The sequence below is a fragment of the Clarias gariepinus genome, chromosome 14 (assembly GCF_024256425.1).
Source record: "Clarias gariepinus isolate MV-2021 ecotype Netherlands chromosome 14, CGAR_prim_01v2, whole genome shotgun sequence".
Taxonomy (NCBI): Eukaryota; Metazoa; Chordata; class Actinopteri; order Siluriformes; family Clariidae; genus Clarias; species Clarias gariepinus.
Genome location: NC_071113.1, coordinates 13,184,402 through 13,306,297, shown reverse-complemented (window position 1 = coordinate 13,306,297; position 121,896 = coordinate 13,184,402). Strand labels below are relative to the sequence as shown.

The following is a 121,896-nucleotide window of genomic DNA, read 5'->3' as shown; positions in this document are numbered from 1 at the left end:
TAGTTTTTATTAAACTATAAGTAACAAAAGCAGCGTCTGCTACAGGATGAATGTGATTTCAAGTCGCTGGTCACTACACACCACACCGCGTCATTGTGTAACGTGTGCGGTCAGTGGCTCTCATGCAACAGTATTTACTTCAGTGTCTTCCTGCATACAGTGTATATCCTGACGGTTTGCTTATGTCTGGATAAACATTCACCTCCATAAATTCATGTTAATAAACAGCTTTGCGTAGCAGATGCAACTGTGTAACTACGGGTTATTTCTCAATTTACAGAATAAAGAAAAAAGAGCAGTCTATGCAGGGAAGCAAAAAAAAAAAAAAAAAAAAAAAAGAAGGGGGGGGGGGGGGGGGGGGGATTATTTCAGGGCGTGCGTGTTTAGAGAAGTGTGTCCTGCTCCTGGAGATAAGTGTTTACTGAGAGACAGACAGGTGGCCAGAACAATGCCGAGTCATCACTGGTCTCACTGCCAACACGGCCTAGTGCGGAAGTGGAGGAAGAAGGAGCTTCCATAATTGGCCACATGTTCGTCTGATTGCATCCAAGGCCACATCCTAAACTACATACTCCACACTAAGTAGTATGTAAAGAATAGTACGAGCACAACAAACGACACTTAGGAAAGAAGTGTGCACTTTTGTTCTGATCCCTTTTGATCACCGAGCGTGAACCCGAACTATTGTGCTTTTTTTCCAGCTTAAAAAATACAATTGATAACAAAACTATTATGCTTTATGACAGCAAATACATTACAGTGTTGTCTCAGTTGTTACGGTTCTGGGTTATTGATCAGAAGGTCAGCCCCAGCACCACCAGGCTGCCATTGTTAGGCCCTTAAGCAAAGCTTTTAACTCTCTCTGTTGTATTATGGCTGACCCTGTGCCCTGACCCCAGTGGCCTAATGAGGTAGGAAGTAGAAGGATTTCACTATGCTGTAACATATGTCCCAAATAATAGTAATTATTCTTATTATATGCTTTATTCCTACTGCCCTGGTATATGATATTGTGGATGGAAATGTTCCTGGGTCATTGGGTTTCTGGAATTGGCTCCGGATCAACCGCGACCCTAACCGTGATAAAGCGATTGAAAAGTAAATATGGTTATAAGTGTAGAACAGAACCTTTATTTTTTTATACACAACCCAATTCCAAGGATATCCTTCAACAATTTTACATTTAATCCTTAACTTATTTAACTATTGACTTGGTCTTGCAACTCTAAAGAGAATTCCTTTTTAAAACACATGCTTCATAAACATATTTACATATTTGCTATAGAACAACCAACATCCTTGTGAGTGCAGGCACAATCCACTGCTCATGGAGTTACGCCAAGATTACCGATCTATTACCAGCACCAAAAACAAGAAGATGACATTTTATGTTATCTGTTTGACATGAAAGTAAAAAGATGGTAGAAGGAATGTCTACTGCTTTAAAACTAGTTCAGTAGAACACATGGTTAATGCAGTTATGGCACACATTATGTACGCATGACTAATCAAGAGTGAACAGAAATCTTGTATAGTAACTCGGCTTAAAATACACCAACTCACTTAGCTTTGTGCCATAACACATGAAGATAGCCCTTACTGTTAACCCGAACAAAACCTCTGTGGGCTTTTCAATCATTTTAACAGATATGAATATGCTTGATTACAGGTAGCATAAAAGGTGTGAATTAATACATTTTTCTTTATTTTGAACATTATGCAACCAAGAAAAACACATTTCACACATACCCAACGATTTATTAGGGGCATTTAAGTAAAACTGGGGTTTGTGATGAAATGTCTCACTAATGAGACTCTTAGCTGCAGTACATACACCATTTGCAAATTACAGGACCTCAGCTGGGAGCCACATCCCCATGTAAAGTCCTGAACGCGCTCCAAGCCCTATTTACATATTTGGACCATTAAAGGAGTTCCTGTGAGGCCAGCGTTTCTGACATGAAGAAACCTTTTTACCTAGATGGTATCCAGGCACTAGTGAACCGTTGGGATAAGCGCATTAGTGTATGGCGGAATAAAGCTAGGTTTCACTTTCATATCTGTGTTCGGTTATTCGGCACAAACAAACGTCCCAGTTTGATTTGAACACCCCACTATTAAAATATTTAATTAAATCTGTGTAATAATTTCAATTGCAGCACTTTTTATCTTTTCACTGACAGAACATATTCGGTAGAAACTGACAAAATGTACACACTTTTAATTTAAAGCTACCAAAGTTTCCTTTTGCTATCAACCACTATTGATGTTTAATTCTGAGCATTGGGTTACTATCTGTGTGCAGTTTCACTTAATGCATTTGACATAATGCAAAAAAAAAAAAAAATGCATTTAAGTAGAGTACCTATATTAAATCGCCTTCAGGTTTTCACCTTGTGCCTGGTATCCCCAGGATACATCCTGACCAGGATAAAGCAGCTATTATGGATGAATAAATAAATGAATCAATTAGACCTTAATACCTAATCACGTACCTTTATTTAGAGCTGTATCATAACCTAATTAACGTTACAACATATGCACCTTTCTGTAGAAAAGACACGAAAAATACATGATGCAGGTTTAAACGATCCACTTTATTGGCCATGAATAGTATCTGGAGCCTTAATATATTGGATTGTAGGGCAGTCTCTGCAGTCTTTTCTCAATGCTCTATAAGATATCAAAAATCGCAGTGTTCGATGTACTATAAGTGTTAAAAGTAATATCTATATTTAGCAGTGTATAAATCCAGCTATTTAACATCTTTAAGTGGCTTAAGATCAAGTCAAATCGATGCTGGAAAACTCCTAACACATGTTTGGATGGATCATCTGGTCTCTCTAGCCTCAGGCTTTATTGACTAACTGCACTCGGCTGCTTGTTTCAGAGGGACACGTTTGATTCAATAACTAGATGTCTGAGCTCCGATCGTTACCTCGGCCCTATTAGTCTCATTTACAATGCAGACGCAGAGCAAGCATGTCACATGATATTACGGAGGGTCATGTCCATGCCGATGGCGTGTGCGCCATGCATGAACGCTCGCGATTAGATTATTGATCCTGAATGGCCCGCGTGCGTGCTGGAAGAGGGGGAAGAGCAGCACGTTCTTCATCACAAACAGTATCTTAACAAGGCAATAAACCTCATAAAGTTCCATGTGACATTACTGATCCTGCCCAGTCTGTTTCTTGTTAGATCATTTTTTGATTTATTTAATAATTTATTTCTTTATGCTTTTTGATTACATTCTGAGTTAATGCTCAGTTTGCATTAATTGTTTATAGTAAATGCTCTAAATCACTTCAAAGTGATTTTGTACTGCTGTTTCAAGCAGCAGCAGTTCATTCATTTTTTCCCGGCAAAGCTCCACTGCTGCAGGCCTGTGCCTCCCGATACACTACACTACAAAAGAATTCCTCTGAAGCCAGTATATCTGGACAATAGTTTCTGTGGTCTCTCGAGCCTTGTTGGAGGAATAGATGTTCTGTCTGGCCCCGCATTTTGAATCTCCACTCCAGCCTCTAAATGCACTGACCTTGCAGATGTGTCCCAGTCCTCCACTAGGAAGTACTGGGACCAGCGAAACACAAACAGAGTAAAGTCTCCCCCTGGGGAGTGCGCAACCTTTTAACCCTTTCAACAAAAAGCATATTGCCCTCTTCCTTGCCAGGAGCAGACAAGACAGAGAATAAAGGAGAAGGTTATAAAACCGTGCTCCCACCGGCATTTCTTTGTATTTACTTCTTTCTTTAAATCATATCGTAACCTTGGCAGAATTCTAGATCAAAAGTTCTGGGGCGGAAGTGGCAGAAATGTACATTTCAGTGACTCAGTTATTTTCTCGGAAAGCTCTTTTCTTTCTGCTGTCCCCACTTTAATTGTGCATCGGTTCCGGTTCTCCTGAGGAAGTGCTCGTTTCTTTCATTCCTTGTGAGGAAATGTACAGGAATCATTTGCAAAGTGAGTTTGGATTCAAATGTAGCATGTTAATGTTAATCATGTTGCCAAAGTATGCATTGTTATGACATGCATGGGTTAACCATTTTATTGCTCTGGAGGACGTTTACTGTAAACAATTTTTAAATATTCCCAGTCAGACTCATTGCACAAAGATTTTCATCTTCTCATGTTGCTCCGGGTCCTGCCTCGAGTCTGGGATGAACTTTGGAACAGATTGGGCCCTCTGTCCCAGCATGGGCGAACTCTGTGTGTGTGTGTGTGTGTGTGTGTGTATGTGTGCTAAGTAATGTGTGGTCAAATGGCTGGAACCTCGTCCTGGGAACCTTAACCTTTAATACACAGACACAATGCCCCGTGGCAGAGCTTCACATTGCTCTTATCTCTGTCGATTCTCCAAACCTGAGAAAACAGTTGAACCGTTTTCTCTTTCCTTTGAACACTCAGCGACCCTTTTCTGGCAACACAGCTGTCTTGCATTTGCTTTGAGGCAGGACTAAAGCCGGAAGTGGAAATTAAACAAGTGCTGAAGGAAAAATCCCAAGATCTTCAGTTGTCTTGTATCGCACTTTTTACTTCTTTAACTGGACAAAGTACAAGTCCAATGTTAAAACCCCACTCCTGTTCATTAAAGTGAGAATCCACATTCATCCAAGCTGTGAATGAAACCGTAACAAACTCCAAGCTGATAAATCTCTAGACCTTACTATGCTCTTTGTGACTGCAGTATTGAAGGCATAACTCTGTTCCCTATGTTCCCTTTGTGTTTTATAGAGTTAAAAAACATTCGATCACTTGGAATAAGGCAGAGATGATGCCACCTTGCTAAATTAATTATAACAGATTAGAAGCGCTGCTTCCACATTTAGTCACACGAATGTGTATGAGTGGGAACAGTCTGGCTCATAAATGCCAGCAAAGCCAGCATTAGTGTCTATATACACTAATGTTAAAGTCAGATGGTCTCAGCTTCCTTGAATTAAGTTTATAATATAAGATATAAGAATGATGAAGATAAAGATGACGATCTTATTAAAGAATCACCTAATAAACATTCATTCATTCATTCATCCATTTTGTATACTGCTCATCTGCTTAGGGTGCCAATCCATTGCAGGGCGCGCACACACACACACACACACACACACACACACACACACACAAAGTGAGAATGCCAATTTGGGAACAACAATTAACCTAACATGTATGTCTTTGGACTGTGAGAGGAAGCCAGAGTACCCAGAGGAAACCCACCAAGCACAAGGAGAACATGCAAACAATCCCTGAGGTGGGAATTGAATTGAATATAAAAGGCATACAGGTTAACCTGATTGGACACAAATTCATAAGTTTCTTTGTGCATAGATTTTAGCTTCCCCTGCATCAGCTTATCAGCCTATATGCGAGACATTCTTCCCATTCTGTTTACTGTATACGAGTGGACAGGAAGGATCCGGCCACCCCACCCACCCATAGGCTAGAGAAATCACTGTGTACTTAGTACTTAGCGTTTAGCTTCTGCCCCATAAGATGTTGGGCAACACAGCTCCTCTTGTTCTCTTCGTGTCTCAGGGCTACCGGAGGTCGCAAGAAGAGACACATTTGAAAGCAATGCGGGGAGGCAGCTGCAGCAGACATTTGCAGGTGAATAAATACCACACGAAAGCTGCGTGGCAGATGCATGTGTGTGTGTGTGTATGTAGGCGAGGCTGCTTATAAGTCACAAAAGATAATCAGGAACATCGGGGCTCCGGTGGTCATTACTGTGACATGCAAGAATTTGCGTTGGTTTTCTTGTCCAGAGCAATTTAGAAAGAAGCCGGTTGACCTTTTAGAAGCAGCTTATGCAATATCCGTGAGCTATTAGGACCATTTGTCTGATATTTGTCCGCTGAGAAGAGGACAGTGCCATGTTTAGATCTTGCATTACTTGAAGCTCTTGAAGATCCTACTTCCGAAACAACATGTCCTCCGAGTGGTAGCCCTCGAACTTCTGGAGACCAGAAGTTTTCTGATGCGATATATCATAAAAGCAGAGTAAAGCCGAATGAACTACCAACCCACTGAACTTTCAGCTCTCCCCTGACCATACTAACCTTGTCCTCATTCCATGTGTGGAGCTTAAAGTTCACTGCAAGTGCAACGAAAATAGAAAGAGACAGTGTGTGTTCTGAAAAGCATCATTATCAAGAGCAACTATGCAAAACAGGACAGACAGGATTCTTACCCAGACATGAAGGTTAAGCTTTCAGTATCAGATAGTGATGATATGACGCTTGGAGTCTTCCAAAAGAATGCAGGTATCTACAGTTCACTGGAGCCGCTTGATTCCTTAATGGTTTTGTAATTCGGAGGAGATAATTAGTGAAAATCCAAATACTAATTACAATATATATATATATATATATATATATATATATATATATATATATATATATATATTATTATAACTGCAGAAGGTTGGCTATAAATTTCTAATGTATATATCTAAAACTTAAACTCATACTTTTACTTTCTTCTAATTCAATCTATTCTAGTGAATCTGCTTAGTTAAAAAAAAAAAAAGACTGGTTTAAGTTGAGACAACTAACATTATCAACCAGCTAGATGAAACCTTTTAGGCCTACAACACTGTAATGAGTATCTAGGTATCAACCAGCCTATTAAAAAACATCTGCTAGGCTTCGGCGCAGACCTCCTCGCTTCCACAAGCACACGATATCTGAATGAGCCTGGAACAGGAGAGAGATTGAGAAAGACAGACCATGGGAGAAAGGATTTCAGATACATATGGTGCTAAAATAATACTTTATTGTTTATATGCTAATTACCTTCTGCCATTCAGTGCACTTCTAACACTGAAGTACAATAATGGAGTTAGGGAAAGGATGTCTGTATATGGCCATGAACTCATCTCATCCACTCAATTAGGCCAAGCAACAGAGAACAGACAGCTCTCTCACGGAGGAGACGAAGGAAAAAGGCAGCCAGACAATGTCTGTATTTAGCTTTTCGTCTGCCTCCTGATTTCTTCCGCTTGATGCTGCTGGTCTCTCTCTCTCTCTGTGTGTGTGTGTGTGTGTTGGTGACGTGGTAGGGCTGGGCCTCTATAGACGCCCGCAGCCCAGAGGAAGTCAGATCCGGTGGAAGAGTTGAGGGGGTGGGTGAGAAAGTAAAGCTCCAGGGATGGCGAGAGTCCTCTGGGCCAGCCCCCTCATGCTTACTGCAAAATAAACTAACAGTTCATGTCCACTGGATGTAGGAGGCCCTCCTCCACTTTCCACTCTCATTACACAGGCCGCAAAGACGGGATGCCAGCAACAGAGGTAGCAAAGCGGAAACCTGAACATGGTGCATTTTTCGCAAATGGCTTAAATGTGTGTATACTGTATATTTACATGGGGAGAAAGTTTACATTATGCATATGCATACACAGTATGGAGTATGGGTGTGTGCGTGTGTAGGCCTGAGTAGTCCATTATACCGAGGGGCCAGTTAAGGGTTAACCCACATTTCCAGACTTCTTATGCCTAGCCATAACCTGGACAGTTCTTTTATCCATGTTACCATAATTCTCAACACCATGCCCGTTCTCTTCCTCCATCCCTTTCTTCATTTGTTTTCTCACCAGGTTGACAAATGTTCTACATTTAGAAACATCTGTGCAAGAGATAAAAGTGCATGGCGAGTTCCTTTTCTCTGGAGCACCTGTGTAAAGTGAGGTCAAGAACAGTTCAGCTCTGCGCCTCCCTTGCAGCCTTTTCTCCTCCCCTGAGTTGCAGCTCGATCGGACGCACTGTTTGTCTAAAGCCTCTTAAGGCTTCCGTGCAAGCCCCAGTAGAGGAAAGAAGCGAATGAGGAATTCAGCCTGCTAAAGCTTGAGCTTGATCAAAGCTGCCCCACTCTCCAGACCCACTCAAAGTAATTAGGACTGTAGCCGTGCAAGCCTTCCCCTCTCTTCCTTTGCCCAGAAAGTCCGGCTCGTATTTTGTTTTAGGAATAATTACACGCTCGGTTATGAAGGCCATGCTTAGTGCTGTAGTTTGTTTTAATATTAATGTCAGTGGGACATGTGGAATCAAAAGCGTACCCAGGTTTCAGCACCAGCATCAGAAAGTGGGAGTGTAACACAAGTTGGCCTGCTTTGATGCTCTCCTTCGCTTCACAGTCCAGCGACCACATTGTTATTCCTGAGCTGTTCTGCTGGTAATGAGATTTCCAGGCAAGTTGAAGCCATGTTTTTCTTGTCCTGTCTTATGAAACTTAAGATGTGCTACTTTGTCCCCCTTTCCCACAAAAAAAAAAAAAAAAAGCCAGTGTAATAAATGTAGCACATTGCCGTCTCTGTATCCTATCATTATTTAATAACCACCCCAGCACTGTAGGAATCTACACGGACCTTCTCCTGTGCTTGGACAGTGTCACTCATTTCTCACACAAACGGCTCAGCACCGACAGCAGCAGCAGCAGCAGGAGCCACTTTAGCGATCCCATGCAGAGAGGCCGCTCGGGGACCGGCTGCAGTTCCTGCCAAAGGCAACGGCAGTGAACACAAGTCAAAATGGAGATTGTATATTCCCTAGGCTGTAGTGGAACCATGCAGTGGGAAGTGGGTAAAAGTAAACAAGGCTTGTAGAGGATGGAAGGGAAAAAAATATGCTCAAGTTGTTATCACAAAAAAAAAAAAAAAAAGTCTGACGAAATTTAAGTGACCCGGTGGCCTTTCCCACAGCCATTACAACCCCAGGCATTAAAGCTTGTATCTACTCACTCTTCCTCATGAAAATCCAATACTTATATAAGCTATTTATCACCCACTATGCTTCTGCGCATCTACCTTCATGCTGAACCACAGTTTGAAATAGATCAAGTACGGCAGATCAGTGGTGAATCTAAATTTTGGAACAAAAGAAAAAAAGAAAACAACTGGGGCTGCTGACTGAAGGTGTGGTTAAGAAGATGTAAGCTGACATGCTAATCGGTCATGGCATTAAAGACTATGAGATGGTGTAGATATCCAGTCTATACGTACAGCTATAAATCAGCTATGAGGTCAACGATTAAGAAGTAGCAGGAAGAATCGAGCATTTCTGGGTAGGGCCATTTCTGGACCCATGACAGAAAGCATATGAAGGCTAGCAGAAAGACATTTTTAGTGTATGACCTGTGATCGCTTACATCATGGCAACAAGTCACTCTGATTGAGAGTTCAACGGCACTACTCTCAAACCTAAAAATACAGCCAATGGAACAGTCTGTGGTTAGCACCAACTATCACCAAGTGATAGTTGACACATGACACTTCCTTCCACTGTGGGCTTTGGTGTGAAAGGTGGTGTGAAAGAGTAAAAAAATGATCACCATGGACGCTGGTTTGTTTTCAAGCACCCTGAATATCAGCTGCTTTTGCTCCTGTTCTATGCTCTCCAGAAGTAAAAATGTACGATACCGGTCATAAAAAATTAAATAGGACTGATGGACCTACACAGTACTAGACACCCGGCTCTACGTGGAATCGTTTGTACATTTTTATTATGATATGTATAATGTGTATGCGTTGTAAGCTTTAAAGATACATATTGCGGGAAAAGAAAAAAAAGTGTATCCATCATGGTCCCACACTAGTGATGAAGAGAAGGACAGGTGGTACCTTTATTTCTGCGAGTAATCAAGCAAAAGCAAAGGACTACTGAAGCAATGGATTCTTATAAATCGTAAGTCACGCCTCCAGACGTACATTTCTTTGTATAAACATCTCTCAGTGACAAAATCCTAAATATAATATTAATGCTCACTCTAGCCATATTTCCATATTTCTGCCCCCCTCTTATAGTCTAAAGTTCAGAGCGCTTACAGATTTACAACACGGAAAGAAGCTTTTCAAAGCGTATTATACAGAGAGCTGGCATAATCTGAGCTGAATAGGCTTTATCCAAATGAAACACTGTCCTGCTAACCGCTGTGATTAGGTGCTGCACTCTGTGCTCTCCGTTTAACACCTACAGAGAGAGAGAGAGAGAAAATAAAGAGTTTAATGAATTTTATGATCATGATGTAACCATGTGGTAATGTAAATGTGGTAACTCTAATCTCAATTTTTTTAGTTCACTTAATTTAGCATTGGGACCCCTTCAGATATAATTATAATAATAATAATAATAATAATAAGCCCTTTACGATTGAAGAGCTGCATTATATCGTGAACCAATCACAATAATAGCAAAATATATAGGGTTAGGATTCGTCTACATGCCATCCAGCACATCAGGTGATGTATACTCCCCATCCTAGAGGTATATCCGTCGTTTCTGTGGAACTCATTTACGAAGTCGGGTTGACGGTTTAACACCCGATTGTATCTAAGCACTTGGAGATGGAGGACCTTACAGAAGGCAGTGGCAGCGCAACAGCTTCGGGGCTCGAACCAAAGACCTCCTGAACACCTTAACCACATTGCTACCCTTACAACCAGAAAAAAATATAATGTAAATATCATTCTGTTTATTTTTTACTCGTTTTGCAAGCTCTAGTCCTGTAATTTTGGACTGATGACACAACGCCTGAGTGATTAGCTCCGTCACCTGGTCTCTGGTCTGTGTGGGTCAAGTTTGCATGTTCTCCACATGCTTGGCGGGTTTCCTCCAGGTACTCTTGTTCCCTCCCATGGCGTGTAGCGGGAATTAACTGTCATTTCCAAGTTGTTTGGAGTGTATATATTCGGGTGCATGAATGTGTGGTTGGCACTGCATCCAGTTTGTATCCCACTTTGTGCCTTGAGTTCATTGTGTGAGGCCCCAGACCACCCAGGTCACCCTACACAGGATAACAGATATAGACAGTAGATGGATGAGTGTTTTAGTGGTGTTAGTTTGCCTACAACAACCGATACAACATAATACAGATGATAGAGTTGACATTGGTCATGATGTCATTTAAAAAGTAATTGAATTGCAGACTCTCTGGCTCGGTCACATCCCCTGGGCCCCATGAACCCTGCTTGAGAACCGGATGTATAAATGACAATCATTCTTCTTGTGACAATATAGAGAGAAGTTCCAGAAGTGCCATTGTATTGACACACACCTTCGTAACATCGTTTACGTAACCTTCCTGACACTTACTAAACAGGGACATGCACTAATGGTCTGTGTTATTTCTAGTATTTCTTTTTAACTCACTATCTGCTATAAATCAGTCCAACATATTTCCTCACTGAATTCTGAGAATCAAGGTAATTAAAAAAAAAAAAATCTACCATAATAATAATAAAAAAACTGTGGTCTGGTGGCCACAAAAGGAAGTATGTGGTGTGTCAGGGTTGAGACATTAATTCATATGTGTGTGTGTGTCTGGAGGATGACTCCATTTCCCTGAGAGACTGGGTTGGGTGTGGCACACCATGTACCGTATATGTTTAACCAGCCCTCTGCACGCTCTCTCTCTCTCTTTCTTTCTATCTCTCTTACACACACATGCACATGCATACACACACCTTACTCACTCAGACTACACCCCATGACTTCAGCTACTGCCATGCACTACTGGCACAAAAGCCTGAGTTTGATCTATAACTACAAAAGTATATGGTAAAGTACAGCACCCTGGAATAATATGTTGGTAAGGTATGGATATAAAATATTCCTGACTTTGCTGACATGAACATGAGACATTTTGCTTTTCAGATTTTTTACTTCGAAGGCCACAGCTATTAAAAAAAGTCTCTATAAGTGTAGGTAAAACAACATGTTTTTATAACATTCGGTAGATAATAACTACTCATAGCAGGCTGGTTAATCCTTATTTAATCCTATAGATTGAACCTCATACTGAATTAAATCTGTAAATTTGTAGATTTTAAATTTGACATTCTTTACTTAGTGCAATTTTTCTCATATTGCAGTAAAATCTCCCTATTCTATCTTATCTTTCCATTTTTAGGTCACAAACCTACATGACAAATTATGGTTTTTTTTTTATTAGATTTTTTCATTTCAATTTGATTTGTTTGAATTTGATTTGAATTAAGGCAAAGTTTTGTATGTAAGTCTATGATCACTTCAAAATATACCAAACTTAATAAAAACATGCTAGCTGGATAAACATTTAAATATGTCAATTTGTATTTTTGTGTTAGTGCGCACGTGTGTGTATGTGTGTGTGTGTCTCCATTTTTCCAAGTGGCTAGCATTGCCAAGCATATTGTGTTCTTGATTTCCCATGTCGAAAGCGCAAATGAGTTCTATTTAAACACAGAAATCCCCCCCAAAAAATCTTAGTAATGTGAAAGAAAATCCTGTCAGCCAGAGGACAGTCAATCTAGCCAAGTTTATTTACCTTTTTTTATATTTAAAATGCCTGGGATTGTCATTGACCCAAAATTATGAATTGTTTGGTGTTTTTCAGGCAATGTCTAAAGATTGATTTAAGATTCATTTCCATTTCCAAGTTGGAAATAACCAGTGGAGTTGGAATGGCAATAAAAACCAGAAAGTCTCAATTCCCTGTGCATCTACAGAGTCTAATAGGGCCATGGTCTGTCTGACTAAAAAAAAAAAAAAGTCAGTCTGATCTGTCAAACCTTCATCATGAAAATATTCTTTGCAACTACCCGAGCCAGAAACGAACAAATAAATCAGAAAGCGTTTCCGAGCTGAAACCACTCAAAGGCTGCAGGAGGAACAATGTGAAAAGTGGGCGTGAAAAGAAGCGTACAACCAGATTCTTCTGTGGCACTGTGTAAATTAGGGACACGCACATCACTGACAAAACCCACTTTGTTGCGTGGCATCATTTCACGAGTTACAGATGACACGAGTTGTTGGAGGGTTGTGCAATAGCATAGGCACTGTCAATAACTTCATGCTTTCTCAGAAAGAAAGAAGGAAAAAAAAAAACATGTAAAAAAGCTTGATTCGTGGTGCTGGTTGGAGCGGTCATGCTGAAATCACCATAACATCTTGTCACTTTCCAAGTATTTTGACTGGCAGGACAAAGAGCTTACTGTGTAGCTGTTGAAAGAAGGCTGAAAAATGCCATGCTAGTGAACAGACTTCCTTCTCCTTTGTTTTAATAACCTTTGATGAAGTGTTTGACAGGCGCAGCTATCAGCGAAGTTGCATGGTTGAGTTGCGCAGTAATTGCTGTAGCGAAAGCTACAGCATATTGTAGCCATGTGGCTTATGCTCACCCTCCCAGATCAATACCAGGCTTTTGGATATCGACTGCTGAGAGCACCGTGCTATTTGGGCTGAAAAAGAGTGAGACGAGTCGAGGATGTCAGCTCCCATTACCCAAGGCACCGCCTCTCTAATTAAACAAGCCCATGCTCCCCTGGGATCTAAAGCAGAGAGGAGTCTAAACATCCCAATCTCCTGTCTACTTTACACACATGCATACCCTCGTATCACTAAACCCAGACCGTATCTTTTTATTTCCTCCCAGGAAACATGCCCGAATCCTTATCAAATATGAGAAAGAAGAAAAGATTTGTGACGGTCTTCAATCCATCGAGTGGAATGATAGGGCCCTTTAAGCATGTTCAGGGGTCCACATGAACAGGACACACATGACTGCAATCCGGGTCTGCCGGCCCCTGTGTGGGGGATGGGCCTCATGCAACACGGTGCTGTATTTGCTATTGGGTTTTTGTGAATACACTGTGCATGCACTGTACGCCTGTGCTCGGTAGGGATTAACCTACTATCAACCTCTGGTACCATCTGCTAGAGAGTTTTTTTTAGCAAAAATGCAAATTAACTATCCAAAGTGCACAGCAACTATCTAATGTGCTCCATCAGACCAGCATACAAAAATGTGTCATGTCCCTTGTTGTGTACGGGGACATCCTTCGGAGCACCGTGTGCAAAGTGAACCTTGTTTGGAGAGAACATTTATCATTTGTAGTGATGCTTCTGTGTAGAGTATTTTAAAAGCCGGGGAACACTGCCGTTCGGGGAAAGTGAAGCCGGTAGACAATTTTGCAGTTTAAGATAAAAGTTTTAATTTCACCAATCTGTGTCCAAGATCTACAAGGTTTTAACAACATTTCAGGGCTACCTAATGCCCTGGATACACTCGCTCTACTGAACTCGTAATGTCCATCAACCACCCGAGTCAAATGACTGATGATTTCATCCCCTTGAGTGTTCAACCATAACCCATTCTTTCTTATCGGCTGCTATAAAAAGATCAAAGAGCTGGAGCTAGTAACGCATGCGTTAATGAAAGCGAGACACAGCTGATGCAACACTGTGGCAAGGCTATTGCAATCCAGGCAGCTGAGTTCTGTTTCTCAGAGGATGGCTTGTATGAATTATGCATCCATAAGAAGTAATCTCTTTCTCTCTCTCCCTCCCTCTGTCTTTCTCTCTTTTTGTCTCTGTCTCTCTCTCTTCCACTTACTGATTCTCTCTCTGCAGCCCAGTATATTTACACAGCAGAGACAAATAGGCAATAGTAAGAGATTTTTGTTCAATTACAAAGCTTGACATGTGATGTTCTAGACATCTATATAGTTCAAGGCTCGCTATAGGCTACAGGCTTTTCCGTCTGCACTCGCTGCCACACAGTCCAAAGCCAAATCAGGCAATCTTAACAAATGGAAAAATGTACCCGATATGGAAGCCAAACTGACATTAACATGTCACACCATCAGTGTTTAGCTGTGTTGGATGAGGCTTATTGGGGCTCCACTGGGGTGCATACTTGCATACAAATTCTATAAATCAGTGCAGGCATTTCAAATTTTCTCGAATCTACAATGAGGATCGTATTTGCTTGCATTAAATTAAAAAAGCATGCTCCGACACCAGAACTTTCTCTTTCATAATGCTACATCATCAACATCATTATCATTGTGGACAGTGAACTCTCGAGGAAGATCTTTGAAAAGAGGTTTGGATTCTTTTTTTTCCTATTTGGTAAATCCCCCAATGACAATTACAGTGACTTGGACAACCTCACTGCGGTGTATGCATCCACATAGCACTGACCCAAGCATTCAAAACGTACACATCTCTGCTTAAGTAATGGACACGGATCCAACTTCCTCATAGTGGTGATGCGGAACAGCCAGCAGAAGAGTAGGATGTGAGAGTAATATAATACTGAGTCTGACATATTAGAATAGCGTGAGGGGGATGGGAAAGAGAGTGAGCAAGAAACAGAGCGAGAGCACGGGGTAGGCAGACCCAGCTGTGCGCTGGATCGGAGGCCCACCAAGACCATAATTATGGCTGGATTAAGAGAGGCTCTTTCACCATTCTGTCTGCCAAATATTTTGTCTCAGATTAAGGCCCAGCTGCAGCACCTCTAAACAGTGCACGTTGGTCAATTGCTGTTCAGCAGCCTGGCAGAGTGTCCTCCCAAATCACATGTTCATGCGCCCCATGAGTCTGCTTTGCACAAATGATCTCTTAAAGCTCCCCCCCGCCCCCCCATGAATAAAAAATGCAGGAGCATCCAAATAAGGTTTCAAGAATTTTTTTATTGATTTTTTTTTACATTTCAAAGCCACAATTGGCATCAGGAAGACAAGATCATTCAACGTTTACAGTTTACATGTTAAGAAACACATGAAGGCCTGCTTGGTCTTGACATTACTGTTATATAAAATCATTATAAGGAGTATTTTTACTACCCTTACTTCACAGTTTATTCAGCCTTCTTTTAATTCTCAGCATCTTAAGTAGCGACGTAATTGGTTTTTCTGCCCAACAGTATCACTGTTCTTCATACAGTACACGCGTAGGAGGTGGTGTGTCTGAATCATCACTGGTAAACCCGTTCCAGTTCGTCGGCCCCCAAAAATACAGCATTCTCTCCCGAAGGCCGCTTTACAGAGAGGACTTCAGAACCTCGAAGAGCTTCAGGGCTGACTCGACGCAGCCGTCGAAATTGGAGTGTGTGAAGCCGTCGCCCCCGCACACCAGCAGAGGCTTGGCGAGCAGTGTCATCTGCCCCGGGCAGCCAGCCACTGATCTTGTCACCTAACGACACAATCGAGCATACGCTGCATTAGTGCTGCACTAACGATCAGGCTTCCAGTAGCTGATGCAACCTCCATGTTGCGCTGCTATTGAGTGGGAACGTACAGTACACTACTGGCCCAGATACATTGTGCCTACATTACATACAGTACAGCCTGGAAAGCCACTTTTATAGCGCTGACTCATATTTGACAGATTGTTTGTATGCTTTTTACCGTGACACAGTAGATCATTCTGCTTATACATTCATGAAGACAGGGGCATAAATGATAAAGAAACTAGAAAAGCTCAAATTTCCAGTGATACGACAGATCATTTGTAAAGCACACAGTGTAATCAATGACCAAGTCTACCCATTAGATTACACCATAAAGCATAGTTTAAGTATGTAAGTGTGGATGGGTCTGGCTCAGCATGGGACAGGCTGCTCACTATGTCTTACACTGGCTTAGGAGAGCACACATATTAACAGCCTGATTACAAACCTGGCCCTGTAGACCGAAGCAGACGGCACATAGCTTTGCCAACACCTGGTCAATGGCTTTGACTCATGCCTGCACTGAGGAGATGTTTCAATTCAGTGCTGACGTGTACGTTCATCCAATAAAGAGTCACATCCAGTCATATGATGGTCATGCAATAAAATAAAGAGCTTTAATTATAAAAAGGGCTTGTCTAATAGTCTTTTAACCTACAGGTTAATACATTAATAAGTAGGCAAGATAAAGAGCCAGGATGGAACAGGAAAAATCTCTCCGTATTTTAAGAATGATCCTGCTAAAGCCTTTAAAGCAACTTGAGTAAAGTCTATTATTCATCTATATTCAGTAATTCCGTGATCTGAAGCCTGTCCATGAGAATATATTGTGAATGTGATGCTATTCCATTACAGTGCCCCCGTGCCTTTCCAATCTGCCAACTGGCATATTTCTGGGTAGTGGGAGGAACCTGAACATCATGGAAGAAACCCACACGAACTCAGGGAAAGTTCACGCCGACTGAGTCAGGGATATCACAAGCTGTGACGTGGCAATGCTGCCCACTGTATCATCATGCTAATCTATTATTCAGACTAAGGTGTGTTCCATTAAGTGTCAAATTCTAAGAACAGAAGATGAATCGAAATCTTGGTCCTAAGTAAAAGCTGTAATGAGTAAAAACAATAATGTACTTTCTATAGGGAAAGCTAAGCCTGCTTTCCTGTGGGCACAGTGTTGTGTGCCAGATGTGATATAACATTGCAGAAACTCCCATAGAAAGCTAGGAAAGGCTCCCGATCTCTCCCTATAAAACACAGCACACCCACTTGCGGATGAGTCTTTACAGTAAATGACCTGCCTCCCGCTCTGTTGTACCTTGTTGTATATTTGAAGCATGTACTTCAGTAGTTGCTGTTATGTTGTGGGTGCTTCGGGGGGGAAAAAAAAAGCGGTTGTTAAATAAAAAAAAAAGAAGAAAAAAATTCTAACTTAAGATAACATCAAAGCTTCAGCCAATTCCGTCTAGAATAAAAAGCGCTTCAACTGCTCCTTCTGTGCAATTTTTAAACAATAAAAAAGAAAAAAAAATGGAGTTTGTTAATGAGAGCTGGAAATAAGCACATTCCTCCTGAGCGTACGGCCCATTGCTGAGGCTTCTGTCGGCCCCAGAACTCCTGATAAACATCGAGGTGCAGTGCACTAAAGCCAAGGAAATAGTATCCATTTCCTGGGGCTTTTAATAGGCATCTACAGACGACATGCTATTATCACTGCCTCTGAAAAAAAGTTTAATTTTTCTTTCCCCCCTCTCGTAGCTTTAAACTGTAATCTGTATGTAAATCAAATGATGAATGTTCCGGCTGAAACATGGCCAAGAACAAATTGTTTGGTTTACTCAAGGAGTAAGTTGATATTAGCAGGCCTGACCTCCTCCACCTCCTCCGATGTATTTCGCTATACTCGTCGCCAGAATTCAGCAACAGTGAGACAGATATTCAGAACTAGCTGGCTCTAGGACGACTTTACAACTATCCAGATAGATTACAAAGTACATCAAAAATAAAAACATTTCTGGATGGATATATATATAAATATAAACTAAACACTTGGGAGTTGCTTGAACTTTACCTAAAAACGTGACAAATAATAGCAATATTCTATTAAACATGAATCATGCAGCATTCATAATCTTCGACACATGAGAATTCCTCTGAACATAAGCGGTGTGTACACATGAATCACTCTCTGTCACATACAGAACGTGTATACATGTGACAGCACTGTGCTTGTGACATTTCCTAAACAAGTCACACTTTTGAATTGCGGTTATGTAATTTTTCTCCATTCACGTCTCTCTACATGTCTCTCTGACAGCAGGCAACAGCTGAAAGAAATTCTGACATTCTGTTCCCTGCAGGAAGGACTACAGAAGGGACTGAATTACCATTTTCTGAAAAGCAATTAAGAGATTTTTTTCGAGCCATTAAAACCTCTAGGCAGTAGACAACCCCTTTGACACATTCATACAGAGAGAGTGTGTGTGTGTGCATGTGTATGTGTCCAAGAGAGTGTGTGCAGCCCAGACAGGCCTTGGCCCATTCTCTGGCCTGCAGTGAGATGTGGGCTCCCACACAGATGTTCCATGTCCTCTGACCTTAAGCAGAGGCCCAGTGCTATGTGTGTCGCAGAGGAGCCCGGCATGGGGGTGGAGAACGAGAGAGTGCAAGAGAGAGAGAGAGAGAGAAACAGAGAGAGCATGCAGAAGTGTGTGAGAAAGGGCGCACAGTGAACTACTGTAAGTGTATGTGCGTGTGAGCCAACTGTGTGGGGGTGAGCATGTATTTGTGTATGCCTGTGTATGTGTGTGTGTGTGTGCGTGTGTGTGTGTGTGTGTGTGTGTGTGTGTGTGTGTGTGTGTGTGTGAGTAACTTCGCTGTATGTCTCAGAGAAAACAACTCTGTGCATCATTAAAATATAATATAATGCATTTTTACTCCGGCTCTCAGATAAAAGAGCTTGTTTGCGCTTTTTCTTCTACTGGCTCCTCATCACTCTGGCCTATTCCCCCTCCATTATGTTGCACTCTATTAAATATGAATGGCATTCACTGTATAGCAGAGCAGCTTTTCATTAGCAGCACTTAAGCGTGTTTGCAGAGGGAACTACAAGCTACGGACTCCATCTTTCTTCCGTCTTGCTGAACGTGACCACAACGCTCCTAGAGGATTTCTACAAGAAAAAACAAACAAACAAACAAACAAACAACAAAAAAAACTTCCTTTTTTTAAGAACACATGAAAAGTGAACCAGGACACTGAACAGAACATTAAAGAAGCTGCACAGCGATAAAACCAGAACTAAGAGTTGCCTTGCTGGTCTCAGTTTGTTAATTAATTGACTAAAGTACAGTGTTTGGTTGCACTTTTCCCCCCCAAATATAAAATTCATTAGAACTGAGACTTTGGAATGTTTGGTCAAGTGCAAAAGGGTTATTTGAACCTGGCTCTGATCCAAAAGAACTGATTTCTGGTGCACTTAATAATGGCACTCCAGGATTAGGTTCTAGTGTAGTCACCGTGTGAGAAAATCATCTATTCCCAGGGCCAGGCGTCTGAAAGCTATTAAAGTCAATTAAATAAACATTAGTTATAAGATAATATAAATACTAATAAAGGACTGTCTCTACCGCACAGTGTGAAAGTCTTTAGCCACCATTTCTTTAACATTACGTTACAGCATTTAGTAGACACCCTTATCTATTATACAGTACATCTGAGCAGCTCAGGGTTAAGGGCCTTTCTCAAGGGCCCAACAGTGGTAATGGTAGCTGGGACCTTATGATCAGTAGTTCAATGTCTTACCCAGTGAGCAAGTGTTTCACTGCAACAGGCTGTCTTAAGATACAATAAAAAAAATGGATGTTTATGTAACAACCATAGCAGCAACCTCATTTCCCTCCTCTTCTATTCCAACCACTCAGCATGCAGCATCACCAGTATACTAATCACCAAGCTGATCATCTGCACCTGTTCCTCACTGGTTCCTGCCTCTTAGGTCACTGTGTGGCTTAACAAACACGAAAAAATTGTTTTGAACCTGGTCAGGTACAGGGACTGGACTGAAAACAAAAGACAAAATCTTGCCAAAAAAGAGAGCCAAAAAGACTTTCAGGAAGCCTGGAGAACTATTCCTCAAGACTTTATTAAAATGCAAAAAATTGCTGGCTCTTTGGAAGCAAAATATGGAGAAATGTGGCGGACTTAAGACTTTTGCACAATACACAGAAGTAACAATTGACAATTTTACTGAGATGCTGAAACATACCTGACACTGTCGACCAAATGAGGCAAAAACCCACCCAGAAGTGTAAAAACAATGAAACTCTAAATATGATAAATTACCCTGTTGTTAAAGGGGCAAATGTAATATGCTGACATACAGTAAAAACAGATGAAGGATCACTGGCAGACTGTGTTTTCTCACCTGAGAGTATCTCCATTTCTGGCACTTGATGTTCTCAGGTTCAGGGAGGCCTGGCATCACCTTCTGCAGCTCTTCAAGAATAATAGCCTGAACCTCCTCTTTTGCCTCCTCCAAGTGCTCCATGCCAAAGGGCACGCTGGTATGCACTACCACAGAGGGGCCAACGTCTTCAGACACTGAACACACATAAAACTATCAAACACAGCATACATTTATGAGTCGTGTTTTAATTATGTGTATATTAGTACAAATAAAAAACAGGCTTCAAGTTTCTCAAGCAGACTCAAGTGAATGGGGTAAAGGAGAAAAGCTCACACATTAAGCATAGTGTGGTGAAGCTACAGACGCCAGACTGAGCTCCAGGCAAATAAATCTGATAGTTGAGCAATGACTTGAAAGACGTCCTGAAAATGCTTCAATTATTTGCCTGAGTAAGAAGAAACTCGCTTTAACAGAAAGATAGAGGAATGTAATTAATGGATGCAATGACTACAATGGATGCGATTGTGTAACAATGGATACAACACCCTTTTTGACATGGTACACAGTGATATAATCCACTGGCATTTGAAAAACCACATGAACTAATGTCTTTCAAATGCAGTCCCTCAGCACAGCTATGACCCATGCCTTTCGGCCAATCCTGATTTATAAGTCCATTGCGACATGTAGTCATCTCTCTAATGACACAGTTTTAAAATGCACATATAACCTGATTTGAGGGAATAAAGCTTTATTGTGCTCAATAAACATGCCGGATGTTTGAACAGCTGGAGATGCTGTGGCCTAGTCAGCGCTCTGAAGCGGGACGGGTGATGCTATAACCCACCCTTGATGACTACCTAGGGACTGAGGGACACTGCTAAATATGAACAAAGTGGCTGAGCGAATCAAAATCCTGAAGCCATTGGCAGTCACAGATGTTCAATTCACTGACTTTATAGTGACCCATAACTAGGAGTCTTTCATTATACAGTATACTACCGGTTCAGAAAAATCTATTCTGTAATAATGAGATCTGCTTTGTAAGTGTTTGGGAGCAGTCACAAAAAAAAAAAAGAAAAAAAAAAGGGAAAAAAAAAGCTGAAACCAGGAATTCTGGCACAGGAAGGCAGTGCTTTGGTTCCGATGATTTTGCAGGAAGCCTCTATATGAGTTGCAGAACTGCCGTGTGCTTAGAAGCATGGAGGTGAAAGAGGAAGTGACTTTCATCCGTTGTACAAAGCCAGTTATTCTAATCTGCCGTCAAACTTTATCACAGATGTATTGGAGCCAAATCTTTAACGTCATCTCTGGATTAAAGCTTTGACACATCGGATAAACTTGCTACTTCAGCAAAAGGGTGACTTCCAGTGATTTTACACAAATGTGTTTGGGCCAAGACTGGACACAAAAGAAATGAATCACTGACCGTTTCAGTAGGCTTATCACCAGGTTTAGTGCACACACTTATCAGTATGCCGGCAATTACTTCTACCTTTCTGAATAAGAGAATGAATGTCAACACATTGCGGTTGCAACATGGAGGGGGAGTCGCAAGCTTAGGAACTTGGTGTCAAACAACCCAGGCATGTGGCACAAAGCCAAGTAAAGGGGAGTGGAAAAGCGGGAGAGAGAGAGAGTATGAAAGACAGAGGGGCAGAGGGAAAAGTTATGGAGAGAGGGAGAGAGTAAGTGAGTGTGTATGTGTGTGTGTGAGAGAGAGGTCATGGTGCGTGGGCAGAAGGCTGGCACCATGCCTGCTGGTTGAGTCACTTATTTGTTGGAGTGGGCAGCGCAGGTCACAAAGTTTACAGGGTGAGGAGAATGCAGGCATTGCATGACAGAATAAGTCTTGCCCTGCAGAATAATAAATTGTTTGGATCAGGAACATTTCTAAAGATTTTCCCCTAATAAAGAATACCAGGAACATTTGTGAAAAATTCAAGTGAAGTGGCTTCATGTCATCCTGTTCTGCCAAGGACCTAGCTGACTTGATAACGAGCTCACATCTGACACAGTTTTCCACAAGTGGGATTCCAGTTTGAAGGTCTCAATTTAATAGTCGTCAAAATGTTCCAAATACAACCACAGTAGTTCACAGTTATGTTCATCACTAACACATAAGTAAAGTAGCCAGCAAACCAGTTCATCATACTAGTTCTGAACATGAAAGCTTTTTTTTCAGTCCCATATTGGAATATTATTACCAATAAAGTGTATACCTTATATAACAATTTCTGAATATGTTTTCTATCAAGATTTAGTTTAAATGAGAATGTTTCAAATAGGGAAATGTAGTGCTGTGAAAAAAATTCCACCCACATAACAATAAGCCATCTAAGAAAACGTTCATACTCTTTCTGTATCTGTCCCTTAGTTATATGGACATATTATTATTATATTATTATTTTTTTTAATGATTTTTGCAAATCCATGCGATTGTCCAATTAAATAATCTTTATACCGTATATGTCCCATACCTGGAGGTGGGTCTTGCGCTATAGTAGCAGTGCATTATTAGCAAACATGGTCCATCATGTTTGGCCAGGTGTGGTGTGGAGTGATGTACTGTATTTCAAACACTATTGGCTGTTTAGTCAAGTACTTCAATACAACATCAGTCTGAGCAACTGGATATTGTGTACAGTATTTCTGGCAGCTTCACTAATATAGAATCAGATTTGGTACATTTTTACATCCAATCCACGGATGTATCTTAGAGCGTCAATGTGTGGAATTTGACTGACAAAACGTGAATAAGCATGAAAATACCAAGAACTGTTCTGATGCATGTCAGCTAATGCTTCCCATAAGCGCTGTGAAGAAACTGGAAAGGATCAGTGTCAGTATCACTAATATTTATAACTATGACATCAGGTATCATTTTTGGAACAAAAACAGACTTGGTATGATCATGTACAGTACGATAAGATACGTGGATACTTGGTACGATATTGTATATTTTACGACTAATATACCACGGCAAGATTTAGAAAAGCTGAATCGTACAGGCTTTTATTACACGTGCTGTACATTAATATTTATGTGGCAGAAATGTGAGACATTTAAAACACAGAGTCAACTCTATGAATTTCTACCCAGTTAGGCATACTGGAGCTACAAGCTAAATACATTACAGAAATGAAAGTAGAGATTAAAGCATAGCAGTAAAGCGGCAGAGGAGGACTGCAGGGAGTCCTATAGCCTGAAAGAACACTGCAGCCCAGTGCAAAATTGACCAGCCCCACTAATTATGATGTTGCCTTCAGAACCATGGAGTGAATTAGAGGTGGCAGGTGTGGCAGTCCTTGTGATGAGGCTAACTCTGTCTGGCAGTCAGAGAACTAATTATGCACGGTTTCTTTGTGTCACACTAACTTGTACATTCTCTATTAGTTTTATATACATTATCAGGGTACATTATCATTTATTACTGAATAATTAGCAGCAGTATGAGTTTATTATTATATCCTTAAACAATGATGAGGTTGAGCCAACTAAAGCTTAATGAAATGGTTCAGTGTGCACGCAGGAAGCGGGTCACACAGCCAGCCAGCAGCTAAGCCAATCACAAATCGAGGAAATCTCGCCTTTAGTCCATCCTCACGCTGTCTCCATTTTACATCTGGCATGTTCTGCTCCTGTAGTGCTTCAGACATAGAAAGGCCTAACTCTGACAGAAGCAGGATTGACAAGAAAAAAAAAGCATGAATCTTTATTTTCCTATTTCAAAAATGATTATGTGACGCATGCATTCACCATCTCCCACTTATGGAGTGAGGAAAGAATGAGCAACATTAAGATGATGAATATTGCAGGAAGAGAAGAGAGAAGCCCAACAGAACAGGACAGAGCGCAGAAGACAAAAAATTATCTAAAAGGGAGTTAAAACATTTTAGAGCATGTCACAGAGAGAAGAGAAAGACAAACTAAGGCACTGACCTAAATTGCGCTTTTTATCATCTGTAGCGATGTAGCGAATGCAGGGATTATTGGAGACATACTTGGCCACCCAGGGGACGCTGATCTGCACGCCGGCTTTGTAGAAAAGCCCCAAGGCGTAGCGAGAGGAATAGCTGACATCCTCTAGTTTCTGCCTCTCACTCAGCACTATATACACACAGAGAGACAGACAGAGAGACAGACACAGAGACAGCACAAGATCAAGACATTTGCCAGCCTTTTCCATCACATCACTTCTCCACTTATCCTGTCAGACAGCGGTGTGTGTGACAAGCCCCAAGGCCTCCGCTAACCAAATAACAGGAGTTCTTTCTAGGTTGAGTCTGAAATGTGTTGCAAAAACCTTTACACAGAAATCGATGTTACAGTGCCACAGGGGGACTAATTAAATTTTAAGGACTATATAGCTATAGACTGCAGGTGCACTAGGCCACTTGAGGCTCTGGCTGATGAGCTATAGTACAAACTGGATTTAATTCAGTGTGCTACATGGGAATCTGGAAACACAGAGGTTTATCTGTTGGATGTTTTTTTCTTTTCTCTTTTTCTTCATCTTCTTCTGCTAGCCCATCCTTGTTTCCGGTCAGAAACATCTGTTGTTTATTGGTCCGAGTAACTCATGCTTGGCCTGACTTTAGTCATCTACCCACGATTTCTGAGTATACCAAAGGTTAGAGTTCATTCCTGTAGGAGAAAATACTTAAAATCAAATGCTTTCCTCCTACCGCCGGCAATTAATAAATATGCCGAAAGTTAACAAAGAGCCTCAGGAAGGATTATTAACCAAAGCGCATCCTCCTCCCATGCTGACTTGCAGATGTTTCACAAGCTTGCTAAAAATAGTGAAATCCAGTCCAAACATATCATGAGGCTTACAAACATGTGTAAATGTTCAAAAGAAAAAAACAAAACTGGTGCTGCTTCTACAATGGATCAATGACCATATGAATCTTTTTTATTCTTTTTATGCTGTGGCTGAGTGGTTTTGGAAAACAAAAGAAAATGCCATTCAATCTTCTCTCATATCTCCGCCACAGGAATCCAGATGACACTGAGAACACTTTCTTGAATGTTCATTTCGTTATGGTGCTAACAGTCCCACCACAGAAGATAGCGACAGCCAAAATCGAAAGGTCACATGACTGTCCCAGGAACTTCTAGGATTTTTTATGTCATTACATCACATCTGCAGTGAATTAAGAGCATGTAAATGTGCCCCTTGGTACAGAAAAATCTGGTGCTGCATCTAAGCGTGGGGAGCTTGGAAACAATGCAAACCCCGAGGGCAGAATTCATAAGAAGTTTTTTTTTTTTTTTCTCCTTCTCTTGTGGTGAAGGAATCTGGTTATGGAACATGTCATTTATGCACAAAAAAACCCAAACACAAAACCTAATGAATCACATACATACAATGGGGCAAAAAAGTATTCAGTCAGCCACCAATTGTGCAAGTTCTCCCACTTAAAAAGATGAGAGAGGCCTGTAATTTTTATCAAAGGTATATCTCAACGATGAGAGACAAAATAAAAAAAAGAATCCAGAAAATCACATTGTGGGATTTTTAAAGAATTTATTTGCAAACTATGGTGGAAATTAAATATTTGGTCAATAACAAAATTTCATCTCAATACTTTGTTATATACCCTTTGTTGTCGATGACAGAGGTTAAACATTTTCTGTAAGTCTTCACAAGGTTTTCACACACTGTTGCTGGTATTTTGGCTCATTCCTCCATGCAGATCTCCTCTAGAGCAATGATATTTTGGGGCTATCACGGACTTTTAACTTTCTCCAAAGATTTTCTATGGGGTTGAGATCTAGAGACTGGCTAGGACACACCGGGACCTTGAAATGCTCCTTCAAAAGCCACTACTTCGTTGCCCGGACGGTGTGTTTGGAATCATTGTCATGCTAAAAGACCCAGCCACGTTTCATCTTCAATGCCCTTGCTGATTAAAGGAGGTTTCTCACTCAAAATCTCACGATACATGGCCCCATTCATTCTTTCCTTTACACAGATCAGTCGTCCTGGTCCCTTTGCAGAAAAACAGCCCCAAAGCATGATGTTTTCACCCCCATGCTTCACAGTAGATATGATGTTCTTTGGATGCAACTTAGCATTCTTTCTTCTATTTTGTCTTCATCTGACCATATGACATTCTATCAATCCTCTTCTGGATCATCCAAATGCTCTTTAGCAAACTTAAGCCAGTACATGTCCAGGCGTGTCTGAAGCGGTGGGACACGTCTGGCACTGCAGGATTTGAGTCCCTGGCGGCGCAGTGTGTTACTGATGGTAGCCATTGTTACTTTGGTCCCAGCTTTCTGCAGGTCATTCACTAGGTCACCCCCGTGTGGTTCTGGGATTTTTGCTCACAGTTCTTGTGACCTTTTTGACCCCACGGGGTGAGATCTTACGTGGAGCCCCAGATCGAAGGAGATTATCAGTGGTCTTGTATGTCTTTCATTTTATAATAATTGCTCCCACAGTTGATTTCACACGAAGCTGCTTACCTATTGCAGATTCAGTCTTCCCAGCCTGGTGCAGGTCTACAATTTTGTTTCTGGTGTCCTTTGACAGCTCTTTGGTCTTGGCCATAGTGGAGTTTGGAGTGTGACTGTTTGAGGTTGTGGACAGGTGTCTTTTATACTGATAACAGATGCCATTAATACAGGTAACGAGTGGAGGACAGAGGAGCCTTGTAAAGAAAAAGTTACGGGTCTGTGAGCGCCAGAAATCTTGCTTATTTGTAGGCGACCAAATACTTATTTTACCGAGAAATTTACCAATTAATTTATAAAAAATCCTACAATGTGATTTTCTGGAGATTTTTTTCTTATTTTGTCTCTCATAGTTAAGGTATATCTATATAAGCATCGTGTCTGCATACTGACTGGCAGTTTTAAATGAATCCATTTATCATTACTTTTGTATCTATCTTTTAATAAACTCTTATTTTTGATGTAATGTCTCTGCTTTTATGAAGATTTTTTTATGGAAAGCCTGTAGAACTGCGGTTGTTTTATTATTATGTACCTAAATTGGTCGGACAGGTTTCTATTTTTTGACCTCCGCAGGATCCGGTGGTTTCTCACGAAACCACGGAGGCCACTCGAATCCTTGTTCCATTCCTTTTCAGCTCAAGATTGGACTACTGCAACTCATTCCTAACAGGTTTTTCTCTTGCGTGCCATCTGGGTGATCCACAATACAGCTGCATGACTTGTTTTCAATCTCCCCAAGTTCTCCCACTTTACTCCATTGCTGCATTCAATCGACTGCTTGCATTAGATTCTTGACTTAAAAGCAAGAAATGGACCAGCCTCCACCTACCCGAAGCCACTTTGTACAACATCTCTTTAAGATTTGACTCACCATCACTCAAGATACAAGCAAGACAGTCATCATGACTCCTTTCTTGACCCGGCATCCAGGTGGTGAAATGAACTTCCTCTGGCTGCCTGAACAGCTGAGTCACGGTCTGTCATCAAATGAGAAATAAAGACCTAAACCTCTTGACCAAGTGCTTAAATTAGCACTGATTTTTTTTTTTTATAAAAACTTTTTTTTTAGATTACAAAGCACTTCTATAAGTCATATAAAAGGACACCTAATACTCTTAAGTTCGTAAAATCTTTCTGCCAAATCACCCACAAAACTGCTTGACAGAACACATAAGAGGACTGATGTCATTGTAAACACTGTATTAATAATAATGCGATTTAGATTTGTGATGCTTATTGCCTTTTGAGACATTTTAAAACTTTGAATTTTGTCAAAACACAAAATATGATTAGGTGCCATTTCATACTGTCTAAAAACCATCCACTTATTTAACAACCATGCGCCAGTGGAAAAAGCTGGCATGATAGGATGCTGTCTGAAAGCAAGCTTAGACTGTGATTCTCCTGGACTCAACTTCAACCACAGGCCACATTCAAAGAGTTTAATACAATACGGGCTTGAATGAAAACATGAAGCGAGTGAAGTGTCAGCTCTTTTCAGTCAAATCAAGACTATATACACTGTATACATTTCACGTTTATATTTTCAGCATATCCAGATGCCCTAATCCAGAGCAGAGCGCTTTGTAGTCTCCAGACCCTAAATATAACATCATGCCTCTCCCACCTTCATCAATACTTATTTTCAGATGTTTATTACATAACCAGCAATGTCTCCTGTTCATGTCACAGTTGAGGAAAAGCTGCTGGTTAATTTTTAACTCAGATCTCTGATGTGTATTTGCTTTTCTCATGTACTGGGTAAGATTAGGAATTCGATAAAGGAGTTCACTCTGGAGGACTTTTTTAAAAACAACTTTGATTCTACCCAGTCTAGTACAATCGAGATCTTTTTTTAGTTCTGAGTGGTGGAAGAAACGGAGTTCCAGCAGTTTGTTGTAGGTGGACCTGATGGAATGGTTTGCATTTCTCCAGATGGAGGTTCAATTGCCTTCATCTGGAGGAATATTTAGTTCTGCTGCCCTTTTCCTTACACAGCTGTCCAACAGGTGGAGAGCACAGTTTTGCAATGACAAGAACATGCTAACTCTTTTCCAGTTTGTATATTTTCTATACAATCCTCAGGGCTTGGAACTGTGCAGGGGTTGGGAGTTTAAACCTTGTGATGTTCTATCTGTTTTATAGTCCAGGTGAAAAACGCAGTTAGTATTGTCAACTGAAATAATTCAGCCGGGTGTCCACATGTGTGTCATGACGCTGGTCAAGTGATTAGGACATTTAAGGTCTGTTGAGAAACTCTGTAATTCGGTGTGGCTGAAGTCTCGAAAAAGCCACGATTACATGCAGTGCACAGGGTATTTGTCCAAATTTACACAATAAGAAAGTGTAAAGAAAAACCTGAATTCATAGGGGGCCTCTCCTAAGCTGTGAAAGAGAGAAAATGAGTGCAGCATAAATCTCAAGAGTATTCACATCCTGAGGTGCAGAAACTCCCTCACACACCTTGTCTTCTTCCTCTTTTCACACTTGTCACCACAGAACTCTCAGGAGCATAGGAGCCTGTTCTGTGTCTGCCTGTACTTTATAAACGTGCCTGGTAAAATGCCTTTATTGCTCCTCTACACTCCTAAAACCATCTTGCAGATATTCCTCATCACTGGCCGAGAGTTTACACTTCCTCTCTCACACACCCGAGCTAACACGTGCTGCTTATGTGATTGCCATCGCCTCGCTGGCGGTGCCTCGTTTCCCCAACCTGCAAAAGTAAACCATCGCTGGCCCCTGCAGCAAGAACATTCAGCATGTCCTTCACATGTCCGGGTAGAATGATGACTACATTAGAGCATATGCGTGTGTGTGTTTGCGTGGGTGAGTGCGAGAGAGAGAGATGACATGGGTAAAGTTTTCCAGTCGGCTCTCCTTGCCCCTTGATCTTTGATGTGAAGAATGAGTGCAAGACTTGCTTTGGCTAAGTGTGTTGATGAAGCAATGCCTGATCAATGCAGGCCATAGCATACAGTCAGCCTTGTACTCCAGCATGGGGGAACCAGCTGCTCTCTCTCTCTCTCTCTCTCTCTCTCTGTGTTTGTTCCTGATCCTTTTATACCCCACAGTCAGAATACTGCATTGCAGGAAAGCTGCACTTTTCCAAGTACAGTCAATGACAAAAGCGCTAGTTTGTAGTGTCACATTGTTCTGACAAGTTAGAGGGAGATATGACAGATGGTAACAACTGTATCAGAGGGAACATCGCCTGCATAAGCTGCAATTCAAAAATGAAATCTAGAAGTTGGATAGAATACAGAAGTTGCACTTGAACAGCTCCCAAACACACGGTCTGCTGGTCTCATGTTATAACATGCGATATGAGGTTTCCTTTTAGAGCTTCCTCTCTAAGCACGCGTGTGTGTGTGTGTGTGTGTGTGTGTGTGTGTGTGTGTGTGTGTGTGTGTGTGTGTGGTGTGTGTGTGTCAGAGAATCATAGGTCAGAGAGATAAGCTATAAGTGAAGGTGTAAATATTTAAGAAATACAACATATAAATGGTATTAATTATATTAATTATCCACTAAATAGGCTACTAAACTTTAAACAGGTACTAGAGACAGGGGTTGCATGTTTGCATGCCAGGTTGGTAACATGTTTTGAACAACTTGATCTCCTCCCATCTGGCAGGGTCACAACTATAAAAATGTTATTGTGAAACATGCTCTATGGCTCGCTGGCAATCAATGGGGTGCAAAAGAGAGAGAGGAGAGAGACAAGGGAATAACAGCACAAGGGCGTTTTCTCAAAGTTCATCATCTGGCTAACTACTAGGAAACTAAATTTCCCTAGTTGCCTAAACGTCGTCAGAGAGAACACTCTGGATGGAGCCGCAGGTGGTTGAGTGGGAGCCTCTCCTTGATGAGCGTGCCTTTCTCCATGCTTTCTTCGCATTAGGTAGATGTCTGAAGCAGATGTAAACGCTGGGCACAGATAGATTTCAAGACACGATCATGCGGTTATCTACAGCATGGAGCCCCGTTTGCTTTGGGACGTGTCTGTTTGTTCCAGTTTGCGTAATGCTCCGCTAACAGAACTACCCCTTGGATCATTACCTTTATCCACTGGCTTGAGAAAGCAATAAAGGTGCTTTGTACTTACATTGGTATGGAAGGTGCACAGTACACATGGTGCAGTAGTGAACGTTTTAAAGCACTGCCCAAAACACAAAGGCAAAAGTTTATTTTTGAACGCGGGTGCTTGATTTATGTAAGGTCGGTATTGTTCGAGGAAATATTGTTTTAAGAGAGCACACCAACTCCCATGTATTTCTCATTGTTCCCAGGCCAAGATTGGCCTTTGTCGCTATCCTTAGGGACTCGGCCCACAAGGCAGTGCAGCATACTGGAAATCTATTCACATTGCTTGACAGAACTGCACCGTTTCGCAATTTATGATCTCTCTTAGCCCTTCAAAGGTTGTTTTAATAGTTGCCTGAGAGGTTCTGGAATGCATCCTGAAAACTACGAAAATAAATAAATAGTTTCGGAAGTTGTTTTTCCAAAAAAAAAAAAAAAAAAAATTATGCACTCAGTGAACTACGCCCAACGATAAGTACAGCATTTGTAGGGGTAAGGTGAAGTGTTGCAGTGTTTCGAGATTGGGTCCAGCTTGAGTCAGGGAAAGGGGAGGAGATAATACGTGCGTGAGTGTGAGTCATCATTAGCTTAAGTATAAGATTCTTTACGGACCCTTTTTCAACACCCATTTGATCAAATGATATTTGACAGTGATGATACACATACACGTTTAGGACAGAAATCTGAATTACTTTTCCAAGTGCACATTCAGAGTCAGGTCAAGTTACTGGCTGTGTGGCTAATGAGATCCATTCAGCACCAAGCCAGGCAGCGATTTCAACAGCCAAACCACCTGGAAGAGAAAACACTTTATTTCATGTAGCCAATTAAATGGATGAAGACCAGCACCACAGATGCCTCCAAGCTAACCTTTGGCAAGCAGCTGCAAATCCAAAACACTGATAAAACACTACTCCCATTTATTAAATAATAACACACATATAGCAAAATCTGAGCCTTACTTACTTCACATGAAAGAGTTTTGAACTCAGGTCTGCCAGCTGAGATTTGCTCCTTAAAAAACAATTAACCCTTTAGGGGGTTCAGCAAGTCCTTTTTTAACAACTACGACTCTGGTTAGGACTTAAGTTAGAACTTGGAGTAAAAAAAAAAACTCTTCCCAGTTGTGTTTGACTGATGGCATTTAGTTAGTGACCTAGTAACTAACTAAAGTTTAGGTATCCATCCAGTGATGTAAACTTCAAAGTACTTTTTGTAAGTGGCTCTGGATAAGAGCGTCTGCCAAATGCCTAAATGTATACGTAAATTTAACTTTCAACAAAAAATGATGAGTCTTACAAGGAATATATGTGTCGCTTTCCTGCTGATTGTGCTACTTCTTAAAATGAAATAGCTAGGGTTCTGTGAAGGTTTGGCTACATTCCCATAAATGGTTTAGGTTGTGAATAGGGGAAACGTAGATGAATATGGTGGACAACGATGTCACAATGAAATAGTTAGTGCGTATCTACAGTATTAAACAGTGACTATAAAAGCCAGTTGTCCAAGACTACATTCAGTAGTTACTGTAATAACGGAGAGTATAATATAGCAAATCATACCCTGGAATGCTTATAACGGAGGAGAATAAGTTAAGTAAGGTAGCTACAACAACTCATCTGAACACACATTTGGCTGTTGTCTACCACAAAAAAAAAATATAGCGCCACCTTGTGTCGTTATTCGGTATACCTTCTGACTGTTACAGTATATTGGACGGTATTAGATTATTAGAAAGTCAAACAATTAGTAAACATTAAAGTTCTGATCAAATTCCCATGAATGTTAAGGAGGAGGTGTGGCTAGTTCACATCTATTCATCCTTAAAGTGCTCTATGAAGGTCCGGTCAAATTCTGATGAATAGTTTAAGTGACACCGATAGACGACAGTACTGCATAAAGACGCCACTGAAAGTGACAACAGATAGTGATCCCTGTGTGTCGCATATGCTTTGTAGGCAGGCAACACAAAAGCAACAAAGCACAAATGAAGATTAGTGGCAGTGATAATGGATACAGTATGTTATAAACGAAGCAGGTAATCAGCACACATCCGTGTTTAGCGATAAACTTCCTATGGACAAACTACAGAAGTTCTTCTACACAAGCCTCACCTCAGGATAGTAAATCAAAATTTGCTTTAGTCCTTAATTGTGCATGCACCTACACATTTACAGGAATATTTATTAATCTCTCCCCTTTAGGGATTTTTTTAATCCATCCTTCCTGCATTCTGCAAACAGCATGCCCTTGTGTAGGCAGGTATAAGGAGCTGGCATGGTTCTGATGTCAGCTAAAATATCAGGATGGGTAAACATGACTGCTTGCAGGCAGGCTTATTTCAAAGAAAGCTCGAATTTAATTCGGGACCAAACAGATACATTTAGAGCAGCAACCTGAGGGCTTCACCGCTGACGTCAAACCACGGCCTTTATTTTAAGCAGTTGGTCAAAGGTAGCCTGTTAGTCAGGCCCCCCCTTTTTTTTTTTAGAGAGAGAAATGTAACACTGACACGAGGAACACATCCACCCATATTACAGGAAATCTGTCACCTTTTTAATGAATAAATCAAACGCCCGTTTCATCTAGTTGCACAACGTGTTGACAAGTGCTGCAGTAGACGTTCAGTGATTGTCTATAGGAAATCAATATGTCCCATTGAGTCCAGACTAATTCAGGCAGCAAATGAAATCAGCTCTACTGTGACAACGTGATCAATTTAGTTATCTAATTTACAGTAAATTCATTTAGGAGCATTGCTGTGCAGGATTGCCAGCCCATGTCAACTAAATCAAGCCAAATATTTGTGCAATCACACAAAAGTCTAAACCATTCAGTAGTATATCTGATAGAGAACTGGGCTGCAGTGTTGGCACAAATGTGCTGATGTGTGAGCAGTCAGGCAAAGCACACATTTATAGAGTTGACATTTACCTAGGAAAAGAATGCAGCTAAAATGTGTTTCCTCAGACATCTGACTAATTGTTGAAAAGACACACTTTGTTCCTGTATTTGAAAACCACTCACATCTCAAGGGACAGACTTTTTGTTTTATAAGTTGCATATTTTAGGGGTGACCATTTAATATTCCTAGAGCACTTAAGTAAAAGTGGGAGTGCATATGAAACAGATTAAGAAAAGGATTGACACGGAATGTAAAGGCTGCCATTACTCATAATAAAAATCATTTCGGCACTGACAGCACATCCATCACCATATGTAAACTTTTTCCTAGCCTGTCGTGAAAAAAAAATAATACACCTTCCTAAATCAGGAAATCAGAAACAGGCTTTTCGGAGGTTCTTTTAATTTAGTGGGTGATTCAGTGCTGAATCATCTTCCATTCTAATCACGATACAGATCAGCACAGTATCCCGCAGGAAGGCGCTCAGTTCAGGGCCTGAGATTGTGATCTGCCCTTTGCTCTAGTTTTACACTGAATCGAACTTTAATCCAAATTTTCAGCAATAACACAAGTGAGAAGCTGATCACATGATTGTAGTTACATACAAAAAAAAAAACACCTAATACTGTTGATCAAACATTTATGCATTATGAAGGTATATAAACCAATCAGCCATTACATTAACACCACTGTGCAGCCTACACATTGTTGCAGACCAAGTACACTCCTTCATGGCAATGGTATTCTCTAATAGCAGTAGCCTGTTTCAGCAGGATAATGCACCCTGACACATTGTGAGCGCTGTTCAGGAATGGCTTGAGGAACATGACGAAGAGTTTAAGGTGTAGCCTCCAAATTCCCTGGATCTTAATTTGATCGAGCATCTTTGGGATGTGCTGGAGGAACAAGTCTGATCCATTAAGGACTTACAGGAATTAAAGGATCTGCTGCTCAAGTCTTGGTGCCAGAGACCACAGCACACCTTCAGAGATCTCGTGCAGTCCATGCCTCGGCGTGTCAGCTGTTCTGGCAGGATAAGGCAGACCTGCACAATATTAGGCAGGTGGTTTCGATGTTATTGCTGATCAGTGTATCACCTCCATCTTAAACTTTTTTATACTCATCTAACAACAGTCTTTTACCTGGTACTGTCTGTTTACATAATCTAAACAGAAATAAGCACATTTTAACCATTTTATCAGCAAATTTCGTTTTAACATAATATCTTTTATTTAGAAATTTTCAGAATTTATTCAGAAGTTAAGAACTGTTTTGCAGAAACGTAAAGAAAGAAGTATAGAGGTAAAATAGAAATGAACTGCAAAATATTTGCAATTGTTTAGTATCCTGTGGCCGTAGTTTTTGTTTAAATGCTACTGTCAGCTCAGCCATGGCAGTTACACTGGTTCCTGACTGGCGCTTTAAACCTCCCACTTCCTGCATGCCTATGGAATAGTGTAACTGGTGCTCTGAAAGCAACACTGTGTCAGACCTTAGTTTACCTGTTCCTTTACAGTATCTCATCAGGTGAACTATTACTCACAGTATCTGTGCAGTTATGCAATTTCCCTGTTTGCCCACAAACACATGGTTGGACATGAACATATACATTATTAATTATTATTAATTATTTTATTATTAGATGCTTTTCTGCTAATCACGATTATAAAGGGTTGTTATTTATTGTAAGTTAGATTATTTCTTCTCTCAGTGTGTACAACAGCAGAAAAACACATCAAGTTTCATTCCTATCAGCCAAGAACAGGAATCTGATTGTACGCATTTGACGACTAAACCATGTTTTTTCTAGTCTTTTACCATCTATAGCTTGTGCATTTAATTAAAAATTTGACCTTGTATTTGTTAAGATCATTGTAATTGATAATCCTTTTTTTACAGTATCTACTGTATACTGTATCTATTCATAAACCAGGTCTAAAATAATATCAACTCATGTTCGTGTTACAAGGTCGTTAGAATCTAAACTGCGCATGGCAGTAAAGATTAAGATAAAGGACACCTACACTGTTAAAATGCTGAGACATAGAGCATCCCTTTAAATACAAGAAGCCAGACAGCGCAGGAGGGGAGAGGTAGGGGGGATGGGGGGGCGAGCCATACATCTTTGTCAGGAGTCAGAAAAAGGATTACATCATGCCAGACTCACAGGCTTAAAAGCAGCAAAGCCAGACAGGCACACACTTGACGGGAAACAAAAAGAGACTCCCTATCTTGGAGGAAGATGATGTAATTCGACACATTAATTGTATTCCAAGGATGGACTGGAGCTCGAGGTAATTGGTTGCAAAATGATACGCTTGGATATTTATGTATGGCTGTGGGGACAGAAAGGCTACACTGTAAGCACGCCGCATGTTGCCATCATACCTGGTATAATATCAGCTGATAAACGATTGCTTTTAAACAGTAAGAAAAAAAAAAAAAGTACGGTACTTATCTCATAGTCGAGCCCCAAATTGAATAATACAGCCAGGCAGACTGATTACCACGCAAGAGAGTTGGCCTGACTAAAATAGAGCTTGAATTTCATTAGAAATCAAGAATCATGTTTCTCAATATTAGCTGAGTTTCAGATCAGGCAGAAGGTTGAAGCTTAGTTGAAAGAGAAATCCACACAAGCTCAACTTTTAGGCATATGGGGTACACTAGGGAAAGAAAAGATACAGCAGCCATTCAAATGTCTGAAAAAATGACGTAATTTGGAAAAAAAAAAAAAAGAAGCCTTGGAGGCTTGGGAGTTCAGTTCAAGCTCACAGTGGATGAGTAGGCTGAAGCGGTCAGGAAATAAAAGAGAGGGCTTGACAGTAGGAAAGGGTGTGAGCTCGCCATCACTCAGTGGCTGAGCGGACACCCGAGGCAGGGGTAATGAAACGGGCTCTGGAGTTCATGGCTGCTCATCCTCTCCACAGCTGATAAAAGGGATGTACTTCCCTCCATCTTCACACATCAGTTCATACACTGAAGATGCTTAAAAAAAAACTGAACACTGGTTTAAGATTTGCAGCACGGAAATCTGTTCACTTTGCATGCTGTCACCTGAATCATGAAAAGGTCAAAGCTGCCTTAATGTGGAACTAGTTTGGTTAAAACAAAAGGTGAGATAGTCATGCACACATTTTGTTAGCCTGTTTAACAGGTAAAATAATTAGGGACAAATATTAAATAGAATATAAATGCAACAAAATATACTTTAAACCACAAAGACGAATACTTTTGGACGTGTTACAAAACCTCAGAAGCAAAGCGTGTTAAGTTTTTCTAGGCAGAGGGTTAGCTTCCTCTTTTTATGTCTTCTCTGTCTCTACCCACAAAAGCAGAACTAGTTCCTCATATGCTCAACTGTGCTTGACATGCTGGAAGTGAATTTCGTTTGAGTACTAATTGTGAAACTGACATGCATTACTTTTCCTAGCGTTACTGACGAACGAGCCTGATCACCTGGTATACTTTGCATTCTCCGATTAAAATCAGACACAAACCTTTTCAACAAACCTTAAAAAAATATTTAATTGCATCTAGCAAGTCCTCCGTTGTTCATCTTAAAAACATTAGTTTAAAAAAATATTTAATTTATGTGTGCAAATGTTTCCTGAGTCAGTATCCTGGGTAAGTGAATGGGAGAAAAAGTGGAGTCACTGCAAATGTTTGAGAACACTCAAATGTTCTTATGTCATTCACATTCAACCAAACTGTGCCAGTTCTTGCAAAAGCTGCATTCTGTTCACTTTTGTTCATTTTTGGCAACTGGCGGAGAATGTCAGTGACAGCATGCATTTAGGCTTAAGCAAGAAATAAAAGCAGAACTTCAGCAATAAAACGATGAAAAACATCCAAATATTATGGAGAGAGGGCAGGTTCTGTCCAAAAAAGCAAACAGAATCCATCAGGGATTTGGCTGTAGCTGAATGCATTAAGGTTTTGGCACTGTAATTGGCATGGCTCTGTGTATGAAAAGACACCTCTCCCTTGAGCTTGCACTCCAGGAACCGAGTCAAACCACTGACCCAAAATGTTCAGTTATATATTACGGTGAACAAATAGAACCGAGACCTGCATTGATTTACATCAGGCGTGTCACAGCCCAGCAGAGTTCCTCGAGTTCATTCATCTTTTGCAAACGATACACAACCATATTTCCTCTCCCTACACATGGAAATCCAGTGGAAGGGCCAAAGGATTTAAGCGAAAGACATAGAAGCAACTCTGCAGCAGAGTCACGCTCACTGCATGAACGGTACATTCAATAATTTACGCACACGGAGGCCTCTCTGCAAATGTCATACAGCGCTGTGGCAAATAGAACGGTTTATACAAATAAAATCAGTTCTGGTCAGGAGTTTTATATCGAAGACACACTGAATTTTTATTTAAGTCAGCAAGTTCGAGCAGCAGGGTTCCTGAAGTTTTGTGTTCTCCCTGTGTCCGTGTGGATTTTCATCGGGTTTTCCAGGTTCTTCCCATGGTCCAAAACATGCCTTAGTGTTGGGCTGAATTTGCTCATATCTATAAATGATTTTGAAGTCATAAATCAAAGCAGATTACTGATTAGTGAATGCAGAGATTTATTTGTAACTAATGATTTGTGAAATGCATTCCAACAGGAGAACGAAAACAGAACGATGCTGAATCACTGTGCTGATATATTGTACTTCAACATCATTCATAAAAGGTTTCCTTACTATTTAAAATTTGTCTGTAATTTGAAAATAGCTCAATCCCAGCCGTACCTGGTTCTACTTTATTTTCCATATTAAAAAAAATCCAACTGGCACGGAAAGTGCAGTATTTTATTTTTGAGGGTAAATGCTAAGAGATGAAAGAAGCAATAAAATGTAATTCTAAATGTTGGCCTATCTTAAGGTGCACAGATACACCAGTTCTTCCTGTATTTCAAATACAGCCCACAAATCATTTGCATAAGTGCAAAGTATCCTTTAAGTCAAAAATAGGCACTACTGAGTTTATAACCTTTTCGATTGAATGTAAAAACTTGTTTGCATACTAATGTTTAGCATAAAAATAAGGAATAAGAAATGTAATGTGTGTGTGTGTGTGTGTGTGTGTGTACAAGCTGTTTATAAAATATACATAAAATCTACATTGTTTTGAGATTTTTTTTCCATATTTTGTTGAGTAGGCAGGAAGTGTGATTTTTTCAGTTTTTTTTTTTTTGTGCACATCTTAAATCTGTGTAAATTGTTTCCAGATTGCATCTCTGTGACTTTTCAGACACTTCACACCTGGCTGCTGCCCCCAACTGTCCACAGTGTGCCACTGCAAAACTGCGACCGGGTGACATCATTCCCAGCACAATTGACTGCCTGGGAATATTTTCAACCAGCCTTCTCCTGCCACAATTACCCACATGAATGTAGGAAATAGCGTGCACGGCTGTAATAAAGTGAGTACCTACTGTACTAATATTGCCTTTTAATTTTTGGATTTGCTTAATCTCTAAAACACACCCTGTTAAAAATGTGCGATGCAGTATATTTATTTGCTATTCTTGATTTTTTACAGACTAATATCTACATGATTGTGAATGACTAGAGTGAACTATAATTAAATAAGATTTCATTTATGACTCTATCAAATTCAATAAAATGTTTATGCAAACTAAAAGTCACATATACTTACATGAATGACAATAGAAAGTGTGGTAATCATGGCTTGACAAATAATTTAAAAAATGTGTTTATTGCAAACGTGTTTATTGCAAACGTGTTTATTGCAAACACTTCCACAAGACATGTGCTACAGTGAACTTAAATACCAAAGGAGGAACAATTACAGCATTACCTTTAACCGCGTCTCTGCTCTGAAGCCACTTGAGAGAAACTAAAATGGCCCTAATAATCCTCCACAAGCATCCACGTGAAAATGATAAATGAGCAGTGCTGGATATCTGTTTTTATAAGGTTGCTCTCCAACACTGAGGTCCATTTTGTATCTCAGCACTGCAATTAATTTAAGATGAAGCAATCAAAATATGATTAAAGTAAAGACGTTTAGGTTTAATTCAAGGGGTTTAAACTGAATATTGAATTACCCATTTAGTAGCTACATTTTCGCAGGCTAAGAAGTGAAAACTGACTTATTAGAAGTTTGATGGCCAGTTGTGGCCTATATCTTATTTATGGTATGACAAATTGAAGGGATTCGGTTAAATGCTGAACAACAGTACAGATATACACTAACCTAAGGGATTATTAGGAACACCATACTAATAGGGTGTTTGACCCCCTTTTGCCTTCAGAACTGCCTTAATTCTACATGGCATTGATTCAACGAGGTGCTGAAAGCATTCTTTAGAAATGTTGGCCCATATTGATAGGATAGCATCTTGCAGTTGATGGAGATTTGTGGGATGCACATCCAGGGCACGAAGCTTCCTTTCCACCACATCCCAAAGATGCTCTATTGGGTTGAGATCTGGTGACTGGGGGGGCCATTTTAGTACAGTGAACTCATTGTCATGTTCAAGAAACCAATTTGAAATGATTCGAGCTTTGTGACATGGTGCATTATCCTGCTGGAAGTAGCCATCAGAGGATGGGTACATGGTGGTCATAAAGGGATGGACATGGTCAGAAACAATACTCAGGTGGCCTGTGGCATTTAAACAATGCCCAATTGGCACTAAGGGGCCTAAAGTGTGCCAAGAAAACATCCCCCACACCATTACACCACCACCACCACCAGCAGCCTGCACAGGAATCGAGACTCATCAGACCAGGCAACTTTTTCCAGTCTTCAACTGTCCAATTTTGGTGAGCTCGTGCAAATTGTAGCCTCTTTTTCCTATTTGTAGTGGGGATGAGTGGTACCCGGTGGGGTCTTCTGCTGTTGTAACCCATCCGCCTCAAGGTTGTGCGTGTTGTGGCTTTACAAATGCTTTGCTGCATACCTCGGTTGTAACGAGTGGTTATTTTAGTCAAAGTTGCTCTTATATCAGCTTGAATCAGTCGGCCCATTCTCCTCTGACCTCTAGCATCAACAAGGCATTTTCGCCCACAGGACTGCCCCATACTGGATGTTTTTCCCTTTTTACACCATTCTTTGTAAACCCTAGAAATAGTTGTGCGTGAAAAAATCCCAGTAACTGAGCAAATTGTGAAATACTCAGACCGGGCCGTCTGGCACCAACAACCATGCCATGCTCAAAATAAATCACCTTTCTTTACTATGCTGACATTCAGTTTGGAGTTCAGGAGATTGTCTTGACCAGGACCACACCCCTAAATGCAATGAACTGCCATGTAATTGGTTGATTAGATAATTGCATTAATAAGAAAATTGAACAGGTGTTCCTAATAATCCTTTAGGTGAGTGTATAATAAACAAAATGCACCATGAAAGCAAGCAAAGTCGATGAAATAGAATGTGCTTAAAGTACTGAGTGATTTACCTGACCTCTTCCCAACTGAGCATGCATTCCACTTACTGAAGACAAAACCGAATGCTAAAAGACCAACAAAAAAAAGCAGCAACCAAAGGCAGCTGCAGTAAAGGCCTGGAAAACCAGTGATTTCCATGCATTCCAGACTTCAGTCACTCATTTACTGCAAAAGATTTGCATCCAAGTTATTTAAGATAAACCTTATATTTATAATAATAATTACTTCTGAGCCTGTAAAAAATGGAGGAAGGAGAGAAATGGTTAAACTCCCTTAATTAAAGCTGGGAGTCTAAGCTTGAATTACAACTTTGGTTGCTTCATTTTAAAACCATTGTGGTGGTATCATGAGATGAAAAAAGAAAAAAAAAATTCACTGCTCAAATACTTATGCATCTGTCTGTATATCACATGCAGTATGTTTACTGTATGGTAATTGGCATTTACACTCACTGTGCATTTTTTTTTTTTTTTGCTGATGCCACAGTTATTATACTGGTTATAGAGTCATATGCACTGCCTGGCCAAAAAAAAAAAAAAATTTCATAAATCTTGTTTATTTTTTTTTTGCTTTGATTACAGCTGCGAAATTGTTTCAATAAGCTTGTGCAATGTCACCACATTTAATTCTGTCCAGTGTCACATTAATTTCTCTCCAAGATCTTGAATTGATGATGGGAGAGTCAGAACATTGTGTCTTCTCCAGCAAATCCCAAAGAATCTCAGTGGGGTTAAGGTCTGGACTTTGGCCAATCCATGTGTGAAAATAATGTCTCATGCTCCCCGAACCACTCTTTTACAATTTAAACCCAATGAATCCTGGCATCGTCATATTGGAATATGCGCATGCCGTCAATAAAACAAAACAAAACAAAAAACCATTGATGGAAAAACTTGTTCATTCAGTATCGCATTTCTTGGGCGCATAACATTGCTGAACCTAGCCTGACCAAATGAAGCAACCCCAGATCATAACACTCTCGCACACTTGTATGGTAGATGCTAGGCATTATGGGTGCATTACTTCATCTTGCCTTTCCTCTTACTCTGAAGCGTAAATCTGTAATCATCAGACCAAATGGCCTTTTTCCAGTGCTCCACAATCCATTCTTTATGCTCCCTAGCAAATTGAAGCCTGACTGATAAGTGTTTTCCTAAAGGTTACACAGCTGTTTAGTCCCAATCCCTTGAGACCTCTTTGCATTGTGCATAAGAAAATGCTCTTACTTTCACTATTAAACATTACTTTAAATTTTTATGTTCTATTTTTACTAAGCATTTAAGTGATGTCCCAGCATGTTAATCCAGGATGTTTTTCCAACATTTCTACCTTAAACATTCACCTATCCTTCCAGGTTTTATACCCCTATTTCACCTACGCGGTTTTGCGCGGTGGCCATAAGTATGGTCCATCATGATTCACCGCAGGTTTTTGCCGCTGTGAGTACGTTTCCATTTTTCCACGCAAAAAATTAAACATGTTTAATTTTTTTGCCGGTCCTCGCGGAAGCTTGCGGTCCTTACAGAACTTTGCGGAACATCGGCGGGCAATCGTGGCAACTCAGGTGCCTAACTCCACATCTCACCGTAGTCAAACCGCATAGGTGAGATAGCGGTATTAATAATGCATTTTACAGTTTTTAACCCAATTTTATTAGGTTCAACAATCTCTGTAGTTGTTTTTTTTCTTGATGCAGGGCAATAATTTGACCCTTCTTAAACAGAGTAACATCTTCTGCCAGTACTAAAGGATATGTCTTCTGACATGGGTGTTTATAAAATGAGAAGCTACTCACTGCATCAGTTAGGGTTAAATAATTTGTTTCCAGCTGAACCATAATCCATGCAGTTTTATATATAAAACTATTCATATAATCCATGCAGTAACTATCCAAAGGAAAGCTCGTACCTATTTGCTTAGTTAAATCCAGTGACTTTTTGGGCGGCGCAGTGTATGAGTATTTTAATGTATATAAACATTGCTACAGTATTATGTACTCGTATTATATGAGTATATAATATGCTGGTGTATGTATGTATGATTTAACAAATCAGATACCTGTTCTGTTCAAAGAGATTTTGCTTCTAATATGGTGTGACTTCCTAATTTCTCTACAACTTATGATGAAGCCCCATACACATATCCTGTAACAGTAATGACACAGTCCTCCATCTCCATCTAGACCACTTTACATGAATTTTTCATCAGCTACAGCCTAGTCATTTGGGATTGTGTCAACAGTGTCCAAAAGTCAACTGACTCTGCCCTTCTTCTGCTCCTGTTCTCCTCGATAGCAATTCCAGCACCATTTTCAGCTGTCTCATTCTATTTTCCATCCACTTTCTAATTTTCAATGCGGCTTTTCCCCCTACTTTTTTGCTCCAGATGCAATGACATTCTGCTCGCTCCCTCCATTATTCACTGTTTCCCAGAACCACTGTGCACCCCAGAGGCCCTGGCCTGCCTCCCCTCCCCATTTCCATATTTGGCCTTACGGACTCCTGTTTTACCATTTCAAATAAGCGTGTTGGATTTAGGACTTCATACTGCGAATACCAATTTGGAGGCCGATGAGAGGTTTGCAGTGCAGCCAGACAGCTGGAGACCAATTTAAAGATGAAGCCAGGAGGAGCCTGCACTCTCAGCAGTCCCAGTCCAGCCGCTGGGCAATCAGCTGACTGTCAGGAGAGGCAGGAGGCTACATCTGAAACCAGGAAGGAGGCTAATGGGCACGTAGTCTAACTGCAGTGTGTGACCCTGCCACTCAAACTGATGGATTTTAACATTCATATGAAAATATGTGCGATTAGAGTTTTAGTGTTTTGGTACTGCTGGAAAAAATATATAAAAACTCATTTTGCCTCAGTGGGATGAGTAAATAATAGGGGTGTAGCGGTATGCAGAAGTCACGGGTTTGGAACACATAACAAATGCACATAGACCTCTCTTTAAAAGAAATGATCAATTCATTAATAAATACTGTACAGCACCATTCATGTATGTATAAAAAATATATAGCAAAAAACTAATCTATAGCAAATAACACTGGTTAAAATAAGGGATATTTAAAGGATTTTTATAAAAAAACATTATTTGCTCCATCTACTCCATTTTATCTAGTCTAAACGGCAATGCTACCACTCAGTGAACGGTTCTTGTTTGACAAAGTAAATAAAGAGAAATAAATAGAAAATATACATCCCTCATCCGAGTTAGCTGCCTATCATATATCAGTGTGTTCAAATTTGCCACTCTATTGGCTGAATGCACCGAGGACGAGAATGACAATTCTGACCAGCAAATTACAGCTTAGTGCACCTTGTTTATCTTGCAGTTTATTTTATTATTATTTTTTTTTTTACATCTAATCACTAGTGTTTGTGCGCAGCACACTGCTAGAATGCATTTATCTGGTTAAAAAGGATAGTTCGTATTGGTTTAAAACATTAATTGAGACATTTTAATTTAAAAATAAATATGAGTCTATGTGAACATGCACAGTCTCGGTTAAAACATTTTGAGAGATGTGTATTGTGCGATGAGAGATGTGTATTACACAGATGTGTATTGTGCGCATAATTTGTTCCGGAAGCGTGCTTGTAATCCAAAGCACTCATATATCAAACTACACTTGGACACAAGATGTAAAAAATGCTTTACACATGCACACACATGTGGTCACAATGTTATAGCAAACTGTTCTGATCTGGCTCAGTTGTGATCAGGTAACGCTTTGCAGACAAAGTGTATGCACTTGTACAGTATTTCAAGACCGTGTTTGCACACCAAGTTACTCATAATTTTTTTAATAACATGACTGAGATGCTGTTAATTTGTGATTTTTGTGGCTTGTGATTCTATATGAGCTTCTCCTCTGCAGCAGAGGTAAGTTTAAGCCTTAAAATGTTTCCTGAAATGGTCTTTATAAGAGTCAGTTTCATCTTGGTGCTTGATGGTTTGCAAGTACACTTGACAAAACTGTCCTTGCAATAACTATTCGAGAACAGCTAACCTTTATGTCTTAAATTAACAATAGACTGATTTAGTTACTTAATTACCTAATGCATTATGTGTTATATCCTAGTTCTGAAAAAATCTAATATTGTTTTAGAATGTAGAAAATAAACCCAAACATTTGACTAAATCTAGCTTGTATCAGTTCTGTAATAAAACAGCTTGTGCATGAGAGGGATCAAGGTAGCATACTGTAGTTTGTCATAATTTACATAACCACTATTTACACCCATGGTGAGCGGAAAAGCATCTCAGAAGCTTGCAGTGGATGGGCTATAACAGCAGAAGACCACCCTGGGTTTTGCTCTAATCAGCCAAGAACAGAAAACTAAGGCTACAGCACAGACAAGCTTAAGAAGTTACTTTCCTACTCTTTTTTTATGTAAACTCAAAGCTGTACTTCAGTTACAACTTACTGACTTTCTTTTGATTACATTTTTACTATATTGTATATACCTAATATAATTTATCAGTGCTTTTTATAATTTAACAGTACACAGTCATCTATTGCATGTCTATCCTAAAAATATGTAACGGTGTGACAGTGTAGTGTTGAAATGACTTAGCTGGTGTACATGTGTTCATGTCACATAAGGTACTTACAAGAGCCAATGTCTCCTTGTAATTGTAGTATCTGTGGGATGGGAATAGTTAAAACCACCACATCAAACTGCTCTGGTGAGCCGTCTTTCCTGTGTACCTCCCAGCACGGCCCTCTGCGGTAAACGTGGGTGAGCTGATGACTGAAGAGCACCTCTGCTCCTGCTCGGATACAAAGAGGCAGAGTTAGCAATATTTCGGGAAATAGGAAGGAATGAAAACAGTGAAAAGTGGCTGTAGAAGAGAGAACACAAGACACACACACATGTCAGAAATGCCTACTAGTATGAATCAAAGCACGCAGGGCTTAGATAAGCAGTGGTGCATGTGAAGGAGTTTTTAAACATGCACTATTACATACAATATCTCCATGTACACTACCGTTCAAAAGTTTGGGGTCACTTGCACATTTCTTTGTTTTGTTTAGTGATTTATTTTCTACATTCTACAACAATACTGGGGATTTCAAAACTATAAAATAACACATACTGTATGGGATTAGGTAATTACGTAACAACAAAAACAACAGTTAGTTGTTATTTTAAGACACAGAGGTCAGCCTTTCTGTAATAGTTCTTGCAAGAACAGTATTGTCAAGTGCATTTGCAAAATCCGTCAAGCACCATAATGAAACTGGCTCTCATGAAGGCCATCCCAGGAGGGCGAGACCAAAACCTACCTTTGCCGCAGACGAGAAGTTCATTTAGGGTTATCAGCCTGAAAAATGACCAATTAACAGCACCTCAGATTAGAGCCGTTATGAAGTCTTTACAGAGCATAAGTAGCAGACACATCTCACCATTAACTGTTCAAAAGTGTTAATGCATTTTTTGGACGCCTTCAGCATTCCTTTACAATGTAGAAAGAAATAAAAATCAGGAACGATCATGGAGTTAGAAAGTGACCCCGAACTTTTGAATGGTAGTGTAAGTCTATTTTGGGTAATGGAAAATAAACTCAATTTAAAAAAATACTTAAGAACAACCACATGTGCTATAGTCAGATATTTTGGTTGAGAACAATGTCTTTAAACATGTTATACAGTACATGAAACCTTTAATATCAAATGTCTATCCTTAGTGTAAAAGAAAATTATTTTATTTGCTTTATACACCATTTAGCATTAACGTAATATATCTAGCTATAACAATATAAGTAAAATTGTCTTAAATCTTGGTCTTTGTTGTTGCACGTGTGAAATATTAAAACATCCTACACTGACCGAGAGTCTTAAAATTAGTCTAATACTGTAAGTCCAATAACATCAGTTTACAAACTTCCTCTATAATCTCAGTGGCCATATATCAATTGTCCACATGCTTGCCAAATGGCCTTTTGCTCTCTCTAGGAAACTGAATATTGATTTCAAAAGAAGTAAAAAGTTGTTTGAATAACATTGCCGATTCAAATTAGCTTTAAAGGCAATATAGACCTGTAGCAGAGGCCAAAGTGCATATGGTCACTTGTGGTGGAATATAGAGTGCACAAAGGCTAAAATTACTCAGTCAGAAAATTAAATATATGCATATTGAAAATAGTGTTATCACTTTGTTCATGGATTTTTTTAAACAATTTTTTTTAATGAATCATGGGATTTCTTAAGGATTTTATTTATTTATTACAGAAACAATTTCTCACCAACCAGTAACATTCTCTTAATAAAATCAACCCCTACTGTACAATGTGCCTTGACAGCTATGATTTCAAAACCAAAATATAAATTAATGCTATGATCAGAGTTTTTAGTTCAAAGGGAATTACATTATAAATGTATTACATAAAAATATATGTAAAGAACAATAGCATGGATTCACCTTGTGAAGACGCTTGATGAAAAAGGTACAATGTATCTTTATCCACATTAATACGAGTCCAGTGTTGAAATGAACCTGAAGTGCTGCCCAGCAAGGAGGAAGCCACTGCTCCAAAACCACTAAAAAAGCGTTTTTGGAGAAATCTCCTCTGGTCTGATGAAAGAACAATTGAACTGTTTGGCCACAATGACTAGAATTTTTTGGAGAAAAAAGGGGAAGCTTGCAAGCCAAATAACAGCATGCCAACTGTGAAGCACGGAGGTGGCAACATCATGTTGTGGGGATACTTTGCTCCAGGAGGGACTGATGCACTTAAAAAAAATAGATGGAATTCTGACAATAGAAAATGATGTGGGTTTATTTAAAAAAAAAAAAAAAAAAAAAAAAAAAACATCTCAAACATCAGAAAGTTAAAGCCTGTAAATGGATTGCAAATGGGTTTTCCAAGTGGACAATGGCCCAAACATACTTTGGCAAAATGGCTTAAGGACAGTAAAGTCGAGGTAATGGAGTGGGATTGACCTTAGTTTAATAGAAAAATCTTTTGCAAGCAAGGAGATTTCTGTCAGAAGAAATAGGCGAGAATACCAGCAATGTTTGACCTAGGTTAAAAATTTAAAGACAATACTACCAAATACTGTACTAAGTAACTGTTTGTAAACATCTGACCCACTGGAAATGTGATAAAAGAAATAAAAGCTGGAATAAATCTCTCTCTCTCTCTGCTATTATTCTGACATTTCCCATTCTTACAATAAAGTAGCGATCCTAACTGACCTAGACAAGGAATTGTTACCAGGATTAAATGTCAAGAACTGTGAAAAACATGATTTTAAATGTATTTGGCTAAGATGTATGCAACTCTGATCAAAAAAAAAAAAAAACTACAAATATTATATAGTTCTATATGTGTCTTACCAAATAGCCAAATAGCTGTGATTATTATAATTTCAGGAACAATGAGCTTTTATTAAACTCAAACATAAGCTGCATCATTACATATTATTTGCATATTGATTCAAATTTTTGAAGAAGAAAAATCGTCTGTTCTACATGTTCAACATAAAACCTTTACGAATTCCCCAATAAGGACAAACCTATGAATAATTTACAAAGCTAGATGTTCCTCTTTATTGTAAGATTGTATGGGTTAATTCATAGCTGAGGAAGACTAACCTGACTCTTTGAGATAGTGCTTAACAATGGATGACGTCCCAGATGGAGTTACATAATTTTCAGTGCCTTCCTCCATTGCCTGCATGCCCTCCACTGTGGCCTCAAGTGGTTTAAGAATGCCATGTGTTAGGAGTTCATGATAAAAACTAAATAGAGAAAAAAATATCAATTAAAATATTGCATGACTACAAGTAGAGATGAAAACACATTTAAAAAGCATAACGACACAAACCGTATTACCTTTTGTGAATTTTAGAATAATATGGTGTGGCAGTGATGTACTGAGCACCGAGGTCCACTGTGCATAACGAGTTGCTTGGACTTCTGCTTGTAGACATTCTTCCCCCTGGAACACACATTTATATCATAAAAAAGACTTCGAGAATGTCTTTAGCACTGTGATTTAGTGTTAACTACAGTATAAGTGGTTGATTGCCTGTGTACTGTGTAAAACTGAATTATACAATGATATGACCTTAGTTCATTGCTATTACAGTATAAGACCAAAGATAAAAAATTGGGCTTAAGGTTTAAATGTATGCTTTAACTTTCAAGGAATGAGTCTGTGCAATAACTGAAACAGATCTCCTGCAAAGACCAGCTGGTCCCTGTATGTCGGTGTACAGTACTGTAGGTTTGTGGGAAGAACAAATACACATGTCAGGATATTAAATCCTATATTGTAAATGTTATTTCAAAAACGTGTGCGAAATTTTGTCACCACACCGTTCACCATGAATTAGGCATTGATTGATACAAAACATGCCCCAACAAACATTTTAGTTACTCCACCGGTTTTACAAATGTCACATGTCTGTAGGCTCAGATTCTTGTCCTGGGCAGACAGGAGAGAAACCTGATGCTGTTGTAGCCCATATACCTGAAGGTTTGAAATTTCGTGCATTGGGAGAAAGTTTTTTTTTTCTGCTTGGTTATGATGGTTATTTGAGTTAATATAGCCTTCCTTTTAGCTTGAACCAGTTTGGCAATTTTTCCCTAATTTGCTTAATCAACAAGGTGCTACTGGTCACAAAACTGCCAGATATCTTTTGTATTTTATGGCATTTTTGTGTAAATAGAAATATTGTTGTTGTGCTAAAGCCTGTTCAGCTCCAACAACGACGCTACCATCAAAGTTCTTAGAATGACAATTTTCCCCATTTTGAGACTAGATGGGAACATTAACAGAAACTCTTGTCTGTAATCTGTGGGATTTAATGCTTTGTGCTGCTGCCACAGCACACAGGGAACAGTTCCTAATAAAGTTAATGGTGAGTGTATATAATTAGAAAGTTTAAAAGCTGTATTTCTGTATGTAAAACTATGCATTTGTAGAATGGCATTCAGGAATGGTGTTAAAATATTACAATTACAATTGTTGACCCTCTCACCGATGCTGTACTCTATATGCATTTTCTACTGGAAATGTAAAAAAAAAAAAAAAAAAAACCTTGGAAAGCACAATTTCAAAAACAAAAAGATATTGCTAATTATAGAGCGTGCATTTTCTTACAGTGTATGCATCCTATACCTTGTGTTGGTTTCAATTATTTTTATTCTATAATTTGTCTTCAATGGAAACTGTAACTTTTTTTTTTAACTGCACAAGATTACAGGCCTTTCTCTCACTCTCAAAACTAAAAAGGTGTTCCAGCTTACTGGACGGAGCAGAACATAATTTTAAAAGTTGCATTTTAATTTTCAAACAAAAATCCAACTAAAAAAAGAGTTGACCGCTACCAACCAGGGAGGTGGTGGGAAAAGGTTGGAAAGAAAAGGAGGTGGAAGGGGAAAAAATGGCTAGTGCTGCTTGCTGTAAGAACGCATGTATGCCACTTCTCTTTTATGAAAGCATGGCAAATCTTTTTTATAGACTCCCAGCTATGGCTGACTGCAGCAGGATGGACTGAAGAATGCTTTCCTGTTGCACTACATGGATGTGCGTACACAGAACCACCTGTTTTCTATTCATAGTCACACTGAAAACTGTCTGATTACAGTCCCTGGCCAATCATGGATCTTTAGTTATGAGTGGTGTACTTTGATTATCATCATGATCCCTGTCATGAATAGTAATAACATAGGAACATTATCACTGGATTTTACAAATTTTTAGACCCTTGTAACAACTTTGTTTATTTTACGTTTATGTGACTATTGTTCGAGAAGATGTTAGCCACTGTCTTTTACTCAACAGTCCTCCAGATTACATTACAGCTGGTATGTGAATTGAGAGCAGGTTTGGTTAAGTGAGTGTTAATCAATTAGTGTATTAGTTGAAAGCTTTATTTTATCGTAACAAACTTTAGAAAATCTTCATTTTTTAAAGCAATAGAATAATTATTACACTTGTCTGTGCAAAATTTACTATTATTCAGGTTGAAAGGGGAAACATTTAAAATGTTTTGAAAAGGATATTTAAAAAAAGATATTTATAGGTAATGAGATGCAAGTAAGCCTGACCAGCTAATGAATATGGGGCGGGGCTATGACGGTATACCGGGACTTTAGCGACATTTTAAGCATGCGCTACTAGCAACTTCCCCTAAAAATGTTTAACAACACAGCTGTAATAACAGCTCAGTAGTTCGCTATCACTCACAGTCCAGATATGTTAAACATTTGTCGTTTTTCTTTAAAACCGCACACGCACAACAGACACAACTATCATCTTATTTCATGCTGGACGTAAATAAAATCACTGAGTGACGTTAGCTGACCTGCTCCCCTCGCCTTATCCCACAGCACAATCTGCACTCGGTCTGCCAATCCACGCCGCAGTAGACACGCACATAGACTGCCTGTCAGTCCAGCTCCGACTATAAGCACTCGAGACATACTGAGAATAAAATCCGTAATGACACTGACAACGAGTTTACTGCTGCTTGCTAACTTTTATGTGTCTGTTTTATATAGCACGCCCTGTCTCTTTAAGATACAAGATGTTGTTGGCCAACTAAAACTTTCCCCTGGTTTACAGTAAAAGACCGTTTAGGAAATCACATAAACACTAGAAAGGCCATGCAATATTAATTCTGTTTGCTTTAAATAGACGGCATTTGCAATCAGTAATATTGTTAATATTATACTACACATAAATGAATAAACATTCAACACGAAATTTTAAGATAATGACTTTTCTGGTAATGCATCTTTCCTGTTTCTGCTCCTAAAATAGTGCATAATGTGTTTTTCTGATTTCAAACATATAATACCATGACAGGTAATAACTAGGTATTCTAGGCATTAAGTGTATCTATCTAGCATAACTTTTAAAACATGTACATAATCAGGTATATGTCACTTTGTCATAAATATAATTGCACATACTTGCACATACATTTCAAGCAAACACATTAACAAAGCTGTCTTAGCATTACTGTCTTTATTGTCACTGTCTGAAATTTCCTTCGGGGTAATATAGTATCTATCGCCCTTTCTCTCTCTATCTATTTACTAACTATCTGTCTGTCAAATTAGGAAATGACTTTATGTTAACCCTGTACTGTATGTATATTTAAAATATATAATATTTTCATTAAATAAATATTATAAAATAATATTTATAAAATAAATAAAATAAAATGATATTATAAATAAATAAAATAATTTTTATGTATAGGTATAAAGTTATGTTAGTATTATATATTTAAAACAAAAGAGTCCAATGGAAGTAAATTATCCATTTAATAGTATCTCTTTCTAAACATTTTTTATCCTCACCTCCATGCTATATTAATAACAATGACATCTAGTGTTGCGATCAGTCCACACCACAACACTGGGACAGTAAGTCCCAAACACAGTCCAGACTACACTGCTATCAGGCCCTAAAGACAGAGAACAGAGAAAGTGTGCTCAGCATATGAGAAGTTAAATCAAGCCAGAGCTGCACTTCCTTCTCTGCTGTCAAAAATATTAACATCTAAAAAAACACCTTTACTGAAAAAAAAAAAAAAAATCCCAAATTTCCAAAACTGACAGATGGTAAAAAAATTTTTTTTTATTTTGGAGTGGGCCCCGCTGCTGCCTTCTCTGAAGAAAATGTGTCAGAGTGTGTGAGCCTGAAAGAAAGTGAGATACAGCGTGTAGGCACCCTGAATACACCCAACCGCAACTTATAACAATTTAACATGACTACTGTTCAGATAGTAACCTAGATTTTTTGTTGTTGCTATTGTTTATACAACATTTTAAGATAACGTCTTTTCTGGTAAAGCATCTTTTCTGTTTCTGCTCCTTAAATACAGGTAATTGCTTACATGCATTTTTTTTCTTTAATATTGTATGTTAATAACATTAATGCATGTTTATAGGGGGCACAGTGGCTTATTGGTAAGCACTGTCGCCTTGCACCTCCAGGGTCTGGGTCAAGCATGTGCTCCCCATACTGGGTGGCTTTCTCTGGTTACTCCAGTTTCGTCTAAACTGGCATTCATTGCTTGTAGTGTGTGAACGTTGACTGTAAAATGGAAAGAAATACAATAGTTATCACCATTGGCCTTCTCTGTCCCTAGTTGGATTACAGAGGTTCCTAGATGGATGGATATGTTTATAACTGCAGATAGATGTTATAATGTAAATCCACCTTCTAACTGTTTTGGCAACAATGTGATTTTTTGACATTCATGCCAATAAAGCAATATTTGAGCTGAACTGAACAGTACTGAGAGCGAGAGAGAAAGAGAAGGAGGTCAAAAGTCTTTAAGGCGGGTAATTTTTCCTGTATTACCATAAAACCCCGCCCCCTAACGCCTGATTGGCCAATAGTTGCCCGCTTCACACGCTTACCAGCTGGTAGTACGCCTGTCAGACCGTCTGTTATCGGCCAATCAAAACGCAGGAGGTGATATACAGCGAACCAATCCCGTGGAAGAGGAGGCGGGATTATTGGAAACACGTATGGGTTAAAAATGACATCGCTTTGAGAGCTGAGTGTCGCATGATTTCCGGACGCAGTTTTCGGAGGAAAGGTGAGTGATTTCCATATGTTCCGGTCTGGAATGAATTAATAGTTTGCAATAATGTATTTAAAAAGTTACATTTTACCCCTTGTAAATAACATGCACTTTAATAAGAAGTCTCTTGCTTGTGTTATTGCACTGTTGCTACACAGTATTCTCTATTTATATGTACTGTAGTTGTTGTTATTGCACCTCTTTATCTGATTTACTGTAAGTTAAACAATTTAATTCATTTGCTATAGTGCAGCCATCATTTGCTTAATATGTTTTTACTGATAGATAGTTAAACGTTAATTATTCAGTTAATGTATTAAGCAGGAAGTTAAAGATGTGATTTTATTATTGTGATTAATATGTAATATATGCATTAAGTACTAAAGCCTAGGGGACTGTTTAGTGAAGTAGTGTGCAGTTTAAGACTGAGGTCATGTTGATGTATGAATTTATGGAAGAAATTTTATTCTTATTAGATTTCCCTTCCTTTCCTGAACTTTGGGCCAGGGATAACTTAGTGGTTAAGGTGTTGGACTAGTGATCGGAAAGTTTTAAAAACCAGCACCTCCAAGTTACCACTGTTGGGCCCCTGAGCAAGGCCCTTAACCCTTAATTGCTAGGGTATATGTTAACTGCTCCCGTTGATGGGTCACAATAAAGGACCATTTGAGCCGCACACAACTTTGACAAAGGTTTTATGCTGATTGCTTTTCCTGATGCAACCCTCCTATTTTATTTTCAAATAAAAATCTAAATATTTTTTTTTGTCACATACAAAGTCATACACAGTACTATATGCAGTGAAATGCCTAAATGATTGCTAGTGACCTTAAAATCAAGATTATTAATAAACAACAAATTATGGAATAGAATAAGAATAAAATATAGAAAAACTTAGCTGTAGAAAAAAATAGAAGAAATATATTTACAAAATATAAAATTTATATAAAAAAACTTAGCTGTACAAATATGGAAAATATGGAAACTGGTGTGGAAATTGATACAGAATTTAAATAAAAAATATCCGGGAAGTGTGCTAATATGCATGATGTCCAAATTCAGATATGCAAATATTTCGGCTTGGAAATGGGGTAGCTCGGTGGTTAATCAAATAAATTAATGTAATTGTACATGTATTATTTGTTTTTTGTTTACTTTTTTATGACTTTTCGGATTGGTAGATCTGCAGACATCATGTGGCTACAGTCATGGTTGGGACTGTTTGCGGTTTGTTTGGTACAAGCTTCGCAGCCTGTCTTCAAAAACGGCAAAAAGCTTGACCCTGAAGTCAAAATGAATATCGTAAGTATTCTATATCTGTTTGTATAATGTGTTTTAGAAATTACTGAATAATTTAGTTTTTATTCACTGTATTCTAGAGCTGCATGTCACAGTATGGACGTGTGGAATTAATTAATCGCAAAAATACAGTAGATGATGCCAATAATTTACGGATTTGTTTTTTAAATACTTTTAAACTGCTAACTAATTTTTAGCAGTCATGCTTTTAATGACATCATTTGTCCAATTTTTTCTTGTTAGCCCAGTTATACATTTAGTAGTTACATATCGCTGTTTAAATCCAAATCGAAATGTGTCAGACTATTCACAGTGTGTTTTTTTTTTTTTTTTTTTTATTAAATTTTGCAGCCTTTCTGTATATGCTTATATTCACACTCCCAAAATCCCAATTTCATTATGTAAGCTTTAACCTGGTTTAGTTAGTTACATTTAACAAAACAAATAATTAAAGTGTTTCTCAGGAAACAAAATGCACTGCCCCCACGTTAACATGTGATCTCGGTGGAACTGCCCTGACTGTTTGTTCTTTGTCCCTGAGATGCATACATAGCTGTTATCACTAAAAATCCTATCATGCACCGTATACCGGCCTTCTGAGACAATCGCTAGAGCTCTGAGAGAAGCTAAAACTGGGGTACTTTAGCTAACCTTTGGAGGTTGTAGTTGCGAAAGAGAATTGATCATTTTATCGAACCATTAGCCTTTTTAAACCTTCTTTTATCTATTTGTGTGTGTGTGTGTGTGGGGGTGTGTTGTTTGAGAGAGAAATGCACTATATAATAATTTTTTCATGCGAGAAAAAATGTATTATTATTACTACAAACCGTCATTGCAGCACCAGACTTTTAATTGGCGTGAAAAAGGCAAATTACAGGTTTATAGTAATGCACTGAATCATCAGTTCTGTAGGAATAATGCACACAGTGAATAGTATGCCTAATGCTAGCATGTTTTCTGTGAGCAGACATTTATTTATCTTTTTTGGAAAGAGTCTCCAGTGTCTGTGTTTTGTAACAGTCAGAAGTAAAGAAGTGGATTTCATCATCAGTCTTCATGATGGATGCTTTGTGGTTTCTCTGGAACATGACAAACTGGCTTTTTAATCTCTTTTAACTTATAAAAGTCTGGTGCTGCAATGACGGTTTGTAGCCGTTATAACAGGGATAATGTATAACAGGAAATACTAGTTTTGGAAATGTCTCATAACAGTAAGCTTATCTGTAAATGTATAAAACACAAGAAACTATTTTTTTGTAGGCAAAGGTGGAAATAAAAAAAAAATCTGTTACTTATTTACTTAGTTTATTAATGTTTAAAAAAAAAATTTTTAAAAACATTGTATAGTTGGTGTTTTTTATGAGCTCTCACAGAATACCTTACAATGTTATGGTATTAAAAATAGTTAAAATTATATATATGAACAATCCTCCAGAGTAATAATAGGCAAAGATAAGTAGGTAAATAGTGCAATTAGAGAAATAAAACATTAATTATATTGTAAGAGAATAATATCTTTAAGGTGATTACAGTTGGTACTATTGTGTTTTCTAATGTATAGAAGGATATACAGTATATTCCTTGTTCATTAAATAATCAAAAGCATAAAAAATAGGTAATAATCCAGATTTTGCATGTAATTCTAGACCGTATTAACCTCTAAAGTGCTTTGTAACATATACCATTTAAATAAGAGCTTGACCGAAAAATCTGTAATACATAATATATAAAAAATACTATATTAAATAAGATTTTATACATATTTTACTTAGCAACAGCTTATACTAAAGGTAAAAAACACTGTAAATAAACATGATGAAAAAGTAGCCAGTGTTTTTTATATTTAAACTGCTGAATAAACCACAATCACTGTTTAAACATTTGCACAGTTAAACAACCAATTTTTAGCAAATCAAGAAAAAGAAATCAGATAAGTTTATTGATTTATATGTCAAAGGTTTTCTCTGAACCACAGAGCTTTTGGTTGTAAGATATTTGTGTCAGTTAAAAATTTATTCAAGGTCTTTCGGTGTTTGAGACCTGCTTTTCTCTCTCACTCTTTCTCAGCGCTGCCGTTGTTCATGCTCAGAACTAGAAGTGAGCAGAGACAGAAAAAGATAAGCAAGAGGCAGCAGTGGATTTATCCTAAAGTGGCCTAAAGTAGAGCGTGCAGACTGCAGGCCCCGGGGGGAGTGGGAAATTGCGGTGCCTTTAATTATGCATGAGAAGATTGCACGGCGGCCCTCGAACCAACAGGCTCACATGGTGTCTTTGAAGTTCCTGATTAGAATGCATTTCATATTTAGAGCGAGGGGGGAAGTTGACTCCAGACAACAGAATTAAAAACTGTTCTCGAAGTGACAAATGGATTACTTTTCAGTGCAGAAGTGTGGAAATGTGTTCTATTTATAGGGATTTTGTCTCATGCCGTTGTGCAAAGTGAACTATTATGATGTGGCAAGACTAAATGGATACGTCTTTCAAAGGACGCATCGCATTTCAAACACATTTAACTGTTTGGCTTCAACTACACAGGCAGTCAAATGTTAATTAAAGGATAAAATAAACATTGTAAGTAAGTGCCAAAAGGTCAGGGTTGTAATCAATACACAGTCACACCTAGGGGCAATGTGGCGCAGTCAATCTACCTACTGGGACATTTTGGGGGAGGTGGGATGAAACCGGAGAAGACAGAGGAAACCCGCATAAACACAATTAGAACATATGGCGCTCCATATAGATAAGTGAGACAAGCTTAAGATTAATCTTAACAGTGTGCCTAATCAGTGTGTTAACCTTTTTGATTACAACTCAAGAAATGAAAGGCAACATTAGAAATAGGTGGAAGTGAGAGAAATGCTTGTGAAAAAGCATCACTAACTATCTAACTACCAATCTATTTCACTTTGTCTGGCAGTGGATACTAACACTAGTCTGTCTGTGTGCATATAAAGTACAGTGTCTTAGGCAGCATATTATTTTTGTCTGAATTATGTACAAAACCATTCTTTCTCCAAATGTACATTAAAAATTAATAAATAAATAAATAATATTACCGAATAATATTTCCATGGATGTAAAGAAAGACTTTTGAACAGAATCAGCTGTTAGGTTTTACTGAGCGTGCGGGAGAATATGAGTTCTTCTGGTAACTTTGTCACAACTCTTTCTATTTTTGTGCAAAGACCTGGAGCCCATATACATTTTTTTATTTGATTTTTGTCATGTAATACCTTGCTTTCTTTACAGGCATGCAAATGTTTGTAAATGTTTATACATTTATAAAGTACATTTGGCAATGGTGAATGGTTTTGTGCATAATAAGACAGAAATGATAAACATATGGTGCCTTAGACTTGCACAGTTTTACACACTCTCTCTCTCTCTCTCTCTCTCTATATATATATATATATATATATATATATATATATATATATATATATATATATATATATATTCAGGCAGCATTATGATATTCTAATATATTTGCTATATCATGATATATCATCAGATATTTCTACTTCTTGTTTCACCATGACTGAGTGTAAGTGTGTACACAGTTGAGATACTGATTCCCAGACCTTTCCCCCACAGAGCTAGTGTGATTCACAAATATGTATTTATAGTGTGGGGGAATAAATGACATCATAGGCACGAGTGTGAAGAATCATGTCATAAGTGGCAAAGAATTGCTGTATATATTTTATTATTATTATTATTATTATTATTATTATTATAGACTTTTGATATTATGTGATTAATGATTAAATATTGCTGTTGATTTTCCATTTAAATTTACACTGATATTGCTGATGTGCCACTTGCACTTTGCTCAGATTTATTCATCTTATCTGCATTTGACAGAGTGAGATCATCAGACACTGGGGATATCCGGCAGAAGAGTTCGAAGTGGCCACTGAAGACGGCTACATCCTGAGTGTCAACAGGATCCCACATGGCATCCAGAGAAAATTCCAGCAAGGTGAGCTTTTAAAGGTTCTAGATATAGAGTGCGCCTAAACCTCTCAATTAGACACTTTTATCTTCATACGTGAGCCCGCTTTTTGTCACCTTTATGCTTTTATTTTTATTCCATTCATGCCCTTTCTCTGAAACAGGTTAATAACTCACTCGAACATGGTTTCACACATTTTAAAACATCCACCATTTCAAAACAGTCACACCACCACAAAGCAAAAGAGAAAACGAGAAGTGGGTTTGGATTAGTCAGCTTTCTGTGTGCAGGGGAGGATCACTCGTGCTATTATAAATCCATGCTTGAACACAAGGTGCAACCCACGCGTGACCTTGGTTTTAAGTAACATTTTAGTTTTGTACTTGTGAACCACATTTTCACTGGACACCACTGTACTCCTGTACTCCACATAGATGTTGATTAAATGAATTATATAATATACTTGACCTGAAAAAAGTTTGCCAGCAAGTAGATTTATTTAAGCTGTTCACAGGCTGATAGTTATTCCTTATACACACCCGGTAGTGTGATTCATTCCAACAGAAAAAAAAAAAACAATAAAAAAAAACCGAGACACCGCAGTACATCTTGATAACCAGGTTTTATAATGACGTATTTCTGATTAAGGGATGATTGTTAGTTTAGTTTTACGATTGCACAAGGTTACATTTATTATTTTATTTCCTCGTCTACATTTCAGTGATGTATATCACTAATGGAAAGTTAAAGTTTTTTTATTTATCATTTATATTCTCCATCTTTCATTAATGAGCACGGTGATTTCTAAAAGCTGCACACATGTAATATTTTTACCAAGGGAAAACTCCTGGAGTGGAAAAATACAGCTGTTGTATATCAGCCCCCTTACTTTGCTCTAACATGAAACGACTTCGCTGACACAAATCTGCTAGAAGAATTCAAGATCTGCAAGGAACTCTTTTTTTTTTTTTTTTTTTTGAGAATTTATGAAATTAGACAGGCAAGGCTGTGTCTTTAAGCTTATTGAAGAGTAGTGTTTGTGTGTGTGTGTTAAAGCAATTCCAACATGTTAATGAGGCCCGTGGTAGTTGTGTATGATTGTTAATCTTTCGGGTAACTGCTCCTAATGAATTCTGATGTGTGATTAATAGGTAAAAAGCCAATCAAAGAGTTTACGTTGGTTGATGTGTGTAATGGCGTCTAGCGGATGGAACGTGAGAAGCTTTAGAGCTCAGCAGCAGCTCTTGAGATGCATCCCATTTCTTTCTGTCCCACTCCTCCATGCCACATAGGATAGATGGAGTACAACATGCTTCAGAGCAACATGAGCCATTCTAAACAGTTTCTGGAGGAAGAAGAGATTTTGTTCAGGCTTACCAGTTTAAAAAAGTTCAAAATGACTAAAAAGCTAAGGAAGCTGCGTAATGTTTGCAGATGTCCATGTAAAGTTTTGACGTGTTTTGCACTGAACTTTTCTGTGTAGTTCCTTCAATATGTTTAAATTGCAGCAATAAATTAATTTCGAAAGACACTGTGGTTTAAATCAACATTTTCTCACGACCATACTTCCCTTTCCACATGCCATAAGGCTAAAGCTTGTGTAACCATCGCTTTCACATGAGATTGCCAGTCAGTTACACAAAGTGGTAAACCTCAGTTTCGCAGCCGAGCTGTGACTTTGGGGTTATGGGTTATGGGTTATGCATTGGGGGGATGGAGCACCAAGAATGACTGGTATGAAGTAAAACAATCCTATCAGGCCTGACTCTGTTTGTGCTCCAGAGAGGACCAGCTTACTTCCTGTTTCTGATGCAGATCAGTGATAAAGCTGTTTAAAAGAAAATGTGGAAATACGGTGGGTGACTTACGTTGGCCTAAAGATGGTGCACATGTTCCCTCTGCTGGCTGCAGACAAAATCACTGCTTTGGGGAGATTTGGAAAGTAAGAGCACAGTGGTGTATTTCTATACAGTAGCATAAAAACTAATAGCCTTGAATATGTGTAAACGGCCTAACAATGGCACCTTGTCAGCGCTTTGGTTTAAAACCCTGACCTTCTGATCAGTAACACAAAGCTTTAACGAATAGGTCACCACTGTACTTAGCTTCTCGTTTTTGTTTTGTTTTGTTTGTGGCAGCACCCAAGCCTGTGGTGTTCCTTCAGCATGGGCTCCTGGCCGCAGGAAGTAACTGGGTGACCAATCTCCCCAACACCAGCCTTGGCTTTTTGCTTGCTGATGCCGGATTTGACGTGTGGCTTGGAAACAGCCGTGGGAATACCTGGTCAAGAAAACATGTCCACTTCAGGCCTGACCAGAAGGAGTACTGGCAGTTTAGGTGAGTGTCCATTTTACTGTCTCTTTTCCACACATATTCATTTTGCCTTCTAGTACAATGCAATATTACAAAATTAAATAATTAAAGCATATTATAAAACTCATAGGGTGTAGAAAAGATGAAGTAAAAACAGTTAATCTAAGCAGAAGGATTTAAAATACAAAACTAAAGAATCAAATGAAGTATATATAATACTGTATTACACAACACTTATTTCCGACAGAAAAATCTGATTGGACAAGAGGAATTTCACGAGTGGTGATAAAGGGCATAACAGCTTTGGGATGTTAAATGTTAAACTATATGCATCACTCCATGTCACATGTGTAACGATCGTTAAATAGCACTTACAAGCTTCCAATATGAGGGTGAATCCCAAATCACTCTCTAATCCCTGATCAAGTCCAACATCTCTATGGCTTATCCGCCTTATTTATTGGCTACATAGTACTGCTAAGAATTAAAACTACTTTCACTCTTGTTAATTACACAAATTGTCAGTTGCCAGATCCATGTTAGAATGTGTTGGCAGGCAAAATGAGTGTTAAAATAATTTTTAAAAAATCCCAACCTGTTGATAATGAATATTGTAGGTGTTCATAACTGTTGTATTGATATTGCTTAAATCGAATAAATCATAATTTATATATGATAAATTGTGTATATATATTGTATACACACACACACACACACACACACACATATATCTTTATCAATACATACACATTCGGAACTCGGCCCGAGCCAGACAAGTACGTTTTGATTAACAGCTTTGATTAATGATAGAAATTAAGCCCGAACCAGACAGGTCAGATCCCGTCGGTTTGGGCAAAGATCATCAGCTCAAGTGTGTAATAGGATATTTCAATTTCTATTCTATTATAACTGTGTTTCCATTATATGTAAACCCAGGTCTTACAAGTTTTTAATTTTTGTGCTGTCGTTTTGTGTCCTTTGTGGCAGCCATGATGAAATGGCTAAGAAGGACCTTCCAGCAGTAATAAACTTCATCACAAAAACCACCGGACAGGAGCAGATTTTCTACGTTGGCCATTCTCAGGGAACCACCATTGGTAATATAATAAGATCTTGCCTTTTGGTACTGCGCTAATTAAACTAAGCATGATTCCTTCAAAAGGCAGATGTGGCTTGTGATGGGATTTTCTTATTGCCTAATTCTCTACATTGAACCACACAACGTGTGCTGTTAGAGAAACGCCTGACCTTTAAACCTATTCTAGGGAAGTTATATAGAAATAATTTATTATTTCAACATTATGAAAGCGTTTGAAAGATGTGTAGATTTAAACAGCTGAAGTCAAAAAGAAACAAATATGGAAAATACTTTGCCTAATCTCTTGACCTAATATATATATTTTCTGTGCCTTTATAGCCTTTATGGCTTTTTCCACAATGCCAGAGCTGGCTAGCAAAATCAAGATGTTTTTTGCACTGGCGCCTGTAGCTACAGTAGCCTTCACAAAAAGTCCCATGGGCAAACTGAGTATCATGCCAGAGTTTGTCATCTGGGTGAGTACAAGCACTTAAAATGCACCATGTCATCACTAACACAAGACAAAAATGTTCACCATATTCTTTATTTCTCAGACATTATTTGGGAAGAGAGACTTTCTACCACAGAATGCTCTTATCAAGTTTTTTGCCACCGAATTCTGCAGCAAGAAACCAATCAGTGTGTTGTGTGGAAACATATTTTTCCTCTTGTGTGGTTTCGATGAAATAAACCTGAACATGGTAAGTTCTAGGCTGAGAAAAAAATAGGCCTAGTTATGTATTGTTTCTTGAACTTAAAGTTTAAATAAAGATTTTTAATGCTAGTACTTACCCATGGGCATTTCTTTCTTTCTTTTTTTTCTCACCAGACCCGAACACCTGTGTACACGACACACTGTCCAGCTGGAACCTCTGTCCAGAACATGGTGCACTGGGCTCAGGTCAGCACAGCTCACATCCTCTCTAGTCTCTATTCATTACTAATCCACAACATCAATAAAAGGTCAAACAAGGGCTGTAACAAAAGTAATGCAGAAGAATGGGCATAATTTTTTTTTATTAACTGACATAGGTTGTTCGCGTTGCACATGCGGTAACTCAACCACTTTTCCAGGTACTATGCAACATATTCTCTATCACAAGCCATGCATTTACTCTATCGTTAAACCCAACTCTCGAATCCCTTTGAAAATCCCCTTTGTCACAGTTGATGGTCTCTCATTACACTACAAAATGTTTAGGAAGATCTCCTCATTAACAAGAGCAGTGTGAACAGATGAGTTTAAAGAAGGGGAATCCCGCTTTGAAGTCAAACCACACAGTGGGAGACCATCAGCTGTGATAGGGGAATTTCAAAGAGGATTTAAGAGTTGTGTACAACAATAGTGCAAATGCATCGATCGTGATGTAGACTATGCTGAGTAGTACAGTACATATACAGTATATAGAGGAAGAGTTACTCTACCAGTAAAATGAATGACCAATGTAATTTAATAAAAAAAGTTATGCATTCTTTTGCTTTACTTTCCCTCGTATAATCCTTTTAATACAACTAATGGTTTGTTGGGGAAATTTTTTTTACTCCAGTTCTCATTGGGGTTATTTTATGCAATAAACATAGAAATGTTATGTGTAAAGCCTGTCAGTAAATGGCTTTTCTTACTGATAAAAGTCCCCAGTAGATGAAGATTCACACCACTTCTGTATTGTAGATGGAAAAGTGACAGATTTTTCATGAAGAATTCTTTTAACAGGCTATAAAGAGTAAGAAACTGATGGCATATGACTACGGAAAGGCTGGAAATATTGCGCATTATAACCAGGTGAGTAAGAGTACACCATACTACAAAAAACCATAATAAAATTTATATATATTAGTCCATCACAGGTTTTCAACACTTTATAAGCAGAAATAATTTTACAAGCTCAAGTTTAAATGCTTAAGATCCATCCTAGCTAATTCCATTCTGTCTCACATCAGTCAACCCCTCCTCTGTACTACGTGAGGGACATGAAGGTGCCCACAGCAGTGTGGTCCGGGGGACATGACACGCTAGCGGACCCAAATGACGTAGCTTTGCTGCTAACACAGATCCCTAACCTGGTGTTCCATCGGAACATCAAGCACTGGGAGCACCTGGACTTCATCTGGGGCCTGGATGCCCCACAGGAGATGTACGAGCCGATGATCAAGATGATGAGGCAGAATGTCTGATTGCCTTTCAGCCCTTAGCAATAGGACAGATTTTTTTTTTTTGGGGGGGGGGGCTTTTTATGAGCAGTTTTAGTTTTTAACTATACAACAACAAGCACTATGCATTCCTGAAGGATTCCTTAGGATAAAGTTATAGCGAAGACTAGCTAGCATTTTACTTGTTTTAAAATCTCATTTTTGTCTTACCTCATCTAACACATGACTTGATTGGTAAATATGCTGTTAACATAAGCTGCTTTTTATATAAATGAATCTCAGGGCTTATTGAGCCATGTGTTCCTAAGACACTACTTTACCCAGCGTGTTCGACAGGATGCACTGTTGGATTTTAGCCTGTAATTATAGAGCATTTTTTTAAATGTGAAATTATATTTTACATTTTCTAAAAGCACTGACCAAAGCATTCTTTTAAATCATGATTATAAAACGTACTTTATAAATTGTGGACTCGAACCCAATAAACATTCATGATCAAATATAAATAAGTATCACATTAATTTTAGACCTCAAGAACCTTAAGGGAAAATAATTGTGCACTATTAATACCTTTAAGTATTTTAGATTTACTGGCAAAAAGAAATAACATCCCTCATTTCAGAAAGGAGATCCTGTAAAAACATGCAGCTTTTATTCTAGTTCATAACACTTTTATTTAGAGTCCAGGTAAAAATACACAAAGTGCAAAAATGTGGTTTAAATATTTTCAGAATATTTCACATTAATTCCCAACTTAGTGCGGGAAAAAAAATAGTGTCAACCGTAAAACATAAATCAGTAACACTTAACATTGAAAACCTGAAGAAATAACTCTTTTTCCAATGACTAGTGATTATGTAACACTCTAAACCTAATACTGTACTGACTAAAACTTGCTGAAAAACTAAACAGAGAATATAATTTGTGTCTTGTAAGTGTTGAAACGAGGAAACCTTAAAAAGCATGTGGATTTATGTTTAAAAATAAAGAGTATTGTGGTTTATTTCTCTGCGCAGGCCATTTCATCACAGTTATACGCATCTCAAAATCAGCCTTTTGCACCCAAACAGTCAATGTTGTCATTTAGATTTTTCAAGCATTACTATGATTGTTTGGAATTTTAGTCTGACTGCAATATCCAGCGGTGTTTCACCATCCTGTAAAAAAATAAAAAATTAACAGGTTCACTCTTAAAGCATGTCTTTATACTGTACAAATGTAAAAGTACCTACATTTAATACAGAAAAACCTTTCAAAATGTAGTACTACTGTTGCCATTACTATCCATTTAAAGTTCTTATAAAATTCCTCATTAGTAGCGACACAAAATTTATTTAATTATGTATAACATGCTATTTAATATATACTGTACTGTATAGGCAACTATTGACTTGTGTTCTAGATTAATTTTATTATATTATACCACGACTTTGTCAACAATATGTCTGTGCACAAATTTAAAAAATTCAACATTTTATTGTTCATATGTTGGAGATTTCTGTAAGAAAATATTTGTTTAAGATTTTTGGAGGGTGTCTTCAAGGTAACCAGGTTTTCTAACACAGGAAAGGCATTTCAATTGAGGCCTTCTTGAACAATCTTTCTTTATCTTAAGAATTTTAAAAGTGAGAAAAACTAAATATGGAAATGATTACTTATAGCTAATATACAGTACTGCAAGGGAACATGTTTTATGGACATTCGTTGTCAAGGGGTGTTTAAGTCAAACTGAGACTTATGATGAAATTTATTTTGAAGACATTACAGAAGGTGTAAAACCAATCGACATTTACAGAAGACTTTAGAATGACGACCCGGGCAGAGGTGGCTTGAGTCACTTCCCATGAACATTCAAGACTGTACACACAATCATTCACAAACACCACTTGCACATTACAGAAACTCAGCTGGGAGATATTGTCCCTCATACAGTCCCTGTACACTCAAAGACATTTACACATTTGGGCCATTTAAAGGAGTTCCTGGGAGGCCAGCATTTCAAATGTGAAACAGGCAGTCTGATCATGACTCTGGCATACTTAGAAAACTTTTTTCCTTGAAGGTATCAAAGCACTAGTGAAGCACTGGGATTAAATGCATTAGTGTGACAGGGGATTATATAGAAAAATAAAGGTAGTTTCTACTCATTCAGTCATTCTATGACTGTGTTTTGCACAATCAACAGTCCTGGTTTGACTCGAACAGCCCTTGTACAGTACATTAATGGAAACTGACTAAATGGACTGATGTTTGTTAATTAATAAAGACTTTGCAAACATTGGATAAGAGTTGTGGTATAGGGGAAATAAAATGCTTTAGTACAGCTTGTTAAAATAATCATGTTAGTCAATAATGCATTAAAAAAAAGGAAACTTACCTTGTTTTTTATCGAAGTATCTGCGTTCGCCTTCAGTAACAGTGAAACATGTAGGTGACTTTTACACTGGCAAGCATAGTGAAGCGGAGTGTTGCCTTTCTGTTAAAGACACGTACAGTATATAAATATTCACAGCAAACATGTCCGTAAGCAGCATTTAGAAGCTCGAACAAAATGTTTAGCATTACTCACATAGTCTACAGCGTTAATGTCGGCTTTTGTGTTTAACACCATGTCCAGCAGCTTCACATGCTCGTTCTGTATCTTTTTCTGTTAAAATGGCACAACCAGTCATATCTAATGCATGAGTCAAAATTATCAGCACGCACGTACATTCTCAAGCAGATTCATGTTTATAATATGACAACACAGAGAGTAAAAGTATCCTGTACCATTATAAGATACCCAATCAATAAGATGGGCATGAGAATAACAATCATGAGGTAATCCAAGAAAGAAAATGTCCTTTTTGCAGCATAGTGCAGGCAAGTCCTTTCTTTCTAAAGACAGGAAATTATGCCATTATTCCATGCAAGCAACATGAATGCATTCACTTACCATTACACACAACTTAAATTATACTTAAAATAAACTTAAAAAGTCACTACATGGATTACTGTAAAATGTTGAGACACAAATACAGTACCTTGTTTCTGATGGACACATCAGCTTTTTTATCTAAAAGGTATTTGACCATGTTGACATTTCCACCCTTACAGGCAGCAATGAGTGGTGTGTCTCCAAATAATTCGTCTTGAACATTTAAATTCTTGGAATCAGCCTTGAGCAGCTGGTACACCTGGTGGAGTTCACCCCTGTAAGCTGCTTTGCAAATGGGCTATGGGAAAAAATAAAAAAATAAAAATAATAAACATGTTCATATAACAAAAAAAAAAAATCAACAGTAATATAATTTTGAACTACTACTGTACGTGTTACAATCAACCATATAACAACAGATAGAAGGAGGCTACAAAAGTCTTAAATATTGCTTAAATACATATAAAAACAAGTTGCACAGTAACTCATGCGAGAACTTAATTCTGGCACAGAAGAACTGTTTTGATTCAGCACGCAAATCTTTGTTCTAACACAAGCAATATACATATTTTTTTTAGATTAGGGCCATTTCCTATTCCAGGCTTTAAAGGTGGCGTCACAAATTCATTGTTCACAGCAATGCAAGTTTCATTTATTATTAAAAAATTCCCATAAAGTAAAAAACTGCTGAAACAGAAGTGAAATAGGAATTTTGTCATAAGACCGTTATTTTCAGTCTGACAAAATATTAATGAAAAAGAGGGGAAATAAAAAAAAGACATTACAGAGATGAGAAATGAGACGTATTAAAAGAACTTTAAAATGCAATAATACTTTTCTTTCGATAACCAATAAAAGTCTGTGACTTAGACTGTAATCATTTCACTGTTACAAATAACTCATGTTCCTGCGCAGGGGTGATGATTTTAAGGAGTCAGATCAAACTACTTATCTCATTTAAGAGTCAGCAATGTTTTTCTTTAACGGCTAAGTGTATTTTTTTTGTTCAACCTTAAAATATTCAAACCTATTCGTATTTGCCCATCAATTTTATCAACTGTCCTATGCGCGAACACACAAAAAAAAGGCCAGACAGACCCTATTCAAGTTGAAACAACGGCATGGTGAATACGACTTAAACAAATTTCGCCTTGCATCTTCAGGTTCGATTCCCGCCTCAGGTCTACTGTGTGTGCATGGAGGTTGCATGATCTTCCTGTGCTTTGTGGGTTTCCTCCGGGAACCTGGTTTCCTCCCACAGTCCAAAGATGTGCAGATTACGCTAATTGTCATTCCCAAATTGCACATAGTGTGTGAATGAGCTTGTGGTTGTGTGTCTATGTGTGCCCTGCAATGGATTGGATTGACACCCTGTCCAAGGTATACCCTGCCTTGTATTTGCCCTAGCAAGTCCTCTGGCATAGACATAAAGTTATTCTTAAACCTTTGTAGTTATTGGTCTCCTTAATTGTGCAGTAATAGAATTTGTTTCATTCAAACCTAAACAAGAAAAAAAGACTGTAGACATACAGTATAAATAATCTCAACATGAATCAAATGTCAGTTTCAAGAAAACTTTGTTTTGCAGCAAGAGAAATTATTATTGATTTAAAAAAATTATGGTCCCACTGGACTAAAGGAAAAGTTCATTTGATTTATATTCAATAATTATCAATCATCATGATTATTATTATTAGTAATAGTAGTAGAGTTAAGGTGTCCCAGTCGTTTTAAATTTGAGAACCCCAGGTATAAAAAAGTTAAAATAGATCAGTGTGTGTGTGTGTGTTTGTGAAAGGACATCAATTATAACCTACACCTGTGCTAACACCAGAAAAAGGTAAGCAAAAAATTATGTAGCGTTTACACCTGGAATTTTATTAACTTTAAACATAAAGTATACACAAGGTCATTTAAAGGACACACACATGTACCCAGTGAAGTCCTTATTAGCACAGAGCTTAGTGTAGCTCTATATTATATTATACACACCTCTGAATACAGGATCCCCATCGCGCTGTCTCAGTCACGCGTCGTGTGTGTGTGTGTGTGTGTGTGTGAGAGAGACTGACAATGTCCCTCCGGATGAAAGTGTGTCCAGGATCTCCGCTGTGGGAGAGAGTGTGAAAGTAGTAAAGCGGTGTGTGTTTTCTGTTCAGCACCCAGCGCTCAGTCTCATCTGTTGTACCAGTGAATAAAACAGATAGTGGAATCAGGCACATGCAGGATGTTCCTCCCACCCCGCTGGGCAAACGCATGTCGTAACACCCGGAAGTTCGGACTAGCTCGCTCCTGGCGTACAGGTGTCGGGAACACTCAGGTAGGAGGAGTAACTCACCGGAACACGTGTTCATCATGACATGCGTACTGATGTGTCAGTGCTGACTCATGTGGGTAACTTCAATCAAAGCTGCTCATTTACGCTCATGGACGCTGACTGATAAAAACTCACTTTTTGGCAGAAACTATAGGCTAGTTTTTTGGAATTCATTTCTTAAAGCAAAGAAAGTGATCTGCTATTAGAAAAAGGAAAATCTTTTGTTGAAATCTTAGAAACGTTTGATTAGAAATAAGCGTAATAATCTCATATTTGAAAATCGATTATAAATTATGGGTTTATTTTTGGGTAGATTCAAAAATATTTAACTTGCAAAGATTGTTTTTTATTCTTTTTTTTTTTTTTTTTTGGAGTGAAAATAAGGCAAGATAAGATAAGATATACCTTTATTCGTCCCACAGGGGGAAAATTTCTGTTACAGCAGCAAAGAAAAATGTGCCAATAGAAATTATGTACAGTGTATAAATATGAAAGAAAGAGAAAAACAATACAATAGTTGTACTTTTAAGCAAATTGCACCAGGTCCAGCAAATTGCATAACAGTAATATTACACAATTTAAAAAGCTTTTGTTGCACAGTTTTGATTGCAATGAACTGCACTAGGATAATATTGCACAGTTTAAAATAGTGTTATTGCACAGTTGCTATTGCACACAAATTTAAGATTTCGTAACTGTATTGTAAGATATTATTACTATATTTAAAATATTGTAACCATATTTTCAAATTTATACAACAGTGTGAAAGATGGAGACTGGTTCCCTGGGAGCAGCTCTGATTGTACAGTCCAATAGCAGCAGGGAAAAAAAAAAACCCTTTCAGACACTTCGAATGTAACAGTCTGTCACTGAAGTAGCTGCTCCGAGATGAAACTGTTTCATGCAGGAGGTTGAAATCATTCTCCAGCAATAATGATAGCTTAGCTTTTTTATTGGTCCTTTCTTCCACCTCCTATCCAGTCCAGTTTGCTGTTCAAATGAACATTCAGGTATTTATAAGAGTTCACTCTCTCAGTGTCCTTTACCTGAATGTTTACTAGTGATAGAGAAGTATGTTTGTGCCTGTGAAAGTCCACCATATAGAAATAGTTCTTATTTAGTTTCAAATTTTTATTAATTTTTCTGCTCGTAATTCATATAATTCTTTATTTATTTTCCTCACTTACTCTCACTTACTATACCGCTTTATCCTGTATACAGGGTCATGGGGGGCCTGCAGCCTATTCCAGGAGACTTAGGGCACAAGGCGGGGTACACCCTGTCAATTTTTCGCAGGGCACACACACACACACACACACACACACACACACACACGCTCATTTAAAAAAAATATATATATATTCATTTACTCATTTATTCTGCCATGTTGTCTCCTTTGCAAAAAGCAAGTGTTATACACATTCATAACATTAAAAGGACCAGCCTAAAATTCTTTAGGTCCTCCTTGTGCCACCTAAACAGCTCTGCACTTTCGAGCTATGGACTTCCATAAGACCTCCATAAGAATGTGTGCCGTGGTATCCGGCACTAAGACATTAGCAGCAGATCCTTTAAATCCCATAAGCTGCAAGGTGGGGCCTCCTTGGATCAGAATTTGTCTAGCACATCTCACAGAGCCTCAACTGGATTGAAATCTGTGGAAGTTGTAGAACAAGTTGGATTGAACAAGTTGGATAACATCTGAACTCTTTTTAATGTTCAAGAAACCATTTCTGAACCATTTTCATCGTGTTTTGTAGCACACCCACACGTTACACTGCCATTAGGAAATATTGTTGCCATGAAGGGGAGTATTTGGTCTAGGAATGAAGTACATGTCAAAGTAACATCCACATCAATGGTAGGACCTAATGTTTCCCAGCAGAACACTGCCAAAAGCATTGTACTTCCTCCACCAGATTTCATACTATCCATAGTGCATCCTGATGCCATCTTTTCTCCAGATAAGTGACGCAAAAAACCCATCCACATGTAAAAGAAAATATGACTGATAAGACCAGGTCACCTTCTTTCTCACCATCTGTACTCCATGTGCCCATGAGCATAAAAATGCTTTTGTTGATGGACAGGGTCAGCTTGAACCTTCTACCCAGTCTGTTCTGACATCTTACTATCATAGCTAGCATTAGCAATTTGTGCTCGAGTAAACCTTCTGTGGTTATTAGACTAGACTTTTTATTAGCAATGACCCTGTCACAGGTTCAACAGTTGCCCCCCCTTGGACTACTGGGTACAAACCACTGCCAGGGACACACAACAAAACCTTCTCATTTGAAAAATGGTAGGACCCAGTCATCAAGCCATCAACGTTGCTCAGGTGCTAATACATTTTCATATTTTTTAGACCTGGCTGTTTACAATTTGTGTCACATTTGGTAGGCAATGGGCGCCACCCTGTGGTCACACTACAGTACACGATAAAAAAAAAATACCACTTACACTCACTCACTCATTCCAGAAACCTGGGCCCATACTGTATTCACAAAGCTTCTTAGATTTCTCTCAGAGGTCCTATCTTCGCTTAAAAAGTCCTAGCTGAGAGTCCTAGACTTAAATTTTATTTAGCAAACATCTCAGAGCTTTAGGGAAATGTATTTGTTACAGCAGCAGAGAAAAATATGAATATAGAAATTAGGGACAGTACAGTGTATAAATATAAAATAAAAAGAAAACAATACAATAGTTGCACTTTTAAAGCAAATTGCACCAGGTCCAGCAAATTGCACAAGGGTTATATGGCACAGTTTAAAAAGTTTTTGTTGCATAGTTTCGATTGCGATGAATTGCGCTAGGATAATATTGCACAGTTTAAGTTCTCCTTGTAAGAAACTTTTCAGAGCAACTTTAAAGAAGTTTTTCTTAGTGAGGAGGTGTGGTTGACCCTGTTGCTACGGTAGGGATGATGCAGCAATTCAATGATGTGATTGGTTGATAAAAAAATCTATAAAAGTCTTAAAATCCGTTCTTTGTGAAAATAGCATATATGATAATAGACAGTGAAATCATAATGTTTGTATATAAAGAAATTATATAATCATGAATACAGGCTACCCTATGCAAAGTTTCTGTTAAATATCTTAAACTTAATTTAAACAGCCAAATGTTGAAAATGTCTTTACTTTTGAAGCAACAAATTTCCACACAGTTACTATATTTAAGTTCTTACATTTATTTACCGTTCTGATTTTATTCCTTGTGATCCATTTCAGATTGATGGGAGCAAAATGGTTTAGCTTTTACCAATTCACCTGATTGCAGGACAGTCTATTTAAGTTGCACTTTTGAATGGTATGTAGTCAACAATCCAAGAAAGATGAAAGAAAGTAAAAGAACAAGAAAACCAAACTGGACAAAAGAGCAGTGCTTACTTTTAGCTTTATGTTCAGTGTTTGGAGAATATTTCTTTATTCCGCCATTTTGTCTCTGCTATAGAAACTTTTAACCCTCTTAAAAGTCCTCCTCTCTATTCTTAACATTTTTTGCCTTAGGAGCTGTTTTTAGGTCTAAGATGTTGCGTGAATAATTTTTTTCTTTACTAAGATTTTATCCTAAATTTAAAGGGAAATTCTAAGAAAATGTCAAAATATCATAAAGAATTTTCTTAGATTTTTCTCACTAGGAGCAACTTTTAGGGCCAAGAAGCTTTGTGAATACGGGCCCTGGAGTGCAAGGCAACAGTGCTAACCACCAAGCCATCTTGCTGCCATAAAAATGACCATTTACATGATTAAAATAAGCAAATACTTTAACGTTTTGACTGGATAATTACTGGAGTAGTTAATATGATTTAGCTGACAACAACCCTAACTGATGCAGTGAGTAGCTTCTCAAACAATTATGCCAGAAGACATATCCCATGGTCGTGGAATAGATGCTACTTTGTTTTTAAAAACATCAAATTATTATCCTACATAAAGCAAACAAAGACAGCTAATGAGATGGCTAAAATTACTGGAATTGGGTTAACAACTGTCCAACTCATGAATGATCCAAATCAGAGATCACTTAAACACTTGGGGACGATGCATTGTAAAAATAAAAATAAAAAGGACAGTAGAAATCAGAGCTATGTCTATTACTAAAAGAAGAAGCATTATTTCCAAATGCACAGTGCGACAAGGGCTTGGACTGAGTGGCCGTGTGGCCATTAGAAAACCACTTGTTAGGGAAATGAAACTAATCAGAGAGAAGAATGCTAAGATTAATTGAGCTAAAATTGTGAAAAAGTACTAATGGGAGCATGAGAAATCATTCTCCCACATCAATTGGCCATCACTGAAAGTCTTTGGGATGTGCTAGAGGATACTTAATTGAGGGTTTCAACTCTCCTATAATCAATACAAAAAATGAATGAAACCCTGTATAGAAATAAATGTTATGATGTTACATAAACCTGTTAAAACAATGCCATGGTGAATGTTCGCCATAGACAAAGCTATTTAATTGATTCAGTGTGATTCAAAACGATCCAGCATGATCCAATGAAGTATTAGAGTGTAAACTTTATAGAACCATTTTTCTTTTGCTCAGGTAGCGTATAAGCACCTTTTTGTTTTTCCAACAGCCAATTGATTAAAGACTGCATGGGAAGCCAGCATAGCAATAGGAATAGGAAGACTGCATAAAAAGCACCAATAAAATGTTTACACAAGTGTCTATTATTGTACATTATATAGTGTCTATTGTATTAATGAAGCTTGGTTAAATTCAGTATTATACTGAATCAAATAATCAAATATCTATGCATCTGTTTTGTTGTGGTCAGTGCTGCCTAAGGGAAAAATGTCCTTTAAAGCCCCTAACAGATTAAATTGTGTTTTAATGGGAGCGAAGATTAACACTCACTAGACATAGGCTTTTAACATGTCATTTTGAGTTCTCCCTGAAAGGAATGCATCTCTGGGGACAGACCGAAATGTGTTAATTAAAAAAAAAAAACTTTATTGTTCAGAGTACTCTTCGATTACCTTGACTCAATTCACTGCTTTATATGCTGATAGGTAGACCTTTCCAAGTGTTGGAATCTCCTAAACAACTGAAAATCATTGAAACAGAAATAAACATGATTTATCTGTCATTCTGGCAGTTGTGGTTAGTCAAGTATTATCATCCAAAATAGTTTTACACATTATGGGTATTCTATCTTTGCAATTTGTAAATGTTGTAAAAAAAAAAAAAGTGCAAGCTTTAAATTATTACAGTTATTTAAAAAAATATATTTATAAAAAAAAACTGTGAAAGCTCGGACCTTTGATAGCTCTTTGTGACAGCTCTGACTGTAAATTACTGTTACAGAATCGTCAGGAAAACTCACATCAGCTCTAGAACATATATATTTTTCACCTGGCATAATACCCTTAGTCAAAACACAGACCAGCTTATATGATTATTTAGCTTATTATTAAGCCTTACTACTTAACTTAATTGATTAATAAACATTAGATTTTATAGTTGCACCAGTTTAGCAGGTCTGTTGAGTAGCACTGTAGCAAAAATTACTTACTTACTGACTCTATGTCTTAAATTTCAATACTTAAAGTTTATCTTGCCACTTTACTTCTTTTACCCATTGTATTCATTATTGTATAGTGTATATTACATGAATACAGAGATTTCAAGGTAAAGTAGTTTAGCATAATTTATCACAGTAAAAAATATGTGGAATGAAACATGAATGCAAGTGGTACAGCTTCATTAATCTCAGATCCTTTCCAGCTAGATTGCAGGTTGCAGCTGCAGTATTGTTCTGCTGTCTTTTGGTCCTCTGCTTAAGCCACTTAGTGTGTGTTAGTTGTGTGTGTGTTTATATGTATCCGAGGCATAGGGATGGTATCCAGTCAGGATAACATTTCAGCATTTCAAAGGTTGATGAGCCAGACATAATTTCTTTGATTATTTTGTAGCCGGCTAGTTGGGTCCGGTATAGCTCAGTGGTTAAGGCATTGGCCTAAAGGTCCCAGGTTCAAATCCCATGACCACCAAGGCCCTTAACCCTCAACTGCTGTATGATGAGATAAAAATGTAAGTTGCTCTGGATAAGGGCATCTGCCAAATACCAAAATGTACTGCTAAGCTATCAGTGACAACATGACTAATAAATGTGTTTTGGTTAAAACCAACCTGTGTGAAAATGCTGTAAACAAACAAAAACAATGGAACTGAAAAATTGCTGAAGATTTAAGTTTTTCCATCTTAAAGCTGCTATTCATGCCATTTGATCCTTTTTTTATCTTCCCAACTGGAGTTCTGCTGTTTTCTTTAGAGCTGGAAAGATGAAAAATTGTCCTCTACTGTATGTACAATGTTTTCCACACCAGTCAATAGAGAATGGTTATGGCTGTTAATAATACAGCAAGAGTTCACAAATCCACGATGTTTCCCCTGCCCTCTGCAACTTCTACCTCCAATACCATTACTACTCAGTCTCCTGTAACTTCTTGTCTTCTTGTTTTTTTACTGGCGGTTGTCATGCACTATGTTTTGCATTGTTGTCACCTTAAGGTCTTGATCTTTTTAAATAAATCCTTGGTCTAAAATTTGGGGTTGAGCTTTCTATATATATCTTCCTGCTCAACCAGTCACCACCAGACTGTAGCTTCTGTGATCCACAATGCCTATGAACTTGACGTCAAAATACCGTTCTTTGTCTGTGCCATTTAAGGTTATTTTTATTTCTCTTAAGTAATTATAACTTATCTACTGAGTTCCTAAAGGGTTAGCGCTGTTGACTGGCTGCAATGGAGGAGAACCTAGAAACGTTCCTGAGGTCAAGAGGAATACCACAGGAAACCATACTGCTTATAAATCAGGACAAGGTATGCTATGATGAATTTTATTACAATTTATAAGCACAAATGTTAGTCTGTAGCTCTACATGGTACGACAACTCAAAAATGCACTGACGTCCTTGCCCTTTCCATACTGTATTTTGCTGCTGGAACACTGCCCCTGAAGTATGAGTCACATGGTCTTGATTTTTTCCCCTGCTATGTCCAGATTTTTTTTGCATTTCATGTCTCTTTTTTTTCTCCCACCCATTTTTTTTCTCTCTCATAGGGCTCCATACTTTTCAGCCATTTTTGAGTGTCCTTAAGCTTGCTGGATAAATACAATGTATTATTATTATTATTGTTTTTGTGGTTGTTATAATTGTTACAAGAGGATATAAAAAGTTTTGATTATCTTTAGCTCTGTTTACAAGCTCTCCTTTTTGCTGCACATTCCTCAGACACCTTTAAAACTGGCAACAAAATTCACTATTGATGGTCTGGACCCTGGGGACAAATTCTCGGTTGAGCTTTGGACCTGCCTTGCCCTTTTTAGTCGTGGAGATGATGGGCTATTCCACTGTGAATATTTTTGCATCATCTCAGGGTCGTACCCATACACCCAGGCGCAAATCACACATAAGGATTTCCTGGACTTTTCTGTTAGACACACTGACAACAGCAGCAAGGTTGTGAATTTGTTCTCTGATGATCATCATGCAAAAAGTTGCTGAATCTTTTCAAACACGCGTGCCACTCAAAACACCTCAAATGAGCCATTGCAGCATTGCATGATTATGTCAAACGTCTCCATGTGTCCATAATTAAATAGCCTCAGTCCACAGGATGATGATGTCTTTTGGCACACTGACTTAAGAATGTCGGTGCTCCCTGTGACTGTGTGCAGCCTCGTGCTGCCCTCGGCTGGCGCGTTACAGAACAAGTCTCGAAACCTTTTGAAAGCCCCTTGTGTTTTAAAAAATGTTTTCAATAAATTAGCACTTAGTCATCGTTTAAACATACATCTGTTGTGATTTTTTTAGGGAAACGATAAACCGCGCGAGTCTTTAAATACTCCGTGCAGCCACATAATTCCATGGTGGTCGAGAAAATTTGTCACTTGTGGCTTTCCATAGCGCAGGACGCACTACCGTGTCATTGGCTCCCTCCGCCCACGGTGTGTGTGTGTGTGTGTGTCGAAGCGCCGCTGTGCTGCTCACGCACCTCAGACACAAACGCTTGTATTATACAGCAGGTTATGTCGCTAAAGAGCACGTTTCAGGCAGAGCGGTGGTAAACCCTGCCTGTCTTTCTGGCGAGGTGAATAAATAGGTTGTTTATGAAGTGCGGAGGTGAAACGATTGGCGTCACACTGAGACCCGAGTCCTGGGTTCTGTAAGCATGTGCTGCGCGTGAGGAGCGCGAGAGGGATGCGGAGCATGGGACACCAGCAATGCACTGACAGGTGAATAGGAGGCATTGTTTACATTTTTATATAATCTCTTTTTTTCTGTTCTGATCAATCAAGGGATTTTTTCCCCCCCGTTGATGTAAAATCTCTATTGCTTGCTGTTTTGTCTAGATTATTCTCAATGTGTATTTATTCAGACTTGCAATATTTCATTAATCAGGAATAAACAATCAGTTTGCCTCACATGATCACCAGATGTTGCTGATGCAAGTTTAAACTATGTGCCTTTAGCATACCAAAACTATTCCTGTTACACTCTTAGAGCAGCATCAGATTACATATAAAATCAGGGATGGATGTTAGCAGGGAGATATTTATTGGGCACCCATTGTCCACTCTTAGAAACCAACAATAAATAAGTGAATTTTATATACAGTGTGTGTGTGTGTGTGTGTGTGTGTATATATATATATATATATATATACATATATAAAACTTGCAATTTGTAAAGCTTTAAATAAAACTAATATTCTCAGAAATACTTCCAAACTAGATTAGTTTAGGAAAACTAAAAACCCTTGAATACAGCACAAAGACCCGTGAGAACATCAGTAAGTATAATGTTAGGGGTACGGACCATGCATATCAACATGTTACAGAGAAATCTGGAATGTGGATTCAGGATTACCGAAGCTTCAGGATTACAGATCATGGAACTTTCCTCTTTGCTATGGGTGGTGTGTTTTTTTTGTCGTCAGCACTAAAGGTATGCTGCACGTCCACTTTGACAATGTTTTTTTACTGTCTAGCATTTTTTTTAACAACCTCTGAGGTATTCAAAAGTCTGTTTATGAATGAAAAACATGTCTTTAAATGGGATGGGCCTAAGAGTTGTGACATTGCTAAATCACTTTGTATGACTTGCATTGAAGGGAATTATTTAGTATTATTTTTATTTCCCAGTGAATGCCCGTTTATTACATTAAAAATAAAAATGTGTCTAATTGGTGAAATCGTCTTGTGCCATAGCTTTTTAGCCTGTATTTACAAGGAAATAAAATGCAGACATCTGTATATTTCCCAGACACATAACTTAAATTCAGTACTTTAAAAAGAATGTCAATCCTTTAAAATTTTTTTTAGAGCCTTAGTCTATTTGAACCTGGTGCCTGTTGACATTACACAGTCATCTGCAAATGGACTGACCCAGTTTTTCATTACTATTCACCATGTACATGATTTATGTAATTTATGTTGATGCAAAAGCTGACAAATCAGATGTGTGAGGTGCTGGATGTGATTTGATCAGTGCTAAATTGCACGTATATATCTCCATCGCACCAGCTCTTTATTCTTACTCCACATCCATTTCATGTTGCCATGGCATCATCAACCTGAGTACCACGGTGTTCGATAACAAACCATTCTGCTGCATCTATCATAAATTTAAAAGTGTGGCTTGGTGATGGATGAGTAAAAAAGATTCATAGAGGAAAAGTGTCTCAGGTTCGCTGAGTTCCATGCTTTGTGCAAAGTCCCTTTTTTTCCCCACAACTGATATCTGTGACTCACCATATTTTTCTGCATGGTTACAAGCTGTCATAGCAACTGTAGCACAGTTTCTGCCCTGAATAGAAGTATGCATAGCTGTTTTGGATGAAAACTCGCTGTGTTTTTGTGAATAATATAATTAATAATCTCCCTAAGGAGATTCATGCACCCCCACATTGTAACCATGTAAATGAATTAAGGAACACTGTCTGAAGCAGAGGTGTCAAACTCGGAGGACGCCAGCTTAATTCAGCGTGTGAAGTGTCGAATCCGAAGGTTAAAACGAGCTGTAATACTAACCTCTGCAGTGCTGTGTACCTTGAGACTGCAGACTGACATACCTGATCTAAAAAAAAAAAAAAAAAAAAAAAAGCTGATGGAAGCTTCAGTATGAAGGTTGGTGTTAGTTTGAGTAATGGAAGGTGTAGTCAGAAGGTAAAGTGAAAGGTCTGCATTTAGCAGGCTTTAATGGCCTTTTAGGAGGCCGTATCGACCCAGTGGCCTCGCCACAGCCGGCTCAAGATGTCATGATGTCAGAGCTGACACGTGTATTTTTTTTCCCCCCTCAGTGAGGAATCATCTTGGGAAATGACAGATGGAGACATCGGGAGGATTGGAGCCTGCCAGCCCGCATCTTAAATGCGCCATGGAGCAGGAGTTCAGCTTCAGCACGCTGGTGAGTGATGGGGGATGGATTGGTGTATGCTGGGGTGGAGTGGTTAATGGGTCAGTTTTCTGAGTGCTGGGGGAGAGTGTGAGAGGGCATAAAGGGCTGGAGGGTATATCTGACTCATCCATTAGCATGCTCAGTGCAGCTGCGCTGTCATTCACATCCTTCCATTCTGAAGTGGGAGGGAGTGGGGACGGAAGGAACGGATGTAAGCCCCTTCACACTTTGCTTCCCTTCTTCATGAATAGATGATTAAAGACAAAGAGAGTGTTATAATCATTTGGTTTAGTAAATAATCCTGCCCTCTTGCTCTTTTTTTTCTTGCTGCTGACTAACCACCGTGGAGCTTTTTAATTAATTAAGCTTGGCATTGTTGTTCAATATTGTGTACAGAAGTGATACTGGTAGTCATTTTCAGCAAGTATAGAGTGCTGAGCCAGTCTTTCTTCTAGCTCTGTGGGGCTGTACTGAATGTTAATAAAAAGCCCTCTATCCTTTATGACCATTGAAAAGCGGCTCTGTGCCGTTAGTATGGGGGCTGAGGGCCACCGACAGTGGCTTCCGGTCTGTCTCGGCTCTGAAGGAGCACTGAGAACAAACAACGAACAGAGCTAATTTATTTGTGTTTCTGTGTTCTTATGTGGTGATTCAGCTCTACTCTTTATTTGCAGAAGAAGCTGGCAGCTGAGCCAGACTATACGGATGTAACACTGCCGGCAGTCGAGCGTGTGCGAGCCCTCAGTAAGATGGGCTACAATATTGAGATCAGCGAGGACATCGCGCCACGTCGCTACTTTCGCTCAGGGGTAGAAATGGAGCGCATGGCCGCCGTCTACCTGGAGGAGGGCAGTCTGGAAAACGCTTTCGTCCTCTACAACAAGTTTATCACGTACTTACGCTTACATTTCCATGCAGCTTTTACATATCTCTTCCAAAATGGTTGAGGATAATGGTGGTACATTCAATTAAAGCTTTTCTAAGCCATAACATTTCTTTTTCCCAGAAATTTACTAGCAAATTTTCAACACTATTTCATCTTTTAGTTATGCTTTTAGAAAGCTAGAGCGTCGATGAACTAGTGTGTATCATGAGAAATCTATGGTTAATAATCATGAAGTTTCTTAGTTATTTGTATAGAAATAAAGCTTTTTGACTTCCATATCAGTTTGGCTTTGTGGCATTGTGAAACCCATCAGCAGCGACTGAACAAAAGGTATTGACCGATATCACTGCCACTTTATTTACCTTAATGAATCACTCAAAAAGACTGAATGGTTCACAAATGACATATCTTGTTGAAATATAAATTGGGAATTTGTCCGTTTTACATGCGAACTGACTAAAATTGTTAAGATGAGCTCTTTGCATGTAAGAAGGGGCAGGTGCATAACACTTGGGTACTTGTAGCTCAGTCTCATTATTAATAGCAATAGTTTTAACATACAGTCTGCACTGCAATGTTTTATTCTGTTGTCACTCTGCAGTTTGTTTGTGGAGAAACTTCCCAGTCATCGGGACTATCAGCAGTGCAACGTCCCAGAGAAACAAGTCATAATGAAGGTAAGCCCCTGGCAGCCTATGCTGTGATGGAGCACGATGGCGCTAAGCCCACTGTAAATCCTTTTAACATTATGCTTCATTTGCACAGAGAGTCTTGCTCCCACTGAGACGATACAGAAAATGTCTTCATTGTACTACAGTTGTTGCGTAGGCAGTTCAGTCTAGAAATGCAGACTTGCTGCATGGTGCATTCAAGGTCAATATTTTTTTTAAACTCATATCATTTCTGCTTATTGAGTTTGATTTTTTTTTTCTTTTTGGTTTATTTTTCATTTGTGACTTTTACTGAAACTGTTCTTTCTGTAGGAGTATATATCCTTATATCCTGCTGGCATTAGAACAAATTCCTCTGTGCCTTAGGATGGGTGGGCAGAAATCTCTTGGGACTATACTTTTTTTTATAGTGCTTGGAAGACTTTAAATAGAGGGTGGATAGTCCACCTTGGATACACATCACAGTCAACAAGCCAATCTCTAGACTGTTGACAGTCTCTCAGATGACTATCATCAGGCGGCTGCTTGAAGTTTTCATTGCAATATCACTATTCTGCACTGCTTAATGCATTCAATGTTAGCTTTGATTACAGCACACAATGTGTTGACGAGTTCATGTTCACATGTAAAAATGATTCCTCATGCCACTTTTTCACAACTTGAGTCCTGGAATAGCCCTGTGCCATCAGGGATGAAAAACTCAATTGATGTGATAATCTGGTCATTCAGTACATTCAGGTTGTCAGCTGACTTCATTTTATTGCATCATAATGTTGTTGAGTCTTGACCTGACGAACTTAACTAAACCCAGATCATAACACTGCCTCCAGAGGCTTGTACAGTATAATGAGCACTATACATGGTGGGTGCATTGTTTCTCCCTTCTTGTGTGTCTATGTAAATGATCTTATTTTCATAACTTAATATAGCCATGGTTTTTACTGATGATTATTTTTACTATGCAACTTTAGGCGTTTAAGCAAATCTTAACACCGAGCGTTTAAGTGATCTCTATTCCTTGTTTTTTTCCTGACCACATTTCTTCAGCACTATCCTTCCAGGTTTTGATAAATTTTGATAAAGATTCTAAACACATTTCCATTAATTTGAAATCTCCTTATTTGTTTTCCTTGCTTGATATAGCCCAATGATTTTACCTTTTTGAAAAGGTGACCATTTATTTCCAGGCAGTATATTTTCATGTTGCCTAAAGCAAATATTTGATTAATATACATTATTTTCACATCATCATTTTTACACATTATCTTTTGATAGAAATTGCAAGAAGTGGCTTTTCCATGCAAGGACCAGCTGAGGAAACTACTTCATGAGAAATACAGTAAAGAGTACAGTGAATATCTGAAGAGGCAGGTAAGCGCAAGGTGCACTCGAACAGATTATACCCTTGTCAGCTCTTAGTGACTCCAAGCCCTGTGTTTCATCATTTTGTAATCTAAGCTGCACTGGGTTTAACATGCATGCTAGTAAAGCTAGAATTGACAAAAACCCTGTGTTTCTATATATTCATGTGGCTGTGTGTGTGGTTTTAGAGTCAGGCTGTACCTGTAGCTGTGTGTGGAGAACAGCTACAGAAGCTATCTTTGCTAGAGGAAGAGAAACAGCGCGTAGCGCAGTTGAGAAAAATGCAGCTGGAGTCAGAGCAGTTCCGTTACTTCGAGGACCAGCTGCGGCGTCAGGAGCAGGCCAACCGTAAACAGGATGCGGGCCCTAAAGAACCTGAACAAACAGATGGCTCATGTCTGTCTCAGGCTCCAAAAAACCATACACGCCTTGACCCCAACCGCAACAAACAAGCCACACCTGTCCCTAAACCTGCGGCCACATTAGCTGCAGTCCAAAGTGAGTCACATGACGAGAATGATTTTTGTCCCCACGTGGCTGTGTGTCTAATCCGTGGATGTTAAAACCATTGCATGTGCATGTCTGTGTCTATCTAGATCAACAAGTGGAAGGCCTGAGGCGGGTTCTAATTCCTCGAGACCTGACATACAGGTTCCTGCTGCTGGCCGATCGCAATACAGCCAGAGGCATTGAAACATGTGGCGTGCTCTGTGGAAAACTGGTATACAATTCACTTTCAATTCAAATGCACCTCAATGGAAACTGTTACCCGATAACAATAGAACATATAACAGTCTATTTAAATTTATTCTCTTGGTGTGCGTTCAGTCACTTCAAACAACTTTTTACCATCCCCACGCTGCTTCCTTTTTCTGTGTTTATTACATGATAAGAATGTTATTGGATTTGTTTTAAGGAGTAGGCATATAAGATGCAGTTTCAGTATTGTGAAAGGGGTTATTTGCACTTGGATTTTGTTTCATGGCTCTGCAAAGTACAACCTGTTTCTCTGCATTTGTGTTTTCTGGCATAAGAGTGCCTATGTTGTGCGGTGATATTGAAACTGGGCGTAAGTGAGTTCAAGGTTTACTTACTTCCCTTACAATGGTTTTATAAACATTTCACAAAAGGTTGCACTTTGGCTTTGTTTGCTTAGTTAGCTAAAACAGCTTTACAATGAACAGAATGTAAAAAAAAAAAAAAAAAACCTCTTTGTTCTTTTGCTCTACCCTCCAGACTCACAACGAGTTCATGCTCACCCACGTGATCGTGCCCAAACAGTCATCAGGTCCAGACTACTGTGACATGGAGAACGTGGAAGAGCTATTCAGTTATCAGGACCACCATAACCTACTGACCCTTGGCTGGATACATGTAGGCCACTTTCTATAATTTTTCTTTATTCATATATATATATATATATATATATATATATATATATAAATCCCTATTTTTTAAGATTAGTCTTTTCTATAAACATAATGGGATGCTAGCAAAAAATTAGAGAGTTTATTCAAAATGACCCTCATGTTACCTGCTGGATCAAATGTAATAGGGCCTCAGATAAGGGTGTCACCATGGTAACATCCGTAATCATTTTACATACTTATTCACAGTCCCAGGGAAATCACTTAGTGATCACGCAAGGACCGATTGTGTGAAGATGTTAGTTATTCATTTGTGTGTGTGTTTGTGTCTTTATATATTCATGCTTACAGACGCATCCCACACAGACAGCTTTTCTTTCCAGTGTGGATCTCCACACGCACAGCTCTTATCAACTGATGCTGCCCGAGGCCATCGCCATTGTCTGCTCACCCAAGCATAATGAGTGAGTGAGATTACATAAATTCTAATGTCATAGTTGCCAGGCAGGAAACTTGACCAGGTTACATTTTTAGAATGACACCACTTATTATAAATAAAGCAAGCATAAATAAGTCTTAAAAAAGACTGACATTTTTGGACAAATTACTGAACATTTAAACTAAAACCAGGCTGCGTGGCGTAGTGGTTAGCACTGTGGCCCTGCACCTCCATGGTCGAGGGTTTCATTTCTGCATTGGGTTTTTGTGCGTAGAGTTTGCCTAGTCTTCCTATGCTTCGTTTTTTTCCTACAGTCCAAAGACATGCAGATTACTCTAATTAGCGTTCCCAAATCTGTGTGCGCGTGAGTGTGCCCTGCGATGGCTTGGCACCCTATCCAGGGTTTACCCTACTCTGTGCTTTAAATCTCCTGGAATAGGGTCCAGGCCCTGTACAGGATACATTCATGAATGAATAAATAAACTAAAACTCTGTTTAACATTTATTACAATTACTATAATTATAAGTTTACTACTCCACATAATGAAAATAATAATATGAATATAAATAATACCAGTACTGAAAAAAATGAAATAGTAAAAATATAAAACAGAATACTTGTAATAAAAGACTAATTAAATTGATAAAAATTCATTTAAGTCATGTACAGTAAGTGTAAGATGCCAGTAAAAGATAAATAATAAAGTCCTTTTTAAAATTACTGATAGATGGACCCAGACTAATGCTTATTGATAATGCGTCCCAGATATGCATTACAACTGCATAAAACGCTATTCCTATTCCGAAATTGTTATAAAGTTTAAAATATTTATGTTAAAAAATGTTTAAAAATTCTAAACCATTAAGTGATTTAAAACCAGGTTTGTAGTTAATGCTAAGGGACACTGGAGACAGTGGAGTGACGTCAAACCTGGTATAACATGATGTTGTAACATTAGGAAGTCCTATGTGCAGTACAGTAAGGTATTTAATAATCCGTATTATCTTATATTAGCTGATCTAGTTGTGTGAGGTCTTCTGATGGTCTTATGCTGCTGTCTGCCTCTTATGCTACCTGCAGTACCGGAGTGTTCCGCCTCACCGCCACTGGAATGAGCGAGGTGGCTGGCTGCAGACTGAAAGGATTTCACCCGCACTCGAAAGACCCTCCACTTTTTACCGTAAGACCCTCAGCCTTACTTTGTCTGATTGAACAGCAAATCATACTGTAGGTTGTACTAGTGACAGCACTAGTATTGAACTGCTAAGGATAAATATAAAAAAAAAAAAACTCAATTAGATCATCATTTTTGTTTAAAGGAATAGGCATATAAGACACAGTTTCAGTATTGTGAAAGAGGTTATTTGCACCTGGATTTTGTTTCTGCAGTTGCGTTTTCACCAGGGCCTACTTTGTTAACGCAGTATGATATTAAGGCTCTTCACTGTAACACCTTCAGCCATACTGCTTCTGTTAAATACCAAAACCATAGGTTTGATTTTAACATTGCAACCAGTAATACTAAATGGCTAGTGATTACACACAGAAATGTTCCTGGCTAGCTAGCCACTTCTGTATACAGTAGTAATAGTAATTGAGTGACAAATATCACATTTATTTTTCATATTGGGTAAATATAAAAAAAAAATAATGGTAAGACCAATTGTCTAAATAACTACTTTTTATCAGACTCAGCTTCCTACCTTAGTTTAGTAAAAATTTCAGTTAGCTACAGTTAGCTATTCTCTTTGCTAGTGTAAAACCTAGCAACATTTGCTAGTTAGTCAGGGACTTCTGTGTTCCTGTGATATGTTTGTGTCTGTTACTATATATTTACTGCTGGTTTATTAAATTGCTTAATTAATCAATTACTACTGTATATGTAGTAACAGAAGTGGCTAGCTAGGAACATTTCTGTTAGTGCTTTTTGCTGAAAAATAGAGCTAGCATATTTCTTCTACACTTGTATTGGAATATTTCCAATATGTTTTTTATTGTGTGTTTTTAAAACCTTGCTGCTGTAAGTGTTTAGGTAATGCAACCTAACATTTTTTACCTAGGGTATCTAGCTATACTAAAAAATACCCTGTCCATCCTAGCTAATGGTAGCGTAGTGTGATGCTATAGCCATTTCACCATTTAACTCTTAAATCATTACGTCCCATGATTTATCTGATCTTTAGTTTGTTTGCCTCCAACCACTTTTTGCTTCCTTGTTCCTTACTATAAGGGGTGTTTAAACTGGGACTTAAAACGGTTTCTCATGAATTTGGGTGTATTGACATTTACAGAAGACTTCAATCACAGTGCGGTGATTAGACCCTTAACCACAGTAAAACATTTGAATGGCGCAAACATTTTAAAGAAGGCCGCACATCTGTAAGTGACAATCCCTACCGAGGTGGCTCAAGTCCCCCTATAGTCATTCTTGTGAATATTTAGCGAGTGAAAGCCTGATTAAAAAAATTGACAGAAAACTTGCTGAAAACTTCCGGAAGAGACGCACATGTCTTAGGAAACAGTACACGCAGTCATTCACGAACATCACTTGCACATTATAGGAACACGACTAGGAGTTCATGTCACATGCTCCCTACAGTCCTGATCTTGCTTCAACATCTTCAACATGTGTGGGCCATTAAAGGAGTTCAACAGGAGGCCAGCGTTTTAGACATGAAGCAGGCGGCATAGTCATGGAATCATGGCTCCGGCATAATAAGAGAACTTTCTCTTTTTATCGTGTTCAAGCACTAGTGAAATGCTGGGATAAGTGCATTAGTGTAGCAGAGGATTATTTAGAGAAATAAAGGCAGTTTGTTCTCTCATAACTGTGATTTAAAATTTATTATTATTTTTTTTTGTATTTGTTATTCTTATACAAACTAATACTTAAACTAATGACTGCCTATTTAAGAGGCATTAAAGTTAGTTTGTAATTATAAAATTGAAAAGTATAAAATTTCTCCACACCGTTAGAAAAATAAAAAATTAAATGTGTGTAACTTACAGATCTGTAAGCACGTGGTTGTGAAGGACGCCAAAACAACAGTGCTGGACCTCAGGTGACAGATGAAAGGAGGACACGCTTCAGTAGAAGCCACAGGCCCAAGAGTTTTATTTTTTATCTTCGGCTACTTGGAGGCTTTTTTGTATTTATTTATTTATTCAACAAAAAAGTACTGTGAAGTGGAGTCTGTTGCACAGGTTGACGTTGGCATCTTGTCATGAAGCTGTAAAGCTTTTAAGTGGTGTTTTTTCCCCTCTGTCTGTGTTCGGTTATGGAATTTTCAACAGCTTGCTTTAGCATTTGTGCCTGTTTAAAAGCAATCTATTTGGACAGTTTTGTGATCTGATCTGACTGCTTGTCAGGTTGGATTTTACAGTGCGTCCTGAAGGTGGCATCTTTTAGCTATAAATGCCACAACCAAAATGTGAACTTTTTACCAGGATGCAAAATGATTTTTAGACAGTTGCCTTATGTAAAATGATATTATTATTTTTTTTATATCTATATCTTGCTATGTGCTCAGATACCTTTACCCAATATGTATTTGCAAAGTTTCTATCATGTCAGTTATGCTGAAGTGAATTGTTATAGCTGCAATGTTTAGTCCAGGGACCTCAAGCTATGATCAGTGCGTATTGTGTAGTATACAGCTAAAAGCAACCTTTGCCAGCTAGAGAACTTTAGCTCAGTGATGGTGATGTTTTACTTGAAGGTGGGGTTCGAAGTTACAAAAGCAGTTTTTTATTATGGCCTTTTTGGCATTAGTCGTTGCGCTCAGGAGTTTGAGCCTTACAATAAACAGCAAAGCTGAGCTGCACAAACAGACAGATATCCCCTAGTTTTTGCCTCATTTTCTCCTTTACCAAAGCACCTACAGTAGAAAAAGCAAAGAAGCCTAATACGCCTTATTAAAGGAGCTACTGCCATGAAACTTGAGGCTTGATAAAACCAGTGATCTCAGGTATCATCCTCTCATGTGAACATGATAACTTAAATCAACCAGTGGCTCCTTCTTTTATTTTTCAACTTACCATTCCATAGTGGAACAACAGAACATTTTAAAATATAAAGTTGCGAGATCCTCTTTGATGTTAACTAAGTCTTGTTGACATTTTGTGTCATTGCGCTGTGGCATTGTGTTTTTTTTTTTTTTTTTGTCTAGATTTCAGTAGTTTCTATAAAAGTTTTAGTGCTGGTTTACTCTGCAACAGGAACTTGTGGGCAATATGATGCAGTGACCTGTACAATGTTTTTCCCCCTACTGCCATTTTTCAATAAAAAAAGAAAACTTAAAGCCTGTAAGTTGGATGGTATCATTTTTAAATCAGACTTATCTCAATTTTAAAAAAATAAAATGATTTAAAATGAAGCCAGGAATCAAATTAATCTGAAATCTGTTACATGAACAAATATTCTCTACTGATTCCAAACCTGATCTGGGTTTTTAATGAAGGTGCTGCTATACTGCTCATGAACAAACAAAATAAATTGAAATATTGTACCAATCTCTGTGGGATGTTGTATTATTAAAGTTAGAAAATAATGAAATGAATAAATATTTTTTACTTTAGATGGACTTTTTCTTTAGAAATTCAGGAACATATCCTGCAAGATGGTGCCAATAATATAGCATCACTTATCATTATTTATCATGGTCTAAGATGCATTTGTGTGCAGAAAGAAAGAGACATTAATTATAGTTTCAGTATGCAGAGCTTTATTTGTTCCTGGGGTTACTTTATAGATATCCATACAAACTGTCTCATAGCTTTTAGCATTGAGAAATCACATGCAAAAGGTATCTTATGGTGTTTGAAACACAAGAGGGAGTATGTGAGCTCTGTTCCTCTATAAACTATTACATAACACCTAGCATTCTGTCCCTCTGTCTGGAGCCTCACTAAACCCCAGGAATCTTCCAAATCTGTTCATGTTGGCGGCTTTGCTCATCCAATGTAACAAAAACAATTAATGACGAGAAAAAAAAAAACTTTCACGCAAGTGTGGGCAGTGCAAAGACAAAACAGGAGAGAAACCAGAGGATACATTCACAGTTTACAGGCTAGGAAGCGAGAGCAGAATTTTGAGGGCTTGGGGCTTTTGAGTTTAGAAGCACTTGCGATGCACAATGGATGGACCGGCCTCGTCATACTCCTGCTTGCTGATCCACATCTGCTGGAAGGTGGAGAGGGAAGCCAGGATGGAGCCGCCAATCCATACTGAATACTTTCTTTCTGGTGGGGCAATGATCTATGCACACACACACACACAGCATCCACAAATAACATTTACAAAAAAAAAAAGTTCAGAGATGATGTGATTGAAGTATCTCAAGGAACAACCAACTACAAATAAGCTTAATACGATTATAATACAACCAATTAGAGTAATCACCTTGATCTTCATGGTGCTGGGGGCCAAAGCAGTGATCTCCTTCTGCATCCTGTCAGCAATACCAGGGTACATGGTGGTACCGCCAGACAGGACATTGTTGGCATACAGGTCCTTACGGATGTCAATGTCACACTTCATGATGCTGTTGTAAGTAGTTTCATGGATACCAGCAGACTCCATACCTGAAAAGGAAAACCATATCTTAGAACTAGTGCATCACATGGTGCAAGAAGTAACTGATGAAAGAGTCAAATTCAAAGAAAAGAAAAGAGGAGTTACCGATAAAGGATGGTTGGAAAAGGGTCTCAGGACAGCGGAACCTCTCGTTGCCAATGGTGATGACCTGCCCATCAGGAAGCTCATAGCTCTTCTCCAGAGAGGAAGAGGTGGCAGCTGTGGCCATCTCATTCTCAAAGTCCAATGCAACATAGCACAGCTTCTCCTTGATATCACGGACAATTTCTCTTTCAGCTGCATGAGACAAATTGCTTCAGTCACAAGGCACGGGTGTTTTCATGTAAAACGTTTGCGTACATGTAAAGAAGTGCAATTACTGTTTATTTCTATCATTGCTCTTTTCTTGTGGAATGCACTACATTTCGGTTTAAGGTTACACAAAATATAAATAGAGAGTGTTTTATTGCTTTCTGCATTCACCAGTGGTCACGAAGGAGTAGCCACGTTCAGTCAGGATCTTCATGAGGTAGTCAGTGAGATCACGGCCGGCCAAGTCCAAACGCATGATGGCGTGAGGAAGAGCGTAGCCCTCGTAAATGGGCACGTTGTGGGTTACACCATCACCAGAATCAAGAACAATACCTGCACAAAAACATGTTTATTCAGGACAATGTTCTGTCACTCAGAAGGTAAATCTGTTCAGGGTTTTCGGAAGTGAAAAAGAGAACTGACCTGTTGTGCGTCCAGAGGCATAGAGGGATAGCACCGCCTGAATAGCTACGTACATGGCTGGAACATTGAAGGTCTCAAACATAATCTGATGGAACAGACAGTATGGTTTGCACATGAAAAGTAGCTAAGATTCCATGTTCCATGATCTTACAGATTGTGTTTTACATTTTTGTCTAGATTTTGAATCTAACCTGGGTCATCTTCTCCCTGTTGGCTTTGGGGTTGAGAGGGGCCTCTGTCAGCAATGTTGGGTGCTCCTCAGGAGCAACACGGAGCTCATTGTAGAAGGAGTGATGCCAGATCTTTCGAAAGAATAAAAGCAATCAGCTTGTGCGCATTTCAAGTGTCCAGATCATCATTAATCACTTACAAATGGAGTGATGAAAGTTAAATGGATCATCTACAAAAACCTGTAGTTTTCTTAATTGTGACACATGATGCTTAGACTAAGTGAGATATGGAATAGTCATAGTGCTAAGTGAATAATACCATCTGCTGCATACATCTGCTAGTTGATGACAGTGTGTGCCTGAGGAATAATGTTTGACACATTAGTGTGTGTGGGTGCGTATGTGTGTGCATGAGAGTCATGTGCACAGTGAGTCATAAAGCAGCACAGTTCTTCCAGGTATAAGTGGGGTCTATTTGAATACACAGAAGATGGAAAAAAAGAAAAGGTCTAGTGATAAGAACAATTGTGTGTTCATTTCAGACGGATATCTTGCATAAGAGCACATGCTGTGTGTACTATTTCGGGGAACTATTTGGTCTGTTGTTCTTGGCAAGTTCTGGTTTGTAACCATGCCTAAATTAGCAAGGTCTCCTTACTTTTTCCATGTCGTCCCAGTTTGTGATGATGCCGTGCTCAATTGGGTATTTGAGGGTCAGGATACCTCTTTTGCTCTGTGCTTCATCACCAACATAACTGTCTTTCTGCCCCATTCCCACCATCACACCCTGAGAGCAGATGTAAAGGAAACCAGTGTCATAACACATCACCCAAATCAATACTTTCCATTCCACTAAGTGAAATGTCATGGTTCCTGTAGGCGTATGTTTTCAGTCTACTGTCCCTATGTGATGTGGTTAGAGATGTTCACCTGATGTCTGGGACGACCCACGATGGAGGGAAACACGGCTCGAGGGGCATCATCCCCGGCGAAGCCTGCCTTACACAGTCCTGAGCCGTTATCGCACACCAGAGCAGTGCTTTCTTCGTCGTCACACATGGTTCAGCTCGGATTTCCTTCTTCACTCCAACAGGAGACAATCACTGTAAGTGCACCAGGCAAGCATCAATAAACCTTATAAAGCTTTTTAGGCATGCAGAGGGAATTGCATTTTAAACACCTGTGAGTAGGGAATCAAATATCAGGACATTATTAATTAAAATTTGAATGTCTAAGAATTGTATGTGTGTGTATGTGTGTGTGTGGGGGGTGAAGACCACACCCTATTCCATAAAATCATGAATGCACAGAATATTACAGTGCAATTCAGTTTCAGTTACTCCAAAGTGATAAAATAGGATCAAATTCAAAATCACTTAAAATTCTAAATGGCTGATGTAAAATGTGCTAAAAGTAATCCAAAACTGTTAAAAAACAAGAATGTCCCTGCAGAACTAATCCACAGGTTTACTGCCATGTATCCTGGACCTTGTCCTTCTGTCCCTGATGAATGAATGCTTGATCCTGGGAAAAATTCCTAATTTGGAAATAATGGGGAGGCATGTCTGTCTTTGGACTTCACAATCTCTCCCTGGCCCTCCCTGCATACAACCGTTTATTAAGAGAGAGAGAGAGAGAGAGAGAGAGAGAGAAGTTACGGAGTCAAACTGATGTCTCTGCTGTATTTAAGAAAGCCATATTTAGGCATAAACCTCACAAATCACCAGGACTTTAATCCAGCAGTGGCCTCAACCATCTCCCCTGATAGGCTTGTCTCCAAACATGAAATACACAATTAACAGCATGTAACTGAACCTATGGTTTTTAACACCATAACAGATAAATCTGCACTATAATACTCATCAATGGCAAATATAAACTATTAAATCATTACTGATTTGTCTGTATTCTATTTTTAACCATTGTATTTTATTATTCAAGCTCTACGCTGTGTCCTATTAAATATCAGGTTAAATGTTGTTTTCTCTTTAAAATTTAGTTTCACACAATGCTGAAACCACAAACTCAACTCAACTTAGTTTCCATTTCAAGCCATTTTAGCATCATGCACCTGAGTAAGCCTGGAAATTATTATGAACTGCAACCTAATGCTAACTTTCAGAAAATTCTGAAAAAGAAATCTACTATCTGCATTCCTTTGTAACAAATTCTACCTCAAAGCATCCCACTTAAAACACTGGTCTAAAAAAAAAAAATTAAGACAGCGAGATGAAGGGAAAGAAAGTGGGTGGAGGCCACTTACCCTGACAGTGCTGGGCCGGGGGGTTTAGCCACTTGGTGATGGTGTGGCCCTGACCAGTGTGTAGAGCTCTTATGTAGTTCCAGTCTGTGGTTCTCAGCCACCTCCCACCTCCCAAACATGGAGCCCAGGCCGCACACCGTCCACTGGGTTCACTCTACTACAGCCTTATAGGGATGACTGGGGGAGAAGACTCCAATCCGGGGCAGCCATCGCTCAAGGCATTCCAGCCACTGCCTCTTTCTCACTTTTTTTTTCTTCTTTGGAAAGGATGGAGACCTCATCGTGCAGGAACATAAACACAGATCTAGGGCTAGTGCAAACCCCCACCCTCACCCCATCACACACATGCATGCACACACCCATACTCAGTAGGCCATTTACCTGAGGATTATGCACTTGAAGGAGAACACATTGAGGCACATCAATTAACACTGTAAAATGGTCTAAGATTTCATTGACACAATCCCAAATACCTACGGTGAAGTTTAATAATCTATGCATTGTTCAAAACTCTCATGCATTACTGAATAAAAACGATGGCGTTTAAGAAAATGAAGTGATTCATGATGATGCTAGTCACTGTGCTCACTATGAAATATAAAGCAGGATAATGTACTTCCAGTAATTATTTATTTCCAGATGTTATTATACCATCACTATACACACCCTAACATAAATTTATGACTAAATATAATTGATCTGATTTGAAACAGAAACAGTTCATATATTCTGTAGCGATGTCTGTCACAAATGAAATGACAAAGTCATATATCAGGAGGAATGAAATGCTGTATTTTCCTTTTGTGCATTGTTCTGACATCCAGCACAGTGAAGAACAAGAACAAGTGGAAAGAGCCTGTAGCTTGGGTGCCTCATCCCTTCTGCCCATGCAAGCTTAATAATAAGTACTAAGTGCTTGACTGAGTTCTGTCACTAAACATTGACTTAGTATGTGGTCATTTTTCATAAACTTTAACTGACAGAATATTTGTGAAGGGAATGAGCTCTTCTCTTGAATAGTCTTGTTAGTCTGCCTCTGTTTCCCTGATCTGCAGCTCCAGTGAGGCTGATTCCACCTTGTTTTTGCTATCACGCTTGCCACGTGAAGTTCTTGCTCAACTATTTAAAGGAAAATTGCGAGGAATGTACAAGATTGGCTATCAGAGACCAAAAAAGAAGGAAAACATCTACAGGACTGCAGTTAATGCGAGGAAATAGACGTGCACGTGACTGTGAGCTGAGAATGCACACTATGTGCTATCACTAAACGGTATCTATTACTATGTGTTATTATACACATTATGTAAATACATATAATATTAAGATATTAAATTAACTCATGTTGGCTATAATACCGCTACTAGTCTTGGCTCATAATTATGGTTTCATCCTTCTCTAAAGGTTGGTCACTCTTTCTTTTATGGAGACATTCCTGTACACAGACAGCCAAGTTAAGGATCTTTCACTCGCTCTTTCTCTCTCTCTCTCTCTCTCTCTCTCTCTTTCATGTAAACACTTAACAAGCATATGTCTGCCTTTTTTTTCAGCCATGCTCAACACTCACTGTTCACAGTGAAATGCTACGGTTTTCTCCTCCCTGTTAGCTGTCTTTAATGCAGCACCAAAAAAGGAACTGTTCAGTAAATAAGGAGAGCCTTGGCAGCCCGCTCCTCTCTCAGGCATGTAAGGAAAGAAAAGAACACTGCGGAAGGAGTGGGTTGGGAAAAACAAAATAAAAAAAAAATCTGTCTAGCATGAAGAATTATAGTGTGTGTGTATATACGGATGAATGCCTATCTGTTTACCTATGATTATAATGCATGCTTATTTAGGAGGGAATAAGGACACAAGGCAGTGGATTGGGAATTATTGAGCCTGGGATGTGCATTCTGGGAGGGCTTTAGAGCAGGATATCCTTAATAATATTCATATTATTAGGTCATTGTGCACATTTCCATTGCCATGTTTAGATGTGCTCTCATCCAAGTTGAGAATTGCTCTCACCGTGCTACTGGCTGCTAGTACGCTTACAGTGTAGACTAAAACCAGGCCTCTGAAGCACTGTAGATATAATTATGGTGTTCATGATTCAACACATGGAGGACCTAATAATTCCTGAATTGGTTCTACGGCTGTTTTACAGGTATGAACACTGAAACCTGTACAATGCATAAGGTCAACATAACCAGAATTAAGAGCCATGTTGTTGTATTTTGCAGGCACTACATACATGCATTCTCAACACTTTACAATGACTGCAGAGTAAATTTGTTTTATTAAAAAACAAATGGTAAAATGTGATACATCTTTATAATTTAAAACAGGATCAGGCTCAATTAATTGTAGTTCTCATGCCCAATGTCTGAATATCTGAATGGGTTCAGTGAATTAAACTGAAATGCATTCATTCTGGTTCAGTAGAAAAGCACTTGACCAGAAGCAGCAGCATAGAGTAATGTTTGCTACTGGGCGTTGGATGAACTTATGGTCTTTTGGCATGTGCTTTGACCGAAAATGGCAAGGCAGCTGTTCTCTTAAAGGACTCCTCCAGTCAGTATCTCATTGGATGCCTAGGATTAACACGATTCAACTCAGAATAAGCATGAGAATGCCTAAATTTTTTCTGTCTTTCTCTAAGGATGCTTGCCAGTATCTCCAAAAATCTCTCTGTTTCTCATACAGTACATACTGTATTAGGGGTGTAATAGTACTCATAAGTTGTGAAGTAAAAAAAAAGTGTTCAAAAAGTGAACTATTTATTATTAACTTGTAAACAGTGGCAAACTGGCCATATTTTTCTGAAGACATAAGGAATGCTCATAAATACTGAAACCCTTTTTTTGTAAAAAAATAATGACAAAAAAAAAACATATTTTACAATTTTGACTAGAACAGTTTGAATCTTCTAGTCAAATCTTATCATTTAAATTAATGGAAAAAAAATTACCCAGCACTACAATAGTTAAAGCTATTTTGTATTCAACACATACCGAACTGAATGTCATGTTATATGTACAGTGCCTGTTTTTTTTTTTTTTTTTTTGCAATTCTTGTCACACTTAAATAATTCAGATCATGAAATAAAATTACACAAAGATAATCTAAGGAAATACAAAATGCACTTTTTAAATGATGATTTCATTTATTAAGGGGAAAGAAATGTCTAAACCCGGATCTATGTAAAAAAGTAAAATTTTATATCTCTAAATCCTGAACAAACTGTGATTTAACCACATTTTTTGGAAAGCTGGGTTACATTTCACTTGCCACATCCAGGCTTAATTACTACCAGACCTCTTGAATCAAGAAATCACTTAAATAGAACTTGTCTGAAACAGTAACACATCTCACTACAGTACATAAACAGTCAGGATTGCACTATTCCCACCTGTTGCACATATTGTATATTGTATACTGTAAAATAACCTCCCTCATTCCACTCAAAATAACAACTTGCACACATGTATACAGCTTTCTCAAATATTATAACCATGGTATCCAATATGTTCCTTCATAGCAACCGTCTTTAATCATTGCAATTATTGTACATAAATCTTATCTGTGTATTATTTACATATTCATATTATTTCATTATGCTATATCTCTTCCTTCATTGCACTCAGTGTACAGTATATAACCTTTTCTATATATAATCCTTTCTGTGAACATGTTTACATATGTATACAGTTTACATATGCAAATTCTTTATCATGGTGTACAATACCTTCCTTATTGCACCCATCGATAATCATTTGCTCATTTGCACTCATTATATTTACCAATGCACTTTTAGTTAGATGCTAACTGTATTTCTTTGCTTTGTACCATACATGTGCATTGACAATAAAGCTGAATCTGTTCTGATCTGATCGAATCCAAAAAGCTACTGTTGACCAATAAGAACACAAAGGCTCTTCTCATGTTTGCCAAAAAAACATCTTGATTATCCCCAAGACTTTTGTGCAAATATTCTGTGGAATGATGAGAAAAGATGAATATTTTGGAAATTTTTGTTTCCCACATTTGGCATAAAACCAACATATAATTTCATAAAAAGAACATTATACCAACAGTCAAACATCATGGTGGTAGTGTAATGTTCTGAGGCTGCTTTGGTGACCTTCAATTTGGTGACCATCAATTTGTGACCTTTTGTGACCAAGTTTAGTACACTTGGGTTATGCAACAGCAGAATGCTCCAAAAGCCACTAGTAAAATACTAATTCAAGTTTTAAAAAAGTAAATATAGTTTTTTTCCTATGTTTTTCAAATGGTCTAGTGAAAGTCCGGAATTAAATCCTATTGAGATGCTTTGGCTTGACCTTAAACAGGATAAACCGTCCAGTGTGGCTGAATTAAAACAATTCTGCAAAGAAGAGAGGGCCAAAATTCTTCCACAGCAATGTAAAAGACTCATTACCCCAGAAGGTGACACAACCAGTTGTTAGGCTTAGGGGCAATTACTATCTCACATGGAGCCAGGCAAGTTTGAACAGCTTTTTTCCCATAATAAATAGAATAATCATTTAAAACTGCATATGGTTTTTACTTATTGTTGTTGCGTAATACAGTATTACATTTTGTTTGATTATCTAAACATATAAGTGTGACAGAAAAAAATAAAACACTGTATGCATTTATAAACTGAGGGATATTTATATAGTTACACCCTTACTCCGTGAATTTAACTTGTTTGTCCGGACACACCTCTTGGGTGCTATATAAATTGGGACCTGGAGGGTTTGGAGGCCAGGTTAGGGCGTTGGGCTCTTTGCCCACTGCACTTGGTGTGTGGTCACTGTACCCACTGGGTTTTCTTTTGCCTTTCTCTTATGACCAGCATTAACTTTTTTGGCGATTTGTGCTGCATTGGCTTTTCCTTGGGATTGGACCAGACAGGCTGGGGTTGGGTACCTGCAGTTACAGTATGGGTGAACTTGGTGCCCATGATCCTGTCTCCAGTTTACAGGTATATATTGTAATAGATAATTGATGTTAATATGTCAATGTTTTGTGATGACAATGTTATTGATGATCAGTGTATATAAATAGCTTGAACATAACATATAAACCCAAATTGAATGCATAACGTGATGCATGATAGCATGGATTCAGCTTGATCTTATGATAGTGACCCGATGACCAGTAAGGACAAATTGTGAAACCTTAAAATAATCAGTCACATCAGATCGTTACAAAATGTGGGTTTTGCAACAATCTAGATACAATTGTGTCACCCATCATTAAGACTAGGAAAGAGTGACATATTGGATGATGATTAATGTTGTTACATACATTTCCTTCCTCATGTCTTGGTCTGTCAGATGATTAAACTTTTCTTCTTTTGATGAGTCATTGAGTTTATCTCTGGTCAAGATCTGTCAATAATTTTTATTTGTAGGCTACTTGTAAGAAATTGTAATGCTACAGAATACAGAGACATTTTATACAATGTTGTGCCTCCAACTTCTTGTCTGGTGAAGACATGCAATAGGGTGTGATGACCAGGTAGTACTACTGTATAATTTGTACTAATTTGGCTTATTTGTAAAAAAAATAAATAAAAATCCAGCAGAATTAGGCTTAAAATAAAGATTTTTTTTTCTGGAAATAAGCATTAGAAAGAGAAACAGAAGTGGCCTATTTTCCCAACCTTATTTTGTAGGGTAAATATGGATGTCCAAAAAGCAACTTCTTCAAAACTTCAAAGACAGTTCCCTGGAAATAAAATTCCACTATATGACCTTAAAACTGACGCACGTCTCTAAAAGCAGCAGGTTATCTTTCAGATCCTCATCTGTAGCAACTGATGTCAATTTGGCATTATATATTTTTCACATTTCCTTTTTTCTATATAAAGTAAACAAACATTTTAGGGCCAAACCTGGTGAACTGAAAAGTAATATTTAGAATAGAGTACATTAAGGTGAATACTTCATAAAGTATAGGTTAATACTTTTAAGGCTAAAACTTATGTTTCTTCTCATTTAAAGAAGAAACCAGATGAATGAAAATGCAAACAAGCCCCTTCTTTCTGTGTATGAATCATGCATGGTTTTAGTTTGCGTCTTTTGCCACCCTGTGGTCAGATATGCTCATGTTAGATATATGGGAAGTCCCTCTCCACTTTCATTAACTTGGGACTTTCAGTGCAATACATAAATAGAATTTGATAATGAGCTTTAAGTTTTTTTATTTAACGATTTTATATAAAATCAGTTAGTTAACATGTTATATTTTAGCATATTGGTATGACATACAGTAATATACAATTATAGGTGCTGAATAGGTTTATTATTATTATTATTATTATTATTATTATTATTATTATTATTATTATCATCTATGTAAACAAACAGAAGTAAATGCACCTGACTGAAATAATGGCTCTAACAATTTATGTAATTCAATTTAATACATCTTTACTAATCATTTGAACCTAGTCAGGGTCACGGTGCATCTGGGTTCCATTCAATTGCAGGGCCACATGCAAACACACAATCACATGTTCATTCACAACTAGGAGCTATGTTGTGTAACCAGCTCACTGACTTAAGTTCATAGGAGGTCAAAGGAAATTGAGTAACTTTTAGGAAACCTAGCCATACAAGGAGAGAACATTGGCGACCGTAACCCGAGCTTAGAATCAAACCTGGGATAGCAATCCTACCTGGTATGATAAAACGTGCACCTTTTAAAAATGTTTGTTTACATGTGCTGTAGTTTAGAACATCATAAAATTTAGCTAGTTTTAATGTATCAATTATGTATTTGCTAGTTAACAATCATCTCTTTGTTGGTATTCACAAGGTGCATGCACAAAACATTTTGAACAAGAAATTATAAATAGATCAGTCACTCTGGTGGTTGATAGACTAATCTACCCAATTGTAATAATTAAAGCATTTGCTAAACAAGTTTGTTTAGTTATATATTGCATAATACAAATGGAAGGATTTCCAACACTGGGACTTTCCCTTTTTCATTTTCCACTTCTATACGCAACCACTTTCCACCAAGGGAGGGCAGGAGATTACATCATCAGTCACGAGTACAAGTTAAACGGAACTAATAAAAGTGCGTGTGAACTATGGAAAGAATGAGGTCCTACCCAAAAGTAAATATATAGCTACAGTTTTATAATTTAAGGTACTAAATATATTGTAACACCAAAATGTGTTACATTTTTGAGCAAGTAAGTATTTAGCTAATAATTACTGCATTATTAACACTTTAATTTAGATAAAGTAATTCAGATACAATGACTCACTCAGGCACAGAATGAGGGGGTTGTTCTTAACATTTTCATTAAAAAGAAACTATAGTTCTGTTAATGTTAAATAAAGGGGCTTAAACATTTCTAGCTGTTTGTCTCTGCGACAGTCTACCCCTAACTCCTAATCTCTACATGGCCTCTTTGAAAACCAGAAATTTCTTTGGAAATTTTCATTGCTACACATGCAAACTATGAGAGCCTGTTTACTTTTTATTTATTTTCATTTATTTGCATGACTATGCACATCATATTTGATATATACTTTCTCCATCTAGGTCATAGGAAATTATTTTTTTATGTGATGGATATGATAATTATGTACATGATTCACTATTAATAGGTTCTGGCTGTACTTGTACAGAAGCAAATAAAGGAAAATATGATGATGAATTTCCATTATTAAAAAAACAACAACAAAAAAAACAAGTCCCATGCCACCTCCAGGCATGTCCCTTAATGTGATTATCATTTTCATTTGTCTACACAATAGCTTCCAGTGTTAATCTGGTAGGGCCTGTTTCTCAAAAAAAAAAAAAAAAAAAAAAAACATTGCGATATAGTAACTCATCACAAGTCATCTTGTAAGCCATTGTTGACATAAACCATTACATATCAATAGGAGACATTATCCTATAATAAAATCCTGTAAAAAATTGGGCTTAAACTTAACACTTTACATACTTTTTTAATGGCGTATACACCTGCTGGCCATTTTAATAGGAACACCTACATTTAAAGCATTTGACACCAATACAATGCATAAAATGATGCACATCCACTCATGAGGATAATGTTCACATAAAACATCAAAAAGGTTAATCTCTGTGACTTCAACCATGGCATGGATGTTGGTGACAGATGGGCTGGTTTAAGTATTTCACAAACTTCTGGGATTTTTACACACAGCAGTACCTAGAGATTACGCAGATACAGTAGGTGTAGGAAACAAGAAAGATCATGTTTGCAGATGCCTTGCAGGCTGAAACACATTGTTGATGAAAGAGATGGAGAAGAATGTGCTTATTGATCTGAGTTAACAGGAAGTCTATAGTAACTTACAGTAGCACTCTATAACTGTAGTGAGGAGAAAAACATCTCAGAAGACACAACACACCTTAAGTCTTGAGGTTTATGGACTACAACAACAGAAAACCGCTGGGTCGGCCAAGAACACGTACCCAATAGTCTTTTGCTGTTATTGCTCATCCACTTTAAGAATTAACATAATGTGCATGTTGAGATATTTTTTAATCAACATGGGCGTAGAAAATTATTATGTTAATTGCTATATCCTTCTTGGCGGCTCATAGATGACTGCCAATTGTTCTCAGATCTCATCTATTAGTGTATTGTTCTGTTAAATGATATACACAGCATATAATAAAAAGGTTTATATATATATATATATAGCATAAATATATAAAATAATGAGAAGGTGCTTAAGTTTTCATAGACGAAAGTAGATGGTGTTCATATATTTTTAAATTGAATATAAGTTTAATTGGGTCATTGATGAAAATTGTACCAGTCACTTTGCTGAAAACAAGCAATCCCTATATATAAACTGGCCATAACATGTCAGTTCAGTTCTGTAAAAATGCGTTCCCTGTGTGTTCAAGTTCAAGTTCAAGTAGGCTTTATTGTCGCTTCAACCATATACAGTTAGTACACAGTGAAACGAAACAACGTTCCTCCAGGACCAAGGTGCTACATGCAACATAAACTTACAACATAAATTAACAGAGAAGCTAAACTAGCTAACTAAGAGGTCTAGTTAGCTGGCTAGCAGAGACAAGACAACATAAATTAGAGTCCTAACATAAATTACAACATAAATAACAAAAACTAACTAAACCTAACTAACTAAGGAGGACTATCTGCAGGTTTTACAGACAACATAAAGTGCACGTGCAAATGTGCAAACGAGCAACAACAAAGTCACAGTGCGACAACCACGACATACTGTAACAGAACATTAAATATGGTGTTGAGGTAGTGGAGAAACAGTAAACATTCCTTAACATAGCAGCAAGAATTGAGGAATTAGTGCAAAAAGTAACGAATATTGTGCAAAGGGATAAACAGTGAAGCATTTACAGATTTGTGTGTGCGATAGTTTGGTAGTGTAGGTCAGTGTGTCTGCGCTTGTAATAAGTCAGTCCAGTCGCGATGTTTTGATGTAGTTGAGTTAAGCTGTGTGATAATGTTTAATGTGTAGATGTCTTCAATAGAGGGGAGAGAGACCCTGATGATCTTCTCCGCTGTCCCCACTATCCGCTGTAGGGTTTTGCGGTCCGATATGGCACAATTCCCAAACCAGACAGTGATGCAGCCGCTCAGGATGCTCTCGATAGTCCATTTATAAAAGGTGGTCAGGATTGGTGGTGGAATTAAGCTGGGCCTTCCTTAGTCTTCTCAGAAAGAAGAGACACTGTTGTCTTTCTTGTGTAGGGAGCTGGTGTTGAGGGACCAGCTGAGGTCCTTCTCCAGGTGGACACCCAGAAATTTGGTGTTTTCGACAATCTCCACAGAGGAGCCGTTGATGCTCAGTGGAGAGTGGTCGCCTTGTGTCCTCCTGAAGTCAACAACCATCTCCTTTGTCTTGTCAACATTCAGAGACAGGTTGTTCTTGTTACACCAGTCCATTAGCCTCTGCACTTCCTCTCTGTACGCTGACTCGTCGTTCTTGCTAATGAGACCCACCACCGCCGTGTCATCAGCAAACTTAATGATGTGTGTGTGTGTCTGTGTGTTAAATACAATGAATAAATGCTGCTTCAGATTTCACTTCTTCTGTCTAATACAAAGACCACCAGTCAAACTTTTGACACACCTTCTAATTCAATGGTATTTCCTGATTTTTATTTCATTTTACACTGTAAACCAATACTAAGGCATCCAAAATATGCAACAATCTCATTTGACCAGTTAATATCAAGATGTGTCTGTTACTTATGCTCAGGAAAGCCTTCATAGCGGCTCTACTCTAAGGTGCTGTTTGCTAATTGGTTTTTAAGCCTGAAACTGTAAATGTAAACTTCTCTTTTGCAGCAGAGGTAAGTTTCGGTCTTACCTCTGCTGCAGAGGAGGGAAGATCCTTATAAGAGCCAGTTTCTCTTTCCTTCATCTCATTTTCTTCCATAGTGCTTAATGGGTTTTGCAAATGCAAATGACTATACTGTTCTTGCAAAAACTGTTCCAGAACATCCAAGCTTTGTATCTTAAAAAACAACTAACTGTTGTTGTGGTTGTTTAAACTTAATTACCTAATGCCATGTCTGTTATTTCATAGGAGTAGAAATTACATGAATGTTCTAGAATTTAGAAAATAAAACATAAAAAAAAAACATTGAATTAGATGGCCTGTTTTAACTTTTGTCTGTACATCTGAATACTTAAAAAGAATAAAAATAACAACAAAAAAAAACTATAATGTTCATTAAAGAGAATTTCTGAAGTGAGCAATGACAAATGTTAAATAAACCGCATCAAGTTATATTCCTATCTAACACACATTGCAGAATAGCCCCCCACCCACCTGCTGTTGAGGGCCAGAATATTTTCACATGAGATAAGCCATCTGAGAGACAAGAAAAAAAAAGACACTAATGTGGTGAAAATCAAGCTGAGTGACTTGAATGTTGTTCAGACATGTTCATTTGTGGAGAGCAAAACGAAATACCAGCCTTTGAAATGAAATGATCCAGGGTTATTTCAAAGTAATGGGGTGATTTCAAAGTATCAGATTATCGGTTGCAATACTACTCCTACATGCATGATGAAAATGTTTATCAAGAAAATCACTCACTTAGTCACGTACTTACTCACCTACTCAGTGACCTTTCTTTCTTTCTTTCTTTCTTTCTTTCTTTCTTTCTGTCTTTTTTCAATCTGTATTTACTGTAGCAACTTTGGTATTAATGATGTAAATTTGGAAATTTGGAAATCTGATCTTTAAGGAAAAAAACAAAAACAACATTTTGTAAAACAATATTAAAACAACATGGTTACATGAAACTTTAAACAAACATAAAACAATAACCAAAAAAATCATGCAAGTTGAAAATTGTTTATTAAGAAAACCACTCACTTAGCCATGTACACACATTCAAATTGACTTTTGTTGCTTTCTTTCTTTCTTTTAAACAAGGTCGATATGCATTTGAAAACTTTATTATTAATGTAGTAATTGTGCCTATCAAGATTTAACCAAATGCCCATTTTTCTCTGCTGTTCCTGGGGCAACATAGCTGCATGGGATTTAAATCTAACACATAAAGGAAAACAAAAAACGCCCTCATGATTAAACATTTTATCAAGAAAATCACCCACTTAGTCACATACTTGCTTTCCCACTTCTTTCTTTCTTCTTTCTTTCTCTCTTTCCTTCTTAATTTATTAATAATTTTCAATTATTAATAAACAAATCAATATGTATTTAGCAACTTTAGTATTAATGATGTAAATATATATGATTTATGAATGAGGAGACTGAAAGAGAACAAAGATTAGAAGAGGTGTCTGTTGTAGAGCAGGAAGTAGCAGAAATTAGAGTAAGGTGAGGAGAGCGCTGAAGAGGATGAAGAGTGGAAAGGCAGTTGGTCCTGATGACATACCCGGGGAGGTACAGTATGGAAGTGCTTAGGAGAGGTGGCAGAAGAGTTTCTGACTAGCCAGTTTAACAAGATCTTGGAGAGTGAGAGGATCTCTAAAGGAGCTGTGGCAAGAGCTGTAGAGCTGTGGTAACAACAGAGGAATAAAGCTGATGAGCCATATAATGAAGATTGGAAAAAGAGTAGTAAAAACTAGGTTAAGAGCAGAGGTAGGCATTCGTGAGCAGCAGCAGGGGTAGCTCAGTGATTAAGGCATTGAACTACGGTTCGGAAGGTCCCAGGTTCAAACCCCACAACCACCAGGTTGCCACTGTTGGGCCCTTGAACAAGGCCCTTAACTAGATGTATAATGAGATAAAAATCTTAGCCATTTCGTGTCTGCCAAATTATCATCCTTTGAGGAGGCTAATGGAGAAGTACAGAGAAGGTAATAGGGAGTTGCTCTATTGACACAACGCTCCTGACACTTTCCTCTACTCATTGCACCCTGTCTGCACAGAGAGAATGAAAGAAACTTTACACTAGGAACATCTAGTGAGGTGGAGGTGTTCAAAACAGTGGTGAGACCAGTGATGCCTACGGCTTAGAGACAGTGGCAAAAGGCTCAGAGATAAAAGTCAAAGCTAGAGGTACTTAGCTGAGATGAAGATGCTGAGGTTCTCTTTGGGAGGGACAGGGATGGATAAGAGTTCATCAGAAGGACAACCCATGTTAGACATTTTGGAGATAAAGTCAGAGAGGCCAGGTTTTGACATGTTCCGAGCAGATATTTTGAATATATTAGTAGGAAGATGATAAGGATGGAACTGCAGACAGGAGGTTTAGAGGAGAAAAGGATGCAGGGGATACAGTAGGGTTAGACAGAGGCAGATGATTCGCTCTGGCACCGCAAAGGGAACTGCCGAAAGACAAAGTAGAAGAAAAAGGTGTTAAACAAACCAAATACCTATTATACAGTATATCATAAGCATTCCCCGGGTGTATCCTGCTTTATGCCCCAAGTCTCCTAGGATAGACTTCAGACCCCCCATGACCCTGTATACAGGATAAAGAGGTATATACGATGAATGATATCATAAGTCTCAATCGAATAAAGTGGTAAAGATGGGGAAGTATTTTGGGTACAGAAACAGGCAAAAGTATATGATTTACACTGATAATCTTAACATACACTATACAACGTCACTAATCTGACTTACTAACTAAGCATTAAGTAATTACTAATATTATATGACGGTATTAGCTGATAAGGATATAGATTACGATAGTGTAAAGTTTAAGTAAGATAAAACAAAAAACAAACACAAATTTGAGAAATAGGACAGACGGGAAGAGGAATTTAATCCAGATGTTGAGCAAGAAAACAGAAATGAAAGAGTTTTTATAAAGATACATTTTTGCAAGTAAAGCAAATTCTCCCTAGCTCAGGGTACAGATTAGGACTGAAACGTCTGCTTAAAATGGCTGAGATGAGCACAAAGCCGGAAAAAGATTCACAGATGGACAACCTTCCTCTTTTTAGAAAGTGTGCAGTTCATAACAAATTATGAAATCACTCATCAGAATTGTTAACATAATCACAGGTGAGGTGGGAGTTAAGGCTGATAGGGCTATCAGGATTGGTAGAAATAAGTAGGGCTGTAGGTGATAAAAATAAGTAGGCTACTTCTTGCTAGAGCTATAGAAGTAGTAGAGTCCCCATTAAAAGTAATCAGTGTGAGTCCCATGAGACACATAAAGTAGGGGAGAGAGTAAGCAGGGATAAATCAGATTAAGCTGCCTTCTATACAGTGTTATGTAATACGAAAATATATATAATGGACTATATATATAATAAGGGGCTTAATAGAATATAATGATGTCTAAGCTATTAACCTTTTAACCCTTACTGTTAAATATGCAATATACTAATATACTACACACACACACACACACAATAGAATTAGAACCGGCAATCATATAATCAGTTGAAGAGCACAGAATTCATGTTGATTAGTCATCATAAAATCACACTACAGGCCAATAAGAGGCAAATCAGATGTATAAAGTACTTATATTGTACATAGTTACAGAAAGTTACAAGAAGAATTGGAGTGATACTGTAGGAAGTGATCTGATGGAATGCCACAGAGAATCTGGTCAGAAAGAGGAAGAAGAGGGGTTTTCAGGTATATAAACCCATGTTGGAAAAGGGAACTAGTGCTTTTTTTGCTTTTGCACTGTTTGGAGCATGGACACATGTTGGTGACTGCTTTCTGACCGGTTCAGATTTTCTCTTTTTGGGGTTTGCAATTTTTGATTTTGGACTTTTTGTGTGCTGCAGTAAATTATTGGTTTGCTTTTTCTCCAATCAAAGTGTCCCTAACCTTTTCTAAATCGATCTATTCAAGAAAGGTTACAATTTCAAAAGCATAAAATTATTATAAAAGGAATCATAAAGTAACAGTAGACATCATACAGTAGGTATGTTTAATAGTAAAATGGATTCCTTCTTCTCTGAAACTTTTTTTACAGGACTAAAAATATGAAACAGAGCTCCTGGGAGCATAAGAAATCGTTTTTACACATGAATTTGCGATCACACTGTGTACCGTAAAGCTCAAGGTGGATGACTTATTTGGGCCAGGCAGATTATATTTCTAAAGCTTAATTATCTGAGCATTGCTAATTACACTATATACTGTATCTGCAAATATTTTTTGCACTTCCGATTTAATAGCAACCACATTTTTCCTTTCTTGGAGCACAGATCAGCGGTTTCATATCTCTAAATTCACCAGGAAGTCCAATCATGTGATGCATATAAAATGGTGATTGCATAAACAGGATGTGTTTTGTAATAACATGTTTCTTTAACAGTGTTGCACAAGTGCTACACAGCTGTTTACACCACCCCCTATTGAGCCTGTCTATCCTGTCTAGTGCTGTTCCCAACCCATGCCGTAATCTTCTTTTGGTAGGCTCTGTCATTAACAGAGATTAGGCCCAACACAATGGCAAACTTGAAATTGGTGGTAGAATTGGAAGGTGTCACCGTCATAATGGGTACAGAAGGGGGCTCAGGACACAACCCTGGGTGCCACCTGGACTGCTTGTAATCTGTGTGTCAGTAAGAGATCCGTTGACACAGAAAGAGGCCAAGTTAAAGTCCTCCAACTTGTTTGTGAATATTGAGGAAGAGATACTGTAGCGTCAATTGCTACTCTGAGGTCAATAAACCACATTTTAACACTGATCCCTTAAAGATTTTACACTAAATTCTTTACTAATTTTAAATTTTTTTCTATATTTTTTTATAATATATTGCTATATTGTGTAATGCCCTTATTTGTACAGAATATATTTCTTTTTTAACCTAGTTAAATTTATTTTCTATTGTACTTCTTTCCATTCATATTTATTTCTTATCTTTAAGCTTTTATTTTTATTTTTTCATTTCACTACATGTCGTACTTGATATGACTGTGTATGTGACAAATAAAATTTGAATTTGAATTTAAAGATGTCTAGAAGGCTCATGACTGTGTGTAGGAGGTGTACGATGGAATGACTGATAAAATGTTTCCTGTGTATACAGGTACAGTACTTTTACTCACTCAATCAATCTCAGCCCGGTCACACTCACTGTCTCACACTTTCACAAACTCACCTTCTTAGGCTTTCATCTCACTACTTCACTACTTACCTGATTCATGCTTATTTTTTTTCATTCACTTACTCACTGAATTTGTTTTTTTTGCAATTTTCAGTCGCTCAGAGAAAAAAAGAGATCATATGCTTTGTAGTGATAGGAGGTCAGTGGATTTAGATAAAAGCAATATGTAATAAGGCCCTTTTAAATATCTGCAGTAAGAATTCAGTTCTGCATGTGATGTCATTCTTCAGTGTACTTGCAGAATGCACTTTTAAATTGTGTACTGTACACCGTGCAAAGAAAAAGTCCCAAAACACACCCTTAATCAACTCAGGCTAAATATGGGCTAAATAAACTGTCACTGCTTTCCTTTTGATACAAGGATGAGTGATTAAAGTGTGTGCTGAGCTATTTACATCACACCTAAAAAAATGTTGACGTGTAACTCATTATCTGAGTGACGAAATCCATGCAACTATTTCCTTGTCTTACAGATTGAGCTTTCAATCATCAGTGAACAAAATATTTCACAATTTCCTTTAATGTATTTGTTTCACCTGCCTTAACCCTGATGTTGTGTTCTGGTCAAATCTGATCCAATTTACAAGTTTCCTCTATAAAAAAAGTGCAGTGAATCCATTTCTCATGCGGTTCAATGACTTTGTTCATACATGGGATTTAAACACGTAAAAAGTATAAAGATTTTTTTATGTATAAAATAATAAAAAAATTAAGATTTTTCATGAAAAATTTGTGTGATACACTCATGGTGTTCCCAGTCAAAAATGACCGGTTGTTGGGAATGAATTAAGGCTACAATTAGTATATAAAACAGGGTTCAAGCTCATTTCTACACTCCTTTCCCACATCTATACATGTAGGTGTTTTTGAGCAGACACACATATACAGGTATAAACAGCTTTTTGAGGCCTTACAGTTCAGTCTTTAGCAGTTTACCACCAAGAGATATACTACACGTGAATCTATGGAATTATATTTGACAATAATAGTGATCAGGAGGAGAGAAGCCAGGTTAACAGTGAGGAGGATTTAAAGGAGGAAGTGGCAGAGTTTAAGGATGAAACAAGGTACACCCCGGAGGGGGAAGACTCTGACACTGATGAGGAAGAAGACCCAGCTAAAGTTGTGGTCTCCTTTTATCCAAAAATGGAAACCAACCCTATACGGAAACACTGGTCAGGCCATTTTTTATTCCACAGTGTCTTTGCAGAACTTCTATATACAGTACTGTCTTGTGTGATTCGCTTTGATGACCACCACATAAGAGCAGCCCGAAGTCAACAAGACAAGCTGGGAAGTTTGACAGAAGTGGGTGGAGCACCTGCTACTTATTTACAAACCAGGTCCTGGAACCACTGTTGATGAGCATCTTGTCGATTTTAGGGGACGGTGCCCATTTAAGCAGTATGAATGAGGTCCTAAAAATTACAGCAGTACAAAAGTTAATATGTTCATACAGTGTATGGGTCGATTATTATATTTCTGATATCATTCAGTTTTTCCCAGTGTATATTTGGGCTTTTGTTAAATAAAAAAATTAAACTTGTTTTTAAAAAAGTGACTTTGGTAAACATTTCAGTGAAGTACTCTGTGGTAAATAATACAATATGATTCCTTCGTATTTTTTTAGTTTGTTATAGTCAAAAGAATATCTTTATGTTTTTTTCCTTAAAACAAGTGGTATGAGCTCAGGTAAATAAAACCTGCAGGACAAACACAGCAAATACAAGTTCAAAACTTATAATGTTTTTACACAAGAGCCAAAGTTGATAAAAAGATCTATTATGACATTAAATGCTAATATATGTATTATTCTGATTTTATAATAATGGGGATATTATGAGTGTGAGCCAAAAACTAACACAACATTAGTGTTAAATTAGTGTGTTTACAAGCAGTTTTCCTATTATCCAGAGATCACAAATTCAAATCCCTGGTGAGCAGCTGGGGTACCTAGTGAGAGTGGATTTTCTGAGCTCTCTCAACGGGAGGGGGGAGTTTCAGACATGCACTCTCACATCCTTTGTAAAGCTAGCCAATCATGGGTGTCTGCGAGCTAATACAAACGTAAGGAGTAGATAGTGCTTTCCTCTAAGTGTGTTACGCTGCTCCCTTTGGAACGTGAGGATCACCTCGAAATGATGTAGTTGGCTGACATCACATGTCTCAGAGGGAAACATGTGACAGCCTTTGGCGAAAGGTCCCCATGGTTGTTGGTGGTAGCCTTGATGTGAGAGTGCCCTAATGATGAGTGGGAATTGGATAAGACTAAATTAGGGGAGGAAATCTGAAAAACCTGGAGAATCTAATTTATAAGTATTTATAAGTATTTTCAACATTCACACATTTGGCAGATTGATATTCACAAAAGTCATTTCACAACTCAGTGCAAATCTATACATTTCAGTCAGGCTGTACATATGGAAACCATTAAGTAAAAAAAAAAAAGATTAAAACCGTGCCGAGATTCTGAGTGAGAGAAGTGCCATTCCCAACAGTTTAAGACAATAGTTTAAATAGAAAATAATCTTGGTCTTGTACTGTGGCGTATCATGGCCTCGCACCTTCAGGGTCGAATGTTTGAAAGACGACTTCTGGTCCTTGTGCATGGAGTTCTCCCCCATGCTTAGTGGGTTTCCTTTAGGTACTCTGGTTTCCTCGAACAGTCCATAGACGTGCAGAGGAGGATAATCGACTTTTACAAATTGCCTGTCTGTAAAGTGTGAGCGAGTGTGTGAGTATGTGTGTGTACCCTGTGATGGATTGGCAACCTGTACATTGTGCCTCGAGTCCACTGAGATAGGCTCCAGGCTTCCTAACCCGAATAGGATAAGGCATATAGAGAATTAGTGAATGACAGTGAGGATCGGTCTCTGTGCAGCATTTACGATTCAATTCTAATGATTATTATGTTTTAAGTTTGAATCCCAGGGATGCTTAAAGACCCCTTTATTGTTTAAACTGATACTTTGGTTAACAAACACTCATCTTTCACTGTTTCATCATGAGGAATGAGGTCTCATACACAACGAGAAACACACAGACTATCATTCTCTATATTTCTATCAGGGTTAAATTTTTAAACCACTGATAAGTTAATCTTGATGTACTTAAGTTTTATCTAACAGAGCCTGAGGCTGTTTAAAACGGTGCAGTCTTCCTTAGCAGCTCTTAAATTAACTCACATATCTATTTTCCTATTTTATTGTGCAACCATGAGCCTTTCCCACTGTGTCTGATTATATTTGTTCATATTAACGGAGGGTATTTATGTGGCATGAATTTTTGTTAATTAAGGCAAATAAAACTTTGCAACTGCAATAAAAGCAGCATGCGATCCTCTTAAAGATTTTTTTATATTTACTATAGATAGGTATTTTGCAATATGTTTGTGGGTTTTTTACGGCATCTGCGTCAAATTAACTGGAATATCTTCGGAAAGCAAAACAGCTGCCTGAGGTTTTGTGGTCTGTTAACACAACTCTAATCTGCACAGTTGAAATGGTAGACCAGTTATACGACTATTTCTATTTCTCTTTTTTAAACCAAACCGTTGTCAAACTGTTTCCCTTTCTAAAAATGTTAAACAATCAATGTTAACTTTTTCTCTTCTGTGTGGCCACTGTGTGGTCTTAACATATCTGACGTCTGCAGTCTAGTGGCAATGTTAATGGTCAAGTCATATGTGAAGTTTCAGAAGCATATTTCGAGACTGATGTCATCATTAACCACACTGTGAACTACGAATCTCCCTGAAACGCAACTTGCAACTGAGAGCAAAGAATGAATGTAGTGTATATTTATAGTATATTCATATTTTCTTATTATCAGTATATATTTATTTTTAGATTTTGGTAATTGCTGTATTGTATAGAAAAGCTATTGTAACAGTATCATTTAGTAGGAAAAGCATGAGTTCATATTTACTGAGCTAAGTGGGTCATTTCCTGTTTAATGATAAACTCAGAGCTGATATGCATTCTCTGTATACTGTATGGTGTTTCAGAGGTTACTAAAAGGGCTTGTCACCAAAAGACCATTAAATTTTATCAGACTTTACCAGAAAAATGCAAAGGGACTACTGAGAACCTGTTACTAACTATTTTTGTTAATGAATAATTTTTTAACCACTGTTCTTTAAGCACTAATGTTACCCAGCGTAACTCAAAATATTCTTTGCCAGATGACAAACCAAGGAGGAGTGCTTTTCTTTTGTTCCAGTTCGGGTGAGATAGGGTTGAGTGGTGTGGGAGGCACACACATCTTTAAATAGAGGGGAAAAATATTTTCCCCAAAAGCAACATCTTCATGTGAAATGACTTATTGATTATATAGAATGAGGGGTCAAAAGAAAAAGAAAGAAACAAAAGGCAGTTTAGCAAATAAAAATAGAATAAAAAATATATTAGGATTAGTATAATATATCTAAACATTTTTCCTAATTTCATGGTTGGAAAAATGGTTTTTTATAGATAATAAAGTTTTAAATACTAACTAAAGTTAAGTGTTTATGCACAGTGACATTCTTTCTTCAAATATCAATGCATGTTAGGAAGCTGGGGTCAGTGCACAGCATCAGCCATGATGCAGCACCACTGGATCAGATAGCCCTTCCTCAAGGGCACTACAGGGGCAAGTGGGTGGAGGTAAGGCTCAAACCACTGATCTTTTTGATCTGTAACTACCACTGCCCCTTAAAATAATAATAATAATAATAATAATAATAATAATATAAGATTATCTTTAGATAATTTAGCAAAATTACTTTTAATGAGCTTTTGCTATTCATATTCTCTTTATTTTGTTGCAGAAATGTAAAATAGTCAGCTTTTCTACTTGATTCAAAGTAAAAATAGTCCTGGCAAATACTACTCCAATGCAAGTGAAAGGTGTTTTAGTCCAAATTTTACTTGAGTGAAAGTACTGGATTGCTTCTTTTTTAAAGTACGAAAGTATTTAAAAGCACCCTTTCCTTTCCTTTTTAATGTTATTCTTACTGTTGCCACAATGAATTCTCTAAAACAACACATAGTAAATGTGCTGATTAGAATCTGTAGAATGAAAACAAATACTTGTAAAAATATGTGAATACAAAGCCTAGACAAATGTATAAAATACTGTGAAACCTTGGCTTGTGAGTAACTTGGTCTGCAAGAAGAGCAACATTTTAAAACAAACTTTAACTTGTACTGTAAAACAAGAAAAGTCTTGACAGTACAAGTAATACGCATGCATTTTGTCTGTTTTGTGTCACGTGATCATAACTGACCCAATGGTTCTTCTCTCTTTTGTGCTGTGGGATTGTGGGTAACCCTCTCCCATGCTCAGTCTCAGTGCACTTGAGACACTGGTACAGTATAGACAACATCCATCCGCACGTCTACTGCTTACTATAACATTGTGACTAGTATGTGTGTGTAAGCACATGAACACATGTAAAGCTTTTTTGTGTCCGTGTTGAGTGACTGTGCCTTTAGTAACTGTACTGCAACAACGGCCTGCTTAAAGAAAAAGGTTAAAAAGGCTGTAGCTGTGCGGAAGATCAATCTGTTTATCTACAACATAATGTCACATTTCCGCAAAATCCTCAAAAGGAGGCAAAAGAAAGTGTCAGTACAGAGGTTACTTGTTAAAGATTCCATTTTTGCTGACAGAGACATGTGCACACACACACACACACACACACACACACTCACACACACACATATATATATATATATATATATATATATATATATATATATATATATATATATATATATATATATATATATATAAATGGCAAATAAATACCTACTGATGAAAAAATAAGCTCTTACAGAAATCTGCTTCCTGACAATCTGTTTTAATAAATACTAACTTATTAATGCATTACTTTTCCTATTAAAAAACTAATATCCCAAAAATAAGTTGGTATGATCATGAGAGATAAAAGCATTACACATGCCTAAGACTGAGGCAAACACAGTGAACTAAACAGAATAACTCCAGTGGTAAACAAAACAGAAATGTCCAAAACACAAAATACTAAGACAAATATGGGGGGTTATGACACCAAATCACATGTGGCAGTGGGTGACATATGTATGACTCTGTGATACAGGTGTTCTATCCATCGTCAATTACATTAACTGTCAGTGCAGCATGGGTGAAAATAGGTTGGTATGGTCCGCAGTACTGAGGTGAGAGGAACTTCCTGCTAAAACACTCTTTCACATGATAACACTGTCAATAAATAAACAAACAACTCACAATTTGTTAATAATAAATAGTGCTTATGAAATTGTTGTATACTGTAAAAGCAATACTGTATCATACTTAAGGTCTACGACCTTATCCCAGCCATGCTAATATCCAGCACAACAGCACAACCATGAATTTGATATTGCTTAAATATTTCTTAAACCTACTCTCTTGAAACTATTTGATAACTTTTTCTAATTTATTTAGGGTTAGAAGAAATTATACCCAGACTAAGTTCCTCTTCTGATGCCAAGCTTCCTGAATTCATTTTTTCATGTAATAAACATACACTATACTGCCAAATTTACTAATTTATCCAAATAATGAATTTCAGGTGTTCAAATTACTTCCATGGTTGCAGGAGTATAAAATCAAGCACTGAGGCATGCAGACCGCTTCTACAAACAGTTGTGAAAGAATGGGTCGCTCTGAGGCAAATAAACTATTTACTACTGATAGGAAGGTAAGTTCTTACAGAAATCTGCCTCCTAACAATCTGTTCTAATAAAACTAAACCATGCTGCCACTGGACTCTAGAGCAGTGGATATGTTTCTCTGGAGTAACGAATCACGCTTCTCTGTCTGGCAGTCAGAGTCTGGGGTTGGGGGTAAAAAAGTTAGAAAAGAAATATGGCTGGAGATAAAGAGGGGGAATGAGAGGAGCTACTAGGGCAACTTTCACACATGTGCATGCACACACTAACAGAATCACTGCTCTCCGACTCTTTGTCTGTGTGCGTGTGTGTGTGTGTGTGTGTTTGTGTGTGCATGTGTTAATCTATGACTGGATTTCTGCTGCAACATCTGCTACGTCAGTGCTACTGCTACACTGACGTATTTTTGAGGTGTGAACTCATAATACTCTCATTACAGAATGTGGAAAATCTAAATATAATTTAATTAATTAATCAATTATAGTAATTAGTAAATGTTTAAATTGCTATGTCAACTTTTGAACAATGGTTATTATCAGTTCTTTAATGTAGTGTATTTCTATGATCACCTTATTCTTACACTACATACAGTACATTATTCAAGCCAGCCATGCCTTTGTGTTTCCGGTACATTACAGGACAAAACATGCCTTCGGAATTATGCGTCTTGATTAGGCTTATTAATTAATGATTAAAACAATACCTGTGACATGAAGTGATACATACAGTTAAGCATCCTGGAGCTCTTTCCAGTCTATTATCACCTCTCACGAAACGCTTCTTGTCCAAGGTTCCAGTTGGAACTAACTGCTGTATAAGTGACTATATTTATTCACTTGTTGTAATGCAAAATATAAGTAATCACCCTCTGTTGTTGTGATCCTCTAGTATTTTTGCCTTTTCTGCTGTATTTGTCCTGTCTAGTTCACTATTGTCTGTGTTTCCCTGATCTGTTTAATTTGGCAGAACATTTAGTCAGTATTAGCCAAAGTCATATCCCGTCATATCAGTAAGTACAAAAAAAAAAAAAAAAAATCTCATTTCCTGACATTTATATTCCAGCCCCCAAAAAAATACTTTACAGGAAAATGTCTTTAGGCCAGGAAAGGAAGCAGAATATTTTATAAAACACCTTTCAGACAATAAAAAGAAAAATAGAGCCGCTGGATTTCGCATGATTGGAAAAAGAAGCAAGTATGACAAAGTTCCCAGAACGACTGTGGGTGGTTCAGCAGGATGTCTGGTAAAACTAAGCAGCTATTTTTCCCATAAAACTACAAAAATTGTACTCGAGACTATATTGTAGGCAAACGGTTACACCAGTTATTGATTTTGGTGCATTAATTACTGTTTACTTCTTTTTATAACATTCTTTTTTAAGTCTAGGAACATCCTTGTGCTACAGCAGCTACTTGCATGCTACTTGCATGTGCCTAAATTTGTATTGGCTTTTTTAAAGTTAATTTTAAGGCTACTCTGATGTCTTTTATAGAAATATTGTTGAAAAAATCTTAGTCCTTCCTAGCCTCAATCATAGCCATATGTAATGTTTTTCTCTCCCATGATTAGAGTAACTTATTTCTGAGATTTCACTTTTAAATAAGTCAATTAATGTGTTAATAAATTAGTTTCATTAAAACATCTTGTCAGAAAGAAGGTTTTGGTGAGAATATATTTTTAAGTCAATAGTAAATAAGCCAATTTTATTGTTATTATTTATACCCGTATTATACTGTACATAAATAGGTTAAAAAGCTATTTCTTTAAAAGGAAATAATCACAATTATAGGAATTATTAAATGTTTAATTTCGTCTGCCAGCATTTAAAAAGTTTGTACAATAAAAGAAAATTGTATATATATTGTACAATATACAGTTCTACAGTGTATATAGTAGAACATAGTATACTGTATTTCTATCAGCGCCCTGTACACAACCTACAGTATGCACATTGTTCAAGAAAGCCCTGCCTCTGTGCTTGCGGTAATTACAGGAAAAAACATGTCTCTGGAATTATGCAAGAGATCTTGATTTGGCTTGGATTTCATGTGTGTAGTCTTATTCACATGACTTCTGTTTCATGCAGGACCTGAAGAAACATTGTTTTCTTTAAGTCACATTTTCAGCCTTGTGGGGGCGGGTTGAAGGGAAATCACTTTCAACAGACATTTTCCAGTAGCCACATCATCCTGAAATATTTGACTTTTTTTTTTCAATTCAGGATTCCAGGACATGCAGGATACGACAAAATTTCTCTGGAGGAATTTTTGCCAACGTTTAATTGCAAATTAATGTATTTTTAAGCATAAATGACCATTCACAGGTGTTTGTCTCATCAGTCCACAGAATATTTGCCCAAAAGTTTTGGGGTAATCAAGATGTTTTTTGCCAAGTAATTTTGGTATGCCAACCACTTATAGGAAGGTTCACCACTGTTCAAAGTTTTCTCCATTTGTGGATCATGGCTCTCGCTGGAGTCCCAAAGCTTTAGAAATGGCTTTGTAACCCTTTCCAGACTAATACGTGTCAATTACTAGTTTTTCATCTGTTCTTGAGATTTAGTTTTTTTAGATTGCGGCATTATGTTGCTTTTTAGATATTTTTAGCAAGCTTATTTTTTTTTTTATACAGGTTCTATTAAAAAGATTTCTTGATTAAACAAGCCTAGCACTAATCATGTCTGGGTGTGGAAATAAAATTTGACCAAAAAAAAAAAACAACAACAACCAACCCATTTAAAAAAATGTGGTAAATTACATTTCATTTACGGTATGGAAAGGGTGCAATTAGGGTTTGGATAAATTTTTTCCTTAATAAATAAAATCATAATTTTAAGATTGCATTTTGTATTTATTTGGTAAATTAGGCTATCGCTATGTAATATTAAAATTTATTTAAAGTAACAACTATGCAAGAACAAAAAAATATATAATAAAAAAGGTCATAATTTTTTTATAGCACTGTATGACATTAAGTATACTGTAGGTTCATTTTAAAACTGTGTTACTGCACTTTATTAACATTCAGCTCCATTTCACAGTGGAGCCAGACAGTAAAATATTTTTGCATTTGGTCACAAAATAAATTTCCCTTGAAGCTAAAAGCTCTTATCAGCACCTTTTTGCTTTCTATGAAAAAGTATGGCGTGGCGGTGTTGCATTTATTAGAAAGTGACAAATGTCACTGTTGTTCAATGTGGTAGCAAATGCTCATTATTGTCTAATCTCCTCTGCACTTCCAAAGAACAGAGAACAACATAGTTTAAGTGGAAATGAACATAGCTATTTTTCCTGCATATTGGCATTCTCCTTATTTAATGTTGGTTATAAAATGCTGTAAAACTTGCATTATGACTGTGAGCACAATATAAGCAACATGCAGATACAATGAAAGGTTCTTTAAAATGCTCTGCAATTTACAATACAGTATCACAGCTAGTTGCTTCATACGCAGGGATGTTAAATATTTACCTATCAGTTTAGAGTAATCTGTTAAATCTTTGCAACTGAACCTGTCAAACATCTCACCAGCAAAACAGGGTTTTATCACTTCCAGAGAACAAGAAACCAGTGTCTGATATGGAGTCACCAAGTAAATATGCCAGATAAGAACAGATTTTGTTTCTGCTGATATAGTATAATAAGATTTAGTAAGGATGGTTTATTTTCTATTCATCTTTAGTTTTATTACTTATTATGAGTCATTCTAAACATTCAAATTACTTTGGACTCTACTTCGATTAAAAGTCTCATGACATTTCTTATAGGTCTCAACTGCACAGCAAGTCCCAACTGGGCTTGGGAAATAAAAATAGAACTAATAATAAGTGCAAAAGATTTTGTATCTAAGAGTATAATTGATAATAGTGTTTGATATGTATGTAATCTAAAGTATATCTATCATTTTAAACAAGTTGTAATAGTAGAGCATTATAACTTTAACGTAATATGCTTTGGCTTGGAATAAATGTTACAACAAAAATGAAAAAATTTGCTGTCAGATAGAGAGACTTGGTGTCTGTTGTACCAAAACAAGCGTTACAAATACTTAAATACTTTAAGTATACAATTTGTTTTAGTCCATCAGGCAAGACATACGTGGTCTTCAACTCTTTTTGAACATTTGATGCATTTATCACTTGCATTTGAATATGCAAAAAAGATGCGAGAATAAAAAAAAGCCAATAAAATACTTAGATCAGACTCCCAAAAATTGTGACACATTTATGCTTTGCTGTATCTCCACATCAGTGAAAAAAAGACATTACACTATTATGCCCTGAATCTGGAATCAGTTCAAGCATTGTCCTGAAATATTTCCCATTACAGGAATCCATGACACATATAGACACGACACACACACACACACACACACACACAATAAATCTATCACAGATAAGGCCATTTAAATAATAGAAAGTGAGTAAGGTTTTACTTTAGATTGCAGGATTTTCCAAATATTTTTTAAAGTAACCACATTATGTCAGGGGCGGTCAGAGGTGGCTAAACGGAAATGAACCCAATAGCAGACAAACGGTGATTAAATGATAGAAAATAGTGTATTAACCTTTATTTTATGAACTGAGGCTTGAGTAGCAGGCGCAGCAGGAGCAGGGGAGAGAAGCAGTGGCTGTGTGTGCTTAGTGACTGGGAGCGTGGGGAAGCCTTTACTGACGAGAGAGGAGGCGGGGCTATGACGCGAGGGAATCTCCACAATCCCGATAGTCGGACGCGGGGATCCTCTCGGGTTCTTGAGAGCGATCCTTCGCTGTCAGTCCGTTTAGCACGTATAGGTTGGTGGATGGGGTGCAGCGGCTTGTCCTCTTCGGCGGAAGTGAAAATCGGCGCTTGCCGCGAGCGTCTTTTCTCCGCGAACACGGGAATGCTCGAATGCGGAAGAAAGGGGAGACTAGACAGGGGAAGGAAGTGAGCTGCCTTGGAGAAACAGTCCACTACTGTGAGAACACAGGTGTGACCGTCAGGTTCGGGGAATCCAGTGACGAAATCAAGAGCTATGTGGGACCAGGGTCTATGCGGGATTGGAAGAGGTCTGAGATGGCCAGCAGGCGGCTTATTGCTTGTCTTATTCCTTGCGCAGACATTGCAGGCACTCACAAAGCGGCGGATGTCGTCTCTCATGGAGGGCCACCAAAAGCGCTGCTGGACAAGGGCTAATGTGCGCGCTGCCCCCGGGTGGCAGGCCAGCCTCGAGCCATGCCCCCATTCCAGGACACCAGGTCATTCTGCCCCTGGGACAAAGAGCTTGCCTGTTGGTGTCTCTGGGGGGCCGGGTTCCTGGTTGAGCGACGTCCTGACTCGTGACTCGACGTCTAGTAATGCGGCCCCTACCAGGCATCGAGGGGGCAAAATGGTGGCTTCGGATACTTAGTTCTGGACTGGAGAGAACTGACGGGAGAGTGCATCCGGTTTAGTGTTCTTTGAGCCTGGGCGGTAGGACAGGGAGAAATTAAAACGCGAAAAGAATAGGGACCACCTCGCCTGTCGGGAATTGAGGCGTTTGGCTGTCCTGAGATACTCCAGGTTTTTGTGGTCTGTCCAGACCAGAAACGGGGTCTCAGTCCCCTTTAGCCAATGTCTCCACTCCTCTATTGCCAGTTTCACCGCCTGTAGTTCTCGATCACCAATGTCGTAGTTCCCTTCAGTGGGCGAAAGTCGGCGAGAGAAAAAACAGCAGGGGTGTAGCTTGTTGTCCTTGGGTGACCGTTGTGATAGTACCGCCCCTACTCCAGAATCTGAGGCGTCCACCTTGAGAACAAACTTAAGGGAAGGATCGAGCTGATGGAGAAGGTCTTTACGGGTGGTTGGGCGGGGCCAGTCAGTGACAGCTCGCAGCTTGGTGGGGTCCATTTGGATCTTTGAAGGGCCAATTATAAAGCCCAGAAAGGAAACTGTGTCGCGATAAAATTCG

General features: G+C 38.1%; 5 protein-coding genes across 8 annotated transcripts; 2 read left to right on the top strand and 3 right to left on the bottom strand.

The window, feature by feature from the left end:
- Nucleotides 1-10,550: 10,550 nt before the first annotated feature.
- Nucleotides 10,551-51,773, bottom strand: rnls (renalase, FAD-dependent amine oxidase). Of its 3 annotated transcripts, none has more exons than XM_053512306.1 (7): nt 51,594-51,773; nt 49,114-49,219; nt 48,874-49,019; nt 45,887-46,045; nt 24,338-24,505; nt 20,414-20,589; nt 10,551-10,776 (listed from the first exon to the last, which is right to left on the bottom strand). In XM_053512306.1, the coding sequence occupies exons 1-7, from the start codon at nt 51,709-51,711 to the stop codon at nt 10,651-10,653; spliced, it is 999 nt and encodes a 332-aa protein (XP_053368281.1). In that variant the 5' UTR covers nt 51,712-51,773; the 3' UTR covers nt 10,551-10,650. The 3 variants fall into 3 exon arrangements, with proteins under 3 accessions (XP_053368281.1, XP_053368280.1, XP_053368282.1); XM_053512305.1 differs by lacking the exon at nt 10,551-10,776 and adding an exon at nt 15,437-15,950; XM_053512307.1 differs by lacking the exons at nt 10,551-10,776; nt 24,338-24,505 and adding an exon at nt 15,437-15,950.
- A 1,990-nt stretch (nt 51,774-53,763) lies between these two features.
- lipf (lipase, gastric) lies at nt 53,764-65,136 on the top strand. The gene is made up of 10 exons (XM_053511627.1): nt 53,764-53,846; nt 55,013-55,133; nt 58,995-59,112; nt 61,224-61,422; nt 62,386-62,495; nt 62,816-62,952; nt 63,031-63,177; nt 63,306-63,377; nt 64,191-64,259; nt 64,418-65,136. The coding sequence occupies exons 2-10, from the start codon at nt 55,026-55,028 to the stop codon at nt 64,649-64,651; spliced, it is 1,194 nt and encodes a 397-aa protein (XP_053367602.1). The 5' UTR covers nt 53,764-53,846; nt 55,013-55,025; the 3' UTR covers nt 64,652-65,136.
- A 511-nt stretch (nt 65,137-65,647) lies between these two features.
- ankrd22 (ankyrin repeat domain 22) lies at nt 65,648-69,843 on the bottom strand. Of its 2 annotated transcripts, none has more exons than XM_053511629.1 (6): nt 69,537-69,843; nt 67,651-67,842; nt 67,397-67,504; nt 67,197-67,274; nt 67,005-67,099; nt 65,648-65,784 (listed from the first exon to the last, which is right to left on the bottom strand). In XM_053511629.1, the coding sequence occupies exons 1-5, from the start codon at nt 69,555-69,557 to the stop codon at nt 67,037-67,039; spliced, it is 462 nt and encodes a 153-aa protein (XP_053367604.1). In that variant the 5' UTR covers nt 69,558-69,843; the 3' UTR covers nt 65,648-65,784; nt 67,005-67,036. The 2 variants fall into 2 exon arrangements, with proteins under 2 accessions (XP_053367604.1, XP_053367603.1); XM_053511628.1 differs by having other exon boundaries at nt 67,005-67,103; nt 69,537-69,839.
- An 8,007-nt stretch (nt 69,844-77,850) lies between these two features.
- stambpl1 (STAM binding protein-like 1) lies at nt 77,851-89,305 on the top strand. Its single transcript, XM_053511457.1, has 11 exons — nt 77,851-78,114; nt 80,181-80,287; nt 80,953-81,170; nt 81,766-81,841; nt 83,111-83,206; nt 83,386-83,695; nt 83,794-83,918; nt 84,434-84,571; nt 84,916-85,028; nt 86,085-86,184; nt 88,014-89,305. Exons 2-11 carry the CDS (start codon nt 80,207-80,209, stop codon nt 88,068-88,070), a joined length of 1,314 nt encoding a protein of 437 aa, XP_053367432.1. The 5' UTR covers nt 77,851-78,114; nt 80,181-80,206; the 3' UTR covers nt 88,071-89,305.
- A 400-nt stretch (nt 89,306-89,705) lies between these two features.
- Nucleotides 89,706-93,957, bottom strand: acta2 (actin alpha 2, smooth muscle). The gene is made up of 9 exons (XM_053511458.1): nt 93,748-93,957; nt 92,415-92,587; nt 92,143-92,271; nt 91,506-91,616; nt 91,315-91,399; nt 91,063-91,224; nt 90,685-90,876; nt 90,406-90,587; nt 89,706-90,261 (listed from the first exon to the last, which is right to left on the bottom strand). Exons 2-9 carry the CDS (start codon nt 92,541-92,543, stop codon nt 90,118-90,120), a joined length of 1,134 nt encoding a protein of 377 aa, XP_053367433.1. The 5' UTR covers nt 92,544-92,587; nt 93,748-93,957; the 3' UTR covers nt 89,706-90,117.
- Between the last annotated feature and the right edge of the window lie 27,939 nt (nt 93,958-121,896).

What these genes read in the sequence shown, in the direction of transcription:
- stambpl1 (XM_053511457.1), top strand. Translation starts at nt 80,207, where the DNA reads ATGGAGACATCGGGAGGATTGGAGCCTGCCAGCCCGCATCTTAAATGC. An exon ending in CTCTACAACAAGTTTATCAC is followed by an intron (nt 81,171 to 81,765) that starts GTACTTACGCTT and finishes GTCACTCTGCAG; the next exon opens with TTTGTTTGTGGAGAAACTTC. An exon ending in AGAAACAAGTCATAATGAAG is followed by an intron (nt 81,842 to 83,110) that starts GTAAGCCCCTGG and finishes ATCTTTTGATAG; the next exon opens with AAATTGCAAGAAGTGGCTTT.
- acta2 (XM_053511458.1), bottom strand. Translation starts at nt 92,543, where the DNA reads ATGTGTGACGACGAAGAAAGCACTGCTCTGGTGTGCGATAACGGCTCA. An exon ending in ACAGGGAGAAGATGACCCAG is followed by an intron (nt 91,400 to 91,505) that starts GTTAGATTCAAA and finishes CTGTTCCATCAG; the next exon opens with ATTATGTTTGAGACCTTCAA. An exon ending in TTTCCAACCATCCTTTATCG is followed by an intron (nt 90,588 to 90,684) that starts GTAACTCCTCTT and finishes TTTCCTTTTCAG; the next exon opens with GTATGGAGTCTGCTGGTATC.
- ankrd22 (XM_053511628.1), bottom strand. Translation starts at nt 69,557, where the DNA reads ATGGGGATCCTGTATTCAGAG. An exon ending in TGATTGGGTATCTTATAATG is followed by an intron (nt 67,275 to 67,396) that starts GTACAGGATACT and finishes CCATTTTAACAG; the next exon opens with AAAAAGATACAGAACGAGCA. An exon ending in ACATTAACGCTGTAGACTAT is followed by an intron (nt 67,104 to 67,196) that starts GTGAGTAATGCT and finishes TGTCTTTAACAG; the next exon opens with AAAGGCAACACTCCGCTTCA.
- rnls (XM_053512305.1), bottom strand. Translation starts at nt 51,711, where the DNA reads ATGTCTCGAGTGCTTATAGTCGGAGCTGGACTGACAGGCAGTCTATGT. An exon ending in GCACTATCTCAAAGAGTCAG is followed by an intron (nt 46,046 to 48,873) that starts GTTAGTCTTCCT and finishes GTATCCGAGCAG; the next exon opens with GAGCAGAGGTGCTCTTCAGT. An exon ending in TGATAAAAAGCGCAATTTAG is followed by an intron (nt 20,590 to 24,337) that starts GTCAGTGCCTTA and finishes ATGTGTGTTCAG; the next exon opens with TGTCTGAAGACGTTGGCCCC.
- lipf (XM_053511627.1), top strand. Translation starts at nt 55,026, where the DNA reads ATGTGGCTACAGTCATGGTTGGGACTGTTTGCGGTTTGTTTGGTACAA. An exon ending in TTCTCAGGGAACCACCATTG is followed by an intron (nt 62,496 to 62,815) that starts GTAATATAATAA and finishes GTGCCTTTATAG; the next exon opens with CCTTTATGGCTTTTTCCACA. An exon ending in ATATTGCGCATTATAACCAG is followed by an intron (nt 64,260 to 64,417) that starts GTGAGTAAGAGT and finishes GTCTCACATCAG; the next exon opens with TCAACCCCTCCTCTGTACTA.